The sequence below is a fragment of the Mytilus galloprovincialis genome, chromosome 2 (assembly GCF_965363235.1).
Source record: "Mytilus galloprovincialis chromosome 2, xbMytGall1.hap1.1, whole genome shotgun sequence".
In the NCBI taxonomy this organism is placed as follows: domain Eukaryota; kingdom Metazoa; phylum Mollusca; class Bivalvia; order Mytilida; family Mytilidae; genus Mytilus; species Mytilus galloprovincialis.
Window position 1 is genome coordinate 63023341 of NC_134839.1, and position 144179 is coordinate 63167519.

At 32.1% G+C, this 144179-nt stretch overlaps 5 protein-coding genes and 1 long non-coding RNA gene across 6 annotated transcripts; 2 read left to right on the top strand and 4 right to left on the bottom strand.

Annotated features, from left to right (window-relative positions):
- Nucleotides 1-774: 774 nt before the first annotated feature.
- On the bottom strand, nucleotides 775-9855 carry LOC143064085 (perlucin-like). The gene is made up of 6 exons (XM_076236635.1): nucleotides 9744-9855; nucleotides 9527-9621; nucleotides 5533-5625; nucleotides 5140-5157; nucleotides 1757-1971; nucleotides 775-844 (listed from the first exon to the last, which is right to left on the bottom strand). The coding sequence occupies exons 1-6, from the start codon at nucleotides 9793-9795 to the stop codon at nucleotides 811-813; spliced, it is 507 nt and encodes a 168-aa protein (XP_076092750.1). The 5' UTR covers nucleotides 9796-9855; the 3' UTR covers nucleotides 775-810.
- Nucleotides 9856-14999: 5144 nt separating this feature from the next.
- On the top strand, nucleotides 15000-44984 carry LOC143064086 (uncharacterized). Its single transcript, XM_076236636.1, has 7 exons — nucleotides 15000-15132; nucleotides 24889-24931; nucleotides 26537-26726; nucleotides 41709-41862; nucleotides 42696-42910; nucleotides 43918-44075; nucleotides 44826-44984. Exons 1-7 carry the CDS (start codon nucleotides 15090-15092, stop codon nucleotides 44968-44970), a joined length of 948 nt encoding a protein of 315 aa, XP_076092751.1. The 5' UTR covers nucleotides 15000-15089; the 3' UTR covers nucleotides 44971-44984.
- Nucleotides 44985-55887: 10903 nt separating this feature from the next.
- Nucleotides 55888-73591, bottom strand: LOC143064087 (aquaporin AQPAn.G-like). Its single transcript, XM_076236637.1, has 3 exons — nucleotides 72495-73591; nucleotides 57641-57721; nucleotides 55888-56711 (listed from the first exon to the last, which is right to left on the bottom strand). The coding sequence occupies exons 1-3, from the start codon at nucleotides 73071-73073 to the stop codon at nucleotides 56451-56453; spliced, it is 921 nt and encodes a 306-aa protein (XP_076092752.1). The 5' UTR covers nucleotides 73074-73591; the 3' UTR covers nucleotides 55888-56450.
- Nucleotides 73592-75091: 1500 nt separating this feature from the next.
- Nucleotides 75092-89851, top strand: LOC143062349 (angiopoietin-4-like). Its single transcript, XM_076234061.1, has 9 exons — nucleotides 75092-75188; nucleotides 77117-77185; nucleotides 77820-77888; nucleotides 80930-81001; nucleotides 83924-83983; nucleotides 84343-84494; nucleotides 85135-85231; nucleotides 88396-88563; nucleotides 89132-89851. Exons 1-8 carry the CDS (start codon nucleotides 75119-75121, stop codon nucleotides 88479-88481), a joined length of 675 nt encoding a protein of 224 aa, XP_076090176.1. The 5' UTR covers nucleotides 75092-75118; the 3' UTR covers nucleotides 88482-88563; nucleotides 89132-89851.
- Nucleotides 89852-94174: 4323 nt separating this feature from the next.
- On the bottom strand, nucleotides 94175-99560 carry LOC143064088 (aquaporin-like). The gene is made up of 3 exons (XM_076236638.1): nucleotides 98842-99560; nucleotides 97165-97245; nucleotides 94175-95935 (listed from the first exon to the last, which is right to left on the bottom strand). The coding sequence occupies exons 1-3, from the start codon at nucleotides 99382-99384 to the stop codon at nucleotides 95732-95734; spliced, it is 828 nt and encodes a 275-aa protein (XP_076092753.1). The 5' UTR covers nucleotides 99385-99560; the 3' UTR covers nucleotides 94175-95731.
- Nucleotides 99561-126821: 27261 nt separating this feature from the next.
- Nucleotides 126822-134150, bottom strand: LOC143062350 (uncharacterized). Its single transcript, XR_012974706.1, has 5 exons — nucleotides 133923-134150; nucleotides 132173-132340; nucleotides 128335-128512; nucleotides 127522-127745; nucleotides 126822-127278 (listed from the first exon to the last, which is right to left on the bottom strand). It is a non-coding gene; the product is annotated as an uncharacterized LOC143062350 (long non-coding RNA).
- Between the last annotated feature and the right edge of the window lie 10029 nt (nucleotides 134151-144179).

Consider the following 144179-nt stretch of genomic DNA (forward strand, 5'->3'; position numbering starts at 1 on the left):
GTCTTACTACATATGAATGTCTGTTGTGTATCTATATGGTCTAAATGTAAGTAAAATGCGATTAATGTATTATTTATGCTTTCAGAATTATGATGGGATATCTATATAAATGAAGAATTAGTGTTAGTAATGTGTTTGTCGTAAATGAAGTTATGCTGAAATGAAGTTATGCGAAAGTCAACGTTTAGTTTGTAAAGTAGCTTTAAAATATTTAAGATTATGATATAATGAGGTATATCTAGATTTTTAACATTTGTTCACACTGTTAATATTTTAATATTCTATCCTTTTAGACAGAAGATTTTGTGGCATGTATATGTAAGGACAATTTGAGTCTTAAATAAAGAATTTATCTAATCTTTTAGACTAATATTTATTCTAACGTTTACCATAACATTCAAAAGATTGTAATTTTTAGTCTGGGCTACTACCACATTTGATTTTTAAACACCAATTAGTCAAAAAATAAAAGAAGGAAATGTAGATTTATTGCCATAATTACAACTCTCCACTCAAAACCATATGACGTAGAAGATTGTAACATTGGAATATTTTGCCAGATATAATGACGAATTTAAGTACGGAATAACTTACTATCGGGATGAATATTGTTACAAAAAAAGAGATCTCATCATTTCCAAAGAAAAGGTGAACTTGAGATGCTATCATAGAAGTGTTCTATTTATCATCGAAACTATAAATATAGCAGAGAAATGTGATAAATAAAAAGCCAGCAAAAAAAAAATTAAATAAATAAATAAAACAACAACTAAATACCGAACAAAACGAATGTATTTTATTTTAATTTCCTTAAGTCGACGCCACTGTTGATGTCACCGAGGAGCTGAAAGATGAAAAAGAACTTATATATACCAATACCAAATCTTTATTAAAAACATCTTAAGCACCTTATACTGCAATTTCCTGAATCTTTTTATTATATATTCATGAAAATCATTAAAAAATTTAAACTTCTGACCGGTAAAAATGGTTAAATTTTAATAGTTGGTGGTTTTTTTCAACAATTATATTTGAGTTGATAAGTATGATAAGTACACATTAAGTTAATTTCTGTTTGGAAGTATTTACTTACATTGTGATAGAATGAAAGATTATTAACATTTAATGTTTTATTATATAAAACATATTGCAAGGTTTCAAAGAAGGCAAAAAAATACTCTACTTAAGATTTGTTCCAAAAGGACGAATTTTTCTACATGTCTAATGATAAATTAGTACTAGTAAGATTGAATTTCTTAACCTAAGCATACGGGCCCAGGCATAGAATCTAGTACGCTAGAAGTGCATTTTGCCTATATAAGACATCAGTAGCGCTTTAATCAAGCATCTCACCGTTATCAGACATATGGTCGTTTATTCTTTTTTCTTTTAAAATAAAAAAAAAATAATAATAAAAGAATGTAGAGTTCTGGTAAATCTTTATTTTGACTAATATAATTTCATTTTGAAATTTACTTGGTCATTTCAAGACAAAATTTTATGTGTACTGATTGGCCGTGAAATCTTATACAATCAACCAATTAGGTGTATTACAGTTCTTCTTATTCATTTTAATAAAATAGTTCCTGCAATTAAACCGTGCCCAGTTTCTTAAAAGAGGGACGAAAGATACTAAAGAGACAGTCAAACTCATAAATCTAAAACAAACTGACAACGCCATGCCTAAAAATGATTAAATCTGACGAAAAATATGGTTAATTGGAAACAACCATGGTAAATATATAGTATGACTTACGGACTTTCACAAATAAAATTTGTCAATTTTTGACATTCATAATCCACCCAGTGAAAACTTGTGAGACTGAATAGTGCTAAACAATCTTCTTCGTGCCCTTGAAAACTATTTGGTTCACCAGGATACCAGTCGGTATACGTAAGTCTTTTCTGACTAGTTTCCCAAACCCAGACGCCTTCTGTTTGTTCATCATGAGCTCCTAACCAAAAGAATTCCTGAAGTAGAAACACGTGTGATCAGTACATGTAGTAAACTAAAATTCAATATGACTGGAATTCAAACAATAGTTTGAGTGAAATGTGAACTAAAACTATACCTGCTTAGTGGTGGAGAAGTGAATATTCTATAATAATAATTAATTTATTTCATCAAAGTGTCGGACAATAATAATAATAAAACCCATACACAGCTTAAATAGGCATATGAGACACTATATTATCATTTGTATGTACAACTACATAAATTATTTATAAAAAACTAAAATACAAATTGGGAAACCAAGTAAAATGTCAAAATGTTTTATATTATCAAAATTGTTAACATAAAAGAAAACATAAACAAATAAACTTTAAAAAAAAAAACCGACACAATTGAGTATGAAGAAAAAAGAGTTTATATGAAAAGTTTGAGAATAAAAAAAAAAATGCATCTTTTTTTTTAGATAGCCTATAAATTAAAATACAATATGGATAAAAAAAAAATCATAAAAATAAAATAAAATGCAACTTTTACTTATACGGAAGTATACAATCAAGAGTGCAAATTGATTTTCAATGCGCGGCGTCTTCTCGTCATATAAAAAAACTAAGTTAGATAACTTGTATTGTTATTCAGCATTCTGTATTTGAAATACAAATTCATAAACATCAGACTTTGTAAAAAAAAATTATCCATGTCCATAGCTCTGTGATCCCAAGTCACTGTAAATGTCACAGGTAATCAAAACGAGTATCTCTTCTTCTATTGCATGATGACAAAATGGACAAATTCTTTCATCTGACGGTATTTGTGAAAAATAGTAAAACAAGTCGTCGTGTGAATATTATAATGTTTTATGTCCCCTTTTTCTAAAACTGAGAAAATGGCATTTAAAATTGGACAGTCTGATATCCAGTCATATAAAACAAGAGCTATGCAAAAAGTATGCGTAATACTAGTTCCAACACATCTGATTAAATTGTCCTTTTCAGAAATCTGATCAAGTATATATTATTTCGGCAATTTCATATTTCAAGTTTGGAGATAGTACATTTTAATCTTGTGATAAGTAAAGTTGAAAGAATAAAAATGGTATTGGACATAAAACATTATAATATTATTACTGTGCAATGTATATGCCATTAAAATTGAATAAAATCGGCAGTAGAAACAAAGGCCATACACAATCTTGTTGGTTAAAATAGTGTCTTATGTTTTCTTTGAACTATATAGCTATGCCTGCAAGGCAAACTGGACGTATAGTTCTTCTGTCTATGCGTCTGTCCTTGCAAGGTTAAGGTACACGTTGACTTTGTCTTTCTTAATAGAATTTCAATGTTAAAAAACTAGGTTAAGTTTCAGGTTTAAGTTTTTGATATAAGAGTTATGATATCATCAAGCAGCTTTGTACATAGATAGCTTATGATGTGGACTGTTTGATGCAAAGTTGATGCTTGGGTCGTAATAAGTCAAGACTTATTGACTTTGTCTTTTGTAATAAAAAGTCAATGCTAAAGACCCAAAGTTAGGGTAAGGCCAGATCAAGTTAATTGATAGATTCTCATCCACCTAAATTGAAAATATTGGGTTGAGTTGGACTCTTATATTTTATTTTTACGTATTTTTATTACAGATTCCAAAGAACTTTGTAAAAATACATAAAAAACCTAATTGGTTGGAACGGATGGGGATAAGAATGTAAAAATTAATTTGATATGATCTTAAGGTTAAGCCTGTAATGGGTCTGTGTCTGAACAAACTGTTAGTCATTTTAAATACAGATCATTGGCGGGCATGTAGTGTCATTGGACATTCTTTTTCTAAAAGGACAGTAATAAAATGACACATAATAATTAGACAATGACTTTATGAATATAAAACTAAAGAATTACAAAAATGGCACCTTAACTCCTTATAGGATGCTGATTTATAAACAAATCATAATTAGCACATCATCATAACAGTTGGACATTAAGTTCATGACATGATATGAAAGGGATCTGTATATGTTTCAGCTAAACAAAATGTATATTTTTTGCTATTATTCATTAAAAAGCTGTCACTTGGACCATTTGAAAATTTCTATATTTTGTCAATAATATTAACAACATGTAAAGACTATATTTATGTATGAAAGTGCCATAAAGTCCTATTAAATTATAATGCCCTCATTTCATACTATCTCCATTGGTAAACTTTTGTCATGTGACCCAGAATCCGTCAATTTCATTGGTTTGTACTTAGATCACTATAATTCTGAATACAACATTGTATTTGGAGATATATCATTTTAATACTACTGTTTTAGGCAAATTTGAAGATAATTAAGCCTGGTTAAATATATAGGGAGATAAAACATTGCAGCACGAAACTATTGACACCCATAACTCATTTCCACTGTAAAATGGACTTATAACATTATAATATTCACACGACGAAGTATCACACCAACAGTTATAATAGTTTGATAGTAAAATAGATACTCAAATATGTGCATAAATTACCAGAGGGCCAGTCAAACTCATAAATCGAAAATAAATTGACAACGCTATGGCTAAAAATGAAAAAAAGACAAACAGACAAACAACAGTACACATGACACAACATAGAAAACTAAAGAATAAGCAACACGAACCCCACCAACAACTAGGGGTGATCTCAGGTGCTCCGGAAGGGTAAACAGATCCTGCTCTACATGTGGCACCCGTCGTGGTGCTTATGTGATAACAAATCCGGTAAATAATCTAATTCGGTAGGTCACATTCAAGAAAGGGAAGGGAATTGTAGTTACGACGTAAGGAACATATCCGATATCATTTATGAAACGGTTATTCCATAACGGTCAACCAACTCGTGATGGCGTCCACCAAATTTACGAAGAGATGATTTCAACCGTTTGGAACTCTTGGAACCAAATTATATACACATATTTGCAATATAGCAATTATATATAGTTATAAAAAAAAAAAGAAATGGAATAAAACTTTTAAAATTGTATTTGAAAATGAGTAATCATCAAACAAAACATCGTTCAGTTGATTTTTCAAATACCCAAATAAAAACCCTTTCGATGCATTTATAGATAGAAATAAGCAAAAATAATTAAAAAAAAAGAAATACTTAGATATTGTCTGTTTTTGCAAATTCCTTTTCTATATTAGACTAGTTTGTATAATTTTACTTACAAATTGTGTGATATTTCTCTGTAAAAAAATGAAATATTAAGTTACAACGATTTACAAACTGACAAGATGGTAGCCAAATATACATTAACGTGAGAACACTACTTTCTGTATACAAATAAAAACCAACAATACCCCCCCCCCCCTCAAAAAAAGACAAAAAAAAAAAAACCAACAACAAACAAACCCCGACACATATCGATGTTTAGGGATTCATACTGACTCGATATTACTACTTCTATTAATAATAATGGTTAAACTAAATACAATATATACTCATAGTAAAAGGAAATAAACTAGATAATAAAAAAACACGATACCCTCACATATTCATATTCGGTAAGCAACTTGAAGTAAAGAACACAGTCGTTTTATGTACGATTGAAAGTTAGTTACCACATGCCAACCAGCTGCTACTTTTTCGAGCTGATCACTTTCCTGTTTGTCGTTTATTTCAGCCAGGTATCCTCCCTTAGATTTACACCACTCCTGAAAGTAGAGTTTCATATATATGGATCATATATAGATATAGGAAGATGTGGTATGAGTGCCAATGAGACAACTCTTCCCAAGTAACAATTTATTAAGGTAAACCATCATGTTTGGAAAAGAAAGTTATGAAAGCCTTTAATTATAATGACTAGGTTAATAAACTCAAATAAAGTAATCGATCTTCGATTTTCTATAGGTATAATCTTTGTGAACATCAAAGTAGGTTTGATCATTTTCTTTGATGCATTCGTGAATTTGTATGACTCGTCAACTATACCAGTAATGTAGACTGATTCTGTCGACTTATATTTCTATCTTATATTCTTTTCAATCGTTTTCGTACTCGTTAGCCAGTGTCCCTTTCCTGTGCGATGACACATAAGTTGAAATTTGGCATTAAAGTAACTTTAGTTGAACCGAGTACTGGTACGAGACCACAATTGTCGTCCCTTGATTTTCGTTATAGTCCCTAGTGTTGACAGTGGGTTACTTGCCATTTATTTTTATACCCCTTCCAAATTTATTTCTCCATGTTGAATGCCTCAAATTGCAAGTAGGGGGGTGAAATTACACTGTAAAAACAATTGGGTCCAGAATTTTAATGGAAAGTAGTGATTTGGTCCAGGTGAAAAAGGTTGGAAAAGAGCACTTCGGAAGCTGTCAAAAGATTTCAAGACGCCCTAAAGACAAAATTGTCCATATGTTGAGTTAGAGACGATGAAGTTTTCTATAATTTTGATATCATTTGTCCCAAAAGTAGTACAACACACTGTAAAAGTTTTTTTCAGAAAGCGCAGGTGGGATTTTTTTTAATTTTCATTTATGTTCTAAAAGAAATGCACTACGAAATAATTGTGGTCTCGGACCTACTCTTAGATCGACACTTTTAGTCTTTTATTATCCGTGTTTATTTCCGAGGTAAACCCTTTGCTACTATTTGTTTTGTTTGTTCTTAGGTCGTGTTGTAACAGCACTAGCCTAAACCATATGGACATGTAGTCACAAAGTTGTTGTTGGTTGTTACCTGCATTATTTTTATTTTCGTTAATGTTTTAGGGTAGTGTGTCTTTTATGAATTCAGTTAAAATCTGGCCGTTGTATTTTTCTCTCTTTTGATTTTTCTCACACTTCGTGACGTCATTCCGTGGCCTTTTATGGCTTACAATAGGTATTGATTTTACTCAATGTTAAAGGTCGTTTTTAGGCACGTTATTGAGCACATTTATGTCATGTTGTCGAATTAGGACACATTCAAACACCGAGCACTATCATATCAGAATGTATAGTAACAGTTATAAATGTGTGAAATACAATAAGACTAAAGTGTCTGAAAAGTGACTGACAGTATTTAATTTACACCAACTACAATGTCTGAACAGTATTGATTTTAACACAAAGAAAATTGACATATTTATTGATTATTGTTAACAATCTCAACGAAATCTATTTTCTCGCTAAAGTCGGTACAGCGAAAGTGAGAAAAGCAATCGAGTTGAGATGACCAATGATAACTTGTAACAGCTTTATTGGCTTTGCTCATTGTTGAAGGCCATACGGTGACCTATAGTTGTTAATGTCTGTGTCATTTTGGTCTTTTGTGGATAGTTGTCTCACTGGCAATCATTCCACATCTTCTTTTTTATATTATCGCTATTTTGCCCATGACGACGTTGATAGATAGATGGATAAAGGCAGATGTGGTGTGAGTGCCAATGAGACAACTCTCCATCCAAATAACAATTTAAAAAAGTAAACCATTATAGGTTAAAGTACGGCCTTCAACACGGAGCCTTGGCTCACACCGAACAACAAGCTATAAGGGCCCCAAAATTACTAGTATAAAATCATTCAAACGGGAAAACCTTACATGAGCTCTTACATTGACAATGTGGCTGGCATCGCCCTTGGTTTCTAGCGATTTTTTTTTGTATCATTGTACTGTGTTGAGTTATATATATTCTCTAATGTTTGCGTTATTTTCGAATTTCTTTATCGGTGTCACAAAAATATTTCTACTCACCAGTGAACAATTTGTTCTCGGCAAGTGATTGGTCGAAATTTAATTGTGACGATAAATTTTCTTGGTTTCTTCAGAATTTTTATATTGTGGCGTCATGAAAAAAGGCGACCATGCCTGATGACGTCACATAAAAAGTACATTACTTTCTCCAAATCTTTGAATAGGAATTATTGCAATCACTAGAGGAACAGATTTCACAACTATAACTCGTGTATTACGATATTTCTCCTATCTCAACAGTTAAATTTTGATTATATTTTAAAAAAAGTTCGACAAGCCTCGCGCTTTAATACCACTTATCTGTAATCATCAAAGTTTAAAAAAAGAGGCATGACGCGCATAGTAGATCATAGTTTGGGATTTGCTTCAAATTGATTAAATTTGATAAGGCTCATCAAATATAAAGAAAAAATGTATATTTCTACCACTACAACAAGTGCGTTGCGATATTTCTCCACCGTAGACAGTGAAATTTCAATATTTAAAGCGCAAGGCTTCCCGAACTTTTTTAATAATTAAAATGCACTTGTTGAGAGCGGAATACTAGCGTAATACACGAGTTCTCCTCACTAGTGAAAAATCTGTTCTCGGCAAATGATTGGTCGAATTTTCTGGGTTTCTTCCAAATGTTCCTATCGTTACGTCATGAAAAAAAGCGACTATGCCCGATGACGTCACATAAAAAGTACACAACTTTCTTCTTTGAAACAGAAGGATAAAAATCATTCGAGAAACAGATTCCACCGCTATTACTCGTGTATTACGATGTTTCTCCACTCTCGACAGTTAAATTTGGATTATTTAAAAAGATCAGCAAGCCTCGCGCTTTAAATATAAAAATTTGACTGTCTCGAGTGGAGAAATATCGTAACACACTTGTTACAGTTATGAAGTCTATATTTATACTGTTATATTCATGATGTTTATAAAATGATAATGAATTATAATCCTGGTACCTTTGATAACTATTTACAGCACTGGGTCGATGCCACGGCTAGTGGATGTTTCGCCCCCGAGGGTATCACCAGCCCATTAATCAGCACTTCGGTGTTGACATGAATATCAATTATATAGTCATTTTTATCAATTTCCTGTTTATAAAACTTTGAATTTTTCGAAAAACTTAGGATTTTCGTACCCCATGTATAGATTACCTTAGCCGTATTTGGCACAACTTTTTGGAATTATGGGTCCTCAATGCTCTTCAACTTTGTACTTGTTTGGCTTTATAATTATTTTGATCTGAGCGTCACTAACGAGTCTTTATGTAGACGAAACGCGCGTTTGGCGTAATAAACTATAATCCTGGTACCTTTGATAAATATTTATCCTTCCTTATGAAAGATTTGCTGAAAGTTATGTTCTTCACATGTGACGTCTTCAGGCATGGTCGCCTTTTTTTTCATGACGTCTTAATAGGAAAATTCAAAAGAAACTTAGAAAATTTGTAGACTTAATTAAATGTCGACCAATCATTTACCGAGAACAGATATCTCAGCAGTGATTAGAAATGTTTTTCTCGCACCGATCAAAAAATAAGAAAAGAGCACAAGAATTAGAGAATGGAAATAGCGATGAAGTGAAACACATAAACGATTATTTGTACAATTCTAATTTATAAAGAAACATGACTCCAATATTCAACATTATTCATGAAAGTGAAACCAGATTTAACTGACTTATTTGCTTCCACCCTTTCAGATCTGTAATAAATGTATCGGTCACATTTGTTATGACAGACAAGATAAATGTCCTGTTTATACACACGTAAAAACGAAACAAAATACCAAAGTGAAATGAAGACAATGTCGTCCCAATTAAAGGATACAGTATTCCTCCGCTGTAAGTAAACACTATATAACTTGTAAACGTACATACCATAGCATCATGCCATGTCATTTTCTCGTCATTAAAGATATAACATGAGCCACCCATGTTAGTCCAGCCCTGAGGACATGCTGCATTTAAACTATCTGGAATAAACAAACAATCCATTAGTCTTAAAGATGAAAACGTTTATTAGTTTGTCCTGTTCAGATCATTATAGTTACGAGCGAGCGAGCGATTCTTTACAAAACTTTATCGAAATGTTTACCTATCAATCCTAATGTTAAAACCAAACCGATGGCTAAACATAATTTTTCCATTGTATGGTATATAAGGTAATGTAACCAAACTATAGATTGACTGTCGTTTATATAACAACACATTTTATTTGTTCAGATTATTCAAAAACTGATAAAGCATACCGTTCTAGTTAATGAAGTGTTTGGTCAAGGTTAAAAACTGGTATGGAGACCAAAGGAGAACGAACAAGGAATGGTACCGCATAGCGATTGTTGAAAGGTTAAAGATGAAAATGAAGCTTAATTGTACGCCTATCATGATTTTTTAAGCAAAAAGGACAGCCTCTTTTATTCTATATAAATGTATGAGCGTAACGATATGACATCGTCAAACATACTTTTTAGAGATTTACTATTGATGTCAATTTCATATAGATTTGTGTACAGAAAAGCAATTTTAGTTTATAGTAAAGCATTTCACCAAATGACTAGTTCGCAATAAATCAATGTAAATTCTAGCACACCCACACAAATGTTTTGTAATATGCGTATTATTCCATAAACTCAAATTTAATACTATGAACGTTTTTTTTGTGTTTTTTTTTTTTATATCTAGAAGTATTTTAAATATCAAATTTGTCTTCTAATTGAAAATAATATAACACAATTTAATCTTTAACCAATATTGAAAAAAAATGTTTAATAAGTTTTTTTATAACATTATAAAATACAAGATTAAACGATGCAGTACTCTGTCAGATAATTTTAGACAAAGGGAAATTCCACTTACACTAGTAACTAAATATAACCCTACAGTTATAAATTTTAACAGAGCTATTAAGAAGCATTGGCAAATTTTGCAAAGAGATGAATATTGTAAAACAATATTTAAACAGATGCCTATCATTGCATATAAACGCAGTAAAAATTTAAAAGAGCACCTAGCAAAAACTAGACTTTTAAATAGGGAGACTTTTGAGAAGGGACCCTTGCTAAAATAAAACTTAGCTAAAAAATCCCGAAACATCGTTAATTAATTATATATATATTTCTAGTAAAAAAAAGGCAATTAGTCATTACGACTCTATAAAAACGGTGTCAAGTCTTGAGGTTTAAAAATGTATGTTGGTGATGGGAATCTTTGCATTTGTGGAAAGTTTACCCAAATGTTTGTTAATTTGATTTAAAGGTCATAGGTCAAGTGATATGAAGGTATCAATGGTGTTTGACACACCATCTCAATTTAATACACCTACCAAATATGATAAGTCAATGTCAAAGGATAGATTTATACCCTGGACAAAGTTGTATGAGAAGAAGAAAAACTACTAAAACAGTATGACTCCCTTCATCTGAAGGGAAGACATTATAACAATGCAAAACATTGAGAAATGACAAAAAATAATAGAACAAAAATTACAAAACAATGCAATAACCATTGAAGGTCCAACATTTACTCTCAGAAAAACAAATATAACATTGGGTGGGCTGGAAGGGTAAACATGTGAAGATGACAACTTAAAAACTTTTTTAAAAAACATTTCTAAAACACATATTTTTAAAATAATTATCATTCGTTTATTCACAAAATGCCAATCGAATGACCTCAGCTTTTTTAAAAAGCTAATCTTGTAGTCATATAATAACACAAAATAATATACATATTAACTCGACACTTAATCTAAACATCCCTACAACAAAATGGGACGACCAAACAGATTTCCCAATTTTAATAAAGGTGAAATATGTAGAATAAGAATTGTGCACTCCGGAATAAGATCATAAATAAAGCCCTATACAAAGTGTAAACCAAAAAAAAAAAATAATGTATGAAATCATTGTTTATTACATCTGCTTGCATAATAATATTGAAGTTGAAACTAACAACGATCACGTGTATCCTGTCAACCCCTGAAAAACATAATATTGTCTTCTTAACTACTTCCGCAAACCGTGGTCTGGTAAAATGATATATTGTTATAGTGTATGTTAACTAGTTTAGTATTCATGTATTAGGGAGCTACCATTTGATTTTTATGGGGGGGCTAGGATGAAAATTGAAAAAAATAGGCAGGACAGGAGTTTTGAGTAAAAAAAAAAGGCAGGATGAGACACTTTGCAAAAAAAAAGGCAGGATGACAATTTAGGTAAAAAAAGTCAGGATAAACTAATAAAAAAAAGGCAGGACCAAATAGAGTTAAAAATAAAAAGGCAGGACAGAGATTACAACTAAAAAAAAATGCAGGACAAAAATGTTCATCCTAGCCCCCCATAAAAATCAAATGGTAGCTCCCTTAGTATTTTTACTAATGAATTTGTGCCATATTTGTTGTTTTTATTTCGTTTTAGGACATCGTAACTTTTAGGACTATCCTAAGACACCTATTTATATATCCTAAGCTTAGGACCAAATTTAGGACATATCTTATTTTAGGACACCTTCGTTAACCTGACTTAGGACTAAGACATGTCCTAGTCCTAGGACGGCTTCGTTGACACGGCCCCTGGTATAGTTCTGATAAGTCCTGTAATACTTTTACTCACGAAGAATTTTTTGTAGTCAATCCAAAGTAAAAAAATAGAAAAGGTGATAAGTTTTCTCATTGTCGAACACCATTGTGACAAGCAAGCAAATTATTCTGGATTATAATTACTAGAAATCGCGGAACAATTGGGCAAGTGTTGAAACATAGTGTGGACACAGTGAGTATTTGGACACGGTTAATGCATTTTTTTGTCTTTAAAGAGACGAAAACGAGGAACATAACGCAAAAGACGGGCATCACCTCATTCATCTCTGTTGGAAAATAAAGATATCAAATAACCTATATTGAAAAAGTGTGGCAAAGTGGGATTTTCAGTGAGTTCTTTTTGTCCTTTTAACTCAATAACCGTATGAACTACGTAAAATCCTTTGACATTACCGAAAAGGATCAAAAGTATTCAATGAAAAAAATCCCATCTAATCGGATAAAAATAAAATCCAAAACACTTTACCAGGAATCAACCCCTCTGTATCAGAAACCGTTGACGCCACTCCAAATCTGTTGACATACTCAAAATCCATTAAAATAAGTTGCAAAATCAACAATCTGTATATATAAATATGTGAACATTAATTTTCCCAACCTAACCATTTCGCATTTCGCGGGCAGTACGTGGACTTTAGTATGTGGTCTTCGAATTTGGATTTTTTGGCTTTTTCTGTGGAAAAAAGATTGTTTCAAAGACAAATTAAGGAAGTACAAAACACTACATGTATAAGTCTTATCACAAATATTTCCGACTTTGTATGGTTTTGGTGGAGTAACACTACATTATACATCTTACCATTTATATTATTCAATAACAGTTTATAAAACAAACCATCTCGCCATATTATGCATGAGTAGATAATTTTATAGCTATTGTTGTGGAATATTTTAAAAACTGACTGTGAGTTCAATGGTATATTTTGCAATGAAAAGAAATAAGAAGATGTGGTATGAGAGCCAATGAGAAAACTCTCCATCCAAGTCATAATTTGTAAGAGTAAACAATCATAGGTCAAAGTACGACCTTCCACACGTAGCCTTAACCCAAATAGCAAGCTATAAAGTGCCTCAAAATTTGTTTTATTATATTTTCGCCACAGCTGCAAATTTCTCCAATTAGCTCCTGTATGAATTGATCTTTATCTCCCTCCGAAATGTTTGAGACGTCATAGGATGTAAATCAAAGCTGTCTTAAAAGAGTCATATGTAGCTATGATGCTCTTATGACTGTCATAAGTGAACATTATTTTCTGTTATTTTAAATAATGATTTAAAAGTGATAAATAAAAAAATGAAAATGAAAAGTATGAACATAATAATTATTATCATTCTTAATATTTACGAATATCTTTTTTTTTTTTCATTATAATGAACATGATTTTTTTTACAAAAAGGAATTGAAATATGAGTTGATAATTTGTTTAAAATTAGTTTGTAACATATAATAAATCTTGAACTTCGCTTTTGTGTATTATCATACATGCATTGTTATTTAACTGTGTATACTTTTTGGATTCGGTGCATCGAGTACCCGCTTAACGAAATGCCCGTGCACATACGTTAATATAGTATTGTTTACTTGTTCGAATTAGGGGGGGGTTCCGGGGGTTGGAACCCCCTTTTTTTCGGACGATCAGTGCATTTGAATGGGGACATGTAGTTGGACCCCCCTTTGTCCTGGGTTAGGAACCCCCCTTTTTAAAATGGCTGGATCCGCCCCTGTGCTACCTCCAACTGTCCAATATTTGATATCGCGGGTCCGTGACTATTAGTATTGTGATCTGATAAAGTCATGCCGATTATAAGATACACAGTTTTCTCTGCTTTCAAATCTTTCTGTTCGAACCCGTCGAACTGAATATATAACTATGCGCAAGCCTTATTTTAGTTTTAGTATTGTCATCTGATAAAGTCATGCCGATTATAAGATACACAGTTTTTTTCTGCTTTCAAATCTTTCTGTTTGAACCCGTCGAACTGGAACTTATCAATTATTGGTAATATTAATTATTTGGAAAACAAAAGGTCCTGGAATGGAGTATTTTTTAATCAACAGCATTGTCCTATATTAGTTATAAATAAAGTTGGATTATTTGATTCGCCCGCTAACAAATTGAAAACTGTACCTATGTATACGCCTTATTTTTAGTCACAGATTTTTAGTATTCGTATTGTTATCTTAGAAAGTCTTACTGATTAAAATACTACAATAGGTAACAATTTGACAATTTAGTAGTGTCAACCCTGTGATTATGACCCGTGTATATAGCATATTAATCCTGAATACACCGTTTGGTGGTGCGCCTGTCAGATGCGGAACGTACAGATAAAGTAATAGGTAACAGGTGAATATACTATTGGTATCGGTATCGGACTCGTTCCGGAACTTCTTAATTATTGGCAATATTGATTACGTGGAAAACAAAAGGGCCTGGAGTGGTGTAATTTTTAATCTACACCTTTGTACTATATTATTTATATATAAAGTTGAATTCTTTGATTCGTTGTTTTTACGTGATGACGGCTGACAAATTGGACCTCGCTTATTTTAGTATTATAGATATAGATAGATATGTAGTAGTATCAGAGATCAATATTTTATTTAGATTGGAAAGACGTCAGAAAAATGGTTCAACTTATTGTAATAAGGTTATATGTTTAAAAAGCTGTGAAAATTAAAAAAAAATGGTTGAATATATAGAGATTTCGAAATGGTTGTCTGACACCTGAACTTGGTTATTAAAAGGTGCATATCTTAACCTAATGTTAGCTTATTGATAAGAAACTAGTGAAGTTATGATAAAGAATCAGGAGTATTTGTAAACGTAGGCGTACACAGCAATGTTAACATCTACATGGTTTCTGGTAACATTGTTGTTTCTTGGTAAGGTTTTATTTTGTTCAGTCATATAACTTGGTTTTCAAGAATACATTGCAAACTGCGTAATTAATATTTTCAACCGCAAACCTTACACAACCTCACATAATTTCTTATCTTACAAATTCGAACGATTTGTTTTATCAAGTTGGATCATTGCTTTTTAACGGAGTTGTTGTTGGAATCTAAATTAAGTCTTTAGGAAGCTTGGGGGTTTAAATTAAAATCCGTAATTTTTTTAAATAATTTGTCAAAATGTAGTTTACATCATTCTTTTTTTCAAAAATATAATAAAAAATATGGTTCACAGGTTTTTTTTTTTCACGCTACAGGTTGTGCAAAATTGTGAGATTTTTTATAGACAATGCATGGAAAACCTAATTTCGTCTCATAAAACTAAAACTACACCATAGAATTTTGAGATAAAATATGAGAAGATAGATCTAATACTATGTTTTCTAATAAGAAAAAGAAAAATGGGCCACGGAACTTGTTTTCTTGCTACATAATAAAATAGGTTAATTCCTTACACAATCTATCGTAAAAGTTACTTTAACTTAATTATCTCCCCTTAAATAAATAAATAAATAAATAAATAATCTTTATTTCAAGAGGATGATCCCATTAGTTAAAACTAATCTTCCTGAGAGTCCTCAAAATAATAATAACATATTTATAAGTACATAGAGTATTATAAAGTTATATTATACACAATATACAATTGTATTTAAATAATAATGAAAAAGCATATTAATTTGCACAATTGATGAAAAATTTGTAACATTTTGTTTTAAAAGATACAAGTGTATTACTTATTTTTATTTCATTTGGTAAGCTGTTCCATATTTGAGAACCTGAATATGTAAATGTTTTCTTTAAAAAATTTGTTTTTGGTTTTGGAAGATTTAATACTTTTTCATCAGCAGAATGTAAGTTATAATTTTGATTATCAGTAAAATGAAAATTTTCTTGTAAATAGTTAGGAACCATACCATTTAATGATTTAAATACAAGTATTGCCTTTTGGTATTGAATGCGTTTTTCCACATTTAACCAGCGTAAACTATTAAACAATAAACTGGATGATGTCATTATGTCAGCTTCTACTATAACCCTAAGTAGCAGATTTCTTTAATAACTTATTAAGTTTATTTATTCCACTTTCACAACAGCTTCCCCATATATTGCAACAATAATCAAATAATGGCAGAATATAAGCATTAAAATAGATAATACGTATATGCATAGGTAAATATTTTCTTAGCTTTTGTAATAAATTGATTCTGTTTGATATAGTACATGACATTTTATCTATCTGCTGATTCCAATTTAGGTTTTTGTCAATATATAAACCAAGAGGTTTTCACAATCTACATTTTCTATTTGTTCATTTGAAATATTGATATCTAAACTGTTTCCAGTTGAACAAAGTCTTTGTTTTGAACCAATAATCATTGATTTACACTTTTTGGCATTTAATTTCATACAATTTTGCGCACACCAGTTTTCAATTACATGAATATCATTTTGAAGGTTAGAAGTTAACTGAAGTAAATTATTATCTTTACAATGTAATGTAGAATCATCTGCATATAAATCTATTAATGAATGTTCTATATTAAGTGGTAAATCATTGATATATAAAATAAATAACAAAGGGCCCAGGATAGAACCTTGTGGTACCCCAGTTTTTATGCATTTAGTATTAGACATGACGTTATTGACCTTAACTTGTTGGCTTCGTTCAAACAAGTATGACTTAAACCAGTCTAGTGTACAATTTGAAACATTATAATATTCCAGTTTTTTCAATAAAATTATATGATTAACCAGATCAAAAGCTTTCTTTAAATCTAAAAATATAACTCCGTTTATCTCTCCATTATCTATATTTGCCAACCATTCATCTTCTAATTTAGTAAGTGCAGTAGTACACGAATGTTTAGGTCTGAAACCTGACTGTGTAGTATTAAGAAGGTCATTACTATTTAAAAATATATACAAACTATTAGCTATATGTCGTTCTATGATTTTTGAGAGACAAGGCAAAACTGCTATTGGTTTATAATTATCAGGATTACAGGCATCGCCACTTTTAAAAATTGGGCAAACTCTTGCACTTTTAAAAATACTTGGAAATTTACCACTTTTGATGCTTAGATTAAATATATATGTCAAGGCTGGTGCAATGACATCGCTGCACATACTTAAAATATTTGGTCCGACATCATCTAAACCAGTTGCTTTAGACTTGTCAAGTTTTTTTAAATACATGTTTACATCTAAAATACTCATTTCTGGTATAATGAATTTTTCACTACCCGTTTGTAACTTTGATCTTACAAATTTATTGAGTGCATCAAATCTGGCACCATCATCATTATTACATAACTTGTCATCAACTATACTTTCAGCAATATTTGTGAAATGCACATTAAATGTATTTGCTATATCAACATCATTTTGAATTACACTATTTTTATATTCTAAATGCGTGATATTATTATGTACTTTTTTAGGATTTAGACTTTTGACATACTTCCAAATAGTTTTACTATCTTTACAATTTGAAATAGCATTTTGGAAATATTTTTTCTTTGCATGTTCTATTAAAAATGTAACCTTATTACGCCAAATTTTATAATTATATATATCACCAATTCTTTGAAAATAATCTCTTTGGCGTCTAGCGCTATTTATATCAGAAGTCCACCACTCTGGTTGTTGGGTATTTTTCACCCTTTTAATTTTCTTAGGAGCATGTGTGTCTAGGGTGCTCAGAAATAAATTATACCAATAATTAGCTGCTTCATCAACATCTCCAATCGATTCAATGAGATAAAAAGGAGTATTTGTTAAATTTTCAATAAATTTATTTTTATCAAATTGTTTGAATGATCTATATTCTATGGACAAATGCTCCATTTTTGTTATTTTGGGGTTAAGTTTTCTTGTTACGCAAACAGGATAATGATCACTGACAGCATAACTAGGCACCTTTACTTCTATAATATGGTCTACATCGGTCGTATATATATGGTCTATGATAGTTGCACATTTATCTGTTACTCGTGTCGGTTTATGTACAATTTGTTGTAAACCATACAAATTAATACAGTCCTTCCATTTTTGATTTCCGACAACTGTATGATTTATATGTGAAAAGTTTATATTAAAATCTCCTAAGAGTATAATTTCTTTATTTTCTGCAGACGCTTTATCTATTTCTTTTTCAGCTGAATCAATCCAAGATTGAAATGAACTCGGTGGACGATAAAAAATGCCTATTAAAATAGAGTTTGTGTTTGGAAATTTAATTTCAATCCATAAAGATTCAATACTACTTATTTCTAAATCGATTCTTCTCTGATGACATACACTATTTCGTATGTACGCAATCACACCTCCGCCATAATTAATAGCGTTTCTATCTTTTCTTTCTATTTTGTAACCTTCAATTTGTAATGTTTCGGTACCAATTTCATCATTTAAAAATGTTTCTACCATACCAAATATATCAAATAATTGTTCATATTTTAATAGAAATTTTATTTCTTCAATTTTTGGTTGTAAATGTTGAATATTTAAACAACCTAGTTTAAACCCTTTTTTAAACAACCAACTTGCTTCATTATTTCTACTTTTATTAACAGAACTAGGTGTTTTATTTTGACTCTTTCTATGTCTCTTTTGAGATTTTCTCCAATTATTATTATTACTGTTGTTTATATTATTAATGTCTTTTATATTACATGAACATTGTATACTACTACATTTATCACATAACAGATTTAAAATATTATATCTGTTTGAAAAACTAGAACAAGCCAAATGCTACCTATGAACATAATCTGACTTACGTACAGAGTTTGGTGAATGATAGTTAAAAAATGGTGCTCTGTTTACATTTTGTCTATTTAGCTCATTATTGTTTCCCACGAGTCACGCGAGTTCATATTGAGATCATTCCTGTCCTTTACGTTTCTGGGGTTGATTCCTGAATGGTTGAAATTTCTTCTGTCTGTTGTATTCATGTTGCTCCTAGGTTGATATCTTGGTTTTGTAGGGCTCCTTCTGAAGTTGTTTGCGTAATATTGGTGACTGGAACTTTGATATCTATTTCTGTTTTGTTGGTTCAAATGATGCTGTATTTGTTTTCCCTTGAATACTTTAATTACTTTATTAATATTTGCCAACAACTATATTGTTCCATATTTATTTAGATGAATGCCATCTGTGGTGTAAAATGATTTAGCTATATGATCATCTTTGTAGACAAAAGATTCATAATTTGATATGAATTTGACATCATTATAATGGTACATTTGTTTTAGGATTGTGTTATACTCAGTGACATCACATTGTATCCTTGGTAATATTCCAGATACAATTGCTCGACAGTTTTGACATCTTACAAAGTTAATGATTTCTTGAAAAATGTCCACAAATTGTTGTACATTCATTTTGCTACTTGCATCATTGCCACCTACATGAATTATAATTGTATTGTATGTACTCAGATCCATATTTCTTATGTCTTCGTATAAATCTAGTACATTTACTCCTCTGTGAACATGGACATCTATATAATCTTTTAATTTAGATGGGTCAATTCCTTTTAGGACTGAACTTCCGGCAATTAAAACCCTACTTTCTGATAATGGCAGTTTTGGTTGGGTATCATAAACAGGATTTTGTGGTTCTTCATTTATATCAGCATTTATTGACTGTTCTAGTTCATGTGAATGTTCTTGTAATATTGTTTCACATATTGTTTTTGGAATTGTTTGATCTTCATCTAACATTGGGGTACATTGGTTACCGAGATTTTCCTCCGGCATAAAGCTTTTTTGTAATTTAATTGTTTCCACTTCATACAGTTTTATTTTATCACTGATGCTTTGTGTTTTTCCTTGTAACATGTTAACTTTTTTTTCCAAATTTTTATTAACATTTTGAATTTCTGCTTCAATGTCTTGCATCTTATTCATTGATTGTTGGTCATGTTGCATGCGCACCTTTGCTAAAGCTGTCATGCGGTCATTTAAAATTTGAATGCTACTCGAATTTGACAAATTATTTGCTTGTATAGATATTTCCAATTCGTCAACTTTGTCTTTCAAATTTGTAACAACAGTAGTTAGTTTGTCTAGTGTTGTAACGAAGTCTCGAATATTCAACTTCTTCTTCTTCTTCTTCCTTGCTTAGGACTGGATTCTTAAAAGAATGTGACAAGTCCACTAGACGGAGAATGAGACAGCAATTCTCCTGTAACTATTTACAAAATAAAACGTTCCGAATATATACAATTTAAAACTATGTACACTTGGCTGCTGTCTATGGTGTTGGTCTCTTGGGTGCACTATTGTTGGCTAGTGCACTCTGGAACCCCTCTATTGTCAGAGCTTCAGTTGTAACTGTTGGAAGGTGGTTCCACTCTTGTATAGTCCGTGGAAAGTATGAGTACTTATATACTCTCTGGTTTGCTGGTGGTTGATATAGGCGTTGTTTGCCTCTAGTACGGTTCCACCTGTGGTAATGTGTTACCAGTTCCATCTAAACATGTACTTTCATCCTCTGAATTAGTCGGATTTATATCTTTCACTTGTGCTTGTATATCATCTGGAATATCTATTATAGGTATAGCTACTGACGAAGTTGACGGTTCCCGATTTGTATTTGACGATACATCCTCTTTTATTGATTTTATTGTGTTGTTATTAGGATTTGATATTTGAATGGTACCGGGGTTTAAATGTTCTGTTTTATTTACATCTATAACAGAGTTGTTATTGCAATCTTCTTTTCCTTGTTTCTCCATTAAAATCACCTCTTCGAAAATTTTGTTTAGCTCATTTAAATTTATATCTTTCCCGTTTATTTGACATTCCTTCATTTTTACTACAATGACAGGAAGATCTGTTTCACAAAATATGTTCAGTCCTTTTCCATTAATAAGTACAGAAGATGTTGTGAAATATATATTAATACAATAAGATTTACGCTTGATAGATCTTCCCAACGAATCAAAACCTTTTTCGGAAACTTTAATTTGTTCTTCAACGGCATTTTTATTATTCTTATCGCTGATTGGAATAAATTGGATTTCTCTGTTATCTCCTCCATTTGTATTCAGATGTTCATAATAGTATGTGCATGCACGTTTATACACTTCAAAACTAGACGTGCTAAAAAACAGCCTAAGGCCACCACCGGTCAATTTAAAACTTAAATGTTCTGATCTTGTTGCATCTAGTTTCTTGATCAAGGCCTTTGATTTATTTAAAGTGTAGTCTCTTGATATATTTTGATGTTGAACAGTTTTGTTATTATCTGTGCTTTGAATTTTTTTCATGTTTGACTTTTATTTTTTTTGTTGCTGGACGCCATTTTCTTAAACAATTGTAGAACGTAACACACACAATAGGAAAACGTTACGGAATAATCAGGGTTGTTATACCCCCGCTTTAAAAAAGGGGGGTATACTGTTTTACCTCTGTCTGTCAGTCCGTCAGTCCGTCCGTCAGTCCGTCCATCAGTCCGTCCGTCCATCAGTCCGTCAGTCAGTCCGTCCCATGAAACTTTCGTCACATTTTTCTCAGGAACTACACATCCACCCTTTCTTTAATTTGGTATCAACATTTATATATGTTAGCCATACCGTGTGATGCGTTTTCAGATTCATCACTTGACAACTTCCTGTTTACCGAACACTTGTATGATTTTACACATGATAGCCAAGTTGAAAATTTTCGTCACATTTTTCTCAGGAACTACACATCCACCCTTTCTGTAATTTGGTATCAACATTTATATATGTTAGCCATACCGTGTGATGCGTTTTCAGATTCATCACTTGACAACTTCCTGTTTACCGAACACTTGTATGATTTTACACATGATAGCCAAGTTGAAAATTTTCGTCACATTTTTCTCAGCAACTACAATACAAGGATTTCCGAAATTTGGTTTCAGGATTTATATAAGTCAGCTATACCGTGTGATGCGTTTTCAGATTCATCACTCGACAACTTCCTGTTTACCGAACACTTGTATGATTTTACACTGATAGCCAAGTTGAAAATTTTCGTCACATTTTTCTCAGGAACTACAATACAAGGATTTCTGAAATTTGGTTTCAGGATTTATATAAGTCAGCTATACCGTGTGATGCGTTTTCAGATTCATCACTTGACAACTTCCTGTTTACCGAACACTTGCATATTTTTACACTATTAATATTATCCACTTGCGGCGGGGGTATCATCAGTGAGCAGTAGCTCGCAGTTTCACTTGTTATTATGACGTTACTCGTTGGAAACGCTTCAAATCATTTTGAACAGCAATATCGTTTCAAAATAAAATTATTAAATTGGCACAGTTTAAGATAAATATTTCTCGCTAAAAGCTTCTTCAAATTCAAATGAATATATTGTACCTTTTTTTTCCGGAAGAATTCCGATCATAACAGGTTAGATACACACTTCTTTTGCGGAGCAGTTTTCAAGCAGCTACGCCATTGCACATCCGGGTCGACTAAAAACATTTACATTTGAGTTGTCTATCCTTATGTGGCATAGTTAAAGGACACTAAATCAAACAGATATATTATGTTTTGTTTGTAAAAAACATCCGTAAATATGATAAAACATGTCATTTTATGTATTAACTTAAAAATTCTAACATATGAATCACCTTCTACTCTCGAAATTTGCACATTGCATTAAAGATCTAGACCGATTGTTATCTGGTATTTACAAATCCAAGATGTAGGAAGACAACCGAGCTACCTTAACCGACCGTGCAAGGGCTGTATAACCAGTCAGGGTCGTTAAAAACTTCCATATATATATATGGCTACCTCAAGTGAAGTGTACTAACCATATATATGCATTACTACATATAAATAATAGCCGCGGTGTAACTTTTCTGTTCTGCGATGGCGTAAAGCAAATACAATGTACCAATCAATCAATCAAACCATATGTTTTATTGATAATCATGCTTATTTGCAGGCAAATAAACTAAATAACTATTTAATCAAAACACCATGTTAATTAAGGTTGCTACATCTAGTTCATGGTCTTTGTTTTGATTTGCTTGTGTATTTTTTTTTTTAAATGGATAAGTTTCAAAGCTAGTTAGCAAAATGTAATTCTCTTATTTTTCTATTAAAAACTGTTATAATCTAGTCAAAGATTACGCAATATTGTAAATAACTCTCTACGATCTAGACAATTTTATTTGACAATTTATTTAAAAGAGAGGGACGAAAAATACCTGAGGGATATTCAAACTCATGGATAAAAAATAAACTAACAACTCCATGGATAAAAAAGAAAAAGACAAACAGCAAATCAATAGTACATAAGACGCAGCATAGAACACCAAAGAATAAGAAACACGAACCTCTTCCAAAAGTGGGGGTAATGTCATGAATGCTCCGGAAGGGTAAGCAAATTCTGCTCCACATATATGGCACCCTTCGTGTTGCTCATCTTATTACAAACCCAGTAAATAGTATCACTCGGCAGGTCACATTCGTGGAAACATCACAACTTTTGAAGGAAGTTTGCGTTGATTAAAGGCAGTGTCTGCGCGTACCCGCGTGCGGGTACGAATAGCAAAATTGCCTTTCGTAGGCTACGCGTACCCACATCCGGTTTTTGCAAAAAAAAAAAATCCCGTTGACCGACTTCTGAGACCTGCTACTAATGATCCCGACAATGATAGTCGTGTCATATACCATTGTGTAGATAAATCAATTTAGATTTACGGCATATTAAGTTTAAGTAGGTTTGACAACCGAGAAATCGAAAAATAACGGAAATTCGGGACTGGGTGTCATTTTTCAAAAAAATTAGTTAAGTACCTTGTGTTATATTAAGGGAGCTACCATTTGATTTTTATGGGGGGGCTAGGATGAAAAATTTTGTCCTGCATTTTTTTTTAGCTGTAATCTCTGTCCTGCCTTTTTATTTTTCACTCTGTTCGGTCCTGCCTTTTTTTTTTTTAGTTTATCCTGACTTTTTTTACCTAAATTGTCGTCCTGACTTTTTTTTTTGCAAGTGTCTCATCCTGCCTTTTTTTTTACTCAAAACTCCTGTCCTGCCTATTTTTTTCAAATTTCATCCTAGCCCCCCCATAAAAATCAAATGGTAGCTCCCTAAGGTATATAGGAAAAATTTTTTCTGAGACAAGTGCCTGTGATACCCTTCACTCGTTCTACTCAAAATCCCCATATTATCGATAATTTCTGTATATATTTCACGTTTTATTCCCGATTTGATTGCATTTTATTATAAAACCGGATGTGGGTACGCGTAGCCTACGAATGTCAATTTGACTATTCGTACCCACATGCGGGTACGCGAAGACACTGCCTTAATTGCCTTGATTGAAATATATTTTGTAGTTTTCTTTCTGCTTAATTTGATATGTACATTACGTTTTTTTTCCAATTTATGTCAGGATTTTAAAAACTTACAATCGTTTCATTTTAATCTATTTAGAAAAATATGTCAACATAACTGTTATTTTTTGGGGTATACATGCAGTCGAAGAGAAGCTATCCAGCGATACAAAAACTAAAAGACATTGAGAAGAAAATATACGGGGGTCAACAACTATCGTAGAATACATCACAACTCCTCCTCCCGAGCATAAACAAGTTGTAAATGAAATTATTTACATATTGAGTAAGACTGTGAGAGATCTGCCATAAACACAAAATTTCAAGATTGTATTTTCTTTTTTTTTCAGGCACGTATGGGATATTACCTCCAATTACTGACGAGGAATTGCGGTACTTTTAAATCTTAATTCATTATCAGTGGCGAATCCAGAAATTTTCAAAAGTGGGGGCTCACTGACTTCCTAAGAGCGGTCAAGCTTCAGTGATTCCCTATATAATCAACTATTTTTTTCCCAGAAATAGGGGGCGCCCCCCCCCCCCTCACACACTTACTCCGCCTCTGATTATCATGGTAATGTTTAGATCTGATGTACATCCTGAATTGAAAAAAAAAACACCTTATCAGTCTATGAATCATTTTAAATAATTTGGTCAGGGACTTGGTAACATTGGGTAAATTATTATTTTTATAGAAAAAGATTTGAATCATCGTAGGTCTTTAAAAGCTACGTAATATCAAAAATGCTTTCGGCTTTGGATGATTTCAGAAGAGTTGAGACTTATTGAAATTGGTCTTCCTTTAGTAGTATAGATATAGATTTTCCTCATGGTTGTAGACCTTGAGTACTTGCCCTCATGTAAATCATACATTTACTGCAACTCCTTATCTTTATAGTACAATCAATTTGTATTACTTCTCTTTCATCAACTTCAAAAAATCATATAAACTTATTGGGTCATTTTAAGTTTTCAACGTTCTTGAACTTTGAACTTGGCCTTTTGAACTTTTTTGATTCGAGTGTTACTAATGAGTCTTTTGAAGACAAAATGAGTGACTGTCGTACACAATTTTAATCCTGTTACAGTTTGTATCTGTGATGAGTTTATTGATACCATAAATGTTTGCTGATTAAAATGATAAATTAAAAAGAAGTCACAATATATAAATGAACAAGGTAATTGCGAATCTGAAAGAAAAAAAAAACACTAAAAGAGAACATATATATATATAAAACTTAGTAGTAGTATTACTGAAGTATGCCACTTTTGTCTTCTATGTTAATTTTTTTTATGATGCATCATGAATATTGATAAACTATAGTATTTACTATAGTATTGGCACCACCATTGGGTGCTATTGTGTAAAAAGAAAAAAACAACCATATAAATGGAGATGTGGAGCAAAGGTAAAGGAAACAGCAAACTGACGACACCAATACATTCAGAATTCAATATGCTATCTGTACCAATCTACTTGTATATATATTAATCTTAACAGACCGATACAATCAATAATCTGTCGTGTCAACATACTATTCCCTAAACAAACAAAAAAAACCTGCGAAAATACTCAATCTATACCATGCTCTGACCAATTTCATAGACGGTCTACTTGCATGAAGGGTATTAAACTTAGACTGCCACTGAAAAAATTTTGTATTGGACATTTTGCTTTAAAACAAGCCACTTGAAAATCACCATTTCGACCGGTTAAGGATAATTTTTGCTATTAACCCTAACTGAGTGCGATATATCTTTACTCCATTCTGCCCTAAGGTGTGTTGGTATCGTACGATGAAAAAATAACCCAGAAAACATAAATTATTTGATTTCAACAAACCATGGTGGCCCTAATGGGTTACCATACATAAGAATGGATAGCTTTGGCTATCACAAATAAGCATATAGGATATAATTGATATTAACGCCATACACTATAAAACAATAAACCATTATATTTCTTTATTTCAAAATTCAACTTAATTTAATTTTCAGTGAAATATCAGATGGAAGGGTAGAACTCAAGCCCTACGTGCCCCCAAAGTCGTTATTATTACATGGATCTCGTGCCGGTTTTAAACATCTGTATGTGGACAGTAGTGGGCGAGCCCATTCTTCTCATATTAGCTCACCGAGTATCACTATTGCTGCAACTCAAGCTGTCGGATCTTTAGCATTCCATAAGGTAAAAAAAATATACATTACAAAATTTCCAAAAGACAGGAAGATCATACAGAATTTTTAAAACTTTTTTTTTTAAACGAAAATATAACCAAAGTTCTGATTTGTAAATTGAAGAGACAAAATGAGTGCTCTTAAAGCATTCTGGATTGAAGACTCAGTATGGGTTGTAATAAATTATGTTCTTACAATTGTGAAATAAATGTACCTTTTCCTAATTTGTTTTCTCAGAAAGTCATTCTTATGATTTTTTAAATTTATAGTTGATTACACCAGAGAACTTTGGGGTAGCTATGGAATTATATAACTCATGCAAAGAGAGTCACGAATATTTTTAATTTTTGGAAATGTTATATCTAAAATGTAAAATCTTTTATTGCACTATAAAGTGTTTTCATGTTTCAATAACTGTTACAGATCTTTAAATTGATACTTCAGTCCTACTGTTTACGGTATAAGTATTACATATAAATAAAGGAAAATTTACTTTTATTGTACAAAATAATTGTCTGTATGATTATTTTCAAAGTTGACGTGCACGTGATATAAGGATTTTTAATGGGATGCAAAATTAAAGGGTCGAATTGTCTATTCAATCTTTCTCCACGGAAAATTAAAAACGGAGAGACCAAGGAAAATTAAAAACCTAGAGACCCTTTTCAAATGGCAAAAGCAAAAGCTCAAACACACCAGAATAAAAATAACTGTTAGAATTAATTGCATAACAGTGTGGTCGACAGTAAAGACGTTATGCCCGATATTGCGTCCCAATTGGTAACGTCAACATTTGACGTTTTACGTCGGTAATCGAGTATACTTTGTTCGTTTTGTTTGTAATCATTTTTGATCGATATGGATACTTCAAAGTCTTGAATATTTATGAAATATTTCCTACTGGTAGTTACGAAAGCAAAAATAAACAATACAAAATAGGTATTTGGTTGAGAAAATAGTCCTATAGTATATTATATAATGCGTTGGTCATCCGTTTAAATTTAAGAAGAGAGGGAAGGGAGGAAGCAATTCATGTTGCTTAAATAACATAGTTTATGTGTTTTGTGCTTTTATCTTTTATCTTTTTTTTAAATGTTGTTGGTTTTTTTTGGGGAGGGGGAGGGGTGTGTGTGATGATAAGTGAAAAGATTTTAATGAAAAAGACTTCTATTGTTTACAACGGAGTAATTAAATCAAGAAAGAGAATGATTGCGTGAAAAATAATTATATTCAACTGATATGTTTACAATGTTTGTATAATATCGAGGTGTAACTCCTTAGGTACAACAATTTTACTGCCTCATTCAATTTCAGCACAAATGAATCGCATTGCAGATGAATAGCAAATCGCAGTTCTACGCTTCACAAGTTTGAACATAAACGGTTGATCTTTTATCCTCTAGTAATACAGCCCTTTCACAACTTTAGAATCTTGGTTAAATGAACAACCCCAGTCATCTGAAATATTTTACCTATTTATTGACAAATTACAATATGTTTTTTTTTCTTTTCATTTAAGATAATTATTCATTTTCTATTTGATTATACGTATTATTTAATATTAAAAATTCATTTATTAATATTAAGAAATCAGACTGAATATTTAATATTAAAAAATGATTTTTAATATTAATAAATGAATTTTTAATATTAAATATTCATTTATTAATATTAAAAAATCAGCGTATTATTTAATATTAAAAATTCGATTTATTAATATTAAAAAATGATTTATTAATATTAAAAAATCATTTATTAATATTAATAGATGATTTTTTAATATTAATAAATAGGGAATAAATTCCACAACGGCTTGCCATAATACATTGTGTAACTACTATTATATATTACAGTTCTTATCGTGGTTTCTATGATTCTATCTATTTTCGAAATTTGTAATTTTGTTATTTTGTTTTGTCCTCTGATCTTAAAACATGAAATCGAACCGTACTTGTTATTTAAAAACAATGAAATATCTTTCATATATCATATGATAATACGAACTGCTTTCAATTTCGATGGCCAAGGAGGGTGATTGGCCTAATGAGTTAAAAAGCCTGCGGCGATTTTAAGATACGCTCGTGGCGAGATTTGTTCGACTCCGATCCTTATCGACAGTTATTGCAAATATTTTAACTTAAGTTCGCCTGATGTCCGGCTTCTCCTACCTATCATGACAGCTAGCTAGGTCAATAAAATACAACAAATGTCGCTTATACATGTAGCGGTGTTCAACACTAAAACAAAGAACAAACAGTTAGAAATAATTTGAAAACACATATATGTATAACGTCCCGAATCGAAAACGTTCAAAACGTAAGAAAATTGTTCAGTGGACAAACTTGCAAGACATTTGATTTGTTAAAAAACGAAGTCATTTCGACTTCACAGCTTATCAAAAAGTATGTTATCGTATTGTGGGGTGTAAGCACAATTACGCAAAAGCACTATTTTGTATGCTATAAATTTAATATCTAATATAATGACGTTGAAGCTGACAGTATTTTGGTAAAAAGCGTCGAAATTCGACATTGGACAATCTTGCAAGACATTTTCCCGAAGCCAATACGTTTTTATTTGTGGTGCGAGTGCTGTAAAATTCCGGATTTGAAATGTTCTGTATAAGCACTTTTGTAGGAATAATTTATGAAAACAAAATTTTATATCTTCTGATATTTTAAAAAGCGGTAACTTTTGATAACTTACCATTTTCCGAAACCTGACCATGGCGAGGATTATTCATTTTTGAAAAAATCAACTTTGACCGTTCATCAACACAAAAAACAGAAATGACGTCATAAATTATATATGATGTTTATCATTCATGCGAATTTTCGCGGATTTTAAACTCTTTTTTAGACCACAAAAATTCCCGCAAAAGTTATTTTGCGAATAATTTGTTACGTCTGACACGCATATTTTTGACGTTTTGGCAATATTTGTATCATTATTTGAAACTATAATGAAAAGTTAAAGAGTATTTTTTTATATTTTTTGAAACAGTAATACCTGGCTAATCTATGAATACAAATTTCATAAAGCTGAACTATTTAGATTTCATAGAAGAGTTATTTATCAAATTGCTCTGTCGCATTTCACGGCATTGACGCAATAACGTGCTTAACGTCAAAACGTTTGTAGGTTGTAACTTGTTTGTCAACGGCTATGATTTTATGCTCACCCAGTCTGTCAGAGGCCTTCCAGTGGGGATTGAAATATTCACTTTTTACACATTCCGTATGCATGTGGGTTTTGTTTGTGAAGAGTTCTGGATAATTAAAAAATCATTTGATTTCTTTGTTTAATACCATAAAACGATTCATTCTTTCAGATATTTGTCACTTTGCCTTATCTTCAAGTCCAACACAATTTCTCACGTTTCTTACAAAACTTATATTTGTTTAGGGGCCAGCTGAAGGACGCCTCCGGGTGCGGGAATTTCTCGCTACATTGAAGACCTGTTGGTGACCCTCTGCTGTTGTTTTTTATTTGGTCGGGTTGTTGTCTCTTTGACACATTCCCCATTTCCATTCTCAATTTTATTGTGATGTATTCTTTTGTCGAAAAAAAATGTATAGATATAGATAGATATAGGAAGATATGGTATGAGTGCCAATGAGACAACTCTCCTTCCAAGTAATAGTTCATAAAAGTAAACCATTATAGGTCAAGGTACGACCTGCAACACGGAGCCTTGGCTCACACAGAACAGCAAGTTATACAGGGCCCCAAAACTACTAGTGTAAAACCATTCAAACGGGAAAACCAACGAGAAACGAAAAACACATATGAACTACATAAACAGACGACATCATGCATTGTAACTTTTAAAGCCAATTAAGTAAAAAAAAATAATCTGAAAGAACGTGCGATATCATATTAGGAAAATTGATGGTCAAACCATAACAAAAAATCAAGTAAAGAATATTAAGTATTCAACCTTTATAGCTTGCTGTTCGGTGTGAGCCAAGACTCCGTGTTGAAGGCCATTTTTATTTATTTTCAAATTACAAAGGTTATTCCTGATTAGTATTTTTAATTATTTTATTTAGGCGTTTAGAACCTTTGGTGACCTCACAGTTTAAATTTCTATGATAAGTACGTCGTGAGCAGTGGGCATTACAGACGAACGTTCACCTAATTTTCCCCAGTCAATGAATGGCCATAGCTACACTGTTATGAATTTCATTCTATATTCTTCACTTGGTACAGGCATTTACTAACAAATACGGATCTAGCCATTTTTAAAAGGGGGTTATCACCCAGGTAAAAAGGGTGGGGGAGGTTAAACAATATGTAGTTATTATGTTTCCAGTAAGATACAAATTTACCCAGTTTTGTTGACAAGAATTCCATCCTAGTCACTTTCATTTGAGTACTTATTTTCTATTAAGATGTTGTGATATAAAATATGTTTTCTTCTTGAAATTGTCTCCTTTAATTATATCGGTATAGAAAAATCGTTATTATTTAATCACAGTTAATATTTGATTTTTTACCCTTCACTGATTTACAAGTGAACTAAATTTATATATGAGTATTTATACATTTGTTATCTTGCAGACGTACAATGAAATATAAAGAATCAACACAGTTAGCACCCATTATTTCCTCGCGTTAAATGTTTTTTTTATGGATACACAAAAATGAGTAATTTTATAAATAACTTAACAATAATCAAAGTACTGAAGTACTGAACATCAGAGGACCTCAAGTTGTGTTGAATTATTGATAAATGACATGTGTTTATATTATACCTGCTGGACAGATATGTTCACCTTACAATATAGTACAAATAATATAATTTGCTATGCTATATCTGAGATACTGACTTGAACTAGGATACTTAACTTTGTGAATTATCAATGATTATGTGGTCAAATGAGAACTGTTAGATTTGCATTATGACCATATAGTTGCACACATACAAAAATAGTTAGCATATAACTTACAATAGAGAATTAACATAGCAAACAATTCTTCGAGTAGCTATGTAGTCACTCACCAATGCTCACTGAACTATGATATTAAGGAGGTTCAAGACAATCATATTAAAACGGACAAATTGTAATATTGGAGCTAAAGATACCAGATGAACAGCAAACTCATAAACCGAAAATAAACTTACAATTCCATGACTAAAACTAAAAAAGACATGCAGACAAATAAAAGTACACTAAAAACAACAGGTGCTCTGGATGGGTAAGCAGATCCTGCTCTACAAATGACATTTATTAACAATGTTTGTTCATGTAGTATCCATGGCCAGGTCTTCTACTTTCTGGAACATTTAGCTTTTGGATCAATCACTAATGGGGTGGATGTTAACACAGCAATATTACTATCCCTTATTCTAGATTTTTGTTGCAGTCAACAAAAACTTTTTTAATGTTCATAAATAGCTTCACTGAGTTATCTTGGTTTTGTTGCAACACAGTCAATCATTTATCCATTATATTTAAAAAAAAAAAATAAGAATCTACATGTACATTGTAGGTTCTGTTTTCTAATTATTAAATGATTCATTGTAAATATTACAATATATGATATGTACATGTAGATAGCCTTTCGCTAATGATGGTATTTTTGTTAATTGAATTTCACAACATCTGGATAGTTTTTCAACTGTTAGTCTTTTTTTACTTTGTTCTGGATTTAATACTTTGAATACCACTGGTTTAAGCAATGAGAAAATTTTGCACCACACATATAGAACACAACTACCATATGAATGTGTTGGTCCTTAGTAAGAAGCATGTAAAACAGGGCTTGTAATTTTTTGGTGTATATCTTGATTTTCCGTTTGTACATTGATGTGGCCATTAGTTTTCTTGTATGTATTGTTTAACATTTGTCATTTAAATTTCATGGTTATTTCTTACTGATGTATGTATAGTTTTTTTGATTGTAAAAGTGTTGTATGGTAAGCTTTATTTCTTTTTTGTCATTTTGTATAGGGCTGGTGTCTGATTACCAGATTACCAATCATACCACCCTTTTCATTTCTTTTTATTATGCATTATGACAACAGTTTGGTGTTAATTTTCATTTAAGAATTGAATGCTCTTTTTTGTAAATTTATTGGGGTGTAAAAGCGTTGACCGAAGTACATTTTGTATGAAGCGCGGAAGCGCTTCATACTTAAAATGTGCGCACGGTCAACGCTTTTACAACCCTGTAAAATTACAAAAAAAAGCATTCAATACTTATAATTACATTTTTACCTATAGGCTCATGAAAACATGCCTTTTATCAAGTTTTTATTTCATTTACCTGTGCACTTTATTGTGGGACCTCGTGTCATCATGAATGAGAAGTTTTATTGAGTGATACAACTGCTTAATTAGCCAATCAGAATAACGTATTGTAATGAAACATACATCTAATGTAATTATTTATGTATGTACAGTAACTACTGTACATGTAACAATATAAAACAGTATATATACATGTATAATCTCATTCCATCATTAATATTGGTCATTGTTGGTATAAATTTATCTTTAAGTTTAACAATGTACTGTGAAAGAGCTTAGTATCTTCTAACAGATACTTAGTATATAGTATGGTTATTAGTGTGAAACCACTGATTCAAAGGACAAGTTTCACTTCTTGTCCAAAATGGCCTAAAATATAAAGTTAAACATAAAGCTCCAAAAAGTTCACAATTTGGTTTCTCAAATGGGTCTATTTCTAAAGTCATAACGCTCAATAAATCAGTTCTTTTCATAAAGGTACATTTTATGTTCCAAATTTTGTCAAAATATGATGATTTTGGGCAATTTTCAGACCCAAAAGCTTTAAGCAATTAAGAATTAAGATTTAGCCACCATCTACCATCCAAAATGTTTTGTGACCAAAAGAATCCAAATCTGATATATATAATTCATCAATATAAAAACTTTTTGGATCTTGGATGGCAGCCAAGTTTAATTATTCCAACAACAATTAAAGTTTTACCATAGTTATCTGTGGTATAATTTTCACAATTATTCAATAGTTTTGTTGTGTATGATTTACAAATATAAAAATAAAGATGGCAAGACCTGAAGAAGGCCGCCTGATTTTTTTAAGTGACATATGAACAACAGAGTCAGTGTGGGGCCACTAAGCTAAACTGCCCGCTTTGCACCAGCCAATATAAATGAATGCCTAGGGTGGGAATCGAACCCACATACACCAACTCTGTTGTCCCTATATTTTTAAATGAACAAAAAATTGTCAAAAACAAATTTAAAAAAATGTATAAATTGGTTAAAATTTAATTATCAATTTATACATGAATATATCTATAGGTTGATTTTCTGTGATTCAGATGTCTACTCAGATTGTAGTCTCATAGGCTCCAATGTACAGCTACATGAATAGACAGCTTAAGAGTGTTTAAAATTGCTAAGGCAGACTTTTGGGGGGAGGAAAGAACTGAAGGCTTGCCCTTTTCGAGGAGAGCTCCATGTATGGTAAATGCGTAGTCCTTTTTTTATATAGTTTTACCCAAAATGTTGACTTGCTAGACCCCTCCCCCTTTAAAACTCCTGGATTCTCATCCAATTTGATAGAAATCTAAACTGTTTTAAAACAAAGTTGTTTAAGTAATAACAATTATGTTTGGGAATTAAAAATAGAAAGGTTCCTTTAAATGTTGCTGAACATTTTGTTTGAATAATCTAGAATATACATGTACATGTGGTTTTAATCGTGGACATTTTAAATCCATGTTAACTTATGCGTGACTTGGGCTTCTGGTACAAATTAAAACATGGAATTATTCATGCAAACTCACAGAAAGTTTCTTGAGATTTAAATTTCCACAGAATAATAAATAAACAAAAACATTAAACAATTTAAACATTTAACATACTAAAATTTATGATAAAAGAGATGATTTTTCATTTCCTATCGTTAACTATCCATTTTTAGATGGTGACGTTCCCTTGTCACCATCTTACGGTGTTTATATACACTGTATCTCAACTTGTACGATTCTCTCATGTATGTAACAATGTTTTAGATTTTAACGAGAGAAATTTATGTATTACTGAAAAATTATTACACCAGGGTTTTCCATATCACAAACTAGTCACAACATTTACTAAATCTTATCAGCGGTATAAGGACATTATTCGTAAATATAGCTCAACATGCAGACTTCTTATACGTTCAGGTATTTCACATCCAATTTTTTATGGAAATATTCTTTATAAAGCACAAAGGTGTCAATATTCACCTCAGAAACTAACAAAACCTTTGAATAGACTTATTAAGAGGGATTTAGTAACGATACTGTTGTCAAGTCATTAAAGATTGCATATTTTGGCGTTAATATTAATTCACTTATAGGGTCTTTGCATCGGAACTAAACACATTCATTTAAAAAACAGTTGTTGGCATGACACTGGTTATGTTCTTCTCATATATGTTATGATGGTATGATACTAAACCCCTAATGGGAAGGATTGTGCTTGATATTCATATGATGAAATCATAATCTTTCAGTCAGTTTTATTGAAGTCTGGAGCTGGCATGTCAGTTAACTGCTAGTAGCCTGTTGTTATTTATGTATTATTGTCATTTTGTTTATTTGCTAGACTATGGTTACATGTACATCTTCTGACATCAGACTCAGACTTCTCTTGAACTGAATTTTAATGTGCATATTGTTATGAGTTTACTTTTCTACATTGGCTAGAGGTATAGGGGGAGGGTTGAGATCTCACAAACATGTTTAACCCTGCCACATTTTTGCGCCTGTCCCAAGTCAGGAGCCTCTGGCCTTTGTTAGTCTTGTATTATTTTAATTTTGGTTTCTTGTGTACAATTTGAAAATTAGTATGGCGTTCATTATTACTGAACTAGTATATTTGTTTAGGGGCCAGCTGAAGGACGCCTCCGGATGCGGGAATTTCTCGCTATATTGAAGACCTGTTGGTGACCTTCTGCTGTTGTTTTTTTTTCTTTGGTCAGGTTGTTGTCTCTGTGACACATTCCCCATTTTCATTCTCAATTTTAACATTTTTATAAAATAAAATAATACACTAACCCTTTGCAATGTTGCAGTTCAACTTTTAATCTAGGGTTCTGGAAAACATTTAAAATATCTCTTGCAGTCATATGCAGGGTATAGGGCTCATAGGTTTGACTCAATAAAGATTTGCTAAGTTTACTGACATGTAGAATCCCAATATCGCTCTAATTAGTATAAATAGCCACATGTGTGCTCAAATGAGGGGGGATAGGACCTTTATCGGGACTCCGGGATCGGGTGTTTTTAAGCTCGGGATTAACCCCTTCGCGATCCGGGAATTCTTTTTTTCAAATTTCTGGAGCCGGGATTTAACTTTATTTAAATTCGGGACCTCGGGATTTCTTGTTTTTAAGCCCGGGATTTCGGGATCAGGACCCCTCCTACCCCACCCCCCCCCCCCTCAAATAACCATTTAGATTAGTCTCAAAATTGATATATCTAACTCAATTGAGTAGATCTAGCTAAAATTTTACTCATAAATGTAAGTGATCATATTTGCTCAATTTAAGATCTCATGGGTGCTCGTAGTGAAATTTAACTGATTGTATTTGCTCAAGTACTCATGTATGCGTGAACAAATGTCTAATTCAAATACCTAAAATTTTACATGGATAATATGGTTACACAACTTAATTATTTTGGCAATACATGTACATGTGACATGTTAGTCCAAATAATCATGACGTCTTGAAAGGCTATTATATTTTTTTTCTTTGACGCCTTACTTCTAAGGCGTCAAAGAAAAAAAATATAATAGCCTTTCAAGACGTCATAATTATTTGGACTAGTGACATGTATGGTCAAAATTATACAATACTACAAGGAAGACTTAAAAAACAGAACAGTTAATCTATATTTATATATACCTCTAAAACTGTAAGGATTCTCCAAATATATCTAGTGGCTAGTAAATTCTGACATTTCACTTTCACTTTCAGTGTAAAATACGAGCAAGAGTCATAATTGACACTCAAAAATAGTCCATCTCTATTGGAAGAATAAGAAGTCGAAGATTCTCTGAATATTACATAAAATACAATTATTTCAACCAATAATTATATATAAGAATTACTTACAAATTCATTAACAAAATCCGCTTTTTTTCTAGTCAAGGGACATAATTATTCAAATATACTAATGCAAGTAACTAAGGCAGCAACCATTTGATTTTCTGGGGGGGGCTATGGTTTTTTTTGGAAAAAAAAGTTTGTTTCCAGTTTTTGGAGAAAAAAATAATTTGTTTTTGATTCTGAGAAAAAAAAATTGTTTGTTTCACCCTCAGCTGCCACTATATGTAATGCTAAAATTGAAAGAAAAAAATTGTTTTCGACTTGTCGCGAAAAAAATAGATTGTTTTTCGCCGCAGGCGAAAAAAAAAGTTTGCACAGAAAAAAAACCATAGCCCCCCCCAGAAAATCAAATGGTTGCTGCCTAAGTCGGAGAAGGAGCGAAAATCCGAAACAGCACCTTAATTAAAAAACAGAAAATAGTTCCACGTGTGTGTCCAACTCCAAGTGATCAATCTACTTGTTATTTACGAAGAAAAGAAATTTAACTTCAAAAATTGTTGAAATCTTTAAAAAAAAAAAAATTGATTCCATTAAAGAATACAAAGAAATCTGCTGGTATTTTCAAAATGGCTGCGGGGGACGCGGCCTGACAAATTATTTTAATATTGTGTCAGATTAACTGACAAATTCCTGATTTTGCTTCGTTAATATTATAGACAAATATGCTACAAACGGTTTAAAGATGTTACTCTATTTCAAATAATTGAAATATAATTACCTTTCTGTGTGTAATTGCGTGAATTGATTTTCTCTCGTTTATCTTCTCGCTCTTGCTCACTTGATGAATATGCATAGGTGGTATTCATCCGCGACAATAATATTTCGGTATATCATTGATATTGAAGATCGTTTGATTGATATACGAATATTTCTAACGACAAAACATTTTCATATTATTAATTTGCATTTAAAAAAATCTGAGTATCCATTGAAAACATAAATATAAAAGAAGAGACAAGGAATTTTATTTTGCACTATAATGTCCGCGGGTTCATAATGTCGGTTATTATCCCAACACTAATTATATATGCATCTCTTTGATCTTTGAAGATCTTTGAAAAGTAGGCGATGGCAATACACCCGAGGCCCCTCAGGGGCCTCTGATGTAAAAAGGAATAGGAATATTAAACAGATGAAATGCAACTGTAAATATAAAGTTGGTTCTTCATAACAAATATAATTGTAAAACATAAAATGTTAGAATACCACCTCCCAATATAATTTATAATGCAATAAAGTTGATTATTATTTTTCTTGATTTATTGTACCCATACTTAATGAAGGTAAACTGAAGGTATGGGTGCCTAATCTTGCCAGACAATGGTAAACGTAGACAGAGACGTGTTCAACCTGATGGACTGTGACAATCACAGCCCTTGAAGAGGTAAACCAATGTACTTCTACAGCCAATTGAAATGTCTTGTATAACACTCGGACAGAATAATCCGTGAAAGTTGTACAGAGATTTAACTGGGAAGGTAGATTGATGAGTGAGTGAGTGAATGGACAACCGAGTGAGGAATGTGAGCAGAGTGTGTGAGGAATGTGAGCAGAGTGCGTGAGGAATGTGAATGTGAGCAAAGTGCGTGAGCATAGTGCGTGAGGAATGTGAGCCTAGTGCGTGAGGAATGTGACCATAGTGCGTGAGGAATGGAATGTGAAAAGAGTGCGTGAGGAATGCGAGCAGCGCGCGACGAATGTGAGCAGAGCGTTTGACGAATGGGAGACCGCGTGACGAATGTGAGAAGAGCGCGTGAGTGAGGAGAGTGTAGAGTTGTTAAATGTTGCTAGACCATAATTGAACTTATTGTGCAATTTAAGATACCATACTTCCTTGTCTTGTGCAAGCAAATAGGTAATTTAATCTATTAGGCTTGACTTTTGTTTTCAATATATGATATTATGTATGCGACTTTTTGTAATGATAAAAATAAATGGTTGAAAGGTAACAATTTACTTTTGCTTTTAACGACTATGTCATTTTTGCACCAGAAGTCCGTATTGATGTGGCATCAAGCTGTTTTGCTAAATCTGCACAAGGTCGCATGTTAACTGATGTTATTACTTTGTGTCCTTCGTTCGTCTGTAAACTTTTATCATTTCAAAATCGATACCAATAAACACTTGAAAATATGAAAAGAAAAACAAACACAATATAGATTTAAAAAATGCGACAAAATGCCCCCAAAAAATCCAGACTAACAAACCAAAAAGAGAAGAGTTTTTAAATAAGATAAAAAAAAAAAGAAACTTAAGGATAGTTAGTTGTACAAGTTAGTATATTTTTTCCAAAAAAAATGTAAAGGTAATAACCTGTATGATGGCGTCATACAAGTAATAACTTGTATAAAGTTTTTTACAAGTAATAACCTGTACAAAATAATAAAATGTACACAACATATATATCTATGTTTACCCAAATCATGAATCATTAAAAAGTGATACACGCTTTATGTGATGTCAAATAAATCATATGTTGGTTCCCATTCGAGATGTAAGAAAAAAGTTTTTATTAAGAGGACTCATTTTATTATAAAAAAATATAATTTATCATGAGATAACTGTTGGATTGACCCACTGATGGTAGCCAAATGTCACATTCTTGTGCAAAAGGATGAAATTACTGAATTTCAGAGAGCATACGGAGTTGTTGTTTACCGAGAATGAAAATTTAGATTCGATCTGGGTACCTTATTGTTTCTATGAATAAACTTCTCCTCAAAGGGTACCAACTCAACACAATAGTTAGATCTATGAATTTTGCTTTTCTTGGTATTCTAAAATCAAATTGAATATTATTTGTATAAATAATGATTCATGGCTCTACAATCTGTCGATACCTGACTGTATTTACAGTAAATCCATGGGATGTTCATGGATGTTTACTAATTGATATTATAGTCTAAGATGAATGGTTTTCATTATTAGTTGATATTGGATTGACCTAGCTGTCAGTAACTGCGAGTAATCTCATATCTGTACTTAATGTCATTTTGTTGTGGTGATGTATTAGTACCCTGCCACAGTAGATGTTTTCTGTTTTTTTTTTTAATCGATCTGTTGAGTAAAGCTCTTTTAACTGTTAATTATAGTACGTTTTTATTTTGTACTGTTACACCAATGTCCAATGTTAGGTTGGTGCACCTTCTAACTAGCTTAACCCTGCAACATTCTGTATGTACTTTTAAGTCAGGCACCTGTAATTCAGTTGTTGTCGTTTGTTGCTGTGTATCATATTTGCTTTTATCTATTATTTTATACATTCACCAGGCTGTATGCGTTGTTTTACATTTGTCATCTGACTATGCGGAATGAGTTTTACTCATTGTTGAATGCCTTGCGATGACTTATAGTTATCATCCGCCTCCTTAAATAATCTATGTTGCTGCAAATCTTCCGTGTTTAGTAATGATCAAGTTGGCGTGTTTCATCTTACTGTTCGCTAGCCTGAGTATAAGATAACGCTTGCTTTCTTTTTTATGTTGACCTTCTTGCATTGTACCACGGAAAAATTAGTAATGTATTCGTGTAAAATATATTAATTAAATTGTTTATTTGACAAGTGTGGACATAATTCAGTGTGGGTAGAATGTTTGAATGTTTGATATTGTTTTCTGACATAAAGAGGCATATGTTTTTCTCACATAGTGTCCTATGTTGAACTGTTGTGCACAGTGACATCAAACCTGTACTAAATACTAAAACAGCAGTGTCTTTTATTTGATATTTAGTTTTAATGTTCAAGATTGTCTTGGAGAAAACACTAATTCAAATCAGTGCGAACCGTTCATAGATTTTATTTAGGATATTAAATCCACATTTTTGCCAATTTACTTTGAGTGCTTCGTGTAAAAAATATGCACGTTTCTGTAATTAAATGTGCATGTCGTTCCATTGTGGGTTTTCCTTTCAATATCTTAACTTTGAAAAAGCTTTTTTTTTAATACATTTATCATTTTTTTTAAATGATCCGTTAATGGAACACAGCTAGCTGAGTGAGCCACAACCCTAGAGAGATTTCATTAAAGAAGCAGAAGATCGCAATAGGTTTTATTTATTATAGTTATAATATTTAGAAAAAATACAAATATCATAACTATAATAAATTAAATGATTATTATGTTTTACAGAACTGGAAAGAAACCTATTGTGACTGACATCTAAGATCTTTCCATCATTAATTGAAACATGTTTCGAATATAAATACGCTGATGGATATCTTAGTCGATTCTGAAATTGAGGGGTGTAAAGTGTGCGAATCGTCTGCATCGACGTATTGATCAAAGGAAATTTTCGAATATGATTCCAGAACTGGAGATAAAAAGCCTATTGTGACTGATATTTAAAACCTTTCCATGATTATTTAAAGCATGTTTTTAATATAGTTTTCAATATAAATACCCTGATGGAGAGCTTAGTAGATTTTCAAAATGAAGGTTGTAATGTGTACGAATCGTCTGCAACAGTAATGAAAAACTTCGAAAATTTGACCTACATGGTCAAACGAATATTTCTTTTCTCTTTAGTGTTGATTATTATAGATGATGATAAAAATTACTTCAAAATGTCATCTCCTCACCCCTGATTCTTTGTCATCAAATGCAAACAGTTTGACATGATTAATTATCAAACACAGATATAGATAGGTTTCGATATGACATAATTTTAGTTCTAGTTGTTTCTGTTGGCCGACACTTAATGATGCCTTTATATTTTTATAATGTATCAGGGATTCATGGTATTGCAGATACATGTACGGCTTCATGTACAAGTTGTTTCTGGGCTTTTAGAGAAGTACTCTCTTATTTTTACTTTAAAATAAAGTTATTAAAAGATATACAGTTGAGAGACTCACTGATTGAATTAACAGTAGACGTATATTTCTTCTTGATTGTAGGCAGCCACAATAATTGGATTGATGACACGACACATGCCATCTTCAATTTTTACCAGTGTTGCATCAAAAGGACATGGTGTGGGTGTATTCACGGACCCAGAAAAAATAACGGTGTTTCCTGAATTTAATTACCTTAAGTCTCCTTCTGGATGTAGTAAGTTTGTTGTCAACATGGATATATTATTTATTGATGATTTTCTGTTACATATTGTTGAAATAACGTGGGAGCCAAAATTGAAAGCATGTCCAATATATGTTACATTATTCATTCAACTGGAGATTTATAATACATGTAGCGTGTCAATGAAACAATAATGAAAGCATTATCATGTTTATATTGACAGTAATTTATTTAATTCAAATGCCGAAATATTAATTAGAACAATAACTTATGAAATAGGCCTTATATCATTTCGGCTTTCTAAAATTCGAATTACATCAACTTTGAACAAAAGAGGGGCGACAGATATCAGAAGGACATTAAAACTCTTAGATCAAAAACAAACTGACAACGTCATGGCTAAAAAGGAAACAGAAAAAACAGACAAAAAGTAACTTTCTTACTTTACTTTCGATCCTGTACAGGGGAAACTGACATTAACTGTTTAAGGAAAACAGAAAGCAGATATGAGGATCTATTTGCCGAGCCTGCGACATTTATATGTTTATATCGTCTTGTATTTGATTAACTTAAGTGACATATATTTATTTTCATATGGAACCTTTTCACACTCTTTGTATTGTATTGGTCACTGCGTCTGATAACTCGAGCTCCTTAAAGTGAGACTTTCATTTTTTCTATTCTTAAATCAATTTGCTGCCCTTTTCATTATTTGTAGTTTTGGATATACATTGTTCTAGCCATTTGCAGAGCTGAGAAAATCCAGTGTTTAAACAAAAATGATTTCTGTTTAAAGAAGTTTATCCTTTTTAACTGCTATATTGCATTTAAAATGACCAAAAACAAACTTCGTTTTCATATTGAAGGTGGCTCATGTTCTGGTTCTGTATGTTCAAAGTCATGTTACAGTGACGGAAGAAAGTACGAAGATATGCACGGTCTTACAAACAGTATATCGGGGATTGTTGACGATAATATTTTGTGCAATTCACACGACCCACATCATGGTCTAGAAAATATTTTGGTGCACGAATTTGCACATCAAGTTTATAACTACATGCCATCAAGTGATAGACACCAGGTAAGACTATGGATTATATGTTTCAGTATATTATATATATCCTATTTAAAAAAGAGACAATGCATTAGTAATGCATGGTTGGCAACATACTACTAGATTGGTTGAGACTAGTTTCCCTGCAAAACAATTGAATTCTCTTACGAAGTAATCAGTTAACACTGGCGTCTGGGCAAAAACTCATAGCTCCATGAATGCTTATTAAGTACAGCTAGTAACGAAACTTTAAGATATAATTGAAAGCAATGCTCCCGCATTCTAAACCATTATTGAAAAAAAGTCTTCCATTAGTTAGGCATTACAAGCTTAGTGAAATAAGATATGGATCGTTAGAGCCTCATTATGGTGATCTTTAGAAGGCAACTTTTCCAGAACACATAGATATAGGACGATGTGGTATGAGTGCCTATGAGACAACTCTCCATCCAAGTATTACTCAATTCATTTCACTTGACTGGGCGGGGTTAAACCGGTTCGTTCATAATAAACCAGTCCATCTATAGATAGGTGTTATAGGATAAATTCATCAATGAAGTGTCTAGTCATTCTTTTGTAAATTCCTTTGATGACACTGATAGGTGAATATAAATCAATAATTATTATAACGGCAATCATCCTTATCATACACATCTTCAAATAGACTGTCCTAATGCAAATCAAAACATAAGCTCCGCCCGATCAGTTGAAATAACATTGGTAATAACAATCTATTAAGGTAAACCATTCTAGTCAAGGTACATACATGTACTTACATTTTTCTTGAACAATCTTCAGAAGGTACATTTTAATACAAAATGACGCACGGAAAAATATTACAAAACCAAAAATGTCGAAAAACTTGATGGGTGAGAAACAGAGGTTCTAACAAAAAAACCAGCGAGTTCGGCCAGGTGGAAGTAAAACAAAAAAGAAAGTTTTAGGAATAACCTCCATCTTATTTGCTCATAACCAATGTTTTAGAAGAAGAAATACGTTATGATTTAAGGTTTATACTACTAATATTTCTGTAGGTGACTTATATCTATAATCAAGACAAGCAACATCATACATGGCATGACCATACTTATGCTACCTCAAATGCAAGAGAGTTTTGGGCAGAAGCTTCTGCAAGTTTCTTCCGTGTAGTCATACGACCAAGGACGACTAGTGCAACTGGTGGATTGAATATGTAAATTCTTACTTTGATTTTCATATATAATCTTATCTATATTTGCACATATGACTCAACATTATCTTTAAAGAACTTTTCACATTTATTTGATAAAACGAATTTTACACTGTAACGCTGAATAGATTATTATCCTATACGCTCCTGACTTGCATTATCTTTAAAGTACTTTCCACATTTATATTTGATAAAACGAATTTTATACTGTGACTCTGAATGGATTATTATCCCATACGTTCCTGACTTATATTATCTTTAAAGAACTTTCCACATTTATGTTTGATAAAACGAATTTTATACTGTGCCGCTTTATGTATTATTATCATATTCGTTCCTGACTTGTGTTTACCAACTTCTTTTAATTGGTACCGTTATTGCTTTAATTTGAAAACAAATGGATGTAGATAGGGAATATGAAAATACTTTTAACATAAAGTGCTAACCAGGATAACTTATGATTGTGACCTGTTCAGCTAATATTATGGCTGTACTTATTACGTTTACTTTCAAGATAATCACAATAATTGTTAAGTTGCACACCCTAATTCCTGGTGTGGCTTTTTGTAAAAGTCTTTGCTTTTTGGGAAAATTGTATCTTGATAAAACAGCTAATAGCTGTAATGTTAAGCTCATGACAAGGTAAAAATCAAATAATGAAATAACTGAATTATGTTTTTTGACATAATATAATTCAAAGGTTATTTCTAATATGATGTACAATTGTCTTTAAAAAAGCTGTTTCTGTTTTAGCTGTGACCTTACCCATGTATGCAGGACCGAGCAGGAAAATAGGGAATGGATTAAAAAGCATGACCCATCTTTATACAACTTATTAGCAAAGGTTTACACAAATAACAGACCTTCAGTTCTCAGTGGATTAAAAGTGTGTCAATAAAAATTAAAAGATAACAGTTTTCTTACTCATAGAACCTAAAAGCCTATATAACTTATACCTTCAAAAGTGTATACATGCATGCACAACAGCATTACCAAAGGTTTGGTGTAATGATATTTCGATTATAACTTCATTTTTATTATTATATAAATGTGTTTTACTTAAAAAATTATCGCTATCTCTTTTAATCTGAAAAAAAATATATAGTTACCATTACGTCTCAATGACGCTGTTTGACATATATAGACATATGATCAGGTTAAGAAAAACATTAAAAAAGTATTAACCTCCCAAGGACTATTCATTCTTCTTTCAAGGTTTCATACTAAACGGGAGGTTACAATTTAGTGCATATAGATATAGGAAGATGTGGTATGTATGTTTTCAAATTTATTTGTAGAAACCAGAATAAACGTTTGAAAATCCAGGGAACGCCTCTACAAAGTCTGACGAAATTCCATCACGCCAATGGTTCAGTTGCTACAAACATGTTTTGTTTTGTTAAATCAGATAATTTCAACATGTATAGTTTCCCTCTTCTGTATACTGTTTTATATACATTCTTAAAACAAGTGAAATGTAAAAATGTACCGAACTCAAAGGAACCTCAAAACGGAAAGTCCCTAAACTAATAGCAAAAAATCAAAAGCCAGAACACATCAAACGAATGAAAAACAACTACCATATTTCTGGCTTGCAATATACATTACCTTATGTAGAAAATGGCGGCGTAAACCTGGGTTTATAGCTAGCTAAACCTCTTACTTGTATGAAATACTGATGTAATATCAGTATTACAAACCTAATCTTGAACTCTATCCTATTTTTGTAAATTTTAAGAAATTTACCGGTGACGTCCCTTTTGTGCGTCGATCTATTCGACTGACATACAATGCGTTGTTCGGCTGTGCTGTTTTTATGTGCTGATCTAGGTTGTTTGACGTATTCGTTTTTATTCTGTAGTTAGTCACCATTTCGGTGTTAACATGTATATCTATTATATGGTCATTTTTATAAATTTACAGTGTTTGCAAAAATATGAATTATTCTAAATACTAAGGATTTTCTTATCCAAGGCAGATAAACTTATATATTATTTCGAAATATAAAGTCACTCCCTTTTGGATAGGACAAAACGATGTGCCATATGACCAAATTAAAGAGTGGCAAACGATACCAGAGGGACAGTCAAACTCATAAATCGAAAATAAAATGACAACGCCATCGATAAAAAATAAAAAAAGACAAACAGACAGATAATAGTACACAAGACACAACATAGAAAACTAGACTAAGCAACACGAACCCCACCACAACTGAGTGTGATCTCAGGTGCCCCGGAAGGGTTTTCAGATCCAGCTCAATAAGTTGCATCCGTCGTTTTGCTCATGTTATTACATATCCAGTATATAGTTTAAGTCAGTAGGTCACATTCGTGGTGAATAGGGAAGGGATTGTAGTTATGACATAAGGAACATATCTGATATCATCTGTGAAATGGTTATTCCATAACGGTCAACCAACTCGTGATGGTGTCCGTAAAATTTACGAAGGGATGATTTCAACTTCACCATTTGGAACTCTTACTTTAATAGTTTGCTTGTGAGCAGCAACCCTCTACCAAGGAAAGCATGATAGGAAATACAAGCCCGGGATTATCGTATCAATTAGGAGATGTTGATTCTCAGTTTATGTGGTTGTTAAGTAGTGAAGAAACTGGTGTATGTAAAAGTATAGCTAAGTACATAAACATGTGTTTTTTACTTAGAATATAAGTGTGAAATGTTTTGTTTGCTGCTTATATATATATATAAAATGACTACTTATATTTTTTTACACTAGAGTTACTCCCCTTGGAACACATATACTTTGATACTTGTGTAGTATTAATTTTAGTTAAGATTGTTAAAATGTTATTCTTTGTTGTATATATGCTGTCAATGATTATGTTCATAATTGAGCTTTCTTTAATAAAATATTTCGTATTTCGTATATTCTGTATTTTACTTTCGATCCTGTACAGGGGAAACTGACATTAACTGTTTTAGGAAAACAGAGAACAGATATGAGGATCTATTTGCTGAGTCTGCATTTATATGTTTATATCGTCTTGTTTTTGATTAACTTAAGTGATATATATATTTATTTTCATATGCAACCTTTTCACACTCTTTGTATTGTGTTAGTCACTTCGTGTGCTAACTCGAGGTACTTAAAGTGAGACTTTCATTTTTTTCATTCTTAAATAGATTTTTTGCCTTTTTCAGTATTTGTTCCTTTTTCTTTTAGTTTTGGATATAGATTGTTCTAGTTATTTGTAGAACTGAGCAAATCCATTGTTTTAATAAATGCTTGCAATTCCAAGAAGTCTATCCCTTTTAATTGCGATATTGTATTTAAATTTATTAAACACAATCTTCGTTTTCCTATTGAAGGTGGCTCGTGTTATGCACGTTCTGTATGTTCAAAGTCATGTTACAGTGACGGAAGAAAGTACGAAGATATGCACGGTCTTACAAACAGTATATCGGGGATTGTTGACGATAATATTTTGTGCAATTCACATGACCAACATCCTGGACTAGAAAATATTTTGGTTCACGAATTTGCATATCAAGTTTATAACTACATGCCATCCAGTGATAGACATCAAATATAAGACTATGTATTATATGCTTCAGTATATAATATACATCCTATTTAAAAAAAAGAGACAGTGCTTTAGTAATGCAAGGCTGCCACCATGCTACTAGATTGGTTAAGCCTAGTTTCCTTGCAAAACAATGGAATTCTCTTACGAAAGTTATCAGTTAACACTGGTGTCTGGGCAAAAATTAATAACTCCACTTTGTTCTTTTGATTTTCTGCAAGCATACATGAGTGTTTATTGAGTACAGCTAGTAACGAAACTTTAAGATATAATTGAAAGCAATACTAAATCATTATTGAAAAAAAATCTTCCATTTATTTTAAGGCATTACAAGCTAAGTGAAATAAGATATGGATTGTTAGAGCCTCATTATGGTGATCTTCAGAAGGCAACTTTTCCAGAGCACACATACTTATATATCAAACTTACTCGTGAAAAAAACATTTTTCTTGGACAATCTTTAGAAGGTACATTTTAGTTCAAATTGACGCACGAATTTTTTTTTTAAAGTTTACAAAACCAAAAATGTCAAAAAACTTGATGACTGAAAAACAGAGAAGCTAACAAAAAACCCAGCGAGTTCGGCCAAGTGGAAGTAAAACACGTGTTTTAGGAATAACCTGCATCTTTTATGCTCATAGCAAATATTCTAAAAGAAGAATTATGATTTAATTCAAGGTTAATACTACTAATATTTCTGTAGGTTACATATATCTATAATCAAGACAAGCAACATCATACATGGCATGACCATACTTATACTACCTCAAATGCAAGAGAGTTTTGGGCGGAAGATTCTGAAAGTTTCTTCCGTGTAGTCATACGACCAAGAACGACTAGTGCAACTGGTGGATTCAATATGTAAATTCTTACTTTAATTCTTAAATATAATCTTGTTGTATATTTGACTTAACATTATCTTTAAAGAACTTTTCACATATATTTGTAAAACGAATTTTACACTGTAACGCTGAATGGATTATTAACATATTACGTTCCTGACTTGCATGTTGTGTATACTAACTTCTCTCTTGATACCGTTAATGTTTTATTTTGAAAACGAATGGATATATTTAAAAAAACTATAAACATAAAGTGCTGACCTGGATAACTTAGAATTGTGACATAATCAACTAATATTATGGCTCTTCTATATCTTCAATTCCTGGTGTGGCTTTTTATAAAAGGCTTTGCTATTTGGGAAAATTGTATCTTGATAAAACAGTTAATAGCTGTAATGTTAAGCTCATGTCATGGTTTTTTATAATACGATTTACAATTGTCTTTAGAAAAGTTGTTTCTGTTTTAGCTGTGACCTTACCCATGTATGTAGGACCGAACAGGAAAATAGGGAATGGATTAAAAAGCACGACCCTTCTTTATACAACTTATTATCAAAGGTTTACACCTTCAGTTCTCAGTGGATTAAAAGTGTGTCAATAAAAATTGAAAGGATAACAGTATTTTTACTCTCATTTATAGGACTTAAAAGCAAAGAACTTATACTTTCAGAAGTTTAATCATGCATGAACAGCATCATTAACACAAGTTTGGTGTAATGATATTTCAACAGACTGTCGATGTTTACCAATTGTACTTCATTTTATATTATTATTATTTAAATGTGCTTCACTTAAATCTATCACTATCTTTTTAATATGAATATACATATTTTTTTACTATAACGTCTCATATAATGCTCATAGAATCATCATTTAAATTTTAAGCTTTATTTGTATGTTTGATGTATATTTGACATATGACGGTTCATCCTACTTTGAAAGTTTTACACTAAACGGGAGGTAACAATCACTGCATGTAGGTTTTCATATTGAACTTTAGAAACCGGTTGAAGTGGTTGAAAATCCATAAAAAAATCAACAAAATCTTACGCAATTCCATCATGTCAATGGTTCAGTTGCTACCATCGTGTTCAGTTTTGTTATTTCAGATTATTTTAACATGTATATTTGTTCTCTTCTGTATATTTAGACGAAAACGACTTCCTCAAACAAAGCCAAAGACGTATTTACAATATTGTTTTATATACTACCTGCCTTTCAAAAAAAGGAAAATAAAAAATATTGAATTCAAAGGAGCTAAAAAACGGAAAGTCCCTTAACAGATAGCAAAAAATCAAAAGCCCAAACACATCGAACGAATGGAAAACAACTGTCCTATTCCTGACTTGGTACAGACATTTCCTAATATAGAAAATGGCGGTATAAACCTAGGTTTATAGCTATAGCTACACATCTCACTTGTCTGACAGTCGCATGTAATTCCATTGTAATGAAAACAAAACAAACAGACATTACGGTTAAAATGTATAAAAATGGATACAGCAAACAACATTGTGTTATAATAAAAAACGACATGTAGGCACTCTAAAGACAAAACACATAAACAAAAAGAACGACAGCACAATAAAAAAAAATGGCGGGATATAAAAATACTGAGCCTCGCCCAAAGGATAATACCAAAAATGGACATGACAGTATAGGTTAAAAATATACAAAGAAAAATAAAAAGAACACTAGTCTATAACACGTGATAACAATGACCAACAACAGCAGTTCCTAAAATCTATACTTCAAGACCATTATTCCTTTTAGGAAGTTGGTGCGGAACATAATTAATTAACTAGGTCATGGTATCTTCCGATATTTTTTGTAAAAAAAAAATATAGAAAAAGATGTTCTATGATATAACCCTGCTTTATCAACTTTCTGCACAGACACGGGTGACGTTTAACAAAGTCTGGTGACGTTTAACAAAGTCTGAGTAGCAGTATAAGCTAGTTGAATACCAAAGAAGTTTGGAAATTTATATCCCATATGTATAGTTGTAGTTGGTATTATGTTGCGAAGGTATTGGAAATTTAGAATTATGAAATTGAAATCGTCTCGTTTGTGATATATTCTGCCAATGAGATGACCGGTTGTGTCAAATTCGAAGTATAGAGATAGGATTTGCTTTCAATTTTTCAATTCATGTATTTGGTTTTGATGTTATATTGGTTATTTTCATCGGATTTTGTCTAATGCTTAGTCCGTTGTTGTGTGTGTTACATTTTAATGTTGTGTCGTTGTTCTCCTTTGATATTTAATGCGTTTCCCTCAGTTTTGGTTTGTTACCCCGATTCTGTTTTTTGTCCATAGATTTATGAGTTTTGAACAGCGGTATACTACTGTTGCTTTTATTTGTAGATTATTGCTTCTTTCAATTTTTTTTTATATTGGTGACCATTATATTTTTTGTTTTTTTGGCATCTAATATTTTTTTATTATATATTTATCCGTTCTAACTTGTGATGTGGAGTCATGACCATAACGAAAGTGTGTTAATGCAAATATCGAACATGACAGACTTACTTCAATTTTGACTTATGATTTCTATGCATTAACTATATTTTTGCCTTGTCAACGGAGATTTCCCTTATTAAACAAACCTTAGACTTTAACAATTCTGCCTTTTTCTATGTTTGTCATTGAATAGAACTATATTATACAGAATGACTTCACAAACATCTGCATTTTCTTAATTTCATGATATGCCTGTGCGGATCAGATAGTTGTTTGTTCTACATCTCATTATATTTTTTGGTTATAATTAGTTTTGTATTTGCAATAATGTATTTTACTTTCAATTTGGCGTTTCTTTATATAGGGTAGTTGATCAGCTGAAAATATTCAAAACTATCCATTCAAACGGAAGCAAATTGGATGAAATTTATTCTTATGCAAAAGCTTTATAAAATGTGAAGTGTTGTTTAGATCAGATTATTTCAGAATCAAGTCACTCTTATTTTTGGGATAGGACGAAACGGGGAACCATTTGACCAAATTTAAATTATTGTGTTCACCATTAATAGATAAATTCAACATTTGTGTTATTTCCAACCATTGAAAATGGGACATCCTTAGCTATGCTAAACTAACATATTTTGTTCTTTTTCAGTCCCATTCAATTAATTTGCTCTCCATACATTTACCGGTGCACATTTGGCTCTTAGAGTTCTCGATGCAGTTTGGTAGATAAAACTGCTTTAAAAACATAAACTTTGTGAAGATCATTTTATTGTTTTAATAAATAATGATACATCGTTTATCATCTACGTACCTGAAGTTGTTTAAATATTTAAAATATTAAATATCAAATTTTAAATGTAAATTAAGCTTATTTTATATACACCACTTTAATTTAAAGCATTGTCGATATCTTTCTTGATCTGAGAGTATGAATTTTATTTTATGATTTTCACGTCTCATACAATGCTGTTAAAATCAACATGTTGATTATAATCTTTATTTGTATCTTTGACATACATCACAATGACATATGTACTGAGGGCATGACATTTACAAAATATTTCTTACTTTACAAGGACAAATCATCATACTTTCAAAGTTTCATGCTAAACCCGAGGATACAATTGATCAGATACATGATTTCATATATCTATTATGTTAAACTGTAGTTTAATGGGAAACTACTTAAAACTTACACACTAATAAAACCAAATCAACACACGACAGCCACCTGACTAGGAAAGGTGCATACAAATGCAGTGGATTTAAACGTTTCAACATGATCAAAGAAATCATTTTTTTTGCAATACATGCATGTATGTATCTTGCATTTGAAAACTTGACACCGCACAAGCTTCCTAACAGCTATGATGACTAAGCAGATTTTGCTCCTTTTCAGAGGTTTTTATATTATCAATATTGTTTTTGATGCATTTGTCTTTGTGCGCTCATTTTGCCATGAGAGTGCCTGGTTAAAGGTTTGACTAGAAAAGCATAACTAACTATTACCACTTTATGTTAAGTGTTTGTTGGTATTCTCTTGTCTGTTGTTTTCGTATTTCATATCTAACTTTTTTCATGAAAGATGGGTATTAGATCTTTCATTGTTTATGTGAAATTTGCTCAAACCTGTTGTATCGTGTAACATTTTCAGCTTGATAAGTTGTCGGTTTATTATTTAAGACAGTATGTTGCCATCTAGGTGTCTATTGATTATATTTGTCGCCGTGTTGGTGTTTTATTGACATATACACCACATAATTTTATTCACACACTGCTTTACTTTTATTTTCATTGACTACACCGTATTAATCTTATCGTTATTATTAATGAAAATGTACTCAAATAGTTAAACACCAGTTTATTATAATCTTGTTTTTCTTTACATGTTGGAGAGCACAACAGTTGCAAAAGAAAATTTCATTGACTACACGAAATGAAGCTTATGATGTTATGTTCAAATCAAGCAGATGCACTTATGTCAATCAAATTCATAATGATACACCATTACATAATATTATGTAACCAAATAAATACATCAAAGTACATCATAAAGTATTTAGACGATAGTGTCATGTACATATATATATATAAGTGTTTCTACTTAACTTTTTATTATATATATATTTATATAGTTCGTTTAAACATCAGCTCAACAATGTTAGATCTGTAAATTTGCGTTAGCAAATATATTGTTCTTCCCACTCCGGGATTCGAATTCATTCTACTGATATATCGTGGCACCAAATCGCCTTGCACTATCTCCGACGCTCTAGACCACTCGACCACCTAGGCTCTTGTATATATATATACGTATCTGCTGATATCTATTCTAACATTGGACTCTGACTTCTTTTAACTGACTTTTACTGTGCTGTTTGTTGGTTTATTTCACTTTGCTAAAGTTATAAGGAAGGAATTGAGATCTCACTAAAAGTATGTAATCCCACCGCAGATAGTTTGTTTATCTGTCTTGGTTCATTTATATGTTTCATATTGTGACGTCTATTGTCGCTGACCTAGAATACATTATTGTTAAGGGGCAAACTGAAGCCAGCCACCGGGAACGGGATTTGTCACTGAGTTAAAGACCAATAAGTGGCCTTTGGGCTTTTTTTTTTGCTCGGGTTTTCGTCTTTTTAAAGCATTCCACGTTTCCATTCTCAACGTGTTCATATATTATTATGTAAATTATATTTTTTATACATTATTCAAAATTAAAGATATCGCTATCGTTTTTTGATCTGAAAGTATAAATTTTATGTTTAATAATTTCACGTTTCACATAATGCTACTTAAATCAACTTGTAGATTTTAAGCTATAATTGTTTGTTTGACAAACATTTGCTTAGTTCAAGAAACACACAAAACATAATTGAGGTCACAAGAATCTTCCTACGTTCAAGGTCTCATACTGAACTCGAGGTAATCCATCATTACATGCATGATTTCATGTACATGTATCTACCTTATATTTAAAAGTTAAGGTAGATACATGGTATACCGCCATCTTGGATTGTACAATTACAGTACAAAATCGGTCTAGTTATTTGCCCAAATCAGCAAATTTGGAAAGAGATTTGCAATTTAATGGTTAGACTGTTTATTTATATAAAGAAAACTTGTTAATTTATTGTATTATTCAAAATATTTTAACAAATATCAACCCTTTTGGTTTTTAAAATCATTTTTTCCCAAATGAGCCATTTAAGGGGAGATAACTCTTTTAGCACAAAATTTATACTGGGCTAATAGGGAAATTTTTTATTTTTACTTGTGGCAAGAAAACAATTTCGGTGACACCATGTTTTCTTTTTATTTTCGTAAAACATATTATAAAACCTATCTTCTCACAATTTATTTCAAAATTCTATCTCATAGAATTTTTTTTATGCACTGTTATGTGTTTTTTCATGAACAAACTAACCAAATTTAGGCAATTTTCAACGACTCATAGCTTGAAAAATAGCACGGTGACCCATACTTTTTATTATATTTTTGAAAAAAGCATAGATAAATCTTCATTTTGTCAAATTTTAAGAAAATTCTGTCTCAAAAAACATTTACTTATGATCTACCTTAAATATATTTCAAATGAAAAATATCAAGGTATTTTCATCTGTTATAGTAGACTGTCATCTAAGAATGTCTTAAGATCTGATCTATAAATATATCTATGGACATAATTAGGGATAATCTTAGAACCATCGGAGTCTTAAGACAGGTCTGAGAATGCACAACAAAGATCTGTTAGGACTATCTTAAAAATGTATTCTATTTCATTATTATGATAATATAAAATGCATATATTATTAATAAATGCACATGAAACAAAACACAAGAATGAAAATAGAAAAGAATTTAAAAGATTTAAATGTAAACGTCTTTGATAACTATTTACACCACTCGGTCGATGCAACTGCTGGTGGACGTTTCGTCCCCGAGGTTATCACCAGCCCAGTAGTCAGCACTTCGGTGTTGACATGAATATCAATTATGTGGTCATTTTTATAAATTTCCTGTTTACAAATTAAACTTTGAATTTATTGAAAAACTAAGGATTTTCTTATCCCAGGAATAGATTACCTTAGCCGTATTTGACACAACTTTTTGGAATTTTGGACCCTCAATGCTCTTCAACTTCGTACTTATTTGGCTTTATAAATATTTTGATATGAGCGTCACTGATGAGTCTTATGTAGACGAAACGCGTGTCTGGCGTACTAAATTATAATCCTGGTAACTTTGATAACTATTTACACCACTGGGTCGATGCCACTGCTGGTGAACGTTTCGTCCCCGAGGGTATCACCAGCCCAGTAGTCAGCACTTCGGCGTTGACATGAATATCAATTATGTGGTCATTTTTATAAATTTCTTGTTTACAAAACTTTGAATTTATTGAAAAACTAAGGATTTTCTTATCCCAGGAATAGATTACCTTAAGCTTAGCCGTATTTGACACAACTTTTTGGAAATTTGGACCCTCAATGCTCTTCAACTTCGTACTTATTTGGCTTTATGAATATTTTGATATGAGCGTCACTGATGAGTCTTATGTAGACGAAATGCGCGTCTGGCGTACTAAATTATAATCCTGGTACATTTGATAACTATTTGAACTATGATTACAAATAAGAATATTATTATTGAGCGAGTCGCATTCAGAGTGTCACGCTACAGTGTTAAGAGGCAAATCTCATGTATCTTGACTGTGTATAAATACGGAGTAATTCTACTACTTTACCACTTTATAAAACATCCTACAATTAGAACGATGTAAATATCACTCAAAAGGAGTGTCAAAAACTTCTGTACCTTATATTAAATTGATAAACGTTTGAAAGACCAACTTGAGACTAAGTTATGTCATGCGAAAGAACTAAGACATGTGGTAGCCCGTTTCTAAGATACTGTCAATAAAACAAATCTAAATCAAATAAACAATAAAAAGAATCAAACCGGAATATGTTTTTTTTATTTCTTTTCAGGACCAAATGGTTGTATTTGAAAATTACATAAGGGAAAAGATAAATGTGCAAAAAAGTCAATTCAAGAAGTGTAAAATTTATCTAGAATTTGTTATCATCTGAATTCTATATATTATGCATGTTTTACTGAACTTTGAAATCCTTTTAGTTAAAAAAGTAAAATTTTCCTATCCATATAAAAAATATACACGTTATAGATATTAAAAGGCATTTTGCGTGTACAAAGTGCTGGTGCATTTCTCTTTCATTTTTCAAAACTTGCCTTTCTTGGCTAAAATATTAATTTTGTTTGTAAATAAAATGACTTAACACACATATACTAGAATTTAAAGGGTTTGTAAATGAATAACCCTCGAAGTTGAATTTAAGGAACAGAAAAACATGAACACATGAATAATGGAATATTAAATCCTACGTATTGCGTTATCTATGCAGACATTTGTCTATTTACACAGTTTCATCAGATATCCTGAACTGAAATGCAGCTTTATCTTTATGGAATTATAATGCAACTTATATAATTTGCAATTACAATTTTGCACCTTGATAGTCCTCACATGTAATATCGTCAGGATTGCACGCATGAATGGATAAGCCTCCCCCAACCTTATCGTTGTATATTACTGATGGTGTGTCTATGCCCGACTTTTCATCTGCAATTTCCTTTTCAATAACCCGTTTACTGTGACATCCTTCGGACAGCCAACCAAGGCAAACTTTTGTTGAAAAAATACGATCGTACAGTATAGCACCAACGGCAGCTCCGACTAGATCCCCTATCCAATAAAGCTAAAGAATAAAAAATGTAACCAGTCAATGTATGCGAATATAATTCCTGTATGGTACAAATAAATATAAGCTGTTTCTGTATTAGAAAAGCAGTGATACTTTTCTTAATATATACTTTGAAATGAGATGACATCATTTTGTGTGTTGCTTCTCTTCCTTCCACAATAATTCAATCATCAAGCCTCTGTGTCCTATTGCTGGGTACCATGCATAGTCGCATTTGTTATTCTCGCTTATGATTATTCTGTTTGGGTTATTTTTGGAGAAACACGAAAATAAAGGCGTCCGGTTATTTCTGTCATCGGACGGACTTTAAAGTCAATTTGAAAGACAAGACTTCCGCTAAGGACTGTGTAAAATTACTAATAATTTTTAAAGGTACTTTGAACAGGAAAATTATTTACGCTTTTTCTGCATACTATCATCTATGAACATACATATACTATAAATAAAGTGTACATTTTGTATTTGCTATTTTCTATTATTTCAAAGTTAACTATCAACTGCGGTCAAATATCATGTAGAGATTATAGTATTATATCTGTTCATATCATGCATAGTATACAGAAAAACGCCAAAATAATTGAAATTAATATATAACAAAAAAAAAAAAAAAAAACGAATTTTGAAAAAAAAGGTGAGGCCTAAAATTTGTCCTGACCCCAAGTACAAGTCATTATTCCCATTATAAAAAAAATATTTTGCCTGCTACAGTTAATATACTTTCAACCACACTCTAAATGCCCGCGGGTGTGTTCTACGTAAATTGAAATTTAAAGTTGAAACAGGTACTATTTAAACCGTAAATTTTGCCTTCTTTAGGAACCTGCTAGTTATATCACTAAATACGGCAACATTTATTGGAAAGTGAGACAAAACATGTACTTACCTTCTATCATGTTCTAATATAACACAATTCGTCTACTCACCCACATTTTGTCTAACTTTCCCGTCATTATAGCTGGACCCAAATTTCGTGCCGGGTTCATACAACCGCCAGATATGTTCCACTGAAAAAGGATATTAACGAGGTGTATAATAGATAATACAATTAGCTGTGTATTTCAGAATATTTCTGATGGAATTTAATATTTTTGCTTAATCAAAATGACAACCTTGTGTGAGAAACGTTTACCATTTCTTCGTAATAGTCCTCACTTCTTTTGATTTGTTTTAGACACTCGATGTAAAAAGTATAAATTGATTTATACGAAATAAAATTGGTAAAGATAAATGAAGGCAACAGTGGTATACCTCTGTTCAAAAGTCATAAATTGATTGAGGAAAAACAAATCCGGGTTGCAAAATAAAACCGAGGGACACAAATCAACCATAAGATAAAAACAAAGTCACTACAAGGACACTAAAGTGCAACAAAAACAAACGACAACATACATAGAAATGAACTATTTGATAACAGCTACCATATTTCTGACTTGATACAGGACATTTTAAGAAAAAATACTGGTTGAACCTGGTTCAATTGCTAGTCAAACCTGCTGCTTAAGACAATTCTAAGACAGAATTTTGATCATTTGGTAGGCATGATGATCTTGAAGTATAGATTCAAATTAATGATCTTTTGTTTTTTTTCTTCTTTTTTTGAGCACTGAGACTGCACGGTTTAGTGATAAGTTTTATCATAATCAGCACAATGTTACTTAAGTTAAAAGTAAAAACTAGTAAATTATTAGTATAAAATATTAATTATTAGGATTTGTTAGAGTGTTGAACATATATGCAAAGAAAGAAGCTAGTTTTGAACTTATAATTATTACCAGATTTCCAAAAAATAAGCATAAGCTATTTTTTAAACAAATAATTAGAAATAATGTATTTAGAATTATATTAGAACCCTTATTTAAGATACCATAGGAACTTTTCCCATTGAAACATGCATATATTTATTTAATTTATCAACTTGGTTACATTATTATTTTCAGTGGTTTAGTTCAGACTCTAAACACTACTTTTCATAGAAATAGAAATAAATACTAAGATAAAAATAATATAACTCAGTAAAGTGTGCTACCTATTTGTTATAATTTGTGTGCATATGTTATTTTTTTTTTTTAAATACTTTAATGTTCGGAGCACAATGCTAACATTATTCAGCCAAATATACCTCTTCTTCCAACGTGAAAAGGAAGGTTGAGGCTCTCATCCAAATTAATGGCATTGTTTAACATGTAAATTACGTGTTTAAGTTCCTATTTTTTGTACTTCTTTCTTTAAATCTTAACGTTTACTGTTTATCCATTGTTGATTATATATTATGTCTGTTTGGTTTGCTCACATATTGTTGCAAATATGATGGAAGTATATGTGACTGTCATACACGTAAGGTTTTTTTTTACATACACTCATATGCGGCTTAGCTTAGCGAAAGGTAGTGCGACGTAATCAGTCAAACAAACTTTATTAGATTAACTCTCTAAGGAACGATCGTTTCCATTGGTCAATTCAAACCTTCGACCTCACAGCTTCGAAAATAGAACACACATACTATAACGTTGAATGGACTGATTAATATTCACGTATCTGGTCAAGGTCGTTTAAAGCTTCCATCGACATATTCTCATACATGATTCCAATCACAATTCTAGCTTTTATAAATGTGCATGTGAAATTCATTGGTTTTATAGTTTTCTGCAATTGGTAGTAAAGTTTAAACTTTAAAATCTTAACAGTTTTCACATCTAAATATTCAATTTAAATGTCTCATCTAGATCAAGGGACGACATCAAAAGTTCAATGTAGGATAAAAAAAAACTAAATTCATATATTTTTTCATTTATTCCTCCCCCCCTTGCTTATCCTGCATTTTCTTTTACTCAATGGACTCGATGAATTAACGTTGTATTTGAAAAATGAAACCGTACTTTTCTACAAACACTTCATATTCTTTTCCAAGTTTTATGTATTCGACATAGGATAGCGATTTTTTTCTGATTCCGTTTACTTGAAGAAAAAAAAAATCCCGAAATTGTAAGTAAATTCATAACATGTAACCAACCATGCTTTGTTAAGAAAAAACGGAGATGGCCAATCATGGCACAGGGGATGATTAAATGTAGTTTATAAACTCCAACGATATACTTCATTAGGTTTTGCTATTCTCGGTTGAAAAACGAACGTAAATTATATATTGTAAATATTTATAGACCGTTGGTTTTCCCGTTTAGATGGTTTTACACTAGTAATTTTGGGGACCTTTATAGCTTGTTGTTCAGTGGCTCCGTGTTGAAGGCCGTACATTGACCTATCATGGTTTACTTTTATAAATTGTTATTTGGATGGGGAGTTGTCTCATTGGCATTCACACCACATCCTCCTATATCTATGTAAATAGACACAAACAGTTTTTAAAAAAGTGTTTATTCATTAAATCATTCAAATGTATCGATAGAAAGGTGAGTTTCTTTTTGTGCATGCATTTAGTCATCCTTAATTTCTTGATATTTTGTTTATCAGTTTATCATACACGTTTCGTTTTGTATTTCATTTTATATACGAATACATACTACGTATACTTTAGCGGAAAGTTCAACAATGTTATGCAGCTTTATTCTTACAGTATAAAATTGAAAGATAAATGTTCATCCATTTAAAATCGAAAACAGTACATTTATATTTAAAAAAAGAAGATGTATGATTGCCAATGAGACAACTATCCACAAGAGACCAAAATGACACAGAAATTAACAACTATAGGTCACCTTACGGCTTTCAATAATGAGCAAAGCCCATACCGCATAGTCAGCTATAAAAGGCCCCGAATTCAAACAAGAGAATTGTTCCTTATAAACTACGATTTCTCACAAGTATTAATTTATTATTTAGTTCCACACATGCATGAGAAATAATCTTCGCCGATGTAACATTTCAATTTATTACAACAACATGCCTTCACTGAATTCATTCAGGTGCACCAATGATACGATTAAAGTTATTTTGTTTCTATCTTTGGGGGACAATTTCCTCCGTTTATGGTACGCTTATAGCTACATTTTTGTACTGTGTGTATGTTTTATAGCATGAAAATAATAAAAGAGTAATGTCAGTGAAACCACTGATTAATGATTGTAATGGATCAGTATTATGAGATACTTATTATAAGTGACTACGACATTGTTAGGATTATAACCTATCGTCAGTATGAAAGAAATTAAAAGTGGTTCATATATTCATCCGTATAAAAGCGGCACATGTATTTTATTTTATCCTTATATTTCTCATCATGCCGGGTACAAGATAATTGAGTTGCTTCATGCAAAGAACTTAGAATATTACTTAAAACAAACTATCAGTATAATATTTCGACCCCACTATTTGAAGTTAATAACTATCAGTATAATATTTCGACCCCACTTTTTGAAGTTAATAAAACATTTATTTATTTCTTTTGACCAAAGGTTTGTAAACTATACAAATCATTGTTTTTACGTTCGTAGTAACATAGTAAATTCCATTGTCGGTCACCTGTGTCAATTCACATGCACACTTATTACATTGTTGTTGTATTTAAATCTTTCGGCCAATGAAATGAGACGTAACAAGTTGTTTGTTTGTGATACGCCAGAATGTTATCAATGAACTATCAAACGCTAAAGTCGACTGCATTTCAGTATAAATAAGGCCGTTAGTTTTCTCGTTTGAATTGTTTTACATTGTCTTATCGGGGCCTATTATAGCTGACTATGTGGTATGAACTTTGCTCATTGTTGAAGGCCGTACGGTAACCTATAGTTGTTAATGTCTGTGTCATTTTGGTCTTTTGTGGATAATTGTACAGTTTATTACTATAACGCTCAGGCACATATGTGTTTAACAAGAGCAAAGTATTTCAATGTGATTTAAAAACTTTATAAACAACATAAGTAAAAGAGTTCCGGAGAACTCTGGAGTAGAAATCTATTTTCGAAGATAACTTAAAATGCGAATGCACTGCAGTGTGGCACCGTTAAAGTTCACAATTCTTCTAAAGTACACAACACCGATAAAGGCAACAACAAAATTCTGTCAAAGTCCATAACGCCGCTCAAGTCCACAAACTTTCCGCAAAAGTCCACAAAAACACTGTTAAAGTACACAACAACAAGTTCCGCTAAAGACCACAAAAAACAAAGTCATTTTGTGTACTTTAGCGGAAAGTTTGTGGACTTAAGCGGTGATTTATTGTGAACTTTAGCGGTGTGTTGACTTTAGAGGAATTGTGGAATTTAACGATGCCACACTGCACATTTAAAAATGTTATATCGAGAATTCGTTTACTTAAAAGTAATAATTCACAATTTTAATATTTTTATATTTTGTTTCTCATCTTTAAAAATACAATGTTTTCCATAAAACACCATATTGACAATTAATCCTCGGTGGTTCGCCTTTATATGCTACCTTGGCCAAAATAATTATGAACGAAACACATTAGTTAAACTGTAATCAATTACAAAGATAATCTCGTTTAAACAAATAAGTGGTACAAGCATTACGTGTATTGCACATTAACATAGACATTTTTGTTATGTAAAATTGATAACATTTTAGTTCTACTTAGTTGGGTACATTATTTGGTACCAAGGTGCTTTTGTACGAAAGCCGAGAAGGATCATTCAAAATTCAAAATTCAAAATTCAAAACTCAAAAATCCTACATTAATCTATCATAATTCCCTGTGCTTACGAAAGCCAAAAAAAAAAAAAAAAGAAAAGATCACACTCTACACTGTAATATACTACTGAAAGCTATTTCAGAAAGTTTGTTTAAGAACACGAATCCATTGAAACAAGGCAAAGGGTCCGTTAAACTTTCATAGGGATACATCCAACTTTACCATTTGAAACCCTTGGTAACACAGCGTCCTTGCAAGTAGCAACCCTCTATCAAGAAAATAGGAAAGGACACCCGAGCCCTATACTACTACAGCTGGAAATGGAACGTTCACAATGGAAAAATTGAAATCATCGCTTTTTCGTAAAGTTTAAATATGCATGAAATATTTACCACTAGAGGGTAAGCAAACAACAACAAATCTCTTATAAAAATTAGTATTTGTTATTAAAATATGTATATACAAAAGATAGATTTTGTGTATCGTTTATCAAATTCTGATAATTTTATGTTGTTAGATCAACAAAATTCGTGTTAAGTTTTTGACGATTTTTCTTCATGTTATTTGGGAGTTACGGTCTATGATTGACGAAAGATGATACTTTTGGCATTTACGTATGTAATTCCGTTTATTACGAAAGAGTATTAGTAGTCCGGCCGATCGGTGAAAAAATTGCTCAAATAATGAGGAAAGCACCAATTTTTGCATGATGGTACATTTTTGTGTACTGAGCAATATTAGCTATGGACCCACTCTCAAAATTCAATATGGCGGCTTATTTAAAGATGGCTGCCGTACGTTCTAAAATATTTTCAGTATTGCACAAACCACAGTGGATTTGATGCTGGGTGCACAAAAATCAACATATTTGAATGACTTGGTGTACTTAGCAAGATTTTGTTTTGATCTATTTTTGAAATACAAAATGGCGGCTATTTTCAAAATGGCCGCCTTGAAAAATAAGCAAATATTCATTATTGAGAATTGACCTGAATATAAGCATTTTATTGATGTTTAGTGTCATTTGGTATCTGTCCCAGTTCTGTCCTTTCTGATTTTGCCTTGCTTGTCGTTTTATACACAAAGTAGTAGCTTTCATAAAAAGCTGCAGTAGTAGCTCTCATTAAAAGCTGCATTATTTGTTGTCTTGGGTCATACATAAATACTGTGATTTGGGATTTATCTGCCTTAAGATATTATTCAGTGCCTGTCTTATCTTTTGGGTCGCAATATTTTGCAATTTGAGACATTAAACTGTGAATTGAGAATCAGTTAAACACATATCAGTGAAATGGCAGGAATTGAGGACAACAAGGACAAGAACATTGAAATGGCAGAAACTGAATCACTTGGGGATATGGAGAAACCTACAGCTGAAGACGCTTTAACAGAGGACAGCTCAGAAATGACTATTAAACAATTGTACCAAGAATATTTAACAGATAGAAAATCCAATGCTCAAAGAACAGCTGAGATTTAACACAATATAAAACAGAGCGAAGCGCGAATATATAAAATATGTGTTGGTCTCATTACGTTTCAAGCTGAACAGAAAGAGGCAATGAATATTAATAACAAACAGATGAAAGCAATATCTCAGCAACTTCAGCAGTCTGAAGACAGGATAGAACACAAGGCTAGTAATGATTGCTTGGCGGAATTGATGATCAGACCAATAAGATATTCAATGTTGTGGTGAGACGAATGGACAAGTTGACAACAACTGAGGAAGGAGACACAGTTCTATTTAAAAGTGCATTTGAACAGCAGGGTACCTTCAAACAATTGGCATCTGTTGTAAATGAATCAGTGGACAATCGAAATAAAGAAGTTAATATTTTTGCAATGGACACATCATCTAAGCCAAAATTTGACCTTAGCCAGTACAACACAAGTTTACCAAAAGTACACAACAAAATCCATGCCGTGTGTCTTTCCCCAATTGTAGTTCGCATGAATTATAAACCGCGCCAACTCTGTTGAAGGTGTCTTCACCTTTAGTCAAACGTCCTATGTAAGGGCCCTTGGCCCTGCATGAGACAATTCAAATTATTCAACAACAATCTCCATTTAAGAACATACTATTAACCTCTAGTACTAATCAAGGATACCAGCAAAAGGCTTATGTGTCTTCTAACGCACACTAACCATCTACTATAAGTGAATAATATTTGGTTCAGACCAGCACACCGTTACAGAAACAATTGGTTGCAAGTGGATTCTATCAAGTTTCTCCAATGCTGAATGCAGTGCCTACTTACGATATCATCCCCGTCGAGTCAATGGCAAATCCCACATTTAACACTCCAATTATGACAACCTCGTCCGCTTCTGGAGCTCTAATATGCTTCCCATAACAGCTAGTTGACTCCATTGACCGATCCAGGAAATGGCAGAGGATGGAAAAATAGTGTGACCATACCTTATCTTCAGACTCTTCACTGGAGAGAGAATATACCCGATGGCAAGAAAATCTGTGTGCAAGGGACCGGAGCCGAAGTCCACAGCTGCCAAAAATGCAAAAACTCAATTGAAGAGGATCCATCACTTGGGAGGAGTTCATTTACCAATTTGAACGAACTGCCGGTAGATGACAATGGGAAATCAGGAAAAATGTGTGTAGGCCCCAGATTACCAGGCCGATGTTGGCTTTGAGTACACTTGCGTGGTAAACACAGATGATGATTCCAAGGCCTTAAAAAGCATTCATTTGGAGCAGCGCTTCAGCAAGAAAGACGATCAAATCAGATTGGAACCAAAACATTCCGTCGAGGATGTAAAGAAAAAGATTCTTCAAGGCATGTAATAGAGAGGAACCCAGAAACATCCAACAAGGCGTTAAAACAATTGAAAACCTCAAAAGCAAACCAGATGGCGATATATGGATAAAAAGTGCCAATTATGACCATCGACAAGTCTACTTTGCTGATGGCGCAGTATCTCCGACCGATAAAGAAAATATGAGCAGTCCTTTAGATTATGAGTTGCATAACCTCACACAAATTGTCACAAAACTAGCTGATGTTATGCTTTCAACTAATCAGCATAACTTTGGATTGGCCGATCAATATAAACTCGGTTTTTCTGATAAAAAATTCATGGAAGATCACCAGTTCAATGGAAGATCACCTGATCAATATAAACGTGGAAGATCTCTTGAGCAATACAATAGCGGTAAATCGGCAGATAGAAGTACACTCAAGCTTAATGACGACCAATCAGCAACACCCCACTAAGCTAGAGATCATATAGTCCTTAAAGACAACGGGTAGCATCTCCACGGACAAACTCCAGAAATCCCGAATATTTCAGACAACGGTCACCTTCACCAGGATACGGAGCTAATCAAAGTGTAACCCCAACAATAGAGCAAAGGGTCGGGCCAGTAGGACAACTCAGATTCCAAAGTCTATTGGCCATGAAACATCACCTTATCACAAAATCGAACAGAGGCCCACTGCCTCGTTCAATATTGTCATCAGACGAATCATTTGAAAGAGCTTAGTAGTACGAGGTACTATACATGACCAGAATGTGAACATGATTGTGGACACTGCTGCAATGATAACATTAGTAAATGAGAAATTAATTCCGACAGAAAATGGAGATTTGGAGAACGTAACGCTACGTGGTTTGGGTTAACAGCTTGTTATTGGGAAGATTAAAAGGAACGACTCTCGACATTAATAGAGTAAACATATAATGGGATGTGTGCCAAGAGCCATTAATAGACGATGTTATACTTAGGCTAGTTACTTTGGACACACTGATCGCAGTGATAAACCTGAGTACTCCCACAATTACCATCAACAATAAAGTGATAAATGCGCCATTTGTTAATAGTGGAAACGAGATTTTAACTCAGCTAGTTTGCATAAAACGAACCATCACAGTTCCGCCAAATTCAAACATGACTGTTACCATTAAAACTAATAAAAGTGCTGACCAGGAGTGCATTTTAAGACCGTGCTCGCTGAAATGTTGCAAATTGGTTACGCACGTAGTTGGAAAAGGAAATAGTTGTCCCTTAACTATTTTAAATGATGGCCATCATCTAATTTGTCTGAAGAAAGGTACACCTATTGATTACATAGAATAATTTGACGATGTAGTGAGTACGGCAGATGAAAACGCGATAAGTGACGCAAGACGTGGCATTGAAGAGAAACGAGACAAGGTGCCCTCGGCACTGCCTCAAAGTTCAGATGAGTTACCTACTATCCCACCTTTTCAACCGACCTATATTAACGTCAATCGACTCGTTTCAACCAATTTCATTCCAACCATTAAAACTGAAAGCGTTTAAAGAAGAGTTACAATAACATGTAACATATTGATCAACATTTTGAATTTCACTATTTGTTTTTGTATATGCAGCTATATTTGCAACTTATGTGTTATAGAAATACCCAAATTATTTGTTCTATTCTTTAGAATTAATTGATAACAAATTCAAGAACATAAAGTCCATTTTTAAAGAATCAGTACTTTAATTTCCGAAATTATATAGAATATCTTTAGGACAATCCTAAATTTTATACCGTTTTTCCGCCATCTTGAAAATGGCAGCCATATTGGATTTTTCAGAGTGGGTCCATAGCTGAAATCAAAGAATATATAACCAAGAACTACTATGCAAAGTTTCATGCTTTCCTCATCAAGTAAGCAATTTTGCTCTATATCTGCACCAATCGGCCGGACTATAGGATCATCCTTTATATGATCAGCTTTAATCTTGCAATTTCCAACTTTAATTTTGGAATTATCAATTTTAATCTGGGTGGAGGGGTTAACTTCGATTTTTTTTGGTATGGATGTGCTATATAAAAGAGAAGATGTGGTATGATTGCCAATGAGACAACTGACCACAAGAGACCAAAATGACACAGACATTGACAACTATAGGTCACCGTACGTCCTTCAACAATGAACAAAGCACATACCGCATAGTCAGCTATAAAAGGCCCCGATATGTTTGTCTGAAACAATGTACCCATTTTTATATAATAGTAACTTATATATGGGACCTTTATTTATATATTAAAATTGTGACCCGCCATGACATTTCAAGGCTTATAGAGGTAGAACGTCATTGTTAGAAAAATTATAAACATCATAAATATCGAGATTCAATGAAATACGTATTTGTGAAGAATAGAACACTCTCCATGGCTTCTTTTTTGCGGACGCCGAACTCTACATTATATATAAGTTTTTAAGAAGTTTATCGTTGAAGTGAAAAATATTGAATCTACATTTTAAATCGGTGCATACAAAAAAATCAAAATTCTCTGCTCTATAGATTTTATTTCATAAATGGAGTCTGAAACATATCCATAATATATGCACCGTATCAAATGCATATAAAATAGAGCTAAGAATTGTTTGTATTGTAGTAAATCCAATTCTTTGAAATTTTATTCAAATACGCTATTGAACATTAAAGGGGCACTAGCTACGAGATATATAAAAAATCTTAAGTTTGATTTTTTTCTGTTTAATCAATAATGAAAGTGAAATAGTGAAATAACAATTAGCTTTTTGCAGCCAAAAAGGTTCAATTTTGTCAAATTACGCTAAGAAACATTGATAATTAGTTATTCACTTGCAAGTGAATGAGTCGACCTCTTTAAATCCGTATTCATGTGAACTTCAATTTAACCCCTAGCTAGAGATTGACAACGGATGCATTGTACGTGTACTGGTTATTTAAAGAAAAAGAATGGCAACAATGAAAGTGAAACTACGGTAAATCTTTTGATTACCAATTCGATACACATAAAATCATTCTTATACGGTTAAAAACAATGAGAAACATTTATTTTTAATCTATAAAATAAAATCAAACAGACCTATAAAAATCCAATTGCACGTGTTGGTTTAATCTATTCATATCTTTATTTATGTTTTCATCACTTATATGGTCATCTGAGGTCAAATCGATAGCTTATTAGATGGCGTCTGGACTAAAATACACACGAAACGAACCTATATATTATCTACCCCATGCTCGGTGAACTGTTTATTTTAGACTGTTGATAGTTTGGATAAATGTTTTACATTGTTATAAATCAAATATGAGAATTTGAGTCAAATCGGTGACCATGAATTTGACAGCTAGTGCCTCTTTAATAAGAGCCAATAAATACAATAATTTTGTATTTTATAAATTAGTGCCTTCAATAAACAAAAGTCGCCATAGAACAGTCCCATTGTTATACTTGTATTCGAAATGACTCGTTTCATGCTATTACAACAAATATGTCATAATAACAGTGTACGTATAGGAGCCAGGGACAAAAAAGGGGACAAAACTATTACTCCTTCCATTTAAGACAAAAGTTGAAACTAAAAAATGAAAATGAAAGAGAACAATCACTAAATGTTAGATTATTACATTGTCACTTTCAGAAGTTTGCCTCCCCCTTTTCCACACACAAATTTGTTTTCAAACTTATCCATTCTAATAAATGGTCTATTTCTATACGAAGGTATACACAGACAGACGTTCCGCCGGAATAATCTCAGCTACAGCGGAGGGAGCATTAATTTTAACGCTTGCATATCCGTCTGTACGTCCGTACGTATTCATGGGAAAATTTACAACTTGGGAGTTTCCGCAATTTAACTTTATTTTGCCTCAAACAAATGCTATGAAACGTATACACAATGCTAATTACCACTAAACTGAGATCAAGTTTAAATTTGTCTGGCATCACTTTCACCGTTAAAGCGCATTTATAAATGGAAAAAAATGTTTTACATTTGTCGTCTACGCGCTCTAACTTTATTTGCCTCAACCAAATGTTATGAAAGTTACATACAATGCTTATTCTTGTGAATTTTTAACTTATAGTGTCTTTGCTAAAACAGAACCAACATTGAAAGATCGAGTTTTCAGTGTTTACTAAATTTCAAAACATTTTCACCAGTTTCAAAGGCGGTTTCGGGTTAAAGAAATAACAGAAATAAATCAATAAATAATCATTAAAAAAAACAGTTGAAATTTTATATTACAATCAAATATAGTATGTCAAAACTATGTAAGCATCCTCTACAATGAAAGAAAATTTGTCTTTTCGGACACAATGCGAAATACTTAATTTCTTACAGCATAAAACTATCAATGTGTTCCCTGTGTGGATAAAAACGCTACGATCTCCATTCATAGCCTGCCTATTCTCTAATTCTACACCTGAAAATAATTCTCATTCACTACACCGAAAAGTGGACGATATATTTTTTTTGTTGTATACATGAGGATGGTGCACATTCTGTATGTGCCTGTCCCAAGTCAGGAGCCTGTAATTCGGTGGTTGTCGTTTTTTGCTGTATATCAAATTTGTTTTTTCGTCTGAATTGTTTTACATTTGTCATTTCGGGGCCTTTTATAGCTGACTATGTGATATGGGTTTTACTCATTGATGAAGGCCGTACGGTGACCTATAGTTGTTAATTTCTGAGTCATTTTTGTCTCTTGTGGAGAGTTGTCTCATAGGCTATCATACCACATCTTCTTATTTTTATATTATGAAAGATTCTCAAGTCATGAAAGGAAGAAAAGAAAAAAAAACCAATCAAATAAGGATTTTAGTGACTCTCGATATCTTTCTCTCCCGTAGTAAAATTGATAACAAGAAATGTTTCACTTGTCTGACATAATGTCGGCACCTACCCTTTGAAAAATGTTCTAATGTTTGTCTGTGCACAATTATATTATTAATCTACGGTATATTTTATCAGATGAATTGATCAAATTAAGACAATATTTGTTGTGTTTGGATTGCAACCGCAATAAAACAGGATTATCTTTCTTGATTTGAATTCTGAATTATGAATGATCCTTCTCGGTTTTCGTAGAAGAGTAACAAAAATTATGAATTCAGGTCACTAAAAGTATGTTAGATATGTAACAGGTAAAAATAAACACACCAGCAAATTAAACTGAAATATATAAAGAATATCATATGGCTTTTTCAATATCGCATCCGTATCAACCCGAGACACCAATATAATCCCAAGAGCTCTGCTCGAGGGATTATATTGGTTGAGGGTTGATACGGTGTGTGATATTGAAAAAGCCATATCATATACACTTTATTATATACATATACCTCAAGTAGATGTTTTTTTATGTGATATGACGTCACGTTATATAGATAAGGAGGTTTGAAATGACGTCATACAGATTATAGGTTTGACATGACGTCATACAGATTAGGGATTTGATAAAGCCGTTGCAACAGTGACTGCAATCGATGACGTGACGTCATACAGATTAGAGGTGTGATAAAGCTTTTGCAACCGTGCTGATATCGATATCATCACGGGTGGCTGATACAGCATGCTTGCCATTGACTGTATTACACATACAATTTATCTGTATTTACCATTAGGTATATAATAAATTATATTATACTATCGTTGTAATTCATATACGACGGTAAACTGGCAGGTATATCGACCCAACTGGTGTTTTAATCAATACTGGACATGCACACAAAACAATATCTAGTAAATATTTATCGAAGGTACCAGGTCTACATAATACGCTCAGATAAAAATAGTTATAAAGCCAAAAAAGAAAGGGTGAACTTTGAGAACATAAATTTACAAAAAATTGTGCCATTACGACTAAGGAAATCTATGCAAAAGATAATAAGAAAATCCTTAGTATTTCTAAAAAAATCATACTTTTGTAAACAGGAAATATGACCATATAATTGATATTCATGTCAAAACCGAACTCATCTACTCCTTAGTATTTTCTTTCCCTCTTCATTAAAGTTTTCTTTTGTAATGTCAGTCATCTACATATTGGTTGACATTTTACATGATTTACATTTAGAATGAAATCCATAAGTTATGTTTGCTGTTTGCTTTTAAAAGCGAGTCATAGTTATCAAAGGTACTAGGCTTATAATTTGTTAAGCCAGACACGCGTTTTGTAAGACTTATAAGTGACGCTCATATAAAAACAGTTAAAAAACCAAACAAGTGTAAAGTTAAAGAGCATTGAGGACCCATAATTACAAAATGTTGTGCCAAATAAAGCTAAGGTAATCTATACCGGGGGTAAAAAATTAAACTATAAAAATGAAAAGTTTAGATGTTTTTACTACAATACTTTTTTCAAATATAATTAGTGACATATATGTACAGCAGGCTTAATATTTGCTAAGGGCTACAAAATCCATGTACTGGTATTTCTATATACATTAAAGTCCGATAGAAATTAAACAGTTTACGGCTTATAGTTTATTACGATTACAAACAAGGCACAAAATATGTGAACAAGAGCAACATAATTCAATATAAACATTAATAATTGATCAAACTGTATGAGAAAAGCGAAAAAGCAATTGTCTATCACTATAGATGAAACGACAGGTTGTCAGATGTTGTAAAAATTTTCCAAGAATTTTTCTGTGTCAAGTTAATTTTTTTATAGGTACTATCCTATCGTCTATGTACTTTCCAACTTCTTTTGAGACGACATTATATGGTTTAAAGAGATAACATTTTCTTGATACGCATATGGTTACGAATACTTTATTAAACCAATTATCAGTCCATAAAAGGACGTCCTTGATGAAATTATCACATGTAACCATAAATAAAGATCTCATAATGAAAATATTTATGATACTACGGATTTAACTAAAGCACTTTTTTCTTATCTCGAAACATTAAAAACAAATCAAATCCACAGTTTTGCATAATTCTTTATGTTCACACGAAAGAAGCCACATCTATCTGTTTCATGTTTTTAGATGTTTGAAATTATTACATATTTCGAAAAAGCAGAATCCCTCATAACGTGTCGATATTTTTCGAATACTGAATATTCGATCATTTTCAATTGAAGTAAAGGAACACAATTTACTATTTTTGTTTTTATCTTTTTAAAATTTTCTCTAAATAGGAAGTTAAAGAGCACTTCTTCTCATTTGTGTGAGGTACCTCTGTAGTTTCCAAATTCTTCACGGCATTAAGATAGATTTCTCTTTTGAAAGTATCCTCAACAATGAAACAAAGCTATTTACCATTTTTCCTTTTGCATTCAGATTTACAATTTTCACGCAAACGATGGAATATATTTGATCCGCTATTCACACTAAAAGACCATTATAAGAAAAAAGATCCAACAAGGAATGAATTGTAATACTTACCCCACTAAACACGTTTATCGACACAAGAAGACCTATCATCAATGGAGCAAACCCATGTACATCATCTCTCCCTTCATCAGTCATTGCAAACGTTCCAAAAAGCATCATGAATGTTATTATCATCTCACAAACAAAGGCTTGTCCATCACTGACGTGTGGATTTGGGAGAATAACGCCAAAACGTCCACGTATTTGTTCATCTGTAATCGCGTAGATGATTCCAGCGCCTGATATCGCACCTAATGTTTGACATACTACGTATAAAACAAATCTGACGGCTGAAATTTGACCAGTGACAAAAAACCCCATGGAAATTGAAGGATTGACATGTCCACCACTAACCTTGCTGAAAATAGTTATTGCCACTGCTATATAAAAGCCAGTTTCGAGTGCAACATGAACACTAGAAACTGGTTGCTGGTCCCCGTTTAGGATATTACATCCAACACCGTAAAACCCCAACATGAAAACACCAAGGAACTCGGCAGCACATGCCCGATACAGAGAAAGCGATTTAATATCTTCTTTTTCTCGCCTCAAGTATTCCCTCCAAAATGTGTCCGTTTTAGTTTTGGCCATCGTAATCTAAAATGTTTAATTATCTACCAACTTCATTATTACTACATTTATAAAGTCTTTACAGTTTGTCAATTTTGACAATGAAACAAGTTAAAATGATAGTCCTTTTAAACTGTACGGAATATTATTACACATAATATTTAAAATCACTCACTATATCCATTATTATAACCAATCATGACTGTTTATATGTATATATCATTATTATAAAGTAAAATAAATTTCGGATTTCGTTTCTAACAAAACGAAGTAAAATCATTTTCGTTACACCTAACACATCCATACGCAAATTAAGTCATCCGATTCTTCAATGAAATCTCGAACAGAATAAATCTGGTTGTCACACACATGTTTTCTTTTGTATATTTTCACATTGTTTACATCAAATTATTCAGTCATAAAAACAAAATTCCGAACATCAAGTTTTACAAATGTATTAATATTTAATAATATTTTTAAATGCATAAAGAATGTCATTTCGACATATTCTTAACACGTATGCGTTAAATGCTTATAAATAATCCGCATGATATTATAATGTGTATGAATGTCAAGTTGTAAGACTTAAGATAAGTATTGAATGTGAATTTAAATCTACTACATGTATTTACTAAAGTTGAGCATACACATGTTTATATTTGTGTAAACACAGTTGAAATAGACGTGGATATTTGTCTTTATAGTGGTCATCTATTGGTGTTTATATCAAATAAAAAAGTTAGAGTTTTAAAGTATAAGATATTTAGGATTTGTCAATATTTGTCGAAATTCTGAATATATTTAGCAGGAAATTTGATATGTAGCCCTTGAAAACCGAAAGCTGTATCAATATAGCACCATTACGATCCTTATTTGTCTATTGTATTCTAAATGACAAATAGGGCATCATGTAATGTACCTTTCTGCGTTAATTCAACTTAGGAATATTATCTGATCGGTTGTCAGGTGTGATATTTGAAAGATCAAAAACATTTTAAAATATTCTAATTAAATACTTTGTTGAAGGTCAGATCAAATATTTTCAGAGGTTGAAGACTAGTAACCCTAGATAACACACACATAAATAAAGGCAAGTACCTTTTTAACAAAAATATGTTCCGGTGAGACATTTGTACGTTTTTTTCAAATATATTCCCTCCCGTTATCATAAAGATAAAGACAGATGATGAGATGCGCTTACAGAAATATGGAAATTGAAAGCATGCATACAATTATGATAATGGAAATGGTTCTAGAAACGTCTATTGCAATAAACATGCACGAAAATACATAGTTTGTGTTTAATTGATTTGGTTTAAATTACAAACAAAATTAATCATAAAATATAAATTAAGTATAACTAAATTCTCAATAATAACTTAAGATACAAACGAGATACATTTTGTATTTACATTATTATCTAACCTATCTCACATGTATTTATCATATCCATTTTGCAATAATGTTTATAACTTATAACACAGTTTTGTTTACGGTAAACGGGAGATAATCAAATGCAAAATATGTACCGACTGCGATTAGGATACGAAAAAATAAGATTTAAATGAAACGAATCTTTAGAATATCAAATTTATTCGTTTATAGTGTATTAATGTACGTTTTTTGATTGAGTTAAGCCTGCCAAATGATATTTTACCGTGTGTTTTTCTATGTTGTGATTTTATGCTATTGTTTCAGAAAAAGAGAGAAGGTTTGGATCCATTAAAACGTTTAATCCCGCTGCAAATGTTTGCACCTGTTGTAAGTCAGGAATCTGATGTACAGTAGTTGTCGTTTGTTTATGTAATTTATACGAGTTTCTCGTTTCTCGTTTTTTTTATTTTACATATATTAGACCTTCAGGTATTTGAATTGTACAAACAATAACAGAAATAGTCAATAATAGTATTATCATAGTTAAATACAATTGAATCAATATAAAGGTAATATGATACATTTACTGATTACCTTGAATTCGCATGCACGCAACTTGACAATTAAAATTTTGCCAACATAATTTCAAGCATTTTAGCGTAGTAACACAATTTGACTACCTACAATCAAATATGAAGTTGGTTATTACATTTATTTCTATAATATTTGGACTGCCTGAAGTCAATTCAATACATGTCAAAGGTAAATGTTCGAACATTACAACTATGAAAATGCTTCAAAATAAAATACTTATTCCTTCTCATTTTGCTAACATTGGTGTTCAAAAGAATGAAATAGTGCTCACAGGACAACACAATCTGAATGCCAATATTTTTGAAAGTGACTAACTAAAGCTAAAAATGTAAATAAAATTCGAAAAATCATATTCAGAAATAAGCAATAAATTTGATACATGAATGGAATTTGTAAATATCGAGTTTTAGTATCTCTTGTGAAGAGTAATCTCATTAGTCATTTTCTTTTTTTTTTTATATCTTGTAACGATTTCATTATCAACATAGGCAATGTTGGGTATTTGGCTACAGAGGTTGCAGCTTTTGTCATCGTCGGCGTTACGCAATGTTATCTTTATACTGGTGTAATGTTGTAGCAATTAATACATTTTAAGTAAACAAGAGAACGTAAATGTAACATTTCATCAACGTTAAGATAGTGTGTCTTTTGTTATTCCGTCGTACTTATTTCAGGTTCTTTGCGATTCAATTCTTTATATTCACTTTTCCTATATTTTGTTATCAATTAGAAAATGTTTTGAATACTTTCTTCCAATATTTCTAACAGGAGGTCCTTTATATCGTGGTATAGGTCTTGATATTGACACAGATGAATGTATTATAACGTGACGATTTGCCATCTACTTATTCCTCACCTGTAGTATATATTTCGTCCCATCGTTTGACGTTTTCATGTTTCATTAAGTATGATACGTGCATTGATGTCCACCTATCTCAGCTTCAAAATGCCATATATTGTCCCGGTGGTAGATAGTCTAGATTCCAGAATAGTCGTCTGATGTAATCACTTATCGATTGTGTCGTATTTCCTATTGTAATAGTTTGACCTAGTCCGGATTCACAAGATGGTAATCACATGCGTATTGGTTACATTTTACAAATTCAAACGTGACGTCATTTTGAGCCTTACACTGGGTTTTAGCCAACACGGCTGTGTACATTGATTATTGTAATGTGTCCGTTTTTATTCTATAACTAGTCACCCCTTCAGTTTAATCACGTAGATCTATTATATAGCCACTTTTTAAAATTTACTGTTCACAAAAGTATGAATTATTCTAAATTCTAAATAATAATGATGTTCTTGTCCCAGGCGTATTGGTTACATTTTGTTTTGGGACTTTTGGTCCTCAATGCTTTTCAACTTTGCACTTCACTGGTTAGTCTTATGTGGACGTGGCGCACGTCTGGCGTATTAATCTTTTTTTAAAACTGGTACATTTATTGGCTATTATTCATTTGGTTCTCTGTCCTATATTTTGTCTCATTTATTTGCATTGTAGTCCTGTCATGTACTATTGTCATTTTAATATTATAATTATCATTGACATTAAGTGAGAGGTGTGCCATGCCACAAAACCAGGTTCAACCCACCATTTTTATTTTAAAATGCCCTGTACCAAGTCAGGGAAAGGCAATTGTTATATTATAGTTTGTTTCTGTGTATGTTATATTTTAATGTTGTGTCGTAGTTCTCTTATATTTGATGCGTTTTCCTCAGTTTTAGTTTGTAACCCGGATTTGTTTTTTCTCTATCGATTGATGAATTTCGAACAGCGGTATACTACTGTTGTCTTTATTTATGCATGATGCATAGTAAAGAACCACACTCACGTTTTTCTGTCGTCGCACTTAATCTAACTCCATTTTGAGTTCATACATTTCCCTCAGATTTTGTTTTATCTGCATTTTTTCCCAGACGGATTTACGATATTTCAACATTGGTAAACTACTGTTGCTTTATGTATTCTTCTGCTGAGGTTCAATTGTTGACAAATTAGGAATTTTTATTACATCTTAATGGAAATTAAATCCTTAATCTACAAACTATGTTCTACTCATGAAATTAAAAATTCAATTTCCTTTCTTTTGTAGATGATTACATCAAAAGGGAACTCCAAGAATATCCTGCGCAAATACATAATATCTTGCATTATATACAAGGTGAAACAGTTAATCTCTGCTTGTGTCCCCGATGGTATCATCAGCTCAGTAGTCAGTACTTTGGCACTGACATGATTCATAACAAACTTTTCTAAAATTGTCCGTTTATACATTTTGAAAAAACAAAGAAACTAAGTTTCAACTCCTACAGACAAAGTTGACCTCAGATGAATTTGGCTATTTGTTTTAGGTATTTCTGACATATATCTCCTCAACGGTTTCGGTACTTATACATCCCTCATTTTAAATGTTTGGCTTTGAACGTTCCTGAAGAAGCTAAATCCAGAAAAGCGTTTTGGACACATGAAATTATAAAACGTGCTGTTTTTAATTTTTTAATCCTCTTCATTTTTCGTTCAGAAAGAATAATGATAACTTATTGAAAATAGCATGCTTATAATGTACCTCAGACATCAAAATCAAGTATGAATTTAAAGAACATTCAAGTTTAATGTAGTTAATGTGAATAAAGATATACCATCTTGAATCTTGAATTGAAAAAAATAAAAACTACTATGTACATTCAGTTGTTATAATCTGTATTTATAGAAAACAAAATAGATTGACACGTAAAATCTGTTTTGTAGTATATATTGTTTTATGTTTGAATAAAAATATCCGATTTTATTTTCAGGAAAATGTCATCGAACACCTAAAGAAACAGTTCAAGAAATGAAACGCAAAAGGAAATTAATTCTGAAAAGTAAGTTAAGCTTTATGACATATTTCTATTTACGTTAGAGTATATTGCAAATGTATATAGCTATAAATTGAACCAAAGACGTATGACAAAAATTGGAGTTTAAGATTTAGAAAAGAGGTCATTACCAATCCGCTTCTGTGTCATGCACTTTAACCTGATATATTTATTAAAATAATTTATAGGAAGAAAATGACGATTGGCACATGTGAAGTAGGTTTTACCAACCCTTACGGTACACGTGAGATCATCCTGGGTTTGTGGCGGATTAGTGTTCCCCAGCATTTAAAGGGGCACTAGCTGATAAATTCATGGTCACCGATTTGACTCAAATTCTCACATTTGATTTATAACAATGTAAAACATTTATCCAAACTATCAAAAGTCTAAAATAAACAGTTTACAATGCATGGCATAGCTAATATATAGGTTCGTTTCGTGTGTATTTTAGTCCAGACGCCATCTAATTACCTATCGATTTGACTACACATGACCATATAAGCGATGTAAACATAAATAAAGATATGAATAGATTAAACCAACACGTGCAATTGGATTTTTATAGGTCTGTTTGATTTTATTTAATAGATAAAAAATAGATGTTTCTCGTTGTGTTTAACCGTATAAGAATGATTTTATGTGCATTGAATTAATAATCAAATGCTTTACCGTAGTTTCACTTTCATTGTTGACATTATTTTTCTTTAAATAACCAGTACACGTACAATGCATGCGTTGTCAATCTCTAGCTAGGGGTTAAATTGAAGTTCACATGAATACGGATTTAAAGAGGTCGACTCATTCACATGCAAGTGAATTACTAATTATCAATGTTTCTTATAGTCCGAGATTACTCTGACGTCCAACGCCAGACAAGCGGGGCCGTGGGACGTCAGAGCTCGTCCCATATCAAAAAGTGGATATTTGCCCACCCAAAATAGATGCGCTGCTTCGTACCTTCTGGTGCCGACTGGCGGCCTTGGAATTATACAAATCGGGCATCAATCTGTTCATTTTTCATTTATCTCTTCATTTATGTATGTTTCACCTACCTGCCACCCTTTATTTTCTCATATTTAGACAGATTTCACAGTGACCCATCGATTCAGACATTTTTCTTTTATTTTCAAATGGACTTCAGGTTACGAGGGATTTCGCGACCTCGAGACTCAAATATGCAAATAATTATACTTTTATCATCTCCTTTATAGAAGATCGATATTTAACATTTAGTAACAAACCACGAATTTTCACCTCCTTTACAGGAGATCGGTATTAAGCATTTAGTGCCAACCACGATAACAATCGGGAGCTCTCGGACATTTAGATTACTTGCATCGTAAATGAACAAGGTGTTAGAATATGGTCATTTGCATAAATCATCACTTGTTTTCTCGTGGTCACGTGATAATCTTTGAAAATGAAAGTCAAAATGCAGAAATCGATGGGTCTCTGTGAAAACTGTTAAAATATTGAAAAATAAAGGTTGGCAGGTAGGTGAAACTTACATAAATGAAGAGATAAATGAAAAATGAACAGATTGAAGCCCGATTTATATAATTCCAAGGCTGCCAGTCGGCACCAGAAGCGACGAAGCAGCGCATCTATTCTGGTTGGGCAAATATCCACTTTTTGATATGGGACGAGCTCTGACGTCCCACGGCCCAAGCTTGTCTGGCAAAACAGCCGTTGGACGTCAGAGTAATCTCGAACTACGTTTCTTAGCGTAATTTGACAAAATTGAACATATTTGGCTGCAAAAAGCGAATTGTTATTTCACTATTTCACTTTCATTATTGATTGAACAGAAAAAAATCAAACTTTAGATTTTTATATATCTCGTAGCTAGTGCCCCTTTAATGTTGATCTTAATTCAAATTTAAATATTTATTGTCATATAAACTCTGAACAATAAGTTTTTGACCAATAATATAAGCATACACAAAATACATCTAACAAACAAAACCATAAAAAAAAAAAAAAAAAAAAAAAAAAAAAAATGCAAAGCAATCTATCTATATGATATATAAATATATTTTATAAATAAATTATGTAATTGTTGTTTGTCTTTAAGTAGTTTTTTTTAAATAGTTGAAAAGAATGGATATAAACTCTTTCATTGTCTTAAAACATCTCATTCCACTGAGATATTCAAACTTTATGATTATGTTGTTTACATAGCAAAATCAATCAAAAGATACAATACGTATGCTTCATGATGTATATATTCTTCTAGCAAATACTCAATCTAGAAGTCTAGATAGTTAACATGACGTAACCTCTTTAAAATTGGTTGCCTTTTTATAATGCATGTGACAGTGATGACAACAATCGTAGCTATCACAATGGTGTATTCTGTAATGGAACAAAACCGTTAACCCTTTAAAAGTACCTGTATTTTACTGTACTTTTTGTTTTCATTGTTGTACTTTTAAATTAATTAATATTTTCCATATTGTTTGTGTTGTTTCTAACAAAACCGTCTCACTTTTCACTTGTCCAGAAATAGAAATGTTTACTTTTACATTTCGTTCTACACTAGAGGTCTAAAATCTAGACATTCCTACAGTTTATAAATTCGTTATCTCGAATGGTAAGACCATAAACTCATCATATATACAAGGATAGAAATTTGGTATTTGCGCCTGACGCGCGTATCGTCTACACAAAACTCATGAGTGACGCATGAATCAAAGCAATTGTCAAAAGCCAAATATAGTGCGAAGAATTTTGAGGACGAAAAAGTCCTAAAAATTTTGCCAAATATAGCTGAGGTTAAATTATCCTGAGGTAAAGAAGACACTAACTTATACTCAGAATTAACGTGAATTCCACAAATCGATGTTAATCACACATATACTATCACAAGAACATACTGGACATAAACTTCAAAGAATGTTGCATTTTTAATAATGGATGTTACTGAATAAATACAAATAAGTACGATCAATATGAAAAATAAATTCTTTTACCAAATTGCAATTATCTTTATTTAGACATAATGTGTTCCCATGCATGTATTATCAAGAATTGTTTAATTTCAGAACTTGAAACCTACAAAGAAGTGATCAAATTAAACAAACACATTGAGAAGGAATTTAAGTGGATTATAGAAGGTTAGTTGTTTTTCTTTAATGACATATATTGATAATTGAATTGAACTCTTTTTATCAGCTGAATATTAACTCTGCAGTAAAAACTCTGATACCATCATTTATTTATGATGTTTTTACTTTTTCTTTGATTGTCAGCATTGTTTATGGAATATTAAAGACAATTTTATGTTGATATTAAATAAATTTATGTTTCTCAGTTGTACCTTAAGACACTCACGTCTGTCAAATACATTATAGACATTTCCATTGCATGTTTTACCTCCCAACCATCTAAACACACTTTTATTTATTGCTGTTTGACTCTATACGTTTATACGTATCGAAGTAGTCGTAAGATGTGTGTTGGTTTGATATAGTGTATTTTTAAAATATAGGTGTTGCTCACACATTATTGTCATTATAATGAAATTTCATGCGAATGCCATACGAGTGAGAGGTCTTGTTAGCTATAACACTAGGTTTAATCTACCATTTTCTATTGAAGGAAACGGTCGTACCTAATAATGAATATGACAGTTGTTTTCCATTCGTTCGATTTTTTTGAGCTTTTGATTTTGCAATTTGATAAGGGACTTTTCGTTTTAAATTTTAGATTGATTATTTTGTTGCTGTACTTTTTTTTTGTTTCCGATACCCTTTTTGTGAACTACATTCCTGTTTAAGGTTGTATGGGTGTCTTCCTCCATCTTGGATTGTAAAAAACAGAGAATCAAAGGTCCAGATTTTCCATCAAGTTAGCAAAATTTGATGCAGGAATGCAGATGTTTAATGTACATTTTCGTTTAAAAGTTCCAATTTATAAGAATATAACTTCTAAATATTGATATTTTTGCAAATGTTAATTATTTTTGGTTGTTTTTATTTTTTTTTCAAAAATTGGCATTTTAAGGGGAGGTAACTCTAAAAAAAGTGCATTATCTGAAGGATTCTGTATGGAATTTTCCTATTTTGTATTTTAGCCGGAAAAAACGTACGGTGACCCTATCTTTTCTTTTGTTATTCCCAAAGAAGTGTCTGAAAGCTATCTTTTCCTGAAGTATTTAACAATTCTATCATTTTGTTTAGTTTCTAATCACAAAATGGTGTTTTTTCCTGTATAATCCATACAAAATGTGTCATTTTGTCCCGTTCTGTAGCTTGAGAAAATGCGCGGTGACCTATCATTTTTATTATATTTTTCAACATGTATCAATAGATACAGCGTTTTGGCAAAGTATGAACAAATTCTATCATTTTTATTTTAGACTCCCATACCACCTTAAACAATGGTATTCATTTAGTTTGGTAGTTTTAACAAACTTTCGTTTATTTTAAAAAGCCTATATAATCTGAACTGATTGTATTCATATTGTTCTAAATAAAAAAAAAACACTTAATATGTTAACATATCTTCTTGTAATTGCCTTTGATTTTCGTGCATATCTAGAATTTTAATCAAATCTAATTATTTCGATAACAAGTGTGTTTAAAATCTTGACGATGCTGGAGCACTTTTTTACTTACCTATAATAGCATCAAAGACTCCATGTATCAATTCTCTGTCAATGGTATAAACCCTGTGCAGACAATGCAAATAATACTTCATCAATGTGATGCGACGTTATGAAACCTTGTGAATAACATAATCTGAAATTAAGAGTTTTAAAGCATTATTATTTTCACTTATGTCTTATCTTTGATGGTGTTTGATTGTATATGATGGTAATAATCTGCATCTACTTTGTTTCATAAATAAATTTGATTATGCCATATTTAGCACTATTCGACGCATCTGAAGCATCCGCTTTAAATTTCAGGAATACCTCTTTCATTTCATGGTCTGTGAGCATTTCCACACGGATGGGCATTTTATATTTTACAAATATATGTTGTTACCATGTTCAAATGAGCAAACTGAGGAACCTGGTGTTAAGTAGTTCTTTTGTTGATGAGGTTTATAATAGTTATCAAAGGTACCAGGATTGTAATTTAGTACGCCAGACGCGCGTTTCGTCTACATAAGTCTCATCAGCGACGCCCATATCAAAATATTTATAAAGCCAAACAAGTACAAAGTTGAAGAGCATTGAGGATCCAAAATTCCAAAAAGTTGTGCCAAATACGGCTAAGGTAATCTATGCCTGGGATAAGAAAATCCTTAGTTTTTTCGAAAAATTCAAAGTTTTGTAATAGGAAATTTATAAAAATGACCACATTATTGATATTCATGTCAACACCGAAGTGTTGACTACTGGGTTGGTGATACCCTCGGGGACGAAACGTCCACCAGCAGTGGCATCGACCCAGTGGTGCAAATAGTTATCATAGGTGTTTTGCGTTTCTCGTTTTGTTTATAGATTTGACCGTTGTTTTTTCTGTTTGAATGGTTTAACACTATTCATTTGTGGGGCGCGTTTGAGCTTACTGTTCGGTGTGAGCCAAGGCTCCGTGTTGAAGACCGTACTTTGACCTATTATGGTTTAATGTTATAAATTGGTACTTGGATGGAGAGTTGTCACATTGGCACTCATACTACGTCTTCTTATATCTTTGTTCGTATTTTAATAGAAAAGTTCATTACTTTATTATTTCGAAGAAAAGGTCCATATGGGTTTTGAGGAAGCGAAAAACGATCAGATCACGATAAAAAGAATACACAGAATTAAATGACTTTGAGCATGATGTACCTAAATGCCCATACATTTCTAGGGTCACATTCGGTGAAGTTTAAAATACAACTGCCGATGGAGTTGAAATTATGCCTTCACTCACAAGCAACCCATGCATCACTGAAATTAGAATATATCTATAAAGCTGAAAAAAGTGTCCTATTAGAATATCTGTAAGGCCATCCAGATCCGACATTTTAAGTTTTAAAGGGTATTGCATACTTTAAAATAATGTTTTTCACCAAAAATGAACTTTTTATTCATAAATTTTCAGAGATAAAAGATCACAAGAGCGCTCCAGAAATGATTAAATCGTTGCGAAAAGATGTTCTAGGTAAGTTACGTATTATAACATATATTTGGTCATTTTAACATTATTGTAATGCTAAATGTTTGAGAAATCAACGATTGAAGGTAAAATAACAACAACCTTGTAACGACAGAAGATGCAAAGAGGTATCTAATTTCCTATCAAATCAAAGAATTCTAGCTAGAAATGTTTATTCTTAGTGACTCGTTAACAATTCACATATTTTTAAAATATTGATTAAAAGAATTCAGGTTGGAATATTCCGTTTAAGTGTACATACCTACTCACTGTGTGAGTTGTATATACTAACTTCCTACATATTGAATATGTTTTTGTTTTACTCAATACATTTAACTAAATCTATGTTTTTCTTTAACGAGTAGATATTTGCGAGGGTCCGCCTTTAAGTCAACAAAGAGACTGCACAGATTTAAAGAAACTAAACAAGATGACAGGTGTCCACACAATATACCCAGATAATGTGCATGGAGTCAAAGTTTTCTGCAACATGGAGGTCGATGGAGGCGGATGGAGCGTACGTCTATATCATAAAAACACCACATAATGTGTGTGATCTCTTCATTCCCAATAGAGCCTATTTTCTAAAGTTATTTAGACACTTGAAACGCAATACAGAATTAATGATATCTTTTTTTTTTTTAAACAAGTCTCTAAATGTAACCGGTAGCGTTGTCATTCACACTGTTTGAGTAATATTATAAAAACTGAAAATAAACAGTTAGAATGTTCATTGTAATAATTTAAATTCTTTTCATCATGAAAAAAAATATGTATAGAATTAGAACGTACAACTAAATCTTAAACTTACAAAAGGGCAAATTACTGCTGCGGGCAATCTATTGGTTAAGGTGAATAAACAGATCTTTTATGTAACTATTTTTTGAAATCCCGAATGAGACCAAAACAATGTTTTATCGTAAATAAATTGTTGTCATGTACGTATTTTCATTATACACCTAAGCTTTGTAACTGGTTTGGCCTTTCAAATATTTTTGATTCTATCTTCATTGCGTATTTATGTATTAGTGTCGTTGATGGGTTTTCATTTAACGTTTATATTCTAAGCCTTCCTTATTCCGCTATAAACAACACTAGTTTTTGTTCTAATCTTTTAGACTGATAATAAAGAAATTTCTGACGCATTGATGTTACAGGTGATACAACGAAGACAAGATGGTACAACTAATTTTTATAGATCATGGTCAGAATACAAGAGTGGTTTTGGAAGTCCTGACAGAAATGTTTGGCTCGGTAGTTATATAATTATAATATCTGTTCACCTCATTTATGTCTCGCTCAAGAAATAGTATTGGGTGAAAAAGTGTTGACCAAAAGACTCTTCGAACAACGTTGTTTGCCTGGTCAACGCTTTTACAATCCTTATATAACATAAAAAAGAAGCATGCCGTTCTTAGAATCACATTTTAAGATATAAACATAAAATTACGAATAATATAATATGTTTCGTTTGTTTTCCTATGCAGGTGTGTGACGTGACGTGTTTTATTTGGAAATAGATAGAATTATAATAAAACATATATGTAATGAATTATTGATATGTGAAACTGGAGCAAGATAAATTTGTCAATCTGGTATTGTATGAATATCCGAATCACTGAAAACAACTTATATATTGTAACGCGAATCTTATGACGGTTGTTATAAGTTGAACAGATAATGAAAATAACACTTATAAATTTCGATCGTCCGGGGCTCTTGTCAGGATTGTTCCTCATCAATCTAGATATTTAAAAGCCAGGCATGTATAAATACGTAGAATTGATTGGAGCTAGATGACCAAAGGCACCTTAAAGAATGGATAAATTTATCATATGGTAAATTTGACCCGTGAAGATGGAACTTGTAAATTTCTCCGTAATTTAATTTCTATAAACGGAATATGTTAAAAAAGTATATATACGATAATAAATTATGTCAATTCTGACGCAAAAACTGTAGATATCCATTGCTTTCTAACAATAATAGCACTTCATAAATTCAGTGAGTCCAAAGCTCTTTTTTTAATTTGATTTTAGCAGGAAAGATAAAACAAAAATCATTGAATTGACAAATATTTAGTTTTCTGTATGTTGTTTGTAAACGACTGTTTCTCTTTTCATCGATTTATTCAAGATGGTGTTTTAGGTCGATATTTTGATTGTCGCTTTTTGTGTTTATTTTTTTAAGCCTAATATTAGCACTGTGTATGAATACATTGATCTAGCATTTAATATATATAGAGAATTGTTTTTTTTTTTCGAGGGTTCCAACTTTGAAATTCGTGGATTTGTGAAAATATGCGTAGATTATTGAGATTATTGAGTCTATGTTGTTTTCAAAAATTCTACACAAAGCCTATCTACATGTATCAGACTATTATTTAGACTTTGAATTATTTTTAATTATTGAATTTGCATAATTTTTCGTGCTTAAAAAGTTTAATACATTCCATGTTTTTTCTATTTTTTAATGGTCTTTGCAGCGCACAACATTGCCTATTACAAAGTAGATAGCACACTTTCAATAGAATGTACTGTGCCACACAACGCTTTCTATACAAAATACAGAATAATACAGAATAAACATAGAAAATTTCAAGCATTACAAATGCTGCAAATTCCATATTAAAAATTATTCCAAGTTGAAGTAATAGCCTGTTTTTTGTTGAATTTGTCATTTGTTGCACATGTCATTTCATGGAAAGCCTATATCCGCAAAATCAACAGATATTAGTACCCCGAGAAGGAATCCAAAGTGTTTGACAATTGAAAATGTATTTTGAATATTGTCAGAATATGAGAACGGATGTTAATGCCATTTCGAAAGAAAGGAACTAAAAATTCATTCAAAATAAAAAAAAAAAAAAAAAAAAAAAAAACCCAAAGTAAACCCATCGCCAACATGAATACTAGGAACGAGAGTAAATGACAAAATACATGACATATAATTACAAATATTATGAATTATGTATTTTGAATCGTATGTCCTAAACACATAGCATCAATGAACTAAATCATCATATAACTTGATCAGTGAAAAGACAGCATCTACATTGCTTGAATATAGATTCAAACCGAAATATTTAGCTCTATCCCTAAATAATTTCCTCTTGGAATATTAATGAAATGGAAATTTTCAAAATAAAATAGTTATTTACTGTAAAGCATATCATTTTGAAAAAAAAAAAACAACATTTCAGCATTTTCAAGCAGACTTTATTTATTTCATTCATATTTTCTAACGAAGATTCTCAAATCGATTAGGCTTTCCCTTTGGAAGTTACACATACGTTCAATTATACTGACATAGTACCTGTTAGTTGAAAAATAATTACAAAAAGAAATGATCAGGGGCAATAAAGCCTTCATTTGGCCAAAATAAGACTAGAAAATTTTTAAGTTTTCCAAGTTTTTAAATTTGCTCTAACTAGACTATTTAAGCTTAAGCAGGACTCAGGGTGCGGGGATTTTTTTGCTGTCTTGAATACCCGTAGGTGACAATTGGTTGTGTAGGGTTGTTGCCTCTTTGACACATTCCCAATGCTATCTCTTAAATCATTACGTTATTTCTTGTCTGCGCATGATGATTTCATAAGGGGAATTACTCTGGAAAACTCCATACATTCTGTATTTTTCATCATTTTTATGGAAACGGTACATATAATGACTCAATTGTAACGTCATCAGATAAAAAATCATATGTTTTCCATTCATATTTCTTATATCTAAGCATTTTTTTTTAACATAATCTTTTTCGAGGCCAAACTTTATAGCTTGCTATTCTGTGTGAACAACGTTTTCGTGTTGAAGGTCGACCTATATGTTTGATCCTGCAAATTGTAACTTGGAAGGAGAGTTTTAACACTGACACTTATACCAAACCTTCTTATATCTATCTATTATCTGCATATTTGGAAATGTTGTCAAACACATTTTTTTTATTGGGCCAAAAAGGGACCTTTCTCCTTTCTATATAAACATAATCCTTATAATATTTCTTGAACCAAAGAGCTTTGGCAAAAGAGCGCACGGAAACTGATAGTCATCTAGCAGCTATTCCAACCAAAGATAGTAAAAAAATGTCCTGTTTTCCATATCCATGTACACAAATCATGCTTTGGGGTAACTTACATCAAGTCAGCAAACGATCACTTGTGTGGATCTATCAAAATATAAAAGTATCGTAGCATCAATTGCTAATTTTAATATCAATTTACCCAAAACTTCGAAGGTAAGTTTTGAATAAGGAAGTTACAAAGAAAAAAATAAAAAAAAATCAAAAAAAAAAAAAAAAAAATCACAGAAACTTGTCCATTAGAATAAATTGAATGAATTATAGAGTGCATTCTATCTTGGACATGTGATACTGAATCTAGTGCAGTTAAAAACAATTACATAATAATTATATTGTTTCAGGCAATGCCAATATTCATGAAATAACATCCATAGGGGATTATGAACTACGAGTTGATCTTCAAGATTGGGAAGGGCAAACATGGTAATATGCTGTTTATAGTTCGTTTAGGGTTGGTGACGAATCTACTAAGTACACACTTTCTCTAGGACGTTACACTGGAACTGCAGGTATGTCTGAGATAATGTTTTTTATTCAAGCCCTTTAGTAACCTCAAATGATTAGATACACAATACTTTAAAAGCAAGCAAATGTCTAGACCAAGTTAGTTATATGACAGTGGTTTCCATTCGTTTGATTCGTTTGATCATTTGATTTGGCCTTTTATAAGGGATTTTCAAATTTAAATTTTCCTTGAAGTTCGGTACAAGTGTCACAAGGGCTTCATTATAATGTATTAACGTGAAACCCTTTTCCTGAAAATGTTTTGGATTAACGTCCCCAATCAGGTAAGTCGTGAGATGGAACGTGATAAAAATGGGGGTCTCGAAAAATGTATATTCAGATCATTTAAACTTGTCATCGTGTATATGAACGACAATAATATGTATGTTGTATTCGTCGCTTCATATTTAAGTCAACTAACAATCAATCAATAAAATCTATTAACATGAAATTATCAACTTCATATAAAAAAAGCATCATTTAATAGAATATTAGTCAATGGAATATACATGTACATGTACTTGCAGCTGCCTCAATGTTTTTTTTTTTTTAAATGACAATTTGTCGTTCCAGGAGACAGTTTACGTTATCAGAATGGTATGAAGTTTTCAACATATGACCAGGATAATGATGCATACAAAGCAGTAGATTGTGTTGCGAGAGATCACGCTGGCTGGTGGTATAACCAGTGCCACAATGTAAATATCAATGGACTCTACAAAAAAGGGAAATCTGATAAACATAACGTTGTTAGTTGGAATTTAGCACGTGGCCCATATTATTCTTTGAAATTTGTACGAATGATGATACGCAGACACTGAAGAGATGTTGAAGAAGATGATAATACAAATTTCGCCCCTTTCGTGATTAAGATTCATGAATTTCACTTTATTTTCATTTATGATAACGAATGACATTTTTGCACAATGTGACTGCACTTTATGCAAATCTTTATATCGTTTTATTTTAAATTACAAGCTTGGTAAATTTAATAATTAAAGTAGTTGGCATTATGATTATATAATAAATATGAATATTTATAGAGATATATTGACGAAAACTATTGTGTTACGATGTACAAAAATAATAATTGCAATAATTTCATAATTTTTTATGAGCTATTTATTAACGTTAAAATTCATGGTTTTATCCAATAAAATTACGAGATTTAAAAGCACCGAATTAAATGCACAAACACTCTACATATGAATTACTCTGTATCAAGACTTATACATGTAACATGTTCAATTTGTGTACTGAATTAACTGTCTTTCCTTAAAATTAAAGAATTGTTGTCAATGTCTTATGAAATAGCCTGTCAATCTTAAGTTACAAGTATCAGTCCATATGTATGTATCGTTTGAAGTCCGAAAAGCAGTATGGTCTACCTCTGAATAGATCATCATACATGTATAATAAATGACTAATGATTGCCACAAACCAACAATTTTCACAGATTTTCTGCGAAATTTTGGTATTATTTTAAAATGCAACAGAAGGGACCAAAACAATAAAAGTGAAGCATATATATATATATATATAATTCGTTTAAACCTCAGCCCAACAATGTCAGATGTGTAAATTTGCAGAAGCTTATTATTTTGTTCTGCCCTGGCCGAGATTGAAACTCATGCTTCTGAGATATCGTGGCATCAAATCGCCTTCCACTTTGCCTGACGCGCTAGATCACTCGACCACGTAGGCTTTACAAAAATAAAGCGTTCGGTGCCAAATGCTTTAGTGAAAAATTATAATTGGAACCTACATACAAAACATTTTTTACCTTTTTGAAAAAGACCTTAATGAAAACCGAATTATATAATCTTCCCATAATGACAGAATATTGGGGAAATTGACCAAAGTGATCCTTACATTAATCAAATAGAGGAGATAGCAAACAATTTTTGACTATAGCTTAGTTAACATTAAAACATTTTTCAACTAAAAATGAATGCTTCTTTATTCAAATATAAGGACTTTGTTACTAGCAAAATCGACAAACTTTCTTAGATATTGTGAAATTTTATGAAAATAGATAAACATGCTACATAATCATCAGTTGATACAATATAGAAGTCGCTAACTACACTTTAAAAATTATGTTTATGCAATGGACGAAAACAATAGAAGATAAGAGAGAAACTACAAACAGCTACAATTATCAGCATAGTAGAATCTACAAACTAAATCGATTATATTGAAATCATCAGACAATTTTTAATAGGGTTATTGACCCTCACTTAAAATTTAGAGTTCAGGAGGTCATGGATTCGATTTTAACCCAAATAATTCAGTCGTTATATTCCGCTGATCTACGAAGGCTACATTGTGTGGGAGAAATCGGACACGGAAAGGGCTTGAATTATTCGAGTTAATTCGATTTTCGACCAGGTTGGACCAAATCTTTAAATATTGATTCTGTTGCTAATCCACTTAACATGCCGCATTCAGGAATAAAAGCAAAGACTGCTTGGCTCGTCGGCAGAATAATGTGGACATAGAACCTGCAAAATCCTGAAAGGATGTGTTAACTGTCGTGTTCTCATTACTTATATATATATAATCCAATAAATTTGGCTTGGCTCGTCGGCAGAATAATGTGGACATAGAACCTGCAAAATCCTGAAAGGATGTGTTAACTGTCGTGTTCTCATTACTTATATATATATAATCCAATAAATTAATTCAGTACACAAATTATTACTTATATATATATATTTTTATCTTATGAGATAAATTCGAAACTCATTTCTTCCTAATCTATCTCAATGAAAATATAGTACAAGATCTTTAATATATTGGTCTCGCATGAATCTATCTATTGATCTTTGATGTTTTTTTTCTCAGGTAGATCTTTTGGTTTATGCTGATCTATATTTTATGCAAATAGTTTGAATTCCCCCAACATTTGGTCTTGATTGGTCGACGTGAAACTGTTTATACCTTGTATTGTTGGCGGGACATCTGTAAAGCATTGATCGAGATACCAGATACAAATCTAAAGCATTGACTTGTTTCGCCAATTTCAACACTTATAGTGTGGAGGAAATGAAAGAAAAACAAAATTAAAACTTTAAAAATGTGTTGAAACTAGAATTTTACATTGAACAGGGCATGGTGTAATGTATCTAAGAATCCACTTACAAATGTAACCAATTATATTTTCATGCACGTAACTTCTGTTTCTTAAGCTGGGGTTATTTTTACAGCGGATGACCGTGAGGGCATTCCGGTGTATTGCTATCGCCTATATTTCCATTACGTAGTATTTGTTTTCGTTTTTTAACCGATCTATAAACATGATGAATACGTAGACATCATCAAGTGGAAACTAACATTCCTTATCGCTTGTTAAAAAATCATTTCTTCAATGCATACTCATCAAATACTTTTTAAAGAAGATAAATTAATAATATCAAAATGTTTTGTTATATGTATATGCATATAAGTAAACAAGAGTGCACACACTGAAATGTCTCGCCTTCTTTACTAATCATTGATATTATGTTGATACTCCTAAATATAAAGCTTTATTACGACTGTCACTTAAACTTAACATGAACCATGAAAATGAGGTCAAGGTCAGTTGAACCATATGACAGGCAGACATGTACAGCTAACAATGCTTCCATACAACAAACATGACAAATATAGTTGACCTATTGCTTATAGTTTAAGAAAATATACCAAAACACAAAAACTTAACACTGAACAATGAACCGTGAAAACCAGGTCAAGGTCAAATAAAACCTGCACGACTGACATATAGATCATAAAATATTTCCATACCCCAAATATAGTTGACCTATGACATATAGTATTAGATAAAAAGACCAAAACTCAAAAACTTAACTTTGACCACTGAACCATGGAAATGAGGTGAAGGTCAGATGACATCTGCCCACTAGACATGTACACCTTACAATCATTCCATACAACAAATATAGTAAACCTATTGCATAAAGTATGAGAAAAACAGACCAAAACACAAAAACTTAACTATAACCACTGAACCATGAAAATGAGGTCAAGGTCAGATGACATCTGCCAGTTGGACATGTACACCTTACAGTCCTTCCATACACCGAATATACTAGACCTATTGCTTAAAGTATCTGAGATATGGACTTGACCACCAAAACTTAACCTTGTTCACTGATCCATGAAATGAGGTCGAGGTCAAGTGAAAACTGTCTGACGGGCACGAGGACCTTGCAAGGTACGCACTTACTAAATATAGTTATCCTATTACTTACAGTGAGAGAGAATTTAACATTACAAATAATCTGAACTTTTTTTTTCAAGTGGTCACTGAACCATGAAAATGAGGTCAAGGACAATGGACATGTGACTGACGGAACCTTCGTAACATTAGGCATCTATATACAAAATATGAAGCATCCAGGTCTTCCACCTTCTAAAATATATCTATAGCTTTTAAGAAGTGAGCTAACACCGCCACCGCCGTAGCCACCGCCTCCGCCGCCGCCGGACCACTATCCCTATGTCAAGCTTTCTGCAACAAAAGTTGCAGGCTCGACAAAAATCATAAATATCTATGCACACTCATGCGCAAAAATATCTCAAGAACGCTTGCAATCTCAAGGAACGATAACTCTGCATGGATGATTGCACATTTTTTGCGGGAAAATACGAATGCTTACACAAATCCATTATATTAGAAAAATCGAATTATTACAGAAGAGTGGATTGTCCACCATGCACCTGCACTGCACAATTATTAATAAAGTAGAAAAGAATGATATACAAAAGCATGAAAATTATATACATGTAAGTGTAGTATAAAAGTATTAATATAATATACAACAATAAACCAGAATATACTGATTTGTAACACTACAATATAACAAATGGTCATTATGGTGAGGATGAATTCCCTGGCATCACTGTATCATCCACGCACAAACTTGTTCCAGAAAAACATTATATGTGTACATTAACCTCACTTTCAGGTATAGAGATTTGATTTTTTTCTGATACAAGTGCTTGTCGGACCATCAACAAGAACTTGCGGTCATCCGATGTTCAGTACTTCAGTTCTTCAGTACTTTGATTCGTGAATGTGTTGTTCGCCTTTAATCCGTCTATTCGTCGTTCGTTTGTTCATCATTCCATCTACTTTGTGTGCCTGCTACTGATACATCTTGACGGTAGTTTGTAAAACTCTCATAGATACTTATTTAAATTAGGTACTGTTCACTCCTTTTTAAAATTCATGCACCCGAAAAAATTTGGGATGACATGGACTTTGTCATACTAGCTCATTACACTTGCCATCGGTTTCCGCTTCTCTCCAAAAACCTCTATTCCGAATTTAACCTCTGTGCGCTTCTTCTGTTCTCCCTCGTATAATGATGGAGTTTCCATTAGAAGATTAACTTTGTCAGATCGGTACAGTATAAAAGTAATATATTCATACTTCTTTTGGTTGAAGGGTGCTATGTTAAACCAGTCGGCTCATACTTGTATAATTTGTTTTGTAAAAAATGACATGGTAAGAAAATAAACGCCGGTTGGTGCATGGCACTACCTTCCTAGGAAGTTACGATAGAGAATAATATCGTGCTGTATATATAAAAAGAAAAGTCTTTAAAGTTTGTACTAATTTTAATGTAAAGTATAAGTTATAAAAATTATAAGAGTACAACTATGTTAAACATTTCCTGTATATAAATAAAATATATGCACATTTTAATGAAAAAAATATAAAATGAGAAACATTGTCTTATATCTCCTTAAGCTGTGCCTGATGCTTGAATTTCCCTTCACAACAAAATATAATTGTTTAAAAATAAGAATATATCTATACCTGATACAAAATACTGTAAGTTGGATGATGATTGAAAGTATCTGTTCTCTATTTCTATATGAGATATCGCGACAGGAACCCGTGTAGTAACGTGATATACAGATTGCGTGACATCTTACATTATGGTTAGAGTTTATTTAATAAAATATATAATTTAAATTCATCTAAATATTTCGAATAAAAAAAAAATCAGCGTCCCTTTCGGTCAGTTGGTTGATACCAACTTACATCAATTCATTATTGGAACTTAAGGAATCGTATCTATAGACTACGATTCATGAAACCAAAGATATATAGATCATTCATCTATGATGAAACTTTCAGTCATTGTTTTATATATGACTTATGAAGTCATTTCTTGAAAATGTAAAAATAAAAAAAATAAACATGAGACATTTTGTTCTTGTTTAAATAGAACAAGTGCATACTACTACTAGCTTTTCAAAATAAAAGCAAATTTTTGTATAGAAATACAAGCAATGTATCCTGTAATATATAATGATATTTTACTACAAAATATACAGAATAAAAAAATCCGATTACACATGCAGCTAAGGTGTTTGTTATCTCCTTTAAGCTTGTTGCAGCCAATTAAAACATGACATGCAATTCTCATATATATATTCGGTATCAATATCATCAAAATAAAATGTTTAAAACTTTATTTAGCGAACTCTGTTTCTGCAGGATTGTTATTTTTTTACTAAAGACGACGTAACAAATAAACAGCATATTACCAACTTATATTTAAAAAAAGAACTAGGATAGCATTTGCAGCTAAACGTCATAAGCAATTCCCATATACATCATATAAAACATTCAAATAAAAGCTTTGAAATTCATATGGAAGCCCTGTTTCTATGGGAATATATCAAAAAAGAAAACGAAAAGAAAATCGCCCAATTGCTGTACAATAAAAATTGAAGTTAAGGTAAATTTCCAAGTCTTTTTTCTTTACAAGTGAATTCATTTTCAAAAATATTTAAAATGAATTCAAATATTAATACATGTATACATGGTTGAATATAAATTAAGTAAGTATAATGTATAACTATATTATAATAAATTACATGTATTACCCCAATAATTCTACATACTCTATTGGCCGATTTATCATTATTCCATTAATATAATGTAATAAGTAAATTATCATTGAACTATATTTTAATATAAAAAATAGATAAAATACTAGTATTTCATTTCTATATAACATCTGAGCATGTAAGGAAAATTAATTAAACCCTAGCGAATCGAATTATAAACAATGGCAACAAACACTTTCCTTCAATATTCCATGTTATTTCAGAAATCGCTCATTATTAAAAACCAATTACGAGATTAAACTAAAACATTTCATGACTATTTTCGTCAGGTCCAGTCTTTTTATAAGTGGCCAGTTTGTCGTCGAAGGTCTCACTCTCTTCGTTACTTGCATTACATCTTCTGAGGTCTGACTTTATCCAACGTTTACATGCTGTTGTAGAGAAGATTTTGTCATAAAGTAGAGCTCCCAAAACTGCCCCAGTCATATCTCCGACCCAATAAATCTGTTATCAAAATAAAAAAGGTTGTGATAACAATTCATAGTAATACCACAAATCATTTTCACCTAACTGTATTATAGTGAGTAACCTCATTCTGTGAGGTACATGTAGAAGAATCCAATACACACATGTAGTTATGCTCGAAAACAAAAGTCGAGATAGAAAACTTTAAAGAGTAATAAAACTATAAACGACCGTCACACATTGGCCTTTATACATATACAATGTAACACAAGGTCATCTTGAAACAACCAAACGGTTTGTAAAAAGGGAGATCGATTGTATTTTTAAAACCAAGAAAAAAGTTGCACATGTCTGTACACAACCATACACCTTTTGAATTTTCAAGAGTTGTATTTAAATAAAAAAATTGTATATATATTTAACATATTTAACATATTTTAGTCTATGATCTATTATTGTCTACTTGGTATTTATATTTTTTTCATTTAAACTTAGTTTTTTCATTAATTTTTGTATCATAGAGAAAAAACAAAAAATTGTTTGAGGGCATTCCGATTAATTACTTAAAATTTGTAAGTAGCTAATTTAAAGTATTATTTTTGAAAGGAGAGTTAAGTTAAACGTAACGTTTATTTTCTGGTTAGTAAAAAAAACTACTTCTGAATGTGCATGAACTATTGAGCTTTTGATTTTGCCATTTGATTAGGGATTTTCCGTTTTGATTTTTCCTCGGAGTTCAGTATTTGTGTGTTTTTATTTTTTGGCAACTTGACGGTAATCAAGCAACTGTCAATCAACCAAATTCTCCAAATGACATACAGTAAAAAAAGCCCAAAATACAACATTCGATTCGTTGATGAATGAAATGAAATGAGCATAACTATTTCTTTCTTCATACTCTCAACAATCTACTTTTAATTTTGATAAGATGGCTAACAAAATGTTCAGAATAACGGTATAACGGTATTATTAGTATCGAAAACCAAAGAACAAACAACACACTTATACTGCAGACTACAGAAAAACAGCAACGGCAAGTAAAACTTTAACGTGTGTAAACCTTCCCCAATATTTGTTATTCTCATATCTTTAATAAATCACATCATATGTGTCGAATATTTTTATTTTAAGCCTTTCTGCATGTTCTGTAAGTGGTCTCTGAGTGATTTTGTATAACTCTCAGCTGATATTTTTACAAAACGTCAAAAAGTATCACTATTTGCTGTAGGTAAACTTTTGTGATTTATACTGAAGATATAATTACATACCCATGATTTGTCATATATACCAGCTACGATTGATGGGCCAAACGTTCTTGCTGGATTCATGCAGCCACCTGATAGGTTGAACTAAAAGAAAAATGTAAGATCCTAGTATCACAGTAGCATGAATTTGCATATACATTTGTTATTGAATATACATACATGATACACGCCTTGAACAAAATATACCTTCATTGTAATAACAAATTTACATATAAAAAGATAAACACTCGAGATTTATATAACTTACAAAAAGACAGACATCACTGTAGCGTATATAAAGTAACATTAATCTGTTATGTTGATACTTTTACCTACATGTACGTATGATCTCATTATTTTGGTTTAAAAGCATTTTTTTTAAAAATGATAAAAGATTTAAATGTAGGAAAATTGGATAAAGATTAAACAAAAATAATTTACTACTCATACGAAGGAGATATTCGGATATTGTCAACCAGAAAGCAAGGTAGAGACACAAATAAAAAAATGATTGGCTAACGAGACAGCAATAACAAAACACAAATAAAAGAAATTAATTGATTGATTTATTGATTATTTAACATCAGACATGGGAAATGGTCCATGTATACTAGTATTCAGGACAAGAACAATTTAGTTATACATTTAACAGGAAGGTTCTTCTTGGGTGAAGGCGAGCGGGAAATATAGACTGGCAAAAAGGGTATGTCGGATTCGGGTCGAATGTTTCCTTTATCGCCTATGACCCTCGAAAAATTATCAAAAGATTCCCTTTCTTCCGAAGAACGATTAACGAGATGCCAGAATAAACGTCCCCGATCGGATTGGAAGTGGCTATGTATTTATGTAGCTCGAACAACTAAATGGACACCCGGTTCATCTGTAGCACTAGTTCTACTGTGGTAGGAGGGAAGCCTAGTGACCACATTTATATATACACATCAGTTAACCCTTGTGACATGTACTAAAAGCACCAAGAGTTTAAGACCTCTAGAGATCAACGTTTTGTGTTTCACACGACAGGTGTCTTAAATACATGTATAATATTCCTAGCTAGTAACCATTCCCATTGGTATTGATGGCGATTGTTAAAGGAAATCGGTTCGTCAGTTTAAGAAAGAGTAAAAGCCTTCGTATTTTTTTTACTTTAGTTAGTTATAAAGCCATTTACTAGAACTAGATGAAACCTTGGGACTTTCAGTGGTAGGTAAATTTTAAATTTGTCACAGTTTAAAGTGACTGCAATTTTATATGTCAATGACCGTTTTTACTGTTTCAAACATTACATTTATTATAGCCAATAAGGAACAGATGCGTTGTTTGTAATTTTGTACAATCAGAAGATTAATACAGTTCACCTGTTTGTGACCTACATATAACACATGTAAGTATGAACATTATAGGAATCCCTGTCCCATATTTTCTCTCTCAAAATTGTGAAATTACAAAATTTTAAAGTATTAATTAGTAATACTGGTCAGATGTTCACTTGTCCATTATATACATTTTGATTTTTTCTGAAGCGGAAATTATTACAGTTTTTTGGGGCCGGGGGTGGGGGGTCTGTTAAAATTGTCATTTCTTATTTACTTCGAGTTATTTTGCCGATTAATACATGAATATAAATTGTGTTTAGAATTTTGTTTAAAGTTAAAAAAAACATATAAAATAGAACGAAATTCTAGAAATAATTGTACATACAGTGGCAAATATATTGATGACAACAATAAGTCCTATTTGGAATGGTGCAAACCCATTTACGTCTATTCTCTTTGGATCAATCATGGCAAATGTTCCGAAAAGCAAAAAGAATGTAATAATCATTTCACAAACTATTGCCTGTGCGTCGTTCACTCCTGAGGCAGGAAATATTATTCCTAAGTCATTGGTTGTCTGGTTGGCAGGTACTATAGCTTTAAGTAAAGCCGCACCGGCCGCAGACCCGAGTGTCTGTATGATGGAATAAAATATAAAACGGATAACTGTTATTTGTCCAAGGACCAGAAATCCCACACTGATAGCTGGATTAACATGACCACCACTGACAGTGGATAATATTCTAATTGCACAACCAATAAAGAAACCAGCTTCTATTGAAGCAGCAACGGGATCACCGGGACTGGTTATACCTGTTCCCATTGCCATAAACGTTAGCAATAACACTCCAATAAATTCTGCTGCACAAGCTCTATATAGATCTACGGAAAACAAATCCTTAATCTCTTTAGAGAAAAAACCAGGCATTCTCGAATGGCTGTTTTCCTATTTGATATGTATAATTTGTCTAATGTAGGTTCAAACTAAATCTAGTGACAATTAATATAAGATTTGTCCAATTAAAATTTACAATTTCCAACTTAATTTGTTTGATGCAGTTGAAACTTTTCTTGTAACTGACAATATGTTAATCATCATGATAAATATACTGAAATTGTCTAAGCTTGAAGATACTTCACGGTTATGGTTTTGTAGTTTTATAATCTATATCAAACTCATAGTACTTGTTGAAATATAATACATTTTTCTTACACAATATATTCGAAACACTCTGGTGAATTTCTCATATAGATCAACCTTGAATATTACATAAGCTTCAAATAATGTTAAAGTGGTATAACACAGCATCTCATCTCTTTTTCTACTAATGATCTTCAAATTTTAAATGAAATGTCATTTAGATATAAAAATAAGAAGATGTGGTATGCTATCTAATGAGACAACTTTCCACAAGAGACCAAAAATGACACAGAAATTAACAGCCATTATAGGTCGCCATATGACCTTCAACAATGATTAAAACTCATACCGCATAGTCAGCTATAAAAGGCCCGTAAAAGACATTTTTTTCAATGTAAAACAATTCAGACGAGTAAAATTAAGACCTGATTTATAAACAAAATATTGATGAAAAAAAAATATGATATGCAGCAACAAACGACAACATCTGAATCATAGACTCCTGACTTTGGAGAGGCACATACATTATGTGGCGGGGTCAAACTAGTTTGAAGGTGCACCAACTCTCCATATAAAAATAAACAAAAAAACCTACACAAAAAAATATGAAGTTAACAAAATGACGACTCAAAATTACGAAAGGTTTTGCGAAATAAAGCAGAGGAAATCTATTCAAGAGGTATTTTGAAAAAAATAAGTTTTGTAAACGGTTAATTAATAGTTATTACCATTTCATTGATATTTTTTTTGTCAATACTGAAGTGGACCAGGTGACTAGTGGTTTGGTGATAGCCACAGGAAATAAACATCCACCAGCAGTGGCATCGACACAATGGTTTTCAATAAACTCATCAAGAATACTAGAATAACCAAAGCTTCAAAATAATTTTGTTGAATTTGTACAACAGAACAAACAAAAAAGGTTTGCGTTCAAACATAGAAAACTTCAAGCTTCAGCGTAAAGAATACCTATTCTAAGCAGTCGTCACTGGTCCTATTAAATCGAGCTAGGTAATATACAATGTAGTGACAATGGATTGACTAGAATCAGCTGAGACTAGTCACTTTAAACAGTGATCAGTCTAAGAACTCAGTCAAGATATTTTTTACATTGAAAATTCCGATATTGCAAGTCATGCCTGTCTGTGGTAAACGACGAATATTTATATATAATTTCCGTACTCACTGGTATGATAAAATCATCACATATTACTTAAAAAATTGTTCTATTATACTAGTAATACATATACACCCTATCATTGATCATAAATTGTATGTATATACTATATATACAGTATGACTATTACTCAGCAGGTATCTTGAAATCTGAAGTCAAAATACATTTGCCTATACTAATTGCCTACCACCATATATAAACATGCACCTGTGTAATTGACCAATCGACTAAAAGACATTTGTATTGTATGTTACTACGCGTTTACTATCACTCCAGAACACGTGGAATTTGTTAATAAGTATAATTAAACATTCTTTTCTGACATCGGACTTGAATGGATGCCTTTTAGCTGAGTTATTATACTGTGCGTTTGGCTGTGTATTTGTTTTAATCTTACCTAGCTGGCCTTTGGCTGCTATCTGCTCTTTGATCGGAATGTTGTCTCTTTGACATATTCCCAATTTCCATTCTCAATTTTATTAGCTAGAGGTATAGGGGAAGTATTTAGATATCATGTGTAACCCCGCCGTAATTTTGCACATGTTCTAAGTCGGAAGTCAGTCTTGTATGTTTGTTTTTTTAAATTTATATGTTTTGGAGTTTAACTTGACGTCCATTTGTACTGAACTAATACACATTTTTGTTTAGGGCCAACTGAAGCCGGCCTCTGGATGTGTGATTTTCTCGCTCTGTTGAAGACACATTGGTTGCCTTGGTCTGTTTCTTATGGTGACCGGTTAAGGCCATTTCGCGTTTTTGCGTTTTCGCCTTTCATATTCTATTGAAAATGTCGAAAATGTGAAAAAGCAAAAAGGCGAAGTCAAAAACGCGAAAAGGCGAAATATTTTTACTTTCCGATTTCGCGTTTTTGACTTCGCATTTTCACCTTTTTGTGATTTTGCATTTTTCGCGATTTAGCGTTGTCCGCCTTTTCGTGTTTTCGCGACAAACATGTTATTATAAAATAACATTTTAAATATAATTGGAGATAAGCCTACAAAGTATAAGTCATTCAAATGATTGTCATATAAATTTCATATCTGTGACGTATTTTAACTATTTTCATAAATTAGACAATTTCTTTACATTCTTTGTTGACAATTACAAAACAAATTTAAAAACAGATGCATTTGTATAATATGCCTTTGAATATACAATTTGCTGGAAATTATAGTTTGGACATTTTAAAATAGATAAAATTAATCATTATTATCGCCATGGTTACTTAAAATACATAATCTTTCATTTCATTCTCTTTTTATGAATCTAAAATTTTTAATATTTAAATTAGCTTGTGTGAAAAAGTTTAAAATTTAATACATTGTGAAGATAAGATTTTTGTCAAATTAAACTTCGGAAGGTTTCGCGAAACTATCCTAAGACCTGTCATAAGATACTAGAATAACTTATGACATGTCTTATGATCCTTTTAGGACTATCCCAGACCTCGCCTCAAAACTGTCGTAGGTTGATCTTAGCAAATATATCCTAAACCTGTCGTATGTTCTTTTAATATAAACAAAAAGTAACCGGGATTTATGGAAAATTCATGTAAATGTAGTATGTGTTTCCCATATATTACTAAACGCATTGATTATTATTTCAAAGATGGAAATTTGTTCATCTACCGGGGACACCACGAGACAAGGGATATTCTGTTGAATACCGTAGACAAAAACAACAATCCCCCCGTGTCAGAACCAGATTCACAAAACAAATAGAGAAACTGAATCTAGACAATTAACAAATATATTTTAAAATGTCAAAAATATGATTTCAAGCAAATTGTATACTCAAAGGTATGTTATACAAATGCAGCTGTTTTTAAATTTGTTCCGTAATAATAATAATAATAATAATATTAATAGTAATAATAATAATAATAATAATTAAAAACCAATTGTTCAGAGAACAATTGAAAGTCTTTCCACATCAAAGACATTTTGATAAGGTAGTTTCTTCATTTTGATGCAGTGATATTGTTTGCCTTAAATTACTGGAGAATACAGGCTTTTTCCCCTGGAGAAACATCCCAATTTGAAAAAAAATGGCTTAAAATTATTCCCAAAAAGACAACTTTTTTCCCAAACAGTGCATTCTCAGTAGTAAATATACATGGATACAAACTGAAAAACACCCATTTATACATTTTTCATGCCTTAAATGACTATGTGCATATTTTAGGGTATATTTATGTATCATCAATGACAATAAGGGGTCTTATTTCAAATGAGGGTTTACCTCTTGAAAGGGGGTCTGCAAATTGAAGTTCCAGTCAAATTCATGGTTTATTCTAAATTTCCCAATTTGATAAAAATGGTGCATATTTTCCCAATAAAAAAGGGTACAGGTAGTTTTGAAAAAAGGCAACAATATCACTGTGATGCGATGTATAATGGTTTAATTATATTAATGAGTGATATAAGGGAGATAATATGCTACTTCCGGTGAAATGAATGTCATTTCCGGTCTCATATGATAGCTTCTTTCACACTGATTCCAAAAATATATAGTTTCTATATACTTTTGTATGTAGAATGGGAGATAATTGGCCACTTCCGGTTTGTTGGAAGTCATTTTTAGTCTTCAGTCATCAGTTTATGTATCTATATGACAAGATATATGGATTCTGAGTACTTTGATGTGAAAAAATTGCAAAAAAAACTACTTCCGGTTTTTTTCAAGGTCACTTCCGGTAGCCATTTTTCAAGGTCATTTGTCACTTAACCTTTTGTACTAGGTCAAATGTCTTTATAATGAACTTAATTGAAGTTATAATCAAATAACCTCATATCAAGATATTTCAGGGGCACCAACTCCTTTAAGATGCCATTTAATTGTATAAGACTAAATGTACTAGCATATCTTCATTACAATAAAGCAGACATTTTGCACTTGTTCTTTTATATGTATCTCTCACAAAGTGTCGGATAAAATGCAAAAACAAGCAAAAGTCACAATTGAGAACCTGACCTTGACCTTTGACCTTGACCTCATTTTCTAAGTTAGGACCTAGGGGCCTCAAATAAAAACATTCCAGGGTTATACGGTTAACTGTTTATGAGTTAAAAAAACATACCGACAAAGTTATTTTGTAAAGGTAGATAACTCCTATAAAATGTCATAGAATCGCTTCGATCCAAATAAGCCAAAAATTTCTGAGGATGTAACGAACAATTTGTAAAAAGAATTCTGTCGATATCTTTTTTTGTTACGAAGAAGATGCACACAGATGATAAACAGTGAATAGGGAGATAACTCTTACAAAGAAAATTGTTCGTTTTAGCAGGGTCAGATTTGAAACCGTATAAACTATACGATACAATATACAAAATATCAAAGCGACATATTGCGAAACAAAAATTTCAGAATGTGGCGGAAAAAAAATAATAATAAATATAAATCAATTGCTTTAAAAAAGCAATTGTAGGGGGTCTTTCCCCCTTTAAAATTAATTGAATTGGGGGGGGGGGGGGTGTTTGTTTGTTTGTTTGTTTGTTTGTTTCTGTATGGGGTCTATATTATTGTTACCGGAGAAGTTTCATGTTTAGTTTGGAAAGTTTTTATTTTATTTTAGGTCCAGCGCGCGCGCCAGATGGGGAAGACATCACGTGACTTGGGTTTATAATAACGAAAACTAGTATTTTTATTTCTCTTTAGGTCGGGATGTTGAACAGACAACATGTATAGAGACGGAATGTACACAATGTAATTTCTTTTGTCATTGTTGGAAATTGACATTTTGATCACAGTTCACCAGCAGTGCATGTTTTGGATTTAATTGTTCCGGTGTAACTTTAATACGCATTTAATGATTATTTTCTTAAAATGTACATTTTTCAGCACCAGTTTGTAACACAGATTAGTATTTTAATCTAGGAGCGGACATTTTATTGTAGGATGTCACTGAGATTTACGGACCTAGCAAGCGATTTTTAGGGCATTGCCATTTTTTTTCTCTAGGAAAAGTCTTGAGAGATATCCGCACCAAGTTTTTTTATGAACTTTTAGTACATGTATGCACTGCTGACTGCAAATTTTGAGGTCGATTGTACTTGTAGTTTCAGAGTACATGTGGATTTTTTTTTCAGAAGTGACGCAAGAACAATATTAAATTTCAATTTTTCATGAAACATGATTGATTGATCATGATCATGATTGATTGATTACTTGACTGATTGATTGATCATGATCATGATTGATTGATTACTTGATTGATTGATTAGTTGGTTGGTTGGTTGGTTGGTTAAACACATTGGATAGGGTCAATTGAAACAGCGAAAAAGAAACAAAGAAGATCTTGGACCGTATATTAAACACATGAGACGGATACATGATTGATTGATCATGATCATGATTGATTGATTACTTGATTAGCTGGTTGGTTGGTTGGTTGGTTGGTTGGTTGGTTGGTTGGTTAAACACGTTGGATAGGGTTAATTGAAACAGCGAAAAAGAAACAGATATTGGACCCTATATTGAACACATGAGACGGAAACATGATTGATTGATCATGATTGATTGATTGATTGATTGATTGATTGATTGATTGATTGATTGGTTAGTTGGTTGGTTGGTTGGTTGGTTGGTTGGTTGGTTGGTTGGTTGGTTGGTTAAACACGTTGGAAAGGGTCAATTGAAACAGCGAAAAAGAAACAAAGGAGATCTTGAACCCTATATTAAACACATGAGACGGAAACATGATTGATTGATTGATTAATCATGATCATGATTGGTTGATGGATCATGATCATGATTTGTTGATTGATCATTATTGATTGATCATGATTGGTTGGTTGGCAAACACACATAAAATTCTTCAAGTCGTGGTCCAAATCACATATGTACATGACCTTGACCTTTGACCTTGTGACCTTTGTCAAGGTCATTGCTTCACAATGTCATTGCAAAAGACCCTATGGGTCAAGGACCTTTTGTTTAACATTTTTCACTGCTTAAATTTTCTGTATCTATAACCATTCAAGAATTATAGGGAAATCAAAGACATATGAAAATCTAAAATATGACCTTGACCTTTGACCTTGACCTAATTTTCTAAGTTAGGACCCAGGGGACTCAAATAAAAACATTCCAGGGTTATACGGTTAACGGTTTATGAGTTAAAAAAACATACCGACAAATTTATTCCGTAAAGGTACATAACTCCTATAAAATTTCATCGAATCGCTTCGATCCAAATTAGCCAAAAATTCCTGAGGATGTAACGAACAATTTGTAAAAAGAATTTTGTCGCTTTCTTATTTTGTTACGAAGGAGATGCACACACATGACAAACAGTGAATAGGGAGATAACTCTTACAAAGAAAATGGTTCGGCTTAGCAGGGTGAAATTTAAAAGCGCATAAACTATACAATACAAAATGAAAAAAATCTAAGCGACATATTGCGAAACAAACATTTATCGCAAGAACAAAATTTGGCGGAAAAAAAAAATAATAATAATAATCAGAACAAATACAATAGGCTTTCCACAGAAAAGTGGAAAGACCTAATAATCAGAACAAATACAATAAGTCTTTCCACAGAAAAGTGGAAAGACTTAATAATAATAATAATAATAATATTTAAAGAGAGTAACTTATTTGGATTAAACCAATTTCCAATAAGGCTCTCTACATACAATATCAACTACATATATAAACATAATAAATCTACTAATACACACATGTAAACAATAGATGAATATAAACAAAATATAATTACAAGAACAAAAACCGCCTATAGTTTACATTGTTGCTTAACTTATAAATTTGACACTTTTAAAACTTGTATTTGAAACAAAGAATGTAAAGGAATTGTCTAATTAATGAAAATATTTAAAGTAAACCACAGATATGAAATTTTATATGACAATCATTTGAATGATTTTGTAGTCTTGTCTCCAATTATACAAAAAACGTGAAAAGGCGAAATCGCAAAAAACGTGAAAACGCAAAAACGCAATATAGGCGAAAACGCGAAATCGAAAACGGTAAAACCGAAAACGCGAAGTCGAAAACGCTAAATCGGAAAGAAAAAAATATTTTGCCTTTTCGCATTTTCGCGTTTCGACTAAGCGTTTTCGCCCTCGCGATTTTGCGTTTTCGCCCTATATAATATGAAGGGCGAAAACGCGAAAACGCGAAATGGCCTTAACCGGCCACCATTGTTTCTGCTTATTTTGAAATGTTTGTACTCGTTTTTTAAGTTTACGAAATTACTAAAAAGATAAGGTGGCTCCCGGTTTTGAAAGAATAAATGGATATACATCTTTTGTCATTTTTGTGTCGTTCGGTTGGTAAGATGTCTTGCTAACAAATAGCGGAAATCTTGATTGTTGTTATCCATAATATTAATTGAAGTAAATGCTTCGGGTATTTCAAACACTAATTTCTTAGGACAGAATAATTCATTCGTTTATAACAAATTGAATCATTGCCTGTTTATATAAACACAAAAGAATATTTTTTTTGCATTAACCTGTCGATTTTTTATATTGTACTTGTAGAAAACGTACCTTCACGGTGGATTGTAAAAACATAAAAAGTTCATCATGCAATGAGACTCATTCATTGTTTTTGTCAATACTATCATGGTTAATATTTTTGACATTTTATTTTTACAAACATGTACATTGACGAGATGTTTGGTATGCAAATTAATGCGTATCCATATAATTTAGTGTACCAAAACTGTTCAGAAGGGAAAGAAATTAATACTGTTAAAAGAGAACATGCGTAAATGATATGATTGGTAAGAAAGTTACCCGGATTTATCAGATATCTCACACCCAAGACAGGTTATATAAACTTAATATTCTACTTCGTATTAGTATGTTGTTTACGAAAAGTAGAAGTATCAAAATCAACAACGAAATATCTTAATATCCTTCTTACATAAACAAAGAAGATGTGGTATGAATGTCAATGACACAACTTTCCATACAAATCATAATGTAAAAAGTAAACAATATATATATATAAGTCAAAGAACGGCCTGCACCCTTGATCTTTGGCTCACACCGAACAGCAACCTATAATATAGGACCTTATGTCATCATTTGATAAAGACTCAAATGAACATAGATGTCGGACCCTTTTATATAGCACACAATGCGGTATAGGCTTTGCTTATTTTTGAAGGCCGCACGGTGCCCTATTGTTGTTAATTTCTGTGTCATTTGGTCATTTGTGAAGAGTATTCTCATTTACAATCATACCACATGTTCTTTTGTATATAGAGCATTTTCAAACTGAAACCGAAAACCTGTTTTCTGGAAGTTATTTATAAAGATAATTAACACTTGTATGTTGAATCAGGCTCTCTAAGAGGTGTAGCAAAATTTTATTTTTATTAACCAAACTATTTGTCAACTTTTTGTACATAAGCCAATGCAAATCACAATTTACAAAGTAAAAACTATTAGTATTAATGTATTATATATAATAGTCTAATATCTTACAACACAATTGAGTTCATTTCAAGATGGCTGGGAGGTTGGGACACAAACACCAAAAAAGACAAACAAAAATTTTAGACCTGTTGAATTGTCCTTTCTTCATCACCCAATCAAACCGCCGTAAGATACACACCCACATGTAATATTACTTGTGGTAATCAAAACACGTGTTTGGCTAGCTTTAATAAATTCATTCACTAAATATAGAAATAAAGTTACAAAAAAGTTTAAAATTTCAGTTGATATATGAGGTTGTCAAACAAGAAATATAATATGATAGACATCTATATTATGTTGGACACTTAAAACGTAGGAATACATTTCTCCTATATATAAGTTTCAAGTATAGAATTTTAAAAAATGAATTAAGATTTTTAACACTTAATTAAGAAGTATTAACCCGCAAGAATTATATGATACATGTATTAGTCAAAATTTAGACAGCAATAATTATTATAGTTTACAGATGTTCAAAACTCAGTGGTCGATTAAAAAGATGCAAATCAATCATTGTGCATCTTGTCAGATTTTAGGGACCTCCCCTTTTCTAATTTATCATGCCGGTCGATGCTATTAACTATTATAAACTGTTTTATCAATCAGAATAAAATAAACCTATGAGTTTATGAACTCTTGTCCTTAACCTAGTTACTTTAAAGACGCAAATATTTCTTAGCTCTATCTGAATTGCAATTTTTATATTGTTATCACGCAAACAAGCCCTTACTTACTTATTTAATTCGCTTCTTGGACATATATAAGGCATCAACAAGGGAAAACAAGACTTATACCATGTATTTACTTTTTTTTTTAAAAAAGAAATGATAATCCGCTTGTAAATTTTTCAATAATCATATTAGGTCTGTTTTCTGTATTTTTATTTAAGATAGAGAAGTTGGCCTTCCATCATTCAACAGAATACATTCTTTACAATTAATTTTATATTGGCGGGTCTGTCAAAAATCCTCATGGAAACCATTTTTGAAATGAATAACATTCTTAACTATTATATTAACAACACATTACACAACATGTATTCAGGGACCAAAAAAGTTTCAGCTGTATATGAGGCGATGTTAATTAGATGTGGAATCACATAATGTAGTTTCCTACAATTCGACAACGTAGATATTATAAGGACAAATAATACTTTAATAAATAAAATTCAAAGGTATAGAGCAGCCCTCATACCCCCGTCCGCATTTGGGTTTTGCTCTAAATTTTCATAATATAGTTCCTTTACTGTTTTGGAAGCTTTAAATATACATCATAGACTTTTAAATATTTTGGATAAAACGTTCCTAATGAAGAGTCCCGAACAGCGCTTCGGGAGCATGAAATTTATACAGTGTTTTTCACAAGAATCTATAGCTAAATGCTATGGATGTACGGAAATCTCAACCAATCCTTTAACTTGAATAGTGTTGTGTCAGCACACAAACTGATAATTAACTGTTACAATTGTTTCTTCGTAGCCTTGAACACTTTTTTGTCCATGTCATCATCTTTAACTATAACATCCCAAACTATTGAAATTAGAGTGTGGTAGAAAGTGCTATCCATTTCTAAAGATGTTATTGTGTGTCAACCCGACATTCTAAAGATGTGTGAAAAAAACATATATGTAACACTAAATAAAAGTGCAAATATGTAATCATAATATGAATTCAATACTGTTTACTGAAATAAGATACAGATAGAATAAGTCTAAAGATATTAAGGCGTCAAGGCGAGCATACTATTATTAATATTATAATTTCATTATGTTAAAAAACATTATTTACATAAATGCTACAACAAAAAACACCCAAACGCGGTCACACAATATATATATAAGCATTACATTATTTAACTCAATTGAATTAAAAAAGGGGGGGGGGGAGGGGGTCTAAATTAAAATTGTTAGAATTTTGCAAAATATTTTATATCAAGCTTTTCATAAAATTCAAAAAACAAAAAGTATGAGACACTGAGCTTTTTTTTTTCAAGCTATAGGTTGTGTAAAATTGTCTGTTTGTGTACAGTTTATACATGGAAAACCCAACTTTGTATGAAATAAAGAATTCAAACAATGGAATCGAAAATTAAAATATTAGAAATCGCACATGACATGATTTTAAACAGTCGTTAACATGTGATGAAATACTTTTCTGCATTTAAAGAAAAGTCTTTCGAATGAATTACCCTCCCCCTTTTTTTTTAAATATGCGCATTGATTAAAGATCTAGAACAACTGTAATATCTCTGTCATAAAGTCTAGATTTTCTGTTAATTTTTTTTTTCAAAATTCTCCATGTTCTCACAAACGAAATGATACACTATATTAACAGCCCATAGCTGAAATGGTGATAGATCAGATTGTTTAAGCCTAGAAAACATTGGCAACTGAGGTGAGGTCGTGTTTGACGATGATTTTTCGAGGTCATCTTTTTTTTAATTCTTCATTTATTTAAAGAGGATTGCCAACAGCCAGAGGCTACGCGTGGATCTCCTCAACATAGATATATACAGATTCACAATTATCAAAGTTTTGAATACAAACATGTTAAACACAAGACAAGACAATATGTACAGGACAAGCCATACAAATACTACACACCCATCCAATCACTCGCTCATTCTTACTCACATGCACACGAATTAACAAACATGTATGATTCAGTAATATAAAATAGTGATTATGGAAAGACAATTTTGAGCACAATCAGGTCAAAAAAAAGTTTTTAAGCTATCGAGAAAATCTGTTCGAAGATTTAATAAATCGAAACACACACTCAAACAACTCTAAATTAGTATCATCAGACAAATCATCACTACCTTCTATTAATATTTTGCTCAGATAGTTGGGACATAGATCCCGCAACATTGCTATATTTATATCTGGACAAAGCAGATTCTTAATTCCAAGTAGAAGAGTAATCCGATAGTTCGTGTAACGGGCGCAATGAATTAAATAGTGCTCAGTGTTTTCAATGCAGTTACCTGGGCAGAAATCGCAAAACCTATTTAATGTTAGATTATATTTATACAAGTGATCATTTAGAGCACTTAACCCTAAGCGTAATCTAGCATGAATCTTTTTCTCATAACCATGTCCTCGTGAATATATTTTTTTACTACACAAATTGAGATTCTTCTTTAACAACCTTTTGAAACTCGCCAAAGATGTTGCTGTAATAAGTTCAGCTGACAAACTATTCCAGTCTCTAATCGTAGCTAGAAGAAAAGAGTTATAGTATGCTACTGTTCTTGACCTGATGGGTATCAGGTTAGCATGTCGTCTTAAGTTATAGTTTTCAGTATTATGATGGAACAATGGATGAAAATTACAAAGATAATCTGGGACAAGATGATTTTTAATTTTGTACAAGTATGTAAGTCTATGAACTTGACGGCGTATTTTGAAAAGCTCAAGACCAACCTCTTTCAATAAAGTGACATGTTTTGTGACCCTGATTGCCCCAGTAGATATAATGCAGGCACGTCTCTGTACATGTTCAATGTTTGCAGAATCGGCGCTAGTGCAGTTATCATAGATGACATCTGCATAATCTAGCAATGAACGAACAAATGTTTTATATAATTTTTCAATGCATAATCTAGGTAATATATGTCGCATCCTCAAGATAGTGTTCAGTTTATTATGACATTTCTTACAAATATCAGCAATATAATCGGTCCAAGAAAGTTTATCATTCAAGATAAGACCTAAATGTTTATGGCATGTAACTCTCTTTATATTTACATTATTTAAGATCAATGGAGGGTAGTGTGGTATTTGCTTCTTCTTAGAAATAATAAGATACTCCGTTTTTTCTGCATTGAATGTTACACACCATTGCTGGGCCCATGTGTTCAACGTGACGAGGTCACTGTTCAGAGTTTGGAAACAATCAGAGATGTCATCAATTTGTTTGACAAGGGACGTATCATCAGCAAACAGTTTGATATTGCTGACAATTCCATCTTTAATATCATTCACATATATAAGAAAAAGCTAAGGACCGAGTATAGAGCCCTGGAGTACACCAGCATAGGTGTTTTGACTCGATGATGTCTGACCATTAATAACGACTCTTTGAGTACGACCTGAGAGGTAATTCTCTACAAGAGACAAACGTGAGCCACATATGCCAAATTGTTTAAGTTTGAAAATCAGGCCTTTGTGCCAAACCTTTTCAAAGGCCTTTGAAACATCTAAAAAGATTGTACATACATCTTTACCGCTATCTAATGACTTGTAAATTTCATGAGTAATAGTAATTAGTTGATTCACTGTTGAATCGTTTTTCTTAAAGCCCGAATTTTCACTGATGAGTAAGTCATTAAATTCACAGAACTCATAGATAGCCTTGTAGATGACTTTTTCAAGGATCTTGGACACAGATGATAGTAGAGCAATTGGTCGATAATTAGACATGATATTTTTATCGCCTTTATTTTTGTACACTGGGCACACATAAGATACTTTCCAGAGAGATGGATATACTCCAGAATGGAGTGAGAAATTAAAGAGTTTAGTGAGTGGTTTATACAGAGAATGAGCACAGTACTTTAGAATATGGTTTGATATACCATCTGGGCCGCATGACTTATGGGGGTTAGATTGGCGTAAATATTTAAGAACATCTTCTTCGACAGCTACTATCTCCTGAAGACGCTCTACTGTAAGAAAAGATAATGGCGGTAGAGCGGGCAAGTCATTTTCATGTTGACCCAAGTGCATCTGAGCAGAAAAATAACAATTAAGGAGTTCTGCTTTCTCAAGATCATCAGATATCAGATTCATGTTATCTTTTAAAGGGGGATAGTTCTATCTGAATTGTAACCTAACACAGATTTACTAAGGGACCAAAATTTCCTAGGATTAAGGTTTTCTCTAGAAAATGAGCAAATGATATTAATTTCATATCTTTGCTTTGCGTCTCGTTTTAAGCGATTGACCTCTCTCCTAGCAACTATGTGATATAACTTGTCTTCGTCTCTTCGAGTCCGTTGATATTTTTTGAAGCAACGATCACGCTTGCGAATCGCTCGCCTAACCTCGTTACTCATCCATGGTTTATCCCTATGACGAATAGTTACTATTTTATTCGGTATGAATTCAGAACAAGCGGAGGTGATAAGATCACTCGTATAACTAGCAATGTCGTTTACATCGTCAAAAATTTCATATGCGGAATCAAAGGGAGCGTTTAATAATGCGGTATTCAGACTATTAAAATCAGCTGACTTGTAATCCCAAACACGACGCTGAAGGGCACGTGATTTACTTACTTTGAGGGATAGTTTACAGAAAATAATGCAATGGTCGAGATTAAGTAGGGGTGGGCTAACTCCGAAGTCCGATACACAACGTTCATTGTCAATGAATATAAGGTCTAACAATGTCGCATTGCTATCCGTATACCTGGTCGGTTCATCAATTAATTGTGATAGACCATACCTATGTGCCAGATTAAAAAGAGTTAGACCGAGCTCGCTGTGACTATGACTATCAAACCATGAAACACACCGGTCGTTGAAGTCCCCTAGAATCAGGCACACATCTGGGCTGTGTGATTTCATATTTTCAATGACTGCAGTAAAGCTATCAGTGAATTTTTTACGTTCATTTGCCGTTACATTCGGCGGTCGGTAACAAACACTAACAAGGATAGACTTATCCTTGGTTTTGACTTCAATGCATAAGAATTCGAGACCCTGTATTTCTAACTCCTGACGGCGCATAGAATATAGTCGGTCGGAAACATGTATGGCTACACCACCGTAACCAAACCCGTCAGCCCTATCTCGCCTGTAAGTATTATAATTATCAATCTTAATATCTTCAAATGATATATCTGGTTTTAACCAGGTTTCACTTATACAGATCACATCATATTGGAGTTCGTTACATCTTTTTAACTGTTTTTAAAGCGAATCGGCAACATAATTACAATAAACTTATTAATGAAGTAAATACACATTTGAAATTGATCATATAGAATATAGACCAATTATTGTTTTGGCATCATAGTGGCATGTGGTCTGAATCACTGATAGCATATGAAGGTGTACATCTTAAATAAAAAAGACACTTTAAAGTTTGCCAATAGTATCAGGTTCGCCTTGGGTATCTGTATGAGATGTGGTTTATTTTAATGTATGCATATATTTCTAATTTCTTTGTATTTCTTTCATGTATATGAATATTAAAATATGGGTTTTTTTTCGCAACCCAACACTTATTTTATTTCTTTTATTGATTATCATTCTTCAATATTTTTCAAACCGATTGTCTTTGCTAGCTTGGGTAAGGTGACTGTTATTTTAATTGGTGCAGAGGATGTGGTTGCTTGTACTTATGACCCCTGTGTATTTGCTTTTGCAAATAAACCAATTATCATTACTAGCTTGGATAAGGTTGACGATACTATAACTGGTGCGGAGGACGTGGTTGCTTGTACTTATGACCTCTGTGTATTCGCTTCTACAAATGCGTGTTTTAATGTTTGATGCTTCGTCATGAAATTGATGGTATTTCAGTTTATTGGCACGGTGATAATAGTTTAGAACATTATAATTTTTGCATTGTAGCCAATCGGTTATAATTGCCACGTATTTTTTATACAAGTAATTTTTTTACATGTTTGCATATATATAATGCATGTTGTAAATGTATTATATGGTTGTTAGTATGTCGGTACACTTAGTTTTTGGTTGCAATTGAATTTAACTCTAAATGTCATGTTTCATACCAATATTAAAGCATTATCAAACTCAATTAATATTTCTCTTTTTGTATAACATTCAGCGGTTTGTTACAATATCTTTTTCTTTTTCTTTTTTCTAGTGCGTAACTATGCCTAAGGCAAGACAATCAAAGCTTGCTTCGGATAAAGCCGGCATTTCGATAGTTGTTCTAGATCGAGTAGACATGCCTGCAAAAAGAAAGCAGACACAAAAAAATCATCAGCAGCAGCAAATACAACCGAAAGTAAAATTTTCATTGAAGATTCAGTACAATCTCCTACAAGTATTTCTGTAAAAATACCTACGGCAGATGAAATCACTTTGGAATTGCTAATCCAAATGAAGACCATCATCTCAACAACAGTAGTCATTGTTGAAGGTCGTACGGTGACCTATAGTTGTTAATTGCTGTGTCATTTTGGTCTCTTGTGGAGAGTTATCTCATTGGTAATCATTCCACATCTTGCCTCTGCAATGAGAAACCTATTATTATGTATTTAATCAGTGCCCTGTTTCTCACCAGCCGCCATGAACAATGAAGTTCATACCTGTATATTTCCAGAAAGCACGTCGATGCCTGTACCAGTGAACTACTATAACATTTAGCTCTGTAAATTTATCTAGAATTCATAAAAACGCATTTGATTTGTTTATCGCGTTATTTGACTGAGTATCCAAACTTGATGTTAGATCTGATCAAATATGATGATAATATGAGAAAACTTGGTTATGCGAGTGGTTTTAAGGCAGTAAAACTTTATGATGAGGAATTAAGACAGCTAAAAGTAGTTCATATGTTAGATTGAGTCTTAATGCACGATGAATTATACCGTTCGGCTACGGCTATAACACATTCAGACAATTATCAGCCGTCTGGTTAAAAAAAAAAAAAAAAACCACCAGGTCGCCCTTTTTCGGAAAACCAAGCAGTAACCAAGTAAATACACAAACGGTTTCTATTACAAATACTGCGAAAATGATACATGTCCGACCAAAAACGTGAAAACTTAAACACCAATTAATGGGTTCACTGTGGCCAAAAACATGCTTACAGACATGTGTAATTAACGATCAACAGATGTTAAACCTTCCAACTTCATTTGGACGTAATATGCTTAGTACAAACGTACAGTGTTATGATCTGCAACTAAAAGAATTTTTCATTAGAATATTTTCAGAAGGATTTAGGTAGGTGCTATTGGTGAAAACGTTTCATTTCTGACTTGTAAGAATCATCAGAGACGTTGGATAAACCATAAATTGTAACGGAAAAAATAGAAAAGGAAATAAATAAAGGGCGGTATAGAGATCCTTTTAATTCGCCCCTTTCATAATTTTATTTGTTCCTGGAAAAGAAGTAGGTCAATATCAATGTATACATGATTTTTCATTTCATAAAGGAAACTCTGTCAATTGGTCAATCCTTTCTGAATAAACTTAAACGGCATCTCATGAACATATCGTAAATGTCATTAATTAAGTTCAAAGTCAAGGTCTATAGCACTGATTGTACAAACGGACGATGGAAATGCATTTCGTTTTCTGCACATTAATCCAAAATATTACCATTGTTTATGCTTTACATGGAATGGTAAATACTACTATGACAATTGTCTTCCCATGTGCCTGTCTCTATCGTGTCAGTTATTTGAAAAATGTTCATCTGCCCTTCAATGGATATTCACCAGTTCATCCGGTATTTCTAACGTTTCCCATCTTCTAGATGATCTTGTCTTTGTTAGTTAAGCAAAAAGTAAAGCTTGTGCCTATGCACTGCATTCCTTTTTGAAATTATGTAAAACGATGGGAGTAACAATCATACGTGGAAAAAACCTGATTTCCTAGTACAGTTTTAACCATTTATGGCATCTAAATTGATTCTTATGAAATGATAGCCCGGATGCCTGTATATAAACTATAGGAAAATATAGGATATGTTAGTTTCCGTCAAACAACGGCGAAGTGTGACTTTTAAGAAACATGCTATCTTTCGTTGGCTTATTCAATTTTGCACGAAGTGCTACCATACCGGGTCGAGCTTTCTTGCGAAGATGAATTAATCTCAATTTAGGTCACACCTGTTCTCAGTTCCATATCACCTATGATGCAGAAGCAAGAGCTGATAAGAGGGCTTGGTTCGAGTTTATAGAACATTTTAATGGAAAATTATGCTTTCTATTTGACAAAAGGGTGTCCTCCGATACTAAAAAAGTTTACCTCACACAAATACTACTCTACAATGATAAAGTACTGTTTACAATGTTGTGAGACGTATTATGCTGCATACATACCATTTTTATCTTCCCACAGGCTCATATCTCATTTTATTGCTAATTTATTTTTACCAAATTTTAGTCCATCAACTATCACCAGCCATATATCAGCTTTCAGTTATGTGCACAAATCAAATAATTGATCTGAGCGAACAGACATGTTTGTTATTCATAAAAATTTGAAAGGCAAAAATGACAATGGACTACCTACTATAAAGGACATTTTGATCAAACTATTTGATGCTTTGTCGTTTGTCATTGTTAACGTAGACAGCCAATAGTCCATAAGGTCATTAATATATATAAGACACTTAAAACTGAGGAATGAATTTATCCTTTTATATAAGTTTCAAGTATAGAATTTCAAAAATGAACTAAGATTTTTAACACCTTATTTAGGATGTATTAACCTGCAAGATTCATATGCTACATGCACTAGTAAAAATTAAGACAGCAGTTATAATTTACCAATTTTCAAATCTCAGTGATCGATTAAAAAGATGAAAATCAATCATTGTGTATTTTTTCAGATTTAATGGTCCCCTTTTTTTAATTAACCACGCCAGTCGATATTATTATCTTTTAAAAAAACTTTATTTATCGATCAAAATAAAGAAAATACCAATGAAATTATGAACTTTTGTCCTTAACCTTAACGCAATATTTCTTTGCATTATTTGAATGGAAATATATTGTTGTCACGCAAACAAGCCCTTACTAACTTATTTAATCCGCTTCATGTTCTTGAACATATAAGACATCAACAAGGGAAAAATACCTATACCTGCATGTATTTACTTTTCTAAAAGACATGATAATCCGCTTGTAAATTTTTAAACAATGAAATGTCTGTTTTATGGATTTTAATTTAAGACAGAGAAGTTGACCTTCCCTCATTCAACAGGATAGTTTACGCTTACAGCCATTACACACAATTGATGTATATTGGCGGGTCTGTCAAATCCTCATGGAAACCGTTTCCGAAATAAATAACACCCTAAACTATTCTTTTTAGAATCACAAGGGACAATGAAATGATTATTCCAATCTCTTCTTTAATTGTTCATTTATATTTTATTTTTTTTAGCTTTTATGAAACAAAAGTTTCAACTCCCTCTAGCAAAGTTGGCCTTAAGTTAGATGAATTTGATTTTTATTTTAGGTCCTATTTTGTAATATATATAGCTCTTCAGCTGTTTCGGTTCTTATACATTCTTGGCGTTCAAATATTTGGAAATAACCGTTCCTGATGAAGGCAAATCCAGAAAAGAGGGTCGGACGCAAACAATTTATAAAGAGTTGTTTTAATTGTTTACAGAACTGGTTCAGTGCAATATTGATCGACAATCAGTCCCTGATGGCATCACCAGCTCAATAGTCAGTACTTCGGTAATGATACGATTTATAGCAAACTGTTCTCTGAAAGGTTCGTACCAATGCCTATACCAAGTCAGAAATATGATAGTTGTTATACATTCGTTTGATATGTTTGAGCTCTTGATTCCGTTATTTTATTAGGGATTTTCTGTATTGAATTTTCTCTTAGTTAGGTATTTTGTTATTTGACTTTTTATAACGTTAGAAATAATAAATGAACGAATTTTTCAACTCCCTTAGACAAACTTGACCTAAGATGGATTTGACTATCATTTTTAATCATATAGCTCTTCTACCCATTTGGGTCTTATAAATCCTTGGCTCTTATATATTTGGGTTTGACTCTTCATGTGACGGCAAGTCATGAAAAGCTCTATGGAAACATGTCATTCATACAGTGTTGGTCTTCAAAATTATTCACCAGAGTCCACATACCGTGGATGTAAGCAAATCTTAACCAATAGTTTAACTTGGACAGTGGTGTACCAACACTCACAAGAATAAACTGTTAAAATCTTTTCTTCTTGACCTTTAACACATTGTTTTGTAACTATAATATTTCTAACTATTGAAATTGGAGTGTGGTATAGAAAGCGGTATCAATTACCGACATTCTAAAGATATGTGAAATTACATATATATGTAACACTAAATATAAGTGCAAAACTTCCAAATATATAATCATAATATGAATTTGAATACTATTTACTGAAATAAGATACCGATAAAATAAGTCTAAAGATATTGCGAAGTGTCAAGGCCAGCCTAGTATTATTAGTTCATCATGTGAAAATTCATGATTTACATAAATGCAATACATAGAGAGCCGTGGTGTAGTGGTTAGTGCATCGGACTACTAACACAAAGGTTCCTGGTTCGATTCCCGTCTGGGATGAAAATTTCAGGAACTGAATTTTCGGCTCTCCCTTGACACCATTTGCGAGTATGGTCTCGAGGAAACGATGATAGTCCGTCGGAAGGGGACGATAAATGGCTGACCCGTGTTAAGAGAGAGCCATATCTCTTGCACGTTAAAGACACCCTTGTAGATTTCGAACAGCAGGCTAAGGCAGCACTCGCATCCGCAAAGTGGAAAGGGATTAATATAAGTTGCAAAACTTGTTTCCCAATCCACTATAAATAAATATGTTTAAACTAACAAAACAACACCCCAAAAAACACGGTTATACATAAAAAAGCATTAAATTATTTTACTTTCTTGAATTCAGGTAGATGGATGGGGTCTAAATTAAAATCGTTAGAATTGACATTGCAAAATATTTTATATCATGCTTTTCATAAAAAATAAAGGGTGCATTTTTTCTAACACAAACGATGGAAACGTCTAAGCGCGCACATGTTTTGAGCATTCCTTTCAAACATACGTTTGCAAAGTTTACATAAACTTTGAAAAACTATGTAAACGATAAAAATGAGTCTGCAGTTTGTCGTTTGTTAGTACAAACGCTACATTTGTTTCTTACTTCAACCTGATTAAACGAAGTATTTGTTTCTACGTTTGTAAAAAGTCTGTTTACCAACAACATGTGCATGCATTATTGAAAGTTCAAACAGGGTCAGTAAAGACTTATTAAACGATGTATTTGTTTCTACTTTTGTAGCGTTTAGAAAACATTAACAAACGCGACACAATGCTTACAAAATTTTGGTAAGAAAGAGAAGCGGCCAAAATAAAGCGTATGAGACACTGAGCCTTTTTCAAGCTATCGGTTGTGAAATGAAGAATACTAAACAATGGAATCTGAAGATAATGTATGAGAAAATCGCTCATGAAATGTGTTTTAACAGTAGTAAACATGTGATTTAACACTTTTTTGCAATTTAAGGAAAAGCCTTTCAAAATAATTACATTCCCCCTTACATGTAAAGTGTGAGCATTTGATTAACGATATAGAGCTTTGTATTATCTCTGTAAAGTGTGTGGATTTTCTGTAAAAATATTGAATTTCCAAAAATTCTCTATGATAAACGAACTTAGACAATATATAAATAACACATGGCTGAGAGGGTGATAGAGCAGATTGTTTTAGTCGAAATTCCCGAGGCGAGGACGAGGTTGACAATGCTTTTTCGAGGAGAACCAAATTGAATCTTTTCTACCACCCTATATGCTATTTAATTATTATACTGAATTTTCAATCATTATTGTCTTTTACTGTTAAGTTTTAAATTGAACGTTATTAACTATGACGTCACGTACACAATTACAACAAAGTGAAGCAAGACATTTATTTTTTTTTTATTTTGACAGTATAATTATAGTCGACGTCACGTAAAATTGGCAGAATTTTTTTCGTTGAAAATTTTTAAACTAACAACCACATTCATTCAAGATGACGTTTTTCATTAAGAACAATCAAATCTCATTTCAAAAATCAACTACTGTCTTACCTTTTATTGTGTTTGCACTGTATAATCCTGACCTTCATATAATCCAAGATTAACTTCTATGGTGGAATCCGACATTTTTATTACCGGAAAGGTTGTCGTGGGGTTCCACGTGCTGTCTATTTTCTCGTGTCTCTCGGAGCTTTTAATCATTAATTTTTTATGCAAAAAGCGCGGGAAATTGTATCATTAATGGCAAAGAATTACCGGAGGGTAACGAATGTTATGTAAATCAGGGATCCACATAGAAACTAAGATGGTGGTTTTACAATGTAAATAATCTTGAAATATGTGAAGGTCAGGATAATACAGTGCAAACACAATAAAAGGAAGGACAGAAGTGGATATTTGGACTGGATTTTGTCTTCGCTAAATGAAAAACATCATCTCGAGTGAACGCAACTGATATTTAACAAAATTTTGACAAAAAACATTGTGCCAATTTTACGTGACGGCGACTATAAGTTTTTCTTAGGCCAAACCATGTACCTTTAGCATTGTTATCAATTTATAAATGTCAATTCAATTCATAGTCTTTTAAATTGTCTGTTTTTATTGGCCTACACGATAGGAAGGCATTCACAGTTATCAAAAGTACCAGGATTATAAATTAATACGCCATACGCGCGTTTTGTCTACATCAGACCCATCCGTGACGCTCAAATCGAAATATTTATAAAACCAAACAAGTACAAAGTTGAAGAGCATTGAGGATCCAAAATTCCAAAAAGTTGTGCCAAGTTAGTTGTGCTGCTCTCCTAATACATAGTACAATATGTCCGACGGAACGACGAGTTTTTTTACGACCTTGACTATCAATGAAGGTCTTGCACTGTCGGTTTTGACGGAACATTTAGTTTTACTGCTATTTATAGTTCACTAGTCCAACCCTCCATTTGTCCAGTAAACCATTAGTATGGTGTAAAAAGTTTTAAAAGGGTTACCCATGGAATTTGAATTAAAAACGGTTTATCAGTTTCTTCTCTTGTGTTATATAGGTCTACGTAACAACGGCGTTATATAACAATATTTTCCATTTAATAAATTTGACTGAATCATTTTGTGTTTTGTCTATATGCCTGTTTGTGTTTCTTTGATACACATGACTTGGCTCTGTACTTATGTACTAATCGTGTTATTGTGCTATTGTAAACTTTTTGTATTCTTGTCTTTCATTTTTGCTAATGAGCTTTGTCTAAATGTCTTTTTGCGTTTCTTTGATACACATGAAGTGGTTCTGTACTTATACATCCCGTCATTGTGTTATTGTAATACGGTATTTGTTTGTATTCTTGTCTTTAATTTTTGATAATGTGCTAGTATATGACTTTAGTGCTTCATTGTTACATTTGAATTTTGTTTGTTTTTATAGTGATTAAGATTATAACGCAATGTTGACCGCTTTTCCACTCTTTTTTGAAATTTTCACCTATAATGGATAGAAAAAGATGTGGTATGAGTGTCAATGAAATAACTATAATGTCTTTTTGTTTTGTTCACACATCGTTATCAATATAATGGACTTTGATGCAATTGTCATACAGAGAGGGGTTTAGCTAGCTATAAAACCAGGTTTCACACAAGAAAATACCAGTTCCAAGTCAGGAATATGATAGTTGTTATCCATTCGTTTGATGTGTTTGAGCTTTTAATTTAGCCATTTGATTAGTGACTTGCCTTTTCGAATTTTACTCGGAGTTCAGTATTTTTATGATTTTACTTTTTACTCAACCACGTCTGCAGTCGGTATTTGCTGTGATGATTCCGATGCCTCGTATTAGGAGGGAAGTATAGAGAAGCACTTTCTACAAATCAATCTCACAATGGAGTCTGTAAGTGACCCTCAAGGCTAAATGTGTACCTTGGACGTTTAACTGGAACCTGTAACCAATTCCAAAGTCCAAGTGTATGTTAAAAACGTGGTCCAAAAAACATGTTTTGAAGAAAAACGTGGTCCAAAAAAAGTTTTGAGGAAAATTCTGTAAGTGGAAATATACTGTCACACACTGTTTTTTATGGAATTGTATTTTCTAAAAAATTTAAGACGATTATTATTATTGAATATTTATCTGTTATAATTTTTCAACTTGTAACTGATAATGACTTTAAAGTTTAATCTGATAGAACCTTAAAGCTATGCATTTAAATGGATCACTTCCTGCCAAACAACTAGATTTAGAAAAGATGAACATAATCTTATATGCTACACCAAATTTATATGGAACGTTTCGGCATGCAGCAGTATCACAAAATGCAAATTTTATAAACTCGATACTATATTTCTAGAAATTGAATTTCTTAATTTTGTTTTCAGATAATTGATAAGCCTTGAATATTTCATAAAATGAATATCTATTTATTTAAACCAAAGAAGATATATTCGATAGGGTACAAATATATTTGTTTAAGTTTCAGGATATATAGTGACTATTCATTCTCATTTGAACATGCACATCTAAATCACGAATTGGAATGTTTTCTTCACCTATCGATGTGTAGTACACAATATAAGATGTTCAGTTCTAAATATTTTTTAAAAATGAGAATATGAAGAATGTACTAAGAGTACAATACAAATCATTATTCGACAAGAATCAAAATACCAACAACCTATTATCCTACCCTCAACCCCACCCCACCCAAAAAAATAACAAACAAGAAAAACCAAAAAAAGAAACCGACAACGTGACAAACAGCAGTCTTAAAACAATACATAGAAAACTAAATAATGAGATAAAAACGAACCCAACCGAAAATCAGGGAGAACTCATAAGCTCATCAGTTCCCACTATTGACTCGTAGCACTATCAATTGTGGTATTTATGAAGAGTAAAAAAAGTCGGTGGTTGATTGCAATCGGCATTGTTGCTACAAATTGGAACATTTCCGTGGACATCTCTTCCATAACGGTCAACCAAAATCATGATGGCATTCAGAAACTTTTCCCAAAGAAATCAAGATAGGAAACGGAATGGAGTTATATACTCATTATGCAGGCGTTGTCAATATTTGCTTTATAGAGTTGGAAAAGATCTCAACCAATGTGCTGTGAATTTGGTTATAATTTTCATTTGCAAGACATGAGTTAGCCTATATTTTGACGTCTTTACATCTTTGGATGTTTGATGTCAACTAATTGCTATTTAAGTCTTTTAAATACATGATTTTATACGTTCTTATTGGCTTCTAACTCGCTATCAGAAAATGCGAGTACTCTCAGATATGCACTTAGTGCTTTTTTTATTGTTAGGGATAGTGTAGATACAGGACAAAAAATCCAATATGATTCAATGGTAATTGATAATGTTTCCATTGCTTGGTAATTTAGGCTGATCTCGCCTCGATTGGTAAGATAACACATAGTTTTGCCACTGCTGTAGAATAGGTAAAGCAAATAAAAAATCGATGAGAATCAAGAAAATAGAAGAATACTTAGTAACCATCATTGTACTTGTTACAAATGTATCTATACATTTAGAATCAAGTATATGTTCTAAAATTATATCAAACTTAAAGAGTAATTTGTCCAACTATGTAGACGGATATATAGTCATAATTTTTATCAAAATCTTACGAAAATGTAAACCGATATAGTCAATTATTTGAAGAGGATTTTAAAAAACAAACATTAACAGCATAGTAAAGGAAAAATAAGTTGACATTAAAAATGTTGTAATGACGTTTTTGTAAATTCTATTCTGGCACAAAGCAGCATGACTTATAAAATAATGTTTACATTTTTTTTACACATTTCTAGAGGCAATTCTATTTTTCAAAGTGTTTGAAAATATGCGTTACTGTTGAACTAATCTCATCGATCAAAAAGAAAAAAAGATAAAATAATTTTTTATCCTCTGAATTAGTATACAAAGAAATTGTGATAAGGCATCCAGATGTCCATTCATTGGAGATCACTTCTAACGTCTTATCAAATCTGTCAGAATCTGTCAGGAGAACTGTTCTAGGACAGATGTAGAACTGTCATTCTGACATCTTTTAGACAGATCAGCCAGAACAGTTCTTACCTAGAACTGATCCTGACAGTTCTACCCTAGAACATTTTAGACCGTTCAACGACTAGAACTAATTTGGACAGTTCTAAGAACAGTTATATGACAGATTATTCCTACAGTTTTAATAAGAGGTTAGAAGTGATCTCCAATGTGAGTTATATGTCTACCAGAAATAAATATTTGTTCACAAAAATATTTAAAATAAATGTCTTTAAATATTGGCTTACAAGTACTAGTAACCAAACTTTTTTGTGTTCCCGATAACACAGTAAAATCTGCCAAAAGTACGTCATCTTAACTTGATGAGCAACAATATATCAATAGTTTACCGATGTGTCAATCTAATAAATTGTTTAGAAGACAAAGCAAGGTAACACACACAACTAACGGAATTACATTAGCTCTAAAGAATTGAGACTAGGTTCGTTGACAGGATCATACTCTTGCTATGTATCACCACGGCCATGCAAATCAACTTTGTTTACAACAATATGTCCGTAACAAAGTTGTAACCCTTTGGTGACATTGTGATGACATATTATACACATAAGAACTTTTGTAATGTTAAATCAAATACTGTAACTGTTGGCTTGTCATAATTGTTGAGGATGGTAAATGTGTGACATCACAACGAACATTTCGGCTAAAGAATTACCGGACTATACATTATCTAAATCTATTTACCAAGAGAATACTTTGAAATGACCGAAGAAGTGTGCTGTGATTTGCTTTTCATTCCCCTAAAAAAAGGACATTTCCGTCTTAAATTATTGTAAATCTGTAACCTTTTAAGCAGTTTTTGAATTAGTAATACGTTTAAGCAGTACCCTACTCTTCATCAGACTGTTTGAACTTGGAGCAATCGTGTATTCAGTCAAAAACTATAAAATCAGTATTCAATAGAACTAAGATATTTAACCTTTCCTTGTCCTTTTCGGTTTTACATCTTGACTGCCTTTAAATCTGGCGTATAAAAATATGTTTAATTTGTTACCTTTTGTTGGCTATTATTAGTTTGTTTCTCTGTCCTATATTTTTTCCCATTCATTTGTTTATTTATTGTAACCCTGTCGCGTTATGTTGTCATTTTCATGTTATAATTAACACTGCCATTAAAGCGGGAGGTTTGACATGCCACAAAACCAGGTTCAACCCACCATTTTTTCATAAAACGCCCTGTACCAAGTCAGGAAAATGGCCATTGTTGCATTATAGTTCGTTTCTGTGTGTGTTACATTTCGGTGTTGTGTCTCTGATGTGTCGTAGTTCTCTTATTTTTGATACGTTTCCCTCAGTTTTAGTTTATAACCCGGATTTGTTTTTTTCTCTATTGATTTATGAATTTTGAACAGCGGTATACTACTGTTGTCTTTATTTAATGAAGAAACGTCGATACCTATATCGGCTGCTATGATGTCTTATGTGACATGTGTGCAAATGAAAATATTTTTGGAGCTCAAAGAGACATGCTTTATATACTGATGTACTGTTGGCTACTAGGAATCAACCAGCAGACCTCTCAATATCTGATCTTTTCCATCTATCATTTATACGATTATATATCCATGTATATGTGTTGCTTAGATACCACACATATATATCTATAAGTATTTCCTTGTTGTTCTGATTATGTGTAAATGGTTTTGGATTACATGTAAGAATATACCAATGAGTATCTGACGAATATTAAGAGGATCATTGAGATGAAGAAAAGGAGGAGCTTAAAAACTGTTTGACGTATATATCAAAATCACTACTTAATGTATCATCATTTTTGAAGTAAGACATTTATTTTAGTAAACTTAAATTATAATGTAATTATAAGAGACTGTACAAAATATATAGACACTTCACGACTAGATAATAAACAGTGTTGATGATCATTCAAAAGAAACATTGTTTAAATATGCCGATCATAGCAAGTGTTCCCAAACTATACAAATAGTGAATGATGTAACAAAAGAAAATATGTTTACTCAGTACCACAGACGTTGATGAACTCTTTTATACCAATCTTCAAATATTAAATTTTTTGACAAATGGACTTTTTCGGTACAGAGCAGTCTTCGTCTTCAAACTGATTACCTGATGACGAAAATGTAAGAGACAAGCAGTTTTGAACACTATTACCATTCGGTTCACCAGTACGAAACAGCGACATATTGATAGTTTGTCCATCTTCCCATAGCCAGGTACCTTCGTTCGTGTCATCAGAACCACCGATCCAATAATCGTCAACTGCAAATAAAATTATCAAATCAAAAATTAACAAATCAAAAATATCAAATCAAATATTCCCAAAATCATAATGAAAGTTCTTTTCTAAAGACTATCAATGCATTATATGATGTTTAAGATTTTTAAATGAAATACTAATTTGAAATTTGCATGAATAAAAGATATTCAATATACAGAAACATATTAGGAATTATGTCAAGTAAATTTACAGATCAAGCAAGTACTATCAAAACTGTACTGTACCTATATCTTTTTCACACATCATCTTAATACTAATCGTGTACTCATTGCGTTCCCACCATAGTAGGTTGTCTGTTGGTACAATTGCCAAAGCATCTCTATTGTTCCAGGTTCCAAAGGTAGTATAATCGTATAGGTAGTCGTTAAAGGCGAGGTAGCTCTGGTCATAATTTCTCCAGTCTCCGTCCATGTTAAAGTCATTTACACCTATCCAGACGTCATTTGTACTGAGAATTAGAAATTTTATAAATAATGTCAAAAATTTCATTTATTATAATTTATAAAAGTGTTTTTGCATTTCTTCAACAAACATTTTCTTCTGAACAAAACAAATAATTTACATAAGACATAGAGTGTACGTATTTCATAATAACTAAACAAAAAATAGTAATTGAACATACAATCTTGGAAGTCAATCCTTATCTAAAGCTACATGTAATGAAAAAAAAAATGTTACAGTTTTTTTTCTTTTAAAATAAAACCAAATCACTTCCATTATAAGATGTATAGTTACTCTTCTAACATACCAAGAGTACAGATAAAAAGTCATTTATCTAATATAGACATTATATATACAATCCCAACAATATTGCTTATATATTTGTAATTTGAACTCTTGTGGATAGTTGTCCAACTGGCTATCGTACCACAACTCCTTATTTGTCATTTCAAAAGTTAATGTCTTATTGTTATGAAACAGATGGTACATGCATCTTCGTGTTCGCATCTCTGGTTTTGTCCGAACCATAAATCTTTTAATTTAAATGAAAAAGGCGAGGAATACGGAAGAAAACAAAGTATTTATATCAGAATTACCTCCCATTAATGCCCAAAGCATTGACAACGTAAATGTAAGTGTCTACATCCGGGAACGATGCTGGTGTTCCTCCACTTTCGATGCAAGTTGTTACTGATGGGTAATATGTAGCAGGGGTTGGCGTCAGCCAGTAACATTTGTTAATGTATGGTACAAAAGCACCATCGCATAAGTAATCTAAAAACCATACAAGATTAGCAATGTTACTTTGAATATTTAAATTTACATTGTGACAAAATAATGATTTACTTAACGTATAAATATTCAAAAATTGAACGAAGATACCGAAGATGAAATAAAACTCATAATCCAAATAACACCAGGGTCAAGAAAAAAAAACCCATGAAAGTTAAACAACAATAACGAACACCACACAGAAAACTAAAGACTATTCAACAAGATTCCAGCCTAAAAGCTCGTGATGTTCTCGGGATTTCCGTAAGGATAAGCAGTTAAAGACTAACAATTGACAAATTATTATTATAATTATTAGGTTTTTTTAAAAGAAAATTACGATTATAATTCACATTCGGTAATATCATAATCGCGAAAACTGGGAAAATAGTAGTTACTGAAAGTTAATATATCGAAATGGTTTCAGATTTATAATCCTTTCCTTAAAGTGCAAACTCTATACGACAAAACAACGAGTTTGGATATTATATGAGAGCGTAAAGTAGAGCATACCTACATGTGTATGTGTGTTCGAAGAACCTGGTATTATTCCTGGTGTTTAAAGGACTTTGTATCTGCTGTGACCTTGAGAATGTAATTGACTAGTCCTAGGAATTTTAAGGTTATTTCAATGACATCGTAAAAAGTATTAGCCAATGATTACATTTAAGTTGCAGGTCAAGTAGCACAGAGCGATCATATAATGATTATATTTAATCTTGACATTAAAATGATCAGACGACACGTTGAACTTGCAGGTCGAATAACACAATGCGATCATGTAGCGATGTAAGTAAATATTCATGGGATTTTTTAAATGTATATGTGCTCTACATCCAGTCTTCAACTCATGTGATACCAGGTTATCATTTATCAATTCATGTTGTTTAAAAATGAAGAACGATTCTGATTTCTATGAGAATTTTGATTGTTTGACAAGTTATAATATATACTTAGCTGCAAATACAGACAAACATGAAAACATAATTTTGTTTTCTTTATTTTTTAACTTTAAATTAACAGACTATCATATGTAATATCAAATACAAAATTTTATGATGACCCCACCTGTCAAATGGTTTGTCCCGGTTGATACGTCCTGATTTGATCATTTTTATGCCCGCGTCACACTGTCCCGATTTCAATATACGATGGACACCCGAATGCGAAAATTGTAAGCTCGTACGAAGTTGGTCCCGATCTCGTTAAAATACCAAAAAGTGACCGAAGCAAGTACGATGAATAACGAAGTCTATACGATGGTGCCGAAATTATATACGATAGCAAAAGATGGACAAACGAAGGTTAACCGAAGACGGGTATTTAAGCTTCATATCTCAGCCGAAGCCTACACGATGGATCACGAAGGCTACACGATGGATTACGAAGGCTACACGATGGTTTACGATGATGGCGCGATGGCCATACGATGTCTAAAAGATACGAACAGAATTTCGACAACATATCGTTTCTGTACAAGTCTGCCATGCATGGCGGGAAATCGATCTTTTTGTCTAATTCTTATAAAACTTAGTTTATTATCCCCTCGCCTACTACATGTAATTTGTGTGTAGATAAAATTGTTATGGACACTCTAGAACCAAAACTCAAAACTTGGTATGGTGTTACTCGTTAAGAATATCTTAAGCGCTATTGACTTTAAAGTTCAAAGGTCAAGGTCACAGTGGCAGTTGTAATACAAGGCAATATCACCCTTGTTGACACTCTAAAACCAATATGCTTCAAAAGATTTTAACCACAAATGGTATATTGTTCCTCCTTGTAATGATCTGACATTTTTTTACGTTCAAGGCCAAAGGTCAAGGTCATGCAGATGGACTTGTATTTTCTCCTTGAAATAGCATAATACACAGGAAATTGGTTGCTCATATTTTTACCTGCTGGTTCTATGCAGACAATATTAAAGGTATTTCCAGTTACTGAATGTTTTGGTTGATTTCAAAAAAAATAGTTAATGTATCAAATGTGCATATTCAATTTACCATTTTCTGCATGTGTCATTATATTACATATACAAATATAGTGTCCATATTTGTCCCCAATATGTTACATACGAGAGGATGCCACGCTCGGCATTGCCTTGTTTGAACTGTAAAAAGTGTGCACTAGTCTGAATAATCACCCATAATTATGCCCAAGTTTACTGATCTATCTTAAAGGTAAGGTAATGGGTTCGTTGATCCCTTTTATTCAAAAAGAGCTTTTTCCAGGAGAATATCATAATAATATATAGACAAAAGGAAGGATGTGGGGAAAGCAACAAATGCGTCAAAATATGACATATAGAAAACAAAATGGTTATGGAGTAAACATTCGTGTGACAACAACTCCGACGATACATAAAAAATCAGAATAATGAAGAAAAAGTTGGTTTCCCTATATACGTGTACCTGCAGTGTTGGTGTACGAGGCGCGTTTATGATTTTCATTATGTTACTTAATATGAACAATTGACAAAAAATAATATTTTACTTGTAAAAGTAAATTCTGAGTCTGTAATAGCTGCTCTTCTTGTTCCATTTGAATTAATAGAAACAACGCTGTCGCCTTTCTTGTTTTCATAGAATCATATGATATGAGCTCCATGTTTTGTGAACGTCTTTCTTAACTGTCGTATTAGACTGACCAGTGCATATCGCGCATGGCACTTTAAATGTATTTTAGCGCGAAAATTAACTTACATTAAGCTGGATTTATTGCCTTCGTTGTTCCATCTTGTCGCCTTCGTACTTTTATTCGATGGCAACACGACGGGATTACGAGGTCTTCACGAAGTCGTGTTGCCATCGTAAGACTTTCGGGTATCTTCGTGATTCATTCGTGTAGACATCGTAATGTCAAAACTGCCCGATGGAAACGATGGAAACACGAATGCAATACGATGTGCAAAGATGCATTCCCGGTGACATTACGATGGTGAGGATGGTGATACGAACTCAATACGAACCATCAACATCGGACGCACCTTCGGGGATTTTTTAACATGTTAAAAAATTTAGAACCCTTCCCGAAGTTGTCCCGAAGGCTAAAAAAAGTGGCCGATGGTTCTACGATGGTTAAAGAATAGCCCGATCTGGATACGATCGGTCCCGATTTTGAAAATTTCCATTATCGTGTTGCCATCGGCGAAAAAATCGGGACAGTGTGACGCGGGCATTAACAATTGTTTAACATTCTGAATTTGAAGAAGAAAATATGAGGAAGATACGAAGGTGGTAATTTAAAACCTATAATTTCGAAAAGAAACTGACATTGACATGAAAAAAAAAACCGAAATAAAACCGAATGACAAACAAGGCAAAAAAAGAACACCCTTTACAGTAGTACAAAGAAAATTGAAGACAACTTTTTTTCAGTCATACATATGAATTTTAAACTCTTTATTTCACCAAACTTTTAAGCTTGCATTTCTGTCGATTTCTTTAAGTATACCCCCTCCACAAAAAAAAAAAAAAAAAAAAAAAAAAAAAAGAAAATGTAAAATTATTTATTTTTAAGTCGTTAAGGGGAGTTTTGAATTCGAGATTTATCATAGGATGGAAAATAAAACGAAGGTTGCACAATATTTAGACTAGTTATCACTGATAACAAATATTTAATAATATATCATACATAAAAAAAAAAAAAAAAAGCCAATCATACCTGGTAAATTTTTCAAAGCATCAATCTTGTCTGCTTTTTCAAGAATAATTGGACTGGTAGATTCATCGTTGCAGAATTGTTTAGCATCTGTCCATGAGTTGTTTGTGTTGACAACTTTGTAACATATTGATGTCTCGTTACTGTAGGTGTAACCATTGTCACAATAAACTGGGAAAAAAAAGAAAATGTGACTTTTATAAACTGTACTTCAATCGGAATCCGGCTTCACTCGTTTACACCAGCAGGTAACGGATACCTCTATGTTCAGCTGTTAAGTCATTCATTTGTATTGCAAAACTTTCTTTTAAAAGTAATCGAATTAATAAATCAGCTATCCCGAATATCTATTGCAAAACTTCCTTTTGAAAGTAATCAAATTATTAAATCAGCTATCCCTAATATCCACCTATTTTTTTATTATGCTTACTCTTTAATGTGTTCAATAACAAAGTCGTATTGCATGTAAATACTGGGGGAAATATATAAAGGGTCACAAAACAAAGAAAAAATCTAAAGTGTGGGTTTTTGTTTAATCATTAACGAATCAAAGTGAAATAGTGAAATAATGATCCGCTATTGGTGGTCTGTATGGTTCAGTTTTGTTAAAATAAGCCAAGAATCATTGATGATGAATTATTCACTTGCAATTGAATAATTCAACATCATTGATTCCGTATTCTTGTGAACTTCAATTAAACCCTTTAGCTAGAGGGTGAATTGTGAGAGTTGAGTTATGTAAAGGAAAAGAATGTCAACATTAACAGTGAAACAGAGGTAAATCATTTGATTGACTGATTCGATCCAAGAAACATCATTCTTATTCAGGTTAAAACGATGATCAACATATATTTTTAATCTATAATATGAAATTAAACAGACCTAGAAAAATCTAATTGCACGATTTCCTTATCTTTTTATATCTATATTTATGTTTATATCGCAATTATATGACCATTTTGCACTTTGAACGATATTTTATTGTTATAACTCAACGATTCGTCCAGATGAGAGGTGTCATATTTCCCTAGATCGATTTACTAGTGTATTCATGCATAAGGAATAAAAGTACATGTTAACCCCGCCACATTCTGTATGTGCCTGTCCCAAGTCAGGAGCCTGTCATTCAGTGGTTGTCGATTGTTGCTGTATATTATGTTTTTTTGTTCATTATTCTTAACATAAATCAGACCGTTAGTTTTTCCCGTTTTAATTGTTTTATATTGATCATTTCGGGGCAATTTAAAGCTGACTATGCGGTATGATTGTAATTATTGTTGAAGTCCTTACGGTGACCTATAATTGTTAATTTCAGTATCATTTGGTCTCTTGGGAAGAATTGTCTCATTAGCAATCATACCACATTTTCTTTCCATTTTATATATGTGCTTAATTTCAATGCCTACTTTTAAAAATAAGTATCCATAAGTTTTGATTAAAAGATGATTTACTTTAAACACTGAGGAAAATAAAATGATTAATCGTCAACATGTTCGCATATTTTCTTTTCTTCAGTGTTTCAAGTAAACCAGACAGATCTGCTGCACTATTTCAGTTTTTTAAATACATACTGGAGTAGAAATTTTAAGATGTTCTCTAAGACGGGAAATTGACAAAGGTCTTCTACATTTCAAATTAATACGCAAAAAGTTATTCTCAATTAATTGTCATACTATTATAGTAGATTTGATTATTTTCCTAAAAGTAAATGAAGAAATCAAATATAAAATTGTTTGAAAGTCAGTTTTCATACTTTCTTTTCTGTAAAATTCCATTCCATTCAACGTTGTCAAGTCAGGCATATTTGGAAGAAACTCGCCATATCCACTGCACGTAATGTCTCCATAAAAGAACGATTTACACTGAATATCATTTTGACAGTGTATTGCACATATATGGATGGACTGGACGTTATGACTCCATAGTGTCCCAGTCGTAACGTACTTGTTTCTATATTGGACTAATTGTAGATAATTCTGAGTCTTTATTGATACAGTGCCTAAAATGTAAAAATAAACACTCATCAAAGATACCAGACTCAAAATTCTAAAGCGACATCGTCTGAAACGTTCGGTTTGATTGGATAACATCACTAATTTTCAGGACATCAATTCGAATCAGTTGGAAGGCCAAACCAACTGAACTGAGGTGAAGATCATAAAATACGAAAATTCTAAAACGTTTTTACAATGAATTACTCTTCAGTGATGCTTGAGGCTAAAATTTTTGAAAAGCAAAAACTCATGATACATGTACAGCCCGTAACAGAGTAGTGATCGAATTCGCGTTTCTTTACCGTCAGAATAAGTTACGTTATCGACAAACTTATTTCAGAAGTGACATAATTTAATTTTCTTCATCGACAAAATATCTCATGTCCAACGTTTAAGTTTTCATTGTTTAAGTCGAAGATTTTTTTAACACAGTAAAACATTTTTTATAATCAACCTCTGTCATTGGCATTTTCATTAAAATTATTTCAGTGTTTATTTAAAGTTAAATTTATTTTCAAATCTCTTCTGTTTAAAATTGTCGAAACTTCCGTTTAAGATTTCTGTGGTAAACTATCTATTCTATAGTTAGGACCATTTTATAATAAATACCCTTTTGTACAAGAATACTTTCTTTATAGAAGTATAGATCTGCTGGTTATAGATTTTTTTTTATAACTTTCATTATTGTGACGACGCGCTATGAAATTCAGATTAATTTATAAATGAAGTTGTATATATCTATTTTTGGTCATAAACACAACTCTTTTAAACAGTTTGACGAGTGCGTCAATGTTACAGTAGTCTGTTTACTGTAAGTTACTAAGCTTGGCCCGATTCATCTGTCATTTATGGAAACTATTTCACCACTTTCTGAGACATTCATTTTTATTTCACCATCAGACATGGAGCTACATTTGTAACTAAAGGAAAACTCTCAAATTAAAGAAATTTGACATGATATACTGAAACTTTCTTATAATCAATTAAACGACTGCTTTTCTTAGATATGTGATTTTTCATGGTCAAACTTTTTCATTGTTAACGGATATTTTGAGATTTTTTATTGTAAAAAAATAGTGTTTTTTTTTAAAGAAATCAACATTCAAAATTTAGAATTTCGTGAACATGTACAGGAAGCTGAATTATTGCACATCTATGTACTACTTAAAATTGTACTTCGATCTGTTGCGTCCTTAAAATGTTCTGACCGTCCTAAGATTTAATGTTCGGAAATGTTTCGGTAAATTGAGTCAAATCCGAATTGAATGTTTATGACACACAAAAAGAGAGACCAGAATCTCTTGATGACCAAACGTATGTACACGTTAGAGCTTTTCAGAAGGAGTGAGGTTCCACCCTTGTTGAAAGCCTTGTGGATACCTCTAGATTTTTAAATTCCGTCCGTTTTTCTCATGGATGGAGTTTGGTCTCTCTGTGAATTACCCCATATCTTTTCATTTTCCTATTTACCGAAGGTTCCATGTGAAAATTTCCATTGGATCATATCTGTTAAACTAAATGTACAAAACAGGCTCAAGAAAAGGCGAAAGAGCCATGGCCAATTTGCCGGCGATTTGTTTCATTCGATTAGATAGGTAAATCATGCTTTAAATAGCCCGATAGATGTTAATTATAGTACATGATAATACGTCACGTCATCTATTTTCATACCTTGAACAGGTATTCCTACATAAACAAGGCCAAGACTATTGATTTTTTAATATTGATTTTATTTTATTATTAAAATCCTTTATGCAAGGTGCCATACCACGTAACATGCCAAGGAGCCAAATAACACGGAACAAATTCAAATCTTGATTGTCTCATTCTAAATATATGTATATCTGTACTTTTCCTGGTCTTTTAAGGTTTTATCGTCTATAAGATAAGATACTACATTTTTATATTTTAACCCGAGAACAGCTTAAATACCGTCAGTAATTCATAGATCACCCTGTGTTACTGACACATGTTATATTGCCTTTTCTGTCATTTTAACAAATCGGACCTTCGTTGTGATACAGATGCAACAGCTTCTTGATGTTTTACCTACAATCACGATTTGTAGTGTAATTGATTGTTCTGTTGTGTTGTTTTATTTTCTGATGACTGAAGTACCGGTGTAGGGACGGTGGTAAACATTTCAGAACTAGTATCTTAACAGTTTGTGAATTGGCGACAAAGTTGTTGTTGACTGCATTTGTTACATATGATACCATGTTCAAAAAAGGTTTCGAAAAATAGTTTGTGTTGTTTTGAAACTTGTATACAATGGCCTTATTTTAGGTTATGTGTATATAACCCCCGCAACATGTAGGTTTCATTGCTATAGAATTAATTCTCGTGTTATTGGTTATCAGTTTGACGGCAGTTGGTCCTTGGATATATGTAATAAATGTAACCACATTAATAGAAAGTAAGTCAAGAGTATGGATAGTCTAGGAATGCACACAATAAGCAATACATTTTTTTTCTTTGATACATGTAAAATGATAAACTAGTAAACTATATAGTCAAAATGAACCAGAATGACTCTATGAATTAAGCAAACATCCGAAAAAATATGATAGAAACATTAAAATTTAATATAACAATACAAAAAGTGCAAATATTCTGAGCGCGATTCGAACCCTTTCTTTAAAACCATCATTTATTTGTAGTTCTGTGTTCTACTAATGGAGCTACGGCGATGCTTATACATATCTCTCTTATTAAGAATCTATATCGGTACAATTTATCGATGTTACAATTTTTTCTTTAAAAAGTTGTTTTTTATGTAATAAGGACACTCTAAACCAATTTCATTTTTGAGTGAACAAGTTGTATGAATAACAACAGTCATAAAAAGTATAACTTTTTTTTTGGTTTGAAATGTCCTTCTTAGGGGATTCCATGTTTTTCTCACCTAAAAACACCTGAAAATCCGCATATTGGACTTTCATCCTTTTTTAGGGTCAAATTAACTTTTGATCACACATGTCATAATATATGTAAATCGAGATATTGATCAAAAAGCATTTTTATTTTTTGTTTTTATAGTAAATTTTATTCTTTCGGCACTTTTTGAAATTGGCCCTTCTGTGAAAAAAATCATCGATAAATTGGCCCTACCTCTTTCTTTTTCAAACCCGAACTATTTTTTTCTAATAGTGCACCTTACTTATCGTCAATGAGTTCAGGCATGTGAAAAATTATATAATCATACACAAGAAAGAAACCCTGAACAGGCTTTCAGCAATAATTTTTACCTATTTAATATTAAGTAAATATTAACATGTACATGTATTTGATAAAGTACAGATATAACAAAGAAACTGCCCGGTATCCGAGGTAAGAGTACACTTTTTACTGCACGCGTAGTCGGGTGCGTTCACTACGAGGACACTTGTACCCAACTACGCGTGAAGTATGAGTACAGAATCGTCCCATACAGGATATTTTCTATGTTATCCTAGTATATTATCCGACAGTTAAGAATAGAATCTGGTCAAATTTTGAAGTTGAACATGTGGGAATTTTTTATTTTTGCCACGGACCATTTAATTTTCATGGAGGAAGGGGCCTGGTAGTTTTTAGAAAACAATATTCTGACCCTGATTTTGACTTAAAAAATGTGCTGTCTCAATATTTTGTCATATGAAAAAAAAATGTCAACAACAAACTACTTTTCGCCCAATCGAAATGGTGCATGGACATATTTTGATTCATATTATTAGAATTATTTTCAATATTAACGGTATCAAAATTGATTATCGACACATGAAAGTTTGTCAGCATTGTCAATCTTTTTAACGTTAAAGTACCAATAGTTCGGTCACTACTCAATTAAGTTTGTCGATAACATAGCTAATTTTGACGGTAAAGAAACATCAATTCGATCACTTCTCTGTTACGGGCTGTAACAATGAAGAGCTTATTAATAAGACAAAAAGGACCAAATGTTTAACTAAAGCAGGGATTTGTACCAATCCTTTTTTTTACTGGCGCAGGTACATTTCCGCTGCTGGTGGAATGTCAGTTATTGAGGGAAAATATGCCATCATTATGTCGAATCTATAATTTTTCAGGGAATTTGCATAATCACTAATCTAAAATTCGTTAATGATCATGCACAATCCCTGAAAATGACAAGTGATTTTATATAATTACCGAAAATTTTAAGAAATATTTTTCAAATTCCCTGATATCATTTCATAACTTATCATTTCTACAGAGATCCTTTTTTGATCAAATGCATGAAATATAGACAAATAAATGATCTTTTTCCTATGATAAAATTTAAGGGGACAGTTTTCATGAAAAAAATCAAACTAAGTAAACTTATGCAACTAAACGAAAAGAAGAAGAAAAACAGACATAACGTAACTATGATAGACAGATTGAACACAGTTCTGGAGAAGGCAAACATTGGCTGTGATATTTTGAGAGCTTGATTCCGTAATACTACGTTGATCACGGAAAGAGAGACACAAAAATATAATTTATAATTGTCATTGTTCATAAACGAACTGAAAAGGATATAATTGATTGGCTACAAAACCTAGAATTTTGCTTGGATCACAAACAAGAATAAATTTTAAAGAGACTGATTGACTTTTTTTGCACTTTTTTACACTTTCCCCCTCAACGTGTGGTAAAGTTAGATTCATTATGTGAAGAGCAAGGATTTTTAGAAATGTATGTTGTTGAAAAAAAAAGAAAAAAGAAAAGCAGAGCAATTGAAAATGGTTGATCGGTGAATGTGCAATAGTTGATGTCATCCAAATTTAAATGTAGTCTTTAAAAATAAATGTTTTGTATTTAGAGCCTAGTTGCATAACATTTTAATATGCATGTTTTTATAAAATAAATAATTTAACTTTTATTCTTTGCTTCTTTGTTCCAGTTATTATAATTATAATCCCCGACATTATTTTTTTGGCGATAATGCATAGTTCCTGGAAGTTTCAGTGATTAATGTATTTGTGATCACTCAATTTATCAGTTATCATAATTCAACAACAAAACAGAAGACCCAAAAAATAAAAATAAAATTATAAACAAATACATTTGATAATTTGATCAGGCATAAAAAACATTTTAATATATGTAATGAATAATAAAAAAATACATACCTCTCAAAGAAATAAAACAAATATAAATAAATGCCAATTTTTCGTAAAAATGCATTCTAGATAATATTTTTTTCTATATCACATCGTTTTCTCCATAATACAGCCAAGTATTGATCATTGTATCTAATATTTAATTAAATAAATCTTCATTTTCCAATAACCAAAAACTTAAAAATTCCTAAGCATTATATAATCCGTAGAGATGATCCAAAGATATAAATCTTCCTAACACTAGTTTCCAACATAGAAGATTTCCTGTACAGCGATCTACTGACGTTCTAACAATGAAGCATATCTCCTGATTTTTTTTATACCTTGTCTCTTTCTCTTGAATACGAGAAAGTTATCAATTGACAGCTAATAATTATGTTTTACGTCAGTGTACATGTTGAAATGACTTATTATAATTGAATGTTAGTTTTCTTGTTTGAATTTTTTTACATTTGTCATTTCGGAGAATTTTATAGCTGCCTATGATGTATGGGTTTGCTCATTGTTGACGATCTTATGGTGATATAGTTGTCAACCTAAATTGACATTTTGTCTCATTGGTAATCATACCAATTATTTTAATTTTATATCATAATTTTAAACAAGCTTATTTGTATATGTCAGCACCGCACGGGTGCCACATGTGGAGCAGTATCTGCTTACCATTCCGGAGCACCCAATACCACCCCCAGTATATTTGGTGGGGTTCGTGTTGCTTAGTTTTTAGTTTTCTATGTTGTGTCTTCTGTACTATAATTTGTCTCGATGGCGGATCCAGAATTTTTCATAAGTGGGGGCCCGTTGACTGCCTAAGAGGGGGTCCGCTCCGGTCATGCTTCAGTGATTCCCTATATAAGCAACCAACTTTTTCTTTTTTTTTTTGTGGTCTGTTTGTCTTTTTATTTTTAGCCATGGCGTTGTCAGTGTATTTTCAGTCTATGAGTTTGGCTATCCCTCTGGTATCTTTTGTCCCTCATTTAGTCTGATTTTTTTTTTATTAATTGTCATTGTCTTAGACTAAGTGGTCAAACACTATTCATCAGAAAATATTTTTTGGGTGTAATTTAAGTGCCCGTCGTTTTATTTGAATGACATGTGACGTGTTACCGGGCGGAGACGCTTAGATATTTTTATCCTCGGGTTCGTACCAGTTTTCTGGGTTTGAAAAGCAATTCAAAAGTTCTAAAGTCAATAAAAAGTTTTCACTTTCACTATAAAATGTGAAACAAATACTATTCTAAATAAAACAAATTTCAACACCGATCAACCTAGCCCAAACCTGTTTATTAAAACTGTTTAAAACCCGTTCAGTCCGATATTGTTTAAACCAACTGTTTGGAACTTTAGTCTGAAACCTCAATGTATGAACTTGGTCTGAAACCTAAATGTATGAAACTGGTTTGAAACCTAAATGTATGGAACTGGCCTGAAACTTAATGTACGGAACTGGTCTGAAACCTCAATGTATGAAACTGGTCTGAAACTTAAATGTATGAAACTGGTCTGAAACCTAAATGTATGGAACTGGTCTGAAACCTCAATGTATGAAACCTCAATGTATGGAACTTAAATGTATGGAACCTATTGAAACGAATGCTTGGAAACTATTTAAACTTGTTTAAACTTTCGTATGAAACTTTATTAAATAAACATGACTTTTTTTTGTCCATAACTGTCGGAACAACAGGGTAGCACTAAGGCATGGTATGTCAGCAAACACTCACTGCAATAGTGAGAGATGTGAGACGTTAAACCTTAGCGCCATCCCTGTTTGGACAATCTGTACCGAACGAACAGTCTCGGCCCTTTCTATATTCTCTCCGCAGGTTTCAAGCACTTCACTTTACTTAAACTAAACCTTCTGCCTGCTATAAACTACTTCCTTTCCGATGTTCACAGTCTGCTGTCTTCGGTACAAATGACGATTTAAACAACAAATGGAAGTGTTCAACCAACTTGGCTGGCTATACAGCCCTTACATGGTCGACGGACCTTAATTAAACTAATAGCTACCCAGTATTTATACTTCTAACGCGGACCTCGAAGAGAGCACCCTAATAACAACTGTACAGGTAAATCGTCTTACAGTAACCAAGGATAAAGGGATGATTTCGATGCTGTTTTCAATGATAAAAAAATCAAAGACATATAAATACATGTATACATGTCTCTGAAAAAATCAAATGGGAAATCCATAAAGGTTTCGGAAAATATATAGCTGTAGAAATATTATAATATTCTTAAACTGTAAATTCGTAACAGACATATAAATTCTCCCCATATATACATGTATGTGAACGATGAACGTGTCAAAAAGTGCAAAAACAAATACGGAACGCCAAGGTAAATTCAAAAAGAGAGTTCCTAAAAACTGACAAAATCAGACGTTATAAATACAGGGTAGACGAAATGAAAACACTGTAAAATCTTTTGAGTCTGAATCGCACCGATGAACCAACATTTATCAGAAACGCCTACATCCTGGATTCATAAATACCGGTTCACGTCAAGAGTCATACGAAACATAATAGAATAAAGATAAATAAAGGAAAAAAATTAATAGGAAATAAAAAAATGCACAACTTCAGAACCTGGAATCTATTATAATAGTTCAAGACCATATTATGTTTGTATTGTTTGTGGAAAAAACCCCTGAATATTCATGATATCTATAAGAGTTTAGTAATTTCTGATGAACTTTTTGAGAAAAAGGACGTGACGCTCTTCGACAAAACCCTGGCTCATCAATCTTTAATTTGGTCAGACACCAATAACGTTCTATTAAGTTTAAGCATCCGCTGTTTATTTTGGAGCGACAATAGTTAACTATTTGTCACTAAAATCATCTTTCATTTTTTTTATGTAACATCTTTTGAATTTTTTTTTTTAAAGGTTTAAAAAATATTTTTGCAAGACCCTCTTGTTTATGGGGAAAAATGTCTGTGATTGCCTTTTTGTGCTTTTCAGTTTTGCAACCTTAAATCTTGCCGATCTGTATTACCTGAAGTTATGCAAATAAAAGTTTTGATTTCAGAATCACCAGAAGATAAATACATGTATATATACATACGTGTGACAACATTTAGCTGTTGATATTAGTGTTCTTTGGTCTTAGGTCGTGTTTACACCAAACGCCGTGTACAGTAAACATGTTTACAGTTCAAATTGGTTTAATGTAAAATTTTAATGTACACTAGTTTCACATTAAATTTGTTCACACCTATACACCTTGTAAGCTACCTGTACATAAGATTTGTTCACACTTGTAAACTATTGTCATTTAAATGTTCATTACGTAGAACCGAATTCAAATTTTCCAACAACTTTTCTAGCAGTTAGGGAACGACCATTTGACTTTAAAAAAAAGAGGGAGGGATTTTTCCACAATTGATTAAAAAAAAATCGGGTCATTCAGATGATTAGAAAGAACAAATATTCTGAATCCAAAGTTTCGCCAAACAATATAGCGTTAAATATTGAATTGGTACCATAAAAAAAAACTAATTATATACTTTCGCGAGGGAAAAAAATCTGACTTAGACCCCCCCTTTTTTTTTGAAGTAAAGTGATTGCTCCTGTAAGAAAGTCATTTTGGATGATTTGCAGTAGTTTAAAAATGTCTCGATTACGCATTAAAAAGGAGTAGTTGGCAAAGGGAGGGGGTTATGTATTTTTTTTTTATTTCTAATTGTATTTTAACGGATCTGAGATACTACACACAATCACCTCACCCTTTTTTCAGTAACACACTTATGAGTGAATCGTTGTTTGAGTATAAAGACCAGTGGCAAGTACTTCTGTCAGTGTGTACGTCCAATCCATTCGGGAAGAACGTTTCAAGTTAATAAGGCTACGTAAAGTGTTTTTATAACAAATAAAAATAGCAAGTTTAGACAAATATTTCTGTAAAGAACTTTATTAATAAGTGTTATAAGTATCAATTCTATATAAAAATTGTTTCTTTTTTAAATATACATGGGGAAATTAATGTTTTAAATGCCCAGTTTTGTGTACACTTAATCTACACAAGGCCTACATCGAGTATCGACTGCATGTAGACAAAACATGATTTACACTACATGTAAACATTGAATTTTATCAATGAGAACGTAATTTTGTTTAGTTTACGTGTGAGTTACACTTACACAACACCGAGTTTAGGTCAATGTGAACACGGCCTAATATAACCAATATAACCTCATTTGTTACACTAACACAACACCCAGTTTAGGTCAATGTGAACACGGCCTTAGAGGATAATGGTCTCATTGGCAATCAAACCACAAAGAAGCTATAATTTGTCGGGGAGGGTAAAGGGCTCTCAAACATGCTAAAAAATTATATATTCTTTATATAAAGCGATGGTTGTCGTTTGCTGCTATCTTTTATAAAAAAAAAATCGAATATTGTTTTGTCATAAATCAGGTTGTTTGTGTTCTCGTTTAAATTGTTTCACATTTCGACGACTTATATAGCCGACTATACGGTATGGGATTTGCCTATTTTTGGATGCCTTACTGTCACCTATAGTTGCTTACAAATATATATATATATATATAGTGTCTAAAAATAGCAACAATCAACATTCAATCTATCTAGGTGTGGATCAGTTTGTAAATAAACTGATGCAGTTACTAAATTAAATTATATAAGTGTCTAAGAATGTAACTTTAACACACTAATGAGTGTTATAAAATTAGTTGTTATATTTTATATATTATTCACGCAATATTTCGCTAAACAAATTAGCTTCATCGGGCGTGTGCATCTATCTAGGTCTCAGATCTAGGTGAAATCGGATGCATGACAAAAAATATCTTTGTAGCTTGAGCTACACAAAATTCGTGTAAAAGTTTAACATATTGATTGATGGTCTATATAAAACATATTTTTGCCGTTTATTGTACATAA

Bases quoted from the DNA above. Each gene is read 5' to 3' on its own strand.
- LOC143064085 (XM_076236635.1), bottom strand. From the start codon at position 9,795: ATGGAAAAATTATGTTTAGCCATCGGTTTGGTTTTAACATTAGGATTG. The intron at 5,626-9,526 runs GTATGTACGTTT...CTCTACTTTCAG, and splicing joins TGACATGGCATGATGCTATG to GAGTGGTGTAAATCTAAGGG. The intron at 845-1,756 runs GTAAGTCATACT...TTCATCTTTCAG, and splicing joins AATTTTATTTGTGAAAGTCC to CTCCTCGGTGACATCAACAG.
- LOC143062349 (XM_076234061.1), top strand. From the start codon at position 75,119: ATGAAGTTGGTTATTACATTTATTTCTATAATATTTGGACTGCCTGAA. The intron at 75,189-77,116 runs GTAAATGTTCGA...TTTCTTTTGTAG, and splicing joins CAATTCAATACATGTCAAAG to ATGATTACATCAAAAGGGAA. The intron at 83,984-84,342 runs GTAAGTTACGTA...TTTAACGAGTAG, and splicing joins GTTGCGAAAAGATGTTCTAG to ATATTTGCGAGGGTCCGCCT.
- LOC143064088 (XM_076236638.1), bottom strand. From the start codon at position 99,384: ATGCCTGGTTTTTTCTCTAAAGAGATTAAGGATTTGTTTTCCGTAGAT. The intron at 97,246-98,841 runs GTATGTACAATT...TTTTTCTTTTAG, and splicing joins TCATCAATATATTTGCCACT to TTCAACCTATCAGGTGGCTG. The intron at 95,936-97,164 runs GTATGTAATTAT...TTTTGATAACAG, and splicing joins GTATATATGACAAATCATGG to ATTTATTGGGTCGGAGATAT.
- LOC143064086 (XM_076236636.1), top strand. From the start codon at position 15,090: ATGTTAACATCTACATGGTTTCTGGTAACATTGTTGTTTCTTG. The intron at 26,727-41,708 runs GTAAAAAAAATA...TCTTGATTGTAG, and splicing joins GATCTTTAGCATTCCATAAG to GCAGCCACAATAATTGGATT. The intron at 42,911-43,917 runs GTAAGACTATGG...ATATTTCTGTAG, and splicing joins CATCAAGTGATAGACACCAG to GTGACTTATATCTATAATCA.
- LOC143064087 (XM_076236637.1), bottom strand. From the start codon at position 73,073: ATGGCCAAAACTAAAACGGACACATTTTGGAGGGAATACTTGAGGCGA. The intron at 57,722-72,494 runs GTAAGTATTACA...ATCCTTTTTCAG, and splicing joins CGATAAACGTGTTTAGTGGG to TGGAACATATCTGGCGGTTG. The intron at 56,712-57,640 runs GTGAGTAGACGA...TTTATTCTTTAG, and splicing joins GAAAGTTAGACAAAATGTGG to CTTTATTGGATAGGGGATCT.